The sequence below is a fragment of the Sturnira hondurensis genome, unplaced genomic scaffold, assembly GCF_014824575.4.
Source record: "Sturnira hondurensis isolate 20B ecotype Veracruz unplaced genomic scaffold, ASM1482457v3 Scaffold0022910, whole genome shotgun sequence".
Taxonomy (NCBI): domain Eukaryota; kingdom Metazoa; phylum Chordata; class Mammalia; order Chiroptera; family Phyllostomidae; genus Sturnira; species Sturnira hondurensis.
Genome location: NW_028095541.1, coordinates 12,641,899 through 12,782,045, shown reverse-complemented (window position 1 = coordinate 12,782,045; position 140,147 = coordinate 12,641,899). Strand labels below are relative to the sequence as shown.

The following is a 140,147-nucleotide window of genomic DNA, read 5'->3' as shown; positions in this document are numbered from 1 at the left end:
AATAGAAATGAAGCAGAATTTACAATAATTCAATGACCTGTGATGATAAAATTAAACACAAAAATATTTGTATTGATTAAATGCATGGCAAACTTAAGAGTCAAATGATAAGATTAATGAAAACAGAAGTCTTTTTTACATATAAAGTAATAACAATTATCCTTAATATCAAACTATCATCAAAAGTTGAAGAAGAAAACAAGGAGCATAAAACTAGTGAAACAGACGTAACAGAAAGCATACAACGCTGCTGTAGATGATGACAGGGATGGGTTAATTCAACAAAGGAAGAGTGAACAAGCTGATAACCAGCAATTTCCTACTATGGAGAATGAATACGCTGGTAGATAAGCCTATATCACTATTTAACCATAGTTATTATTTTCCTACAAGTCAAATTCTTACTTGAGCTAATACTCATGATTATCAAATTTTATAATTTTACAAAGGATATTCAACCTTGTCTGGCAATCAGAAAAATGCAAATTAGCAAACAAAAAGATACCATTTTTTGAAGTTGTGATGATAAGTATTTTATTTTAAAAAAACCCCAACCTGCTCTGGCTGGTATGGCTCAGTTGGTTGGAGCACTGTCCTGTATACCAAAATGTTGGGGGTTTGATCCCCAGTCAGGGCACAAGTCTGGACTGCAGGCCAGGTCCCCAGTAGGGGGGCGAGGGAGAGGCAACCATATGTAGATGTTTCCCTCCCTCCCTCCCTCCCCCTTTCTAAAAATAAAAATAAATCTTCAAAATAAACAAATAAAAATAGAAAACAACAACAACCAGGCTTGGCAAACGGGAGGTAAAAAGGCATTTTCATCCACTGTTGGTAGATGAAATTGGTACATCTTTTTTGAAGGGAAATTTTAGCAGAGTGTTTCAAAATTTCGAATGTGTCATTCCTTTATCCAAACAACTTCACTTCAATACTATACATATTATATATAGTATTAAGTATATAAAACATACAGTAGGTCATTATATGTTATATATACATAATAGACATAGACATTAAGGATATATAATATACATACATATGATATTTATACAAGGTTTATCCAAAAAAGTCCTACCATTGTTAATTTAATGAGAATCGTTCACACAACATTGATGTAATGTTTTGGCCAAGGAGAGTGGACTGTAATGCACATGTGTGAACGACAACTTCACTGCACTAGTCAGTGGGGGTGGTAGGCGGTATTGAGTGAGCATGTGTGCTGTGTGGCCACCACATTCAAAATGACTGAGTGAGTAGAGCAGCAAATCTGCATCAAATTGTGTGTTAAGCTTGAACATTCCTCCATGGAAGCTATTTGGGTGATTCAGAAGGCCGGAATTATGGGCAACTGGTGATTAGCAACCTCATCCTGACGATGTGCCCACTCATGCATCACGTCTTATATAGAGATTTTGGTGAAACACCAGATCATCCAGGTGACTCAGACCCTCACAGACCAAATTTGGTGCCCTGGACTTCTGGGTTTTCCCAAAACTAAAATCACCTTTGAAAGGGAAGACATTTCAAACTGTCAATGAAATTCAGAAAAATACAACAGGGCAGCTGATGGCAATTGGGAGAACTGTGTGAGGTCCCAAGGTGCCTACTTTGAAGGGGACTGAGGCATCACTGTCCTATTTACGATGTTTTTTGTATCTTGTATATATCTTCTTCAATAAATGCCTCTTTTTCATAGTGCATGGCTGGATATATTCTAGACAGACATCATCATATAAATATGTATATACACACACATATATGTATATGTATATGTATGTGTATGTATGTATATATATATATATATTAAGGACATTTATTAAAGCATTGCATACCAGAAAGCTGGAGGTAGTCTAAATACCTATAAACAAAGAAGTAAATTGTTACAGCCATAAAATAATGTAGTATGAAAACACTGGGGAAAGTGAGGTTAGCTCAAAAATTGAGCTATTGGTTATTTAAAAATTGAAGTGTGTTTAAAGCATTGGGCTTGACATCATGTCTTAAGCAAGTTTTGTTAGAATACTTTTAATATCTGCTGAGTTACAAAAGGAAGTTATATGCTACACTGGTACTCTAGTTTGTTACCATGAAAATTGATCATTATTAGATTTCTGTGTTTTGTTCCCAATATGTGAGTGCTAAAATTAATCTGAAAGTCAAGGGATTTCACAAAGCACTTTGTTCCATATCGTATATAAATATTTGAGTGTGCTGAGTAGAACATATTAAAACACACAAAGGGGTCAATCTGCTAAATCAGAGGTTGACCAACCTTTTCTGTAAGAGTCCAGGTGGTCAATATTTTAGGCTTTGTGGACCATCAAATCTCTGAAATGTCATAAACAATAGGCAAATTAATGGTGCGACTCTGTTCCAATAGAACTTTATTTACAAAAACAAACAGTGGGCTGGACTTGGCCTGCGGGCGGTTGTTTGCGGACCCTGCACTATGAGCCAAGGTGCTGCCAGTACAATCAATCTTCTTTTTAAAGGCATCCTGCAAAGACACCTTTATCCTTTCTTTTTAGGGAGAATGTATTTCAGTGTGCTGCACACCAAAATTTTCAGCAGTGATTTCATGTTACACAATTTACGAAAAGTCTATTTATGAAGTAATATTATCTGCATGTTTCCTTCTTTATTACTGTTATGCAACTTTAATACCACTAATTACTTTGCATATTTCAGTAGTGTAAAATATTCTGGAGTTGGATGATTGTTCATCAAGCAAGAAATTCTGTGGTCTTTGTAAGCATGAGAAAAAGAAGAATCAGGTCATATAATATTATATAACTAGAAAAATTTCACAGGTTCCTTTAGTTGTGTAATTTTGTGAATTTATTATTTAATACATGATCTGGCATTTTTAAACTATGTAGTGCCACAGGTATGTAATTAAAAACTTTTTAAGTATTACAAAAATACTTCATAATCATTAGGAAAGGATTAAAAACTTTCAAACAAAACGTTTGAACAAAAACTTTAAACAAAAAGAAAAGTAGATCACCTACAATCAGGCCAGTTAGCTACAGCAGCCTTAAAAGAACTGCCTACACTCACCGACTCTTCTTTCCCCTCCAGGCACTCTTGAACACACTCTAGTAGTTTTCTGAACCATCTCTTCTCCAAAATTGTTTGTTTCAAGGTTACCACTTTCACTTCAATAAATCTAGACACAATGTCTTAGAGACTTCATTTTACACAATCTGTCAGCAATTTTTGACCCAGTGGAAAATGCTCTCCCAAAATACTGTCTTCATTTTGCTTTCAGGACTTAGTTTTCAAGGGGAAAACACACTTACCTGGTTTCCCCGCTGCCTGTCCAGTCCATTCATCTCAGTTTATTTTGTTTGTTTCTCCTTATCCCACCTTTTACACAATTCAGGTATCCCAGGACTCAGTCCTTGATCTTTTTTCACATGACTTTTACTACCTGGTATATGCTAGTGATCTTCAAATTTATATTCTCAACCCAGATCTCTCTCTTTCAATTCCAGACATATATGTCAAACTGCCTACTTGATATCTCTTTTTTGACATCTGTTGGGCATTGCAGACTTAAGATGTCCCAAATTGAACTGCTGATATTCTTTCTCCTGCCTGCCTTATTTAATGACAACTCTCCCAATCGCTCTAACAAAAAGTTGGCATCATTTTCTCTTACACCTCACGTCTAATCTGCGAGTAAATCTTGCCAGGTTACCTACGAAATACATCCAGAAGTCAAACACCCACATCTCCCAGACCCAAGCCACTATCATCTGCTGTCTAAATTCGTGTAAGAGATGACTAATTTGTTTTATTCCTTTCTTTATTTCCTTTCCTTTCGTCCTTTCTTCCTCCCGCCCTTCTTCCCTCCCCTCCTTGCTTTTTTTAAACTTTCTTTGCATTAATTCTATTCTTTCCATCTATTTAAACACAGTGTACCTATAAACAATAACTCAGATGATGTTGTTTCTCTGCTCAAAATTTAATTGCCTCCTGGTTTCACTCAGAGTACATGCCAAATTCTTCCTAATACCTAGAAGGTTTTATGTAATCTGTTCATCTCACATGTCTGTCTCCATCTCTGACTTGAACTTCTATTTTCTACCCCTTTCACTCTGTTCCGACCACACTGAATTTCTCACTGTTCCTAAATACTCCAGGCATACCCTCTGCACTTGCTGTTGATTTGATCTGGGATGCATTTGCCTCAGATACCCTCATGGCCTGCTCTTTCCATTCTTTTAGTTGTTTATTTAAAAACCACTTTCTTTTTTCCAACGATTTTACTTATTTATTTTTAGAGAGAAGAAAAAGATGGAGAAAGAGAGGGAGAGAAACATGATCACTGATCATGGGGCCTCTCGAATACCCCACCTGGGGACCTGGCCTGCAACCCAGGTATGTGTCCTAACCGGTAATCGGACCAGTGACCTTTCAGTTTGTGGGGCAGCACCCAGCCCACTGAGCCACATCAGTCAGGGCAGAAGGCCATTTTCTTAACAAGACCTTTCTTGGCCAGCATAATATCCGCGCCCGCCCCCCACAATACATCAAAATTTTATTTCTCTGCTTTCATTTTTGTCCTATAACATGCTGTATATTTTGCACATTGAATTTATTATTATGCGTCTACTTCACTCTCATGACTAGGGTTTATGTGTACTCACTGCGATATCCTTAGTGTGTAGAGCAGGGCCTAGCATGCAGTACTACACAAATACTGACTGAGTGAATGGAATTTCACCTATGTGTGTTGTCTTAAACATTATGCTAATTCTCACTTAAACAAGAAACAAGTGTGATGTGGAATCTTTTGGAAAATTTTGCCTGTCAGTTATATATATTTTAAATATTCTTTTTCACTCTTTCTAGTAAGCTCTATTCTCTCCATGAATGTTTTCCTATTTAGAGAGAAAAGCCCAATATTGTGGTTACTCACTATTCTTTATTAATATTTATAGTAGTATTAATTATGATGAAATGGATCGAAGAAAAGGCAAATTTCACTTATATTTTATTTAAAAATAGAAAATACAATGCTGGTAAGTTATTCCAGGAGTTTTAAATTTTTTGTGAAAGGTTAATGAGCCCTTGATATCCGAAATAAAAAGACCAAGTTGGAATTCGTTGCTCATTATACTGAGAAAGCCATGCTGGTCAGGCAGTCTTTTCTGACAGAGTGGACCGCTCCTGCTTTACAGGGTTTCTGGACAAGTGGGGTTGAAGGACCAGTGGACTTTCAGAGGCTTAAGTGGGTTGACATCATCTGAGGCAGTGTGGTTATTCTGGTGAGGTAGGTGTTGATTGGCTGGCACGCTGAGGCATGTTTATTCAAATAAGGTTGTCCCTGAATGGCTTCTTTCAGAAGGAAGTGGTCCACAGTGATTGGTGAGTGAGGCCTTGGTCAGTGACCAATTAAACACGATTAAAACTGGTTCTGGTGGCTTCTTGTTACCATGGCTACTTGTTAGTCTTTTCCTAAGTCTGAGGCAACTTTAAACAATTTTTTTCTGTTTATATGTTGCCTTCCATCAACTATGCTCAAAATAAAACTATCTCATATTATATAATTATGGACTTATTTTTCGAAGTTTGGGTCAAGAGAAATTGTTTACTAATTAGTCTCAGGAAGATCCTTTTTTTTTCAGTTGCTTAGTGTTAGCCAAAAGAGTTGTTTGCATAACTATATTTTTAAAAATATTGTTAGTTTTCTTTTTGTTTTTGGTACTCTTAAGGGCTCAATCTCAGTTCCTAAAATAATACATTCTCAGAGGAAATTTAAGTCTTTGTATAATTTTGTAGGTATATGATGATATTCTTATCCTTGCATTTACTCCATAAGAAAAGTATTTGTAGGACTTTAGGTCCAGATGGCAGCATAATTAAATGCAATACTCAAATCTTCCCACAACTAAAGTACAGAACGACAATCATTCAGAACTGCCTGCAAGCAGGCTGAATGGAAGTCCTACAACTAGGGATTTAAAGAAGTTACATTGGCAGGAAGGGCTGAGATGGAAACAGGTCGGTTCCACTTCCACATGTGGCAGATAAAAATAGGGAGGGACATCTCAGTGGTAGAGGTTCCCTAACCCCACCCCACCCCACCCCCCACCCCCACCAGGGCTCCCAGCCCCACACCAGGCCTCCCAGCCATGGAGAGAAATCCCCATGACTTCCGGTTGTAAAAACCAGTGCTAATTGGGGATGAGTGAGATGGAGGGCTTCTGGAGTCCTAGGCAGTTCTTCTTAAAGGGCCCACACATAACTACTTGAACTCACTCCCTTTAAGCTCCAGTGCTATGGCAGCAGCTTGCAAGGAACTAGGGACATATGTAAAGGAACTGAATTGTCTGGCTGGGAGGATGGCTTTCTGCCAGATAAAAGGGCTGACAGAGGCCACTGGGTTTTTTTTCCCCCTGAGACTCACCCCTACAGAGCTGGCATGTGGGTGTCATGTCTGAGTCTCCAAAAACCTACCTAATAATGTTCACCCTGTCCTGAGACCCTGCCTCACTCGCCTTATGGGCCCACGCAAGCCATTTCCAGTGGCATTTCTAATGGTCTCTCTTACCTCCTGTCTGGGACTTTTCTAAAATCTCTCAAACAAGGAACATTTGGTCTCTGCATACCCTGTACCACCTGCTACGTGGCCCCAGGCATGGCACTAGTGGACTTGGTTCACAGCTTGGCTTCTCCTGGCCACCTTCAAGCCCAGAACAAGTAGCAGCCATCTGCAGATTCCTCTGTAGCTCGTGCCAGGTGGCCCCAGGCAGGGCACAGGCAGTGGCTGACCTGGCACCTCCCAGAAGGCCCCAGTGGCAGTGTGCCTGGTAGACAGCTTCAGACCAGGCCAATTGCAACTCAACCACCTCCATAAGCGACACACGCAAGGGACAGATTCAGAGAACACCAAAGCCCCAGTGAAGCAAGTCCTGCTCCTTAGGGTTGACTCCTGCTCAGCAGCTCCTCCGCTGTGGTTGCAGCTGGGCCTTGCAGTCCATTAGTCTGCAGGATCAGTTCCTCTTAGTGACGCCAACAGCAACGAAGGCTCAACTACAACAGGACAGGGTCAACAGCCCACACAGAGGTATACCTGAAATAGCCAGCTCAGGTGACTGGAGGGGCTGTACAAAGGGCCCTACAGGACACCTACCACACAAGGCCACTCTAACAAGTCTGGAAGATGTAGACACTCTATATAATAAATAGAAACAAATGTAGGGAAGCAGCAAAAATGCAGAGATGATGAAACAGGTCCAAAATGAAAGAACAGGAGAAATCTCCAGGAAAAGAACTAAATGAAATGGAGGCAAGCAAGTACCAGATACAGAGTTCAAAACAATGGGCATAAGAATCAACGCTTATCATGGCTCAAGGAACTTAGTGAGAACTTCAACAGCATGAAAAAGAACATAAAAACTATAAAAAAGAGCCAGTCAAAAATGAAGGATACACTAACTGAAATGAAGAGTAATTCATAGGGAATCAACAGTAAAGTAGATGAACCTGAGGATCAAAAGAGCAATTTTGAATATAAAAAAGCAAAAAACACCCAATCAGAACAGTAAACAGAAAAAAGGGCATTTTAACACCAAATTGACATCAGTGGATAGATTTTTTAGACAGAAAATCAACAAGGAAATGGGGGCCTTAAATGACACACTAGATCAGATGGATTTAATTGATATCTTCAGAGCCTTTCACCCCAAAGCAGCAGAATATACATTATTTGCAAGTGCACATAGAACATTTTCTAGGATAGATCACATGTTAGGACAAAAAACAAGTCTTAATAACTTTAAGAAGACTGATACTGTGTATAGCAACTTCTCTGACCATAATGCTATGCAACTAGAAATCAATCACAAGAAAAACTGAAAAACACAAAGTCATGGAGGCTAAATAACATGTTACTAAACAATGAATGAGTTAAAAATGAGTACAAAGAAGAAAATAATAAAGATAAGACCAGAAATAAACAAAGTAGAGTCTAAGAAAATAATACAAAAGATCAACGAAACAAAGACCTGGCTCTTTGAAAAGATAAATAAGATTGACAAACCTTTAACCAGACTCATCAAGTAAAAAAGAGAGAGGACCAAGCAAATGCAATCTGAAATAAAAGAAGAGAAGTAACAACTGACACTAAAGAAATACAAAGCACTGTAAGAGAACATTACAACTATATGCCATCAGATTAGACAATCTGAAACATACGGACAAATCCCTGGAAACGTACAATCTTTCAAAACTAAATCAGGAAGAGTCAGATAATCAGAACAGATGGATTACAACTAGTAAAATTGAAGCAGTAATAAAAAAAGAAACCTCCCAACAGATAAAAGCCCTGGACCAGATGGCTTCACAGGGAAATTTTACCAAACATTCAAGAAAGAATTAACACCTATACTTCTCAAACTATTATAAAAAATTCAATAGGAGCAAGAATTCCCAAGCTCATTTTGTGAGGCCAGCATTTTCCTAATTCAAAAACAAGGTAAAGACACTACAAAGAAAGAAAACTATAGGCCAATATTCCTGGTGAACATAGATGCTAAAATTGTCAACAAGATATTAGCAAACCAGATCCAGCAATACATTAAAAAGATCATACACAATGATTAAGTGGAATTTTAATTTGGGGACTTGAGTTTGGTACAGCATCAGCAAATCAATAAACATGAGAGACCATATAAACAAAATAAAGGATAAAAACCACAGGATCATAACAATAGATCCAGAGAAAGCAGCTGATAAAATCCAGCACACATTTATGATAGAACATTTCAGCAAAGTGAGACTAGAGGGAATGTTCATCAATGTAATAAAGGCCATATATGACAAACCAAGAGCCAACATCATACTCAATGGGCAAAACTAAACGTCTCTTTTAATGTCAGAAAGAAGATAGGGATATTCACTTTCACCACTTTTATTTAACATATAGTCCTAACCATGGCAATCAGACAAAAAAATAAATAAAAGACATCAAAATTGGAAAGGAGGAAGTAAAACTGTCATTATTCATAGATGATATTATACATAGAAAACCCTAAAGACTCCACCAAAAATCTACTAAAGCTAACAGATGAATTTGGTAAAGTAGCAGGATACAAAATTAACATTCAGAAATGAGTGGCATTTCTATACACAGTAATGAACTACCAGAAAGAGAAACTAAGAGAACAATCACAATTACTATCGTGACAAAAAAAATATGGTACCTAGGAATAAATTTTAAAAAAGAGGTAAAAGACCTTTACTTAGAAAACTATAGGTCACAGAAGAAAGAAATTGAGGAAGATTTAAATTTGTGGAAGTATATACCATGTTCATGGATTGGAAGAATTAACATCATTAAAATGTCCATACTACCCAAAGCAATCTACAGATTCAACACAATTCCTATTAAGACACCAGTAGCATATATCACAGATCTAGAACAAATATTCTAAAAATGTATATAGAACCAAAAAAGACATCAAATATCCTCACCAATCTTGAGAAAGAACAAAATTAGAAGGATCATAATATCTGATATCAAACTATACAAGGCCATTCAAAAATTTTACTTTTATTTATTTATTTTTTAATTTTTATTTATTTTTATTTTTATAGAAAGGGGAAGGAAAGGAGAGAGGAAGAGAAACATCAATGTGTGGTTGTGTCTCACACATCCCCTACTGGGGAAGTGGCCCACAACCTGGGCATGTACCCTGGCTGGGATCGAACCAGCAGCCCTTTGGTTTGCAGGCCTGCACTCAATCCAGTGAGCTATACCAGCGAGGGCTAAAATTTATCTTTATATAGAGTTGACAGGAGGCAGAAAGAGAGGGAAACATTGATGTATGAGAGAAACATCGACTGGTTGCCTCTCACATGGCCACAACCAAGGACCTGGCCCACAACCCAAGCATGTGCCCTGACCAGGAATTGAACTGGAGATCTTTTGGTATGCAGTTTGCAGAGCGTTACCCGAACCGTTGTGCCACACAAGTCAGGGCTACAAGGCCATTTTAATTAAAACAGCCTTGTATTGGTATAATACAGAAGAAGCATATATGTCAATGGAACAGAACAGAGAGCCCAGAAATCAACCCACACCTACATGGTCAATGAATACCTGACAAAGGAGGCAAGAGCATATAGTGAAGCAGAGACTGTCTCTTCAAGATTAGCCAGAGAATATACAAGCATACATGCAAAGCCCATGGTCACAGACAACATGGTGAAGGCTGGGGTGGGGCTTGGTGGAGGCGGGAAGAGAAGGGGAAATGGGGGACATCTGCAATAGTGTCAATAATAAAATAAAAAATGACTAAATAAAAGACTGTCTCTTCAATAAATGGTGTTGGGAAAACTGGACAGGGACATGCAAACATATGAAGCTAGGTCACTAACTTACACCACACAAAAGAATAAACTCAAAATGGATTGGACTTAAATGTAAGTCACTAAACCATAAAACTCCTAAAAGAAAACATAGGCAGTAGAATCTCAGACGTCTCTCATAGCAATATTTTTGCAATATGTCTCTGAGGGCAAGGAAAATAAAGGAAAAAATAAACAAATGAGACTACATCAAATTAAAAAGCCTCAGCACCGCTAAAGACACCATCATTAAATGAACAGGGAACCCACTGTATGGGAGGGCATATTCACCAATGAGACATTTGACAAAGGCTTAATTTCCAAAATATGTAAAAACCACATACAATTCAACACCAGGATATGAGTGAACAAGACAGCTTTTCCTTTATCATTTTACTATAAGAAGGGATTATTGTTAACTCTCCTATGCCTTGAACCCCACCAAGAAGCATACCATGAGAGGAGCCCAAGCACTAGCATCAAATCAAAAAAATTTTTGGTAACAGCTTTACTGAGATACAATGAACATACCATACAGTTCACTCCTTTTAAGTGTACAATTCAGTGGCTTTTTGCATATTCCAAGAATTACACAGTCACTGTCATAATCAATTTGAGAACATTTTCATCCCCCTAAAGGGTAACTCCACACCCTTCAGCACCACCCTCAGTACTTCGTTTCTGTTTATTGCTGCATCAAATTTCATTTTATGGAGAGACTACATTTTTTAATCTATTTATCATTTGATAGATCTTTGGGTAGTTCCCATTTTTTGATGTCAGTAATGCTGCTGTGAACATTCATATCTAAGTTTTTATGTGGATATATGTTTTCATTCTGTTGGGAATATACTTATAAATGGAATTGCTTGAGTATATCTTTAACCTTTTGAAGAACTGCCAGACTGATTTCTAAAGTGGCTGCACAATGTCACATTTTCATTTGCAGTGTGTGAAGGTCCCAATTTGTCCACATTCTTGCCAATACCTGTCATTACCTGTCATTTGATTATAGTCATTCTAGTGGGTGTGAAGTGGCACATTATTTTGGTTTTGATTTGCAATTGTCTAATGAGTAATGATGGTGATCATCTTTCTGCATGCTTATTATCTATTTGTGTATCTTCTTGTCTATTCAATTTCTTTGTCCATTTTAATTGAACTGTCTTACTATTGAATTGCAAGAGTTTATATATCTTAGATACAAATCCCTTATTAGATGTAGGACTTTCAAATATTTCTCCCACTGGGTGACTCACCTTTTCACTTTCTTGATGGTGTCCTTTGAAGCACAGAAGTTTTTGATTATGATGAAATCCAGTTAATGTATTTTTGTCTTTTGATTTCACACCTAAGAAAAATATCCAAACCAAGTTATCAGGATATACACCTACGTTTTCTTCTAAGAGTTTTGCAGTCTTAAGTTTTATATTTTGAGTTTATTTTTACTAATGGTGTAAGGGGGCAGTCCAGTTTTATTCTTTTGCATGTGGATACCTGTTTATCTCAGTTTCATTTGTTAAAAAGACTATTCATGAAAAAAAGAAAAAGACTATTCATGTCTGATTTAATCATTTGGCAACCTTGTCCAAAAGTGCCTGGCCACAAAGGTGAGAGTTGATTTTCAGATTCTTCCTTCTAATTCAATTATATGTCTGCTCTTATTCCAGTACTAAATCAAATTTTATGAGAATTTTTTCCTCGTCATGTTGCATATTACCAGTTGTTTTATGTAATATTAAAAAGTCAGTGTAGTGGAATGTTCTTAACTCTACTTTTATAGAGATTTTTTTGTTTTTTGATGAAGCCTGTGGCCAACTCACGTTTTGCTGACTCTGGCACGATGGGAAAGTGATCTTACAGAGACAATGTTCGTTCCTTTTTTTCCTCCCTTCAAACCTTCACTCTCTAACCTAGTGCTTCTCATTTCACTCTCATTTCCCTTAAGTCCTGGTGACAGGATCTGCTGGCTTAGCCATTTACTTCATTGTGTTTAACTAATCATTCATACACTCATCAATCGATTTCACTGCCTAGGAAGGAGAAGGTAAATCTGGACTGTTACCTTTCCTTTAAAAAAAGCTCTCAATTTGAAATTTGAAAATTTAAAGCCAATTTGTGTGCTATGAAGGACATTGTGTTATAACATAAAGATGAAATGGTCTTACCTTTTCATACAAATAATCTTGAAGGTAGAGGAGAAATTGTATGTATCTAATAGTGCCAAAGGACACTGTATTTGTTTTACCAGTGAGATTTAAAATGATTTCACAATGTTCTCTGTTTCCTCACTGAGGAGGGAAGGAAAACTCAGCCCTAACCATGGGCGGCTTCTACACGGCTTTTGGCTGTTCCCTCTGAACTCGCTGTTCTGTCCTTTTCAACAGAAATGGCCTGTGCTCGCAGCTCTTTTCTCCGCCTGCAATCCACAGGCCTCTTTTTATTGTGTCCTGTCTTGACAAGCTAGCAAGCAGGGTTTCTGCTTCTACAACTCTCTTAGAAGCTTTGAGTTGCGTGTGAATTTTACTAGGTTCATGCCATTGGAAAAGCCAATCTCACAAATAATTTGGGGATAAGAGCTTCACCTAGGGCTTCCTGGACCTATTTTAAGACCGTGCCTTTAAAATTCTTATATTTTGAAGATCCTTAAAGAAATTTCAGGTGTTAAAGAAAAATTAACACCTTTCTGAGGTGTTAAGGGTTTTCCAGTCTTGGCTTCATCCTTAAACCACGTTTTTCTGGAAGCACCTGGATTTGATCTTAGCCCAGAAGCCTTTTCTTTATTTTAGCATTACTTGGCAGTCAGACATGTGGGAGAAGCTATAAACAAGAAACAAATATTTGAAACCAATAAATCTTGGTTCCTTTAAATTTAATTGTGTTTTTAGTGTATTTTTCTCATTGATTTTACTTTCAGCTGCTTCATAGCAAGAGTCCCCTTCTACCCAGGTTTCAGGGGACTTTCGTTCACTGGCCCGGCAGCCCTTGCTGTCAGCCTCTTCAGGGGCCACCAGGCCTCCACTAACCATCTCTAGGAGGCCCTTCTGGTTTCCATTTTCATGCTTCTGCACAATATTTCAGGTTCCACCTGCCTCCTGTTTCAAGGCACTCCTACATGTGCATGGTGCTTTGTTTCGTCTTGTTTTTTAGTGGCAGCACTCTTTTTAATGCCAGTATCTGTGCCAGTTACTTATTGCTGCTTAATGAACCACCTCCAAACCTGGCTCAAAACAGCATTTATCTTGTTCACAAATCTGCAGGTAGGGCAGGCTCAGTGAGGCCAGCACATTTCTTTACCACTTGCCATCAGCTGAGATGACTTGAACCCGCGAACTAGAATCATCTTGTTCATTCACACATTTTATCGGTTGCAGCAGGCTTTTGGCTGGGGCAGTCCCAGCTGGAACACCTGTATGAGGACTGACTGTGTGTGGCCTGGGCTGCTGCATTCCTGACAGCATGGCCAGGTTCTCAGGGTGGGCTTTCCCAGAGAGAGAAAGTCAGATGGAAGCCATATCACCCGGACATGGACGTCACCCAGCAGTTCCCCCATATTCCATTCACCAGGAACCAGTTACTTCCTAAGGCCAGCACCTGTTTCCTGGGAGGTGTGCCAAAGAATTTGTAGACATGTTTTAAAAACCCCATAGCACTCACCTTGTCTTACCAAATCACTATATCTAAAGGAAAGTAGCTTTTCCCAAGTCAGTACCACTGAATTTCCAGCAAGTTTTTGTTGTTATTGTTTAGTAAGTTTTCATATCTTGTAAGAAGTAATGAAGAATTACAAGATAGCACTACTGAATTAAAACATTTTTTTTTTGTTCTAAAAACATGCAGTTCATCTCACTAAATGTTTACAGTGGAAGATGTGATTTCTCCTTAACCCTGGAAGTCACTTCTTGGAATGCAGCTGAAATTAGCATCAAACATCTGAAGTTTGGTAGAAGGCTTTTGGCAATAGAATCATATTTATGACATTCATTAATAAAGTATTATTTTGAAAGTCTTATTTTGGGAGGTATTTATTGACTCAGGCTTTAGTAACTCAATATGATATTTCTAAAACCTGTTTTAAAATTATAAAGAGTTAATATTGGGGAAGAGGTAAGAGACTTAATACTAAGAGATGATTTATAGTCATTTTGTGGAGGAAGACATAAAACAGTCATAAAAAAGAATATAAAATCAAGTGCAGAAATTGTGTGGCAAACATGATGACAGTAAAGATATATTTTGTGACTCCTGGTGGTTTTAATTTCATTCTTGATTTGGAGTAATTCAAGGTTCCACATACTAAGACTACTAACAGTATAGGTAACATTTTCATTGCAACTGAATTTATTTCAAAATTTGATACGGTGTAGACTTTGACTGTTTGCAACTACTTCCTTCATAATCAAATGTATTATTTTATTCATGCAGAATGATCACCTTACAGCAAAACTGGAAACTGCATCTTCAAAATGTTTACTTTTGGGTGAAAAAAATTCTTCAACAAGAGTTATTATCTATGAAAGCAACACAAAAGAAATTTTAAAAAGCTAGAGAATTACAAAGAGAATTTGAAACAAAAGTAGTATAGCTCAAAAGACGTATGGAAATGAATATGGTAGAATACAGGGAAGTAGAACAGAATAAACCGAAGATTAAGGAAAGAGCAAGACAGGATATAGAAAAAAATTAGAAGTCAATTTATTTTTACAGGTTTACTTATTGATCTTTGATTTGCTTTAATTCATTTCACTGAAAATTACATTTTGGATATATACATTGTATGTGTTTCCTCTACTTCCCTTAATAGCGGTTTGTTTGGTATATTTCTGGAAGAAAGGAGGCATTTGTTTCTTCCTTTCAATAGTTCTGTTTCCATCGTTATTGCCACTAAATTAATCTTTCAGAATTATTCTTACTAGAGGATCATATTATTTTTAAGGCCATAAGGAAGAAAAGAAAAAATTGTCATTTAAAAATTAGAAGTGGTACCTCAGTACTCATTGTCTTGTTGTTCATTTGTTCCAGAACTTGTGACGAGTGCCTGAATCAAGTGCGGAACAAAGAAGCATATTCTCTTGTGGGGCAGCGGGGTGACTCATACAAGTTCCAGCAAGTGCAATGAGTTCCAAGCAAGCACTGAATGATGAAACTTTTTTTCTCATCAAAATGCGATGAGTACAGGGTATGACGAGTTGTGAAGCCAATGAGTACCGAGGTATGACTGTATACCATTACTGTTATATTGTTCATTTTTTGATTTTAAAATTGATTCTATTATTCTTTAAATTATCAAATACATGAATACTAATGAAAAGAAGGATTTAACTTTATTTTTATAATTTAGATTTAATTTAGTTGACATTGATAATACATATTTTGAGTTCAGCTTTTAAAGCTGCTCTCTGAATTGTTGACTCAACACTAAAGGAAATAAATACAAGTGTTTAGATTATACTTATTTAAAAATGTATCCTTTTTATTGGCTTTAGACACAAGCAGCATCTCAAGAAAATGTAGAGAAGTTTAAGAGAGAATCATAATGCTGCAATAAGAAGTCAGTTGGAACTCAAAATTAGAGATCTGGAGTCTAAGTCCTCCAAAATGAAAGCTTCTCCAGATTCTAAAGAGAGAGATTTGAAAATATAAGGACCTCTACCTAGAAAACTCGGTTCCATCTGAGCACCAAATCCCAGTTTTTGTTGTTATTGTTGTTACTTATTGGTCTTAGCTATTTGGATAGTCTCTATCAGCAGATCCCTGATTTGCAGTTGATTTGATGTACAGTTTTGTGGTCATATCATCACATTTGGATTGGTACTGGGAAATGACAAGGCTCTACTTTATGCAGCAATGAAGATGGCAATATGCATTCTAACATTCTAATAGTCAACATAATTCTAACTACACAAAAGCAAATGTTTCTTCCTAAGTATGCAACAGAGAAAAATTCTACTATTGATCCCTTAAGTCAATATTATATACAATTATTAGGTGGAGTTGGCAAACCATCTAAACTTCACACGCTCAACTGAAAGGGTTACAGGCTCCTGGTAGCGGGGAGCTGGAGGACTCACCCAGCATCTTTGGGAAACTGACTCTGATGGCCAGGCCCATCCTGCCCATGTATATTTTGAAAATCCCACAGTCCTGTTAGTATTTGAGATTAGGGCTTCTCAATTGTATTTGAAAATAGAAGAGAGGTTATCCTCTTCCTGCTTCCAGAATTTCCTTAGTGGGATTAACCTCCAACTGCCCACTGTGGCTCCATGAAGCACCTTTTAGCAATTGCCTTTTTTCCTGTTTTATTTCCTCACTCCCATCACCTCCCACAGAGGCTCCTTGAACTTTAATCTTTGCTTCAAGTTCAGATTCTGGAGCAAACCAAACTAAGAAAGAGGTATATTTTCATCTCTTAACCTTCATAAATCTGTAAAGTTACACCTTCCTCTACTTAACACAAATTATTTTTTTACTAAGAGTTGAAAAAAGTTCACAAAACTTTTTTGTGAAAGTTGAAAAAAGAGTTGAAAGAGTTGAAAAAAGTTCACCAACTTTATCATTTACCAACCACCTAACAAATGTTATAGGCTAGGTGCTTTTCTCTTACTCTCCCAAACCACCATGATATACCAATCATGGGTTTTTAGTAATGTGATTTGTTTGGATGTTTTATCTACTGTACTAACTTACACAAATTTACATAAAGTTTTATCTGCTGGTTACCTGCTAAAACTGCCAGTACAATGTTGACTAGAAGTGGTGAAAACAGATAGCCTTATTTTATTCCCAATGTTAGGGAAGTATCTTTATTTTTAAATCAAGAAATACTATTTTTATCTTACCTTTCTTTTACCTAGGAAACTTTGCCTAATTGTGACAAATACTAATGGATTTTTATGGTATAAGTAGGCTAAGTAATGAATTATTGACTATAGATTTTTATTAGTTTTAGGGTTATTTGTTTAGTGCCAATATCTAAGTCTGAGTTATAGATAAAACTGAAATGAATGCTTATTTAATTTAAAGAATACAAGCAGAACAAATTAACAATTAAAATATATTTGAATTATTGATTGGCTGATTTATATAGTTTAAAACTTTAAGGCCAATTACTAATTTTCTTTTGTTACACAGCCCTGGCCATAAAATTCTGGGGAAAAAAGCTCCACATGGCAATTTTTCCTTTAATCCTAATTATTTATGACAGCACTTACCTTTAATAATAGCATAAAACATCTGATCATGTAAATTATATAGTAAAAATGTTGAGATTTCACAAGAAAACAATAAAGCCTTTAAAATCCTTAAAGGGATGGTGTTATGTAAATCTGAATGTGGTTGCAATGTATGATTATACTTCCCTTTTGAGGTTTCTGGAAATTAAGCCCACAAATAAATATAATCAAATACTGAAACATATTAGGCAAAATAATTTGCAGGGCATCTGTGTAACCCATGTAAATGGGAGGTGGTTGACATTACAAAGTAGGTGAGTGGACAGATATATACAGAAACATATGCCTTGATGACTCTAATACACCCCAGTCGGGGGCTTGGCCTGCAATGTAGGCATGTCTCCTGACTAGGAATCGAACCAGTGACCTTTCTGTTTGCAGGTCGCCCAACCCACTGAACCACACCATTCAGGACCCAAGTATATTTTTCTTGACCTTATTAGGAGATGAACAAATGGTTCATGAAATTCTGATTTTATTATTTAAAACAGAAGATGTAACTTGTTGAAACGTGTTCAAGTTAAGGCTCTACTTCAAGAAGAATACTTTAGAAAATTTATAACTATTTGATACAATTTATATAAAGTCTCAAATGTAGTACCTGGATCGTAAATCATCACAGTAAGGAACAGATATTGTTCAATTTTAATTTAATAAAATAACTGAATTTTGAAGAAGTTAACCTGATATGAGATCTGTCCAGAAAGTATCCGACCATGCAATATGAAAAACGGAGAAATTTACTGAAGAAGATTCAAGATACAAGAAACATGGTACATGGGACAATGATGCCTCAGTCCCCTTCAAAGTTATGACTTTCTTGAGGAAATCTGGTTCATCAGTTGTGGTTCGAATCAAGTCATTAGCAACTGCAGTACCCTGTTCCTTTTGCTCTGGTAGCAGAAGCCATAGAACAAATTTTGCCACAAGTTTCATGCCAAGATTCTACATCAAAATGTCGGACACAGTAGTTTTGGAATCCCCAAATAAACTTCTGGTTCTCACACTGTCAGTTGCTGATCATTGTTGATTGAAGCCTGTATATTCACCATTCTCAGGTGTTCTGCTTGTTGCAGACCTTCCAGGACGTGGGTGCCATTCAACAGATTCTTGATGATTTTTGAAGTATTTATGCCAAGCTTTTATTTGCATAGCAGTCATTGATTGTGTCATCCCTGAAATCCTTCTGAATCACTGAATAGTTTCTACAGAAAAATGTTCAAGCTTAACGCAAAATTGGATATGGATCTATTGCTCCACTCAGTCATTTTGAATGTGATGGCCACACAGTACACACGCTCACTCAATGGCATCTAATGCCCTCACTGACTTGTACAGTGAAGTTGTCATTGTTCACACATGTACATTACAATCCATTCTCCTTGGCTGCCAGATTACATCGATGTTGCACAAACCATTCTTGTTATATTAACGATGGCTGGACCTTTTCCAGACTGACCTCATATGTACTGGCAAACATGATACTCTAATCAGGCAAATTATTTGATAAAATAGATGAAGCCAGAACATTTAAATTACAAAGATACCAGAAAAAAATTAAGTTAACATTTTTGTTTAACTTTTTGAAGAAGTAAATCATTTTCATGGTTTGAATATCAAAAGTTTAAATATGAATACAGTGAAAAGTCTTTCCTGTGTCTTCCATCTGCTGATTTCTCATACCTTGACAATTACTTAGTGCTAGTTTAATGCATCTACAAATCAATACATTATTCTGCAGCATTTTCCTGCTTTTTTTCATTCAACAAAAAAGTCTTGAAGATAGTAATATAAAAACATAAGGAACTTTGTCTTTTTTGTTAATAGCTACATATCACAATCAAATATTTGGATATATCCTAATTTAACTAGTGTCCTGCTGATGGATATTTAGGTTGCTCCCAATCATTTGCTGTTTTCAGCAATACAAGAAATACCTTATCATTCCTTGTGTGTGAAAATTTACCTGTGGGATAAATCCTTAGAAGTGAAATTGGAGGTTCAGACTACATACATATGCATCTGAAATTTTGATAGATACTATCAAATTCCTGTTTGTCAATAGCCTAGCCATGGCTATAATGCTGCAAACAATTTTATGCTTTTTTATTTAGAAATGCAAAATGGAAAATGCATTATGTATAAAAAATTAGAAAGAAAGCAGGACAAGTTTTTTTAGCAATTTGTAGACTACATTTTCACTCAAAGATACATCCAAATTTATTGTGCACTTACTACATGCCAAGTGCTTTTTAGGCACTTGGGAGATATATAATCAAGCACCATAGACACACAAATCAAACTCAAAACCTCTCCCTTTGCGGAGCTTAGATTTGAATTATACATTTTGGAACTTTGTGTTACTTCTTAAGAAGCCAATTAAATGTAATTATCCTGAAAATGAACTGTTCATATCCTGAGCAAAGAAGCCAAGCATATGCTGCCACTGTTATTTAAAAACTAACTACAGTCAATGTAGCATATGATTTCACAGCTCCCCATCAGGTTCTTTTAAAACTACACACTTGAGTGAGAGCTCTTTTTATCTGACTCCATCTGCTGTTGGTAGTGATCAGCATACTGTGGGCAGTGTGGTATCATCTGAGATTAGGTTGTGAAATAGGAAGTGGAGTTACAGGCAGATCTGCAAGTATATGCAAACTGTTGCTGAAACCAAGGGTGTCTAATTCAGGTTTGGAGAGGAGGGAAGATAAGGTTATCAGTACATTCCCATCAGTGCAGTTTCCTTTTTGCAGTCTGTCCTTGTTTGGGCTCTAGAAAGATGTCAAAAGATTCCATAAAAATATTCAAAGCATACAGCAACAATGCTCAGTATGCTGAATAAGGGAATAGAAATGGCAACACATTAGAAACTGAGGGAGACAGAAAAGACCATCGGTGCCAAGGAAAAGGTGGTAGCAAGTACAATGACAGAGAAAATATGGTCTCAGACTTATTTTAAGTATTTTTCCTTTCTAAGAGGACAGTATCTTAAAACTTTAGCCCTTCATTAGATTTAATTTTATTAGAAGGTGGTAAACTACAACTTTTAAATAGTGTTACCAATGTCCCACTGGATTCCTAGCAACCTTTAAAGAACAATTGGTAGTTTCACTTATGATAAGGAAGCCAGACACAATGGCATCTTCGAGTATGAGGTGAAGAACAGAAAAGAGCTAATTCCATTGAGTGTCTCTTGAATAACATCTTGGCAGCTCCCTCATTATTAAAATTTCATCTCGGCACCATAAAAGCCACAATCAACAACTGGTTACTGAATGAGTGATTTCTGAGGTCCTAATTGCTTATCACTTATGTTTTTCAGTCATTGAATTTTAGGACTTTCGAGTTTCGTTAACATGTCCCTTTAATTGCTGAGGTCGGGAAGGGTGAAGTGGCAATGGTAGAATCCAGGTGTCTTTCCAGATTTTTAGTCCACCAAGAAAAACTTTTAGCGCTCTGCCTTCTGGATTCTGGGTTGCCACATAACAAACAGTGCAAACTAGAATGACTTTGGGCAATGACACTGTAGCCTCTGTGGGGCGTGCACGCAGCAGGCCCTATGAATGGCTGAGCGCTGAGGATGAGTGGTCAGGCAGGTCTGCTGCCGCCAGTCCCAGGAGCCGATGCTGCTGGGTCCCAGGGGCCTCCTCCGCGCTGAGTGTGCACAGCTGGCCCAGGAGTGCCGGGTGGCTCCGGCAAAGGACAGCTCCACATGGGTCGGGTGATGGACTCAATGCCTCCAGAGTTCCATGTTGTCCTTTTGAGGTAGCACTTTTTCCGAGTCTCCGGAGGATTTGGGGGCCGTGAACCGCTGACCTCGCTCAGCAACAGCTCCCAGCAGGCCAGTGGGCCGAGGACGGGATCGCATAAGGACCACCGCCCCACTGTCTTCCCTGGGCTCCATTCTTGCCGCTAGCCCTCAGTCTGTTTCCATTTGGCTCTTCCCTCATTTTCCCCACGAGCGTTTTCTCAGCACTTCCCACTTCATGTTTACCAAGTGCTTACGCCCACTCACTTTCCAGCTCCCTCCTGCTCCAGGCCCTCGGCCCCCCCCCCCTCTCCTGGATTAGCAAGTCCGATTCTCTCCGCTCTTCCTCGGTTGTCACGTGCTTTGAGCCCCGCCCCTCACGGGCACGTGACCCGCCCCCGCCCCGCCCCCGCGCCGGCGCGCTCCGACTGCCCTGGAACTTACCCTCCCGCGGAGACTAGCCTGCGGGAACCGGCCTGTCGCGGTTGCCTTCAGGCTCAATTCAGCGTCCTGCAGCCCCCTTGCCCGGAGGAGAGGCCGCTGCCTGCCCGAGGCCGCCGTGGCTTCGGTAAGGTGGCGGGTGCGGGGCCCCGCGTGCGAGGACAGGTTGGTGGGGCGCTGCACAAAGGCACTCAGGGGCCGGAGCTGAGTCCTCCGAGGGCGGTGGAGTTGGGGGTGCCGAGGTGCGCGCGAGGTGAGGCCGAAAGGGCTGTAAGGGCTGTCTGGGGGACCGGGGCGCGAAAGTGGGCTCGGAGCTTTAAAGGGGCTGTTGCTAGGTTAGGAGCTGACGTAGTCGAGAGGGTTTGAATGTCTAGAAGTTGTGGCTCCTTAGTCCCCCCGGTTTCCAGACTTCCTGTGTGCGGGCAGCAGTGCCCGCCCCGCCCCCAAGAAGGAGGGAGTCGTGTGCGTGTGCGTGTGTGTGTGTGCCTGTGTGTGTGTGTGTGTTAAAGACGGGCTGGTGCCGCCCTCCTTCCTTGCCTCCTGCTGCTGCGTGTGCCCCTCCCTACGTGTTGTAGGGTGTTTAAACCTCCACCCATCCAGGGATCCCACCTAGGGCCTCCATTACTGGACTGTTGACCTTAAACTGGGCACTTTCATCTCTGCAGTCTTTAGAGGTGCCCCACCCCTGCTGACTAGATATTTGTTACTCTTCAACTCTTATGGAAGGAATCTCCTCAAAGTCCTTGAATTTAAAGCATCGTCTTTACAAGCATGCTGCCCCCCTCCCATCTTAGGGTACTGATCGTTTTCCAAGACAGTCAACTGCCCTAAATTTTTTGTTACTGCAGACCCTCTGAGAAGAAATATGCACACGGTTATCATTAGAGAAATAGGCACAGCCTTTAAATAGCCTTTAGTTTAAGAGGCGTGTGATGTTTTCCTTCTGGATACAGCAGCGGTTTTAAATGCATTTGCAAAAGCTCAGAAAGCAAAATGTTTAAAGCATATCTTTATGGAAGTTCTAATATCATTTCAAGTGAAGTGTGTGTCGTGGGAATAGGCTGTTAACAGTCCTATTGCCTTATGGGTAATAATGACATATGGAAGTAGTTTTATTGACCATTTATGCACATATTGCTGTAAGGGGAGGCAATGTGGAGGAGCATTAAATGAGGAGTCACTTGCGTTTTGGTTCAGATTTTCCCAGCCATTTCTAAAGGTGAGAACTTGGAAGTTACAGTGAAAGGTTATTAAAAAGTGTATTGTCCCTAGCCACGCCTCTTTCAGACTTAAAAGTTGGGAAATGGTGGCCTGGAGATGTATTTGTTCGTATCCAGTACTCCTTACATGACCTACATGATCTTCAGGAGGATGTATTAGAGAATGGGTCAATTTTCTATACCTTTTTTGGCCTCGCTGCTGTTGTTACTATTTTCCTTTCTCTTTGTTTTAAAAATGCTCCTGGAACCATTGCAGAACAGGAATTAGGATCCCAGAGTAGTGACTGAAAGTAGGCTATAAAGACTTGACCCCGAGCCGTGCAATCTCCAGGGTCAGACGGGCTGGGCACATACATGTGACCCATGGTCGCATGTAGCTCTGCTGCTTTGGAGGTGTTTCTTTGTGGGAAAAGTACTGTAACAGATCGGGTGTGCGTATGGATATGCCCCAGTCTTTGTTGATAGATACCTGTTTGTACTTTGTCAATCATAGGAGTCAGAGAAGATTGCTAACTCACTCATTCTTAGTGCCGCCTGTATGCGTTAATGTCTGTATGTAGTCAATATTTTACATAACTTTATATATATTTTTTACTACGCCAGTTGTGATTCACAACTAAACATCTAAATGCTGTAGAAAAGCAGCATATTATTTGTAATTAATCATTTGGCTTTTTTCCCATTAATTGGAAAGTATCTGTTGAGTGCTTTTTGTAAAAGGTAGATAGAAAGTGGACTTTACAAATTTAAGTACTTTAAGTTACTCAGTTGACATTTCTGAGAATAAAAGGCTAATAGAATTTTTAAGTTGACTAAACCAGTGAATATGACATTTTGTAAAATTATTAAATGATAGTACTAATATTTTGTTTATCTGAGAAAATTGGTACTAGGAAAAAGCAGCTTAAGGTGTATCTGCCTAGATCAGGCATTATAATTTATGATAAATAGTGGGGGAGAAAAGTGAAGTTTTTATACAGAACCTTTATAACAGTTTTAATTGTATGTTGCAAAAATTGCAATATGTACTGTCTTGTAGAATGAATCAGATGTGAAAATGTATGATACTACCATATAGCATCATTGTACGTCAAATTCTGCTTTTCAAATAATGCTCTTTTGAGGTACCCATCTGGCCACTATCTTTGTGGTTTGTCTTTTTTTCAGTTGTTAACAGGTCTGATTGTGCCACTTCCTCATTTGTGGATGGCTTTGCAGTGATTCAGCCATTTTCCTATTACTTGTATTGACTTAATAAATATCCTGCAGTTTCAGTTTGCTGTTGATACAGTTTTTCCTTTGACCTGAACTGCAAATGCTGACATTTCTACGTGCCCCTCCCCTGTTGGTAATCTAGTGCTTCTCAGACTTCAGTGTGCATGGAAATCACCTGAACTCTAACAAGCCCCCAGATGACACCCGTGCTGCTCTTCTGCCCAGAACACAGATCACTGCTGTCCAGTAGAAATAAATGCTGTCATCTGTGTAATTTTGAAGTTTTAAGTAGCTACATGATAGAAGTAAAAAAGTGGAAGAAGCCCAAGTACAATAAATTTATATCATTTTGTCATATAATCCATATGAAATTATTAATAAGATATTTTACGTTCTTTTTTCCCTTTTTTTTGGATTAAGTCTTCGAAGTGGCATATGCATTTTACAGCACATCTCTGTTTGGATTAGCTTCACATCAAATGCTCAGTAGCCATATTTGGCTAGTGGCTGGTAGCACAGGTCTGGTGTCTAGAATTCAGCTCAGTGCTATGTTAAGTTTATTTTAGATTGGCCACATCTGCAACCTTTTGGAATTTGTTAGAAATGTAAATTTTGGGGCCCTATCTCATATGCTTTAGAATATCTGGGTTTCAGTTATTTGTATTTTGAAAGCTACAGAATATGACTACACAATGTATATGTGGTATTCTGAATGGGATCTTAGAACAGAAAAAAATTTTTAGGGAAAAACTAGTCTGAATAAGTATCAACATTTTTATCAGTATTGTTCATGGAGTATGACAAACACAGCATACTAATGTAAGTGGATAGGGTAGATGGGGAACTCTGGGTACTGTCTTGGCAATGATTCTGTAAACTTCACTCATTGAAAATAAAATGTGTTTGTGTGTGTTTCTAAAGTAGTAGTTCCCCAGGTGATCCCATTTGCAGCATGGAAGTTGGTCAGGGCACAGGCCTGGGCTGCAGTTCCAGTCCCAGGTCTGGGCGCATACAGGAGGCAACCAGTTGATGTTTCTCACATAAATGTTTTTTCCCTCCTTTCCCTTGTCTCTAAAATAAAAAATTAAAATTAAAACATTTTTTTTGAGGAGTAGTGATTTAGATCCATAACATGACCCACACTACTGTAGCTTGGGTGACAGGATGGAGGCTAGCATTATGGTGGGTAGGGTAATAATAGTATTTTTGTAATAGAGCCAAAACTTGTAAGACACTTACCATGTGTCAGGCATTATACCATGTGCTCTGCACATATCTACTTTAATTATCCCAGTATGTGGAATGTCCTACTAATAAGCTTTGTTTCACAAATGGAAAAGAAAACCCTGAGGCTCAGAGAGGTTCTGTGACGTAGGTCACATAGCTACTAGCAAGAGGGAGTGATGTCATAAGCCATAAGTTAATTTTGAGTATTTTTCTACTCTGAGAACTTTGCTTCTTTGAGTAAGCAATGATTAGTGTAGATACTCTGTATCAGCCCTTGTAGTTTATAAAGTATTTTTCTCTTTTCATTTTAACAAGGATCTTTTAAAGTTGTTTTCTTTGTTTTCCAAATAAGTGAAGATGCTTGGGGTTTGAGAGCTGATATATGTCAAATCCTAGATACAGATTTCAGGCTTCTGACAGTGAGTTATATGCTCTTTCCTTTTACTACAGGAGAATTTAGAAAGTGATATCTTCAAAAGTTGGTTGAAAATTACCTCTATTTTTGCTATATATATTAGTGGTTATTTAAAAATTCAATTTTATTGAGATATAATGTATACACTAAAATACATTAAACCAGCAATAAGGAGTACAGATCCCTATGCCAACATGGATGAGTCTCAAAAGCATTATTCTGAGTGAATCAAACCAGACATAGAAAGCTACAAGTATGATTTGTGAGTACTTTTCTGTCACAACTTTGCTTCCTTGAGTAAGCAGTGTTTAGTGTGATGCTATCAAGCTTTATAGCTTACTTTTTCCCCTCATTTTCTCTTTACATTCTCACAAGGATCTTTGGGGTTTGTATTGTTTCCTATTTTACAGATATTTGTTTAGGCATTCACCAGATGATAGGCCTTTGGGTCATTTCCAGTTTCTTACTCTTATGAATAAAGCTGTTATGAATGTCCATTGTAAGGCCTTTGTATGGACTTAACTATTTTTTTCTCTTGGCTAAATACCTAGAAGAGGATTTGCTACGTCATATGGTAAATGTATGTCTATAAGAAATTGCCAAAATATTTTCCAAAGTGGCTGTATCATTTTACATTCCCACCAGCAGTGAATGGGAGTTCAGTTGGTGTTATCCTTACTGAATACAAATGTATAGGTTTAACTCCATTCTAGCAGGGGGGTAGTGATATCTGGGAATTTTAATTTGTATTATTAGGGTTTTGTTTAACAGCTTTATTGAGGCATAATTGCTGTATAATATTTAAGTGTCCAATTTGATAGGTTTTCACATGTGTATACCTGTGAAATGCTTACCCTTATCACTATTATTAAGATAATGAACATTTATCACCTCCCCCCAAAAAGAAAATTTCTCTTGAACCTCTTTGTAATTCATTGTCCTGTTCCCTGGCGACTTTTGATCTGCTTCCTGTCACTATGGATTATATTTTCTAGAATTTTATGCAGATAGAATTTTTGTAGTATGCACTCTATCTTGTCTGGATTTTTTTCACTCAGCAAAATAATTTTGAGATTCATCCAGTTTTTTGAGTGTATCAGTAGGTTTTAGTGTTTTTTTGTTTTTTTTTTGTGAGTGATAGACCCATATGTAAGTATACTGCAATTAGTTTATCCACTCACCTGCTGATGAACATTTGGATTGTTCCCAATTTGGGGCTATTACAAATAAAGCTGCTGTGGACATTCACATACAGGTCTTTGTGTTGTCATTTCTTTTGGGTAAATCCCTAGGAGTATAATCCCTGTATCGTATAGTAGATACACATTTAAACATTTAAGAACCTGCCAACCCTGGCTGGTGTGGCTCAGTGGATTGAACATCAGCTTGTGAACCAAAGGGTTGCTGGTTCAATTCCCAGTCATGGCACATGCCTGGGTTGCAAGTCACATCCCCAGTTGGGGATGCACGAGGGGCGACCATTTGATATTTCTCTCCCTCTCTTTCTCACTCCGTTCCCCTCTCTATAAAAATAATATAAATAAAACCTTTTATAACAACAACAAAAAGAACCTGTTTTCCAAAGTACTTTTACTGTTTTACAGTCCCATCAGCAGTGAGAGTTCTGGTTGCTTCACATTCTCAAAAACAGTAGTGTTATCAGTCTTTTAAACTTTAGCCATTCTAGTAGATATGTAGTATTATTTCTTTGTGGATTTCATTTGCATTTTCCTAATGACTCAAGATTTGGGGCATCTTTTTATGGGCTTATTATCTATCTTTGGATGTTTATATCTTTTGCCCATTTTATTGGATTATTTGTGTTATTGACATGTACAGTTCTTCATATGTTCTAAATATGAGTTGTTTGTTGGACGTATGTGTTCATGAGGAATATTGAGCTTTAGATTTTCTTTCTTACAATGTTTTTGGCTTTGCTGTTGTGATAACACTAATCTCATAGAATGAGTTGGGATGTTTTCCCTCTTTCAGTTTTCTTTGAGAGGTTTGTATTGAAGTTAAATTATCTTCTTTACACTTTTGGTAAATCACCAGTGAAGCCATCCGAGCCAGGAGTTTTCTTTGTGGGATGATTTTTAAAGACAGATTGAATATTTTTAATAGATACAGGGCTCTTTGGATTTTCTGTTTCTTAAGTAAGCTTCGGTAATGTCTTTCAAGAAATTTGTCCAGTTCATCTAAGTTGTTGAGTTTATTGGCATAAAAATTATGACATTATCTTCCTTTTGATGTCTTAATCTGTAGTTATGTCCTTTGTCTTATTCCTGATATTGGTAATTTGTGTTTTTTCTCATTTGTTTTTGATCAATTTGGCTAAAGGATTATCAGTATTACTGACCTACTTGAAGAACCAGCTTCTGGTTTCATTTATTTCCTCAAACATTTTGCTGTTTTCTCTTTTATTGATTTCTACCCTGATCTTTATCATGTTCCTTTTTTCTGCTTGCTTTGGGTTTATTTTTCTCTGTTTAGTTTTTTAGAGTGGAAGCTTATGCCATCGATTTGACATCTTTTTCTTTTTTCTTTTAATATTTTATTTATTTATCTTTAGAGGGGAAAGGAAGTTGAGAGGGAGAGAAATGTCAATGTATGGTTGCCTCTCGTGCATCCCCAGCTGGGAACTGGCCTGCAACCCAGGCATGTGCCTTGACTGGGAATTGAACCACAATCCTTTGGTTCGCAGGCCTGCAGTCAATCCACTGAGCTACGCCAGCCAGGGCCTTTTTCTTTCCTAATACAGGCATTTAGTGCTATACATTTTCTCTAAGTATTACTTAGCTGCATCCAACAAATCTTGAGATTTCATGTTTTCATTTTCATTCAGTTCACATTTTCTGTTTAATTTCTGCTTTGACCACTGAGTTATTTAGAAAAGTGTTTTTTAGATTCTTAACAAATTTTGGAATTTTAAGACATCTTTTTATTAATTTATCATTTAATTTAATTGTCAGAGAAAACACTTTCTATGATTTCAGTTTTTTAAAATGTATTGAGATTTCTTTCATGGCCCAAGATAAGAGTCTAAGGAAAATACATGTTTATAAGAAACCTACTGAGCAGGCTGTACCATTTAACATTCCCACTAGGACTGTTTGAGGCTTCTTGTTGTTGATATCCTTGTTAGCACTTTGTGTTGTCTTTGAAGAAAATACCCTTATCTGTTGTAGTTGGCTTGTGGTGATATGTTGTTTTGGTTTTAATTTGCATTATTAGGTTTTTAATATTTTGTAAAATAATTTAAATTTGAATAAAAGTTAAGAATCATGGAGTGTTTTCTTTTTTTCCAGTAGAGGACAGAAAGCTCTGAGGTATTTGTAGTATAGTTCATTATTTGTGTTTATTTGCTTTTAATACAGGGTGGGGAAAAAGTAGGTTTACAGTTGTTCATATGGAAAATGATACAATAATAAATAAGCAGTAACACAAGGATAAACTGTGTCTCATGTACTAACGACTGTAAACCTGCTTTTGCTCCACCCTGTATTTACATTGAAGGAGGATCTGTAGAAGCTGTACAACGATGTTAGTGACCTTTGTGGGTTTTGGGTAGACTGGTGTTTTCCAGTGACTTTTTATTGTGATGATATATATACTTATACTATTTCATATACATAAAGCCCCCCTTTTTCTAGCTCTTCATCCTCCTCTGGATATTAGATTTGCATCAGCCTTTTTGGCTGTTGTGAATATTGCTGCCGCAGACATGGGTGTTCGTATATCTGTTCAAGTCCCTGCATTCAATTCTTTTTTGGATGTATATCCAGAAGTGGAATTGCTGGGTCATATGGTCATTTTATTTTTAATGCTTTGAAAAAATTTCATGCTGTTTTCCCTGCGGTTGCACTGTTCTACATTCCCACCAGCAATCCAGAAAACAGAATTTTTTTCTCCTCACCAACACTTGTTATTTCTGGGTTTTTGCTGCTGTCGTTTTACAGCAGAATCTTAATGGATATGAAGTGGTTTTGTATTGTGGTTTGGATTTGTATTTCCCTAATTCTTTTGTAGAGCATCTTTTCACGTGCTTTTGCCAGCCATTTGTATATCTGTGTACTCAAGTCCTTTGCCTACAGTGGGGCTTCTTACCTCAATGTTAATTTGAAGAAGATTGGCATAATATAAGCATTATAAAGAATATGTCTTTTTAAAGTAAATTACTGATGTCCAACTAGTACTTTGCAAGGGCCAAATCTTAATAATCACCACATGTGTATATGTATTTACCTTTGTTTTGTGGGTTATATCTCTTTCAAAGCATGGGATTATGCAAACATTTGAACGTGATTGAATGTAAGTAGTCATTTCGGAGGTTTTTCTTTGAGAGGGCAATGGGTGTAATTTCAGAGACATATATGCGGGGGTGGGGGTTGGGGCAGTTGTGCCAGGGTAGCCGGTAGAGTTGTGCAGTTGTGATGTGAATGAAGCTTTTCTTCTAGAGTAAGTTTTAGAGGTCTAGAAATCATATTAAACTTTATAAAGACCAAGGTTATCATTTTCTTATTAATGTATAACACCTTGAATAGCATCATAGACTGCGACTGGACTGTGCATGGGTGTTTACCCAGAGCAAAATCAAGGTGTTGTTATTACAAGGAGTGAGGGGTGGTGAGATGCCACAGAGGCAAGATCAAAATGATACAAACTATTTTTTAGAAAGTCAATATCTTTCTGTTTCTTAAACCAATTATTTTAGAAAGTTCCTACTAAGAAATTGAAATACAGGACCCAGGTGTTGAGATATAGAAGGAAGAATCCGTTGCTTGGAGTGCATTCAGAAGGAAGTAAAGAGGAAGCTGAAAACTATAGAAGCAGAATGATCATCAAAATAGGGTATTTTTACAGATTCTTGTGAAGCAGTTGTCCATGTAGGTAGTAGTTTTTGGTTAAATAGAATCTGAAGGAAAAGAAAGTTAATCTTTTTGCTCAAGAAGAAAATTCTTATTGTTCTTCAGACATTTTAACTGATTTCAAGGGGTTTTGTTGATTTTCTCTTGTTTTTGTTTTTACCTCATAGGCTATCTTCTTTGTATCCTACATCATCATGTTAAAACTCTTAGTTTGTGTAAGTGGCTCTCAAAGGGATTAAAACCCAGTTCAGTGCTTACTGTTTTTTGGTCTGAAAGGGAGCTTGATCAGGTCTCTTTACTAAAGTACTGAGCTTGTGAAATTTTTTTGAATGCAATAGACTTCTCACTTTCTGATCTGTTATATATTAACTGGGTCAGTATTTGCATCTCCATAAATGAGATCATTTTTACAATGATTTTTGAAGGTTTAACAACCATAGGTGATGGAAAACTCTAGTACCTCTTAAATAATTGGAATTTGTGTTTTGGTGAGAAATATAGGCAGTATGATATTCTCTATAAATAAAGTGTTTAAAAGTAAAAAAATAAAGGAAACATGAATTTATTTAAATTATTTAAATGTAGGGCAACATAACATATATTTGTCTGAATACCAGATATGCATGATGTCACTTTAAATTTGAGATAAAGTTAAGACATTGTCTAGCCCTGACCAGGAGTCTCAGTTGGTTGGAGTGTCATTCCATACACCAAAAGGTTACGGGTTGGATTCCTGGTCAGGGCACGTGCAGAAGGCAGCTGATGGATGTTTTTCTCTATCATTGATTTTCTCTTGCACTCTCTCACCCCCCTCTCTCTCTTCCTCCTCCAAAATCAATAAATCTGTCCTTGGGTGAGGATTAAAAAAAAAGAAAGTTGTCTAATGATAAGCATTTAAATCAAGTACTGTAGTTAAAATCCAGATGAGGGAGGAGGAGGGTCAATATGGCACCACAAGATGCTTCAGGCTCATCTTGTATATTTCTTCCCCCAGTTCTAGAATCAGCCATTTCACCAGAGAGCCTTGGTTCTGTTGTTTGGAGAATGGTGTTAGAAACCAAATCTGGATGTTAGGTGTGCCTGTTGTTGTTAGGGTGTCCTTTTTATTGACAACAAGGAAGCACACGTACTAATTAGTGTATAGACATGTATCTGTAATTTTCAAAATATAATCACCTGTACCTGTGATGAACTAAAAAGGAATTCATTGAGTTTCATACCGGTGTCTCCAAGTCTAATCGATTACCACATGGATCACTCTAGCCTTCTCTCCTTGCTTTTAGTCCAACATTGTGAAATCTAGCTCCTACCACCCATATGTTATTTACTTAACTATTCAGTTCTAGTATATGTGTATAGCAGTTTCAGAATGTATTATGTTTTTATTATTACAAAACAGTACTTACATGTAGTTTCTTTGCTTACATTTTTATAGACCCCAATTGTATCCAATTGTATCCAAACAATACAAATTAGGTCATCATCTCTCTTCCTCCCTTTCAGTGAGTTCTATATGCTCGTAATCTGGTTATACTGTTATGTCATGCCTGCTTTCCTTCCAGGGATTCCCCTGACCTCCTAGTAGTTTTTTAAACAATTTGCATACATTGAATTTCACATCTTGTGTTGTAAAAGATTAATGGGTTTGACAAGCACTTCACCTATGAAACACTCCCTCTTGTCCCACTCCAAATAACCATTGTCTCTTTGGCTTTGACTTTTCCAGAATCCCTTATAAGGCATTGAAATCCCTTATAAAGTATGTGAAATCATGATTGAAATCATTCAGTATGTGGCTTTTTAAACTGACTTCTTTCGCTTTAGCAAAATATATGTAAGCTCTATTTGTGTCTGTTCGCCGCTGGATAGCTATTTCTTTTTATCACTGAATAATACTCCTTTATAAGGAATCTTACAGTTTACCCTGTTTCCTATTGTGAGACAGCTTGGTTGTTTTCTGTTTTTAGCAGTTATAAATAAAGCTGCTATAAACATTTGCTGTAGAACTTTTTGTGGAAATAAGTTTTCAGCTTATTTGGATAAATACCTAGGAGTGTGATTGCTTAGATCATATGGTAAGACCATGTTTAGCTTTGTAAGAAATTGCTAAACTGTCTTCTGATGTGGCTGTACCATTTTGCATTCCTACCAGCAATAAGTGAAAGTTGGTCTGCATCCTAACTAGCATTTGGTGTTGTCAGTTTTTGGACTTGAGCTATTTTAATGGATATGCAGTGGTGTCTTGTTTTAATTTGCAATTCCTTAGTGACATAATGTTGATAATTTTTTCATGTGTTTATTTGCCATGTTTTCTTTCATGATGTGTCTTCTCAGATCCTTATTCCATGTAAAAACTTTGGTTTCTTTTGTTTAGTTTTAAGATTTCTTTGTATATTTTGGACACAAGTCCTTCATCAGATGTCTTTTACAAATATTTTCTCTTTCTGCCATTTGTGTTTTCATTCTCTTAACAGTGTCTTTCACAGAGCAGAAGTTTTAAATTTTAATAAATTTCTACTTAATATTTTCTTTCATTGATCATGCATTTGGTGGGTATATCTAAAAATTTACTGCCTCTTCTGAGGAAAGATGGTAGCAGAGGAGATGGAAGCTATACTACCCTCCTCCCAGGACCAAACTGGAATTACAACTAAATTATAGAAAAACCATCATGAATAACCAGCTGAACACTAACTAGCTGGAGAAAAGCTTTATAACCAAGGGCATGTGGGAGAAACCACATCAAGACTGGTAGGAAGTGCGGAGGTGGGCTGGCTGGGTTCCCAACAGGCAGCAGCTGAAGTTCCAGAGGGATTTTTTTCAGTGACTCAGAGGGTTCCTGCTAAGAAGAGTGGGGTCTAAACTCCAAGCTGGGCTTCCCAGCCAGAGCAACAGAACCTGGAAATAAACCCAAATAACATACATCTGTGAAAAGCAGTGGAATTTCTGTCTGCCAGTGAGAGATGACTAGAGATGCAGAGAGCCTCTTAAAGGGTCAACACACAAAATTTCATTTGCAGTCACTTACCGTGGGCTCCGGCAGAGGGAGGCCAGAGCAAACCAGAGCCACATGAAGAGAGTCTGGAGTTGGTGGCTGTGGGGGGAGAGCTGAAGGGCTAGTTGTCAGGATTCCTGTGCTCAGTCATTCTTACATCGCAGAAGCCACCTTTCTCAGGCAGACCACTCCCCTCCATGTGGCATCAGCCTGGTGGGGAGCAATAGCCTCACCTGCAGGAATCCCTCTCACTTCACCCTGTGGAGCTTAAGCAGGGCTGCTGAGGAGTACAGTTGGAGGCAATTTCATTGATAAAGCCAAACAGAGGCCTGCAGGTGAAAGCAGATCTCTGGGAGCTTGGGGACTTTAGCTGACCCTTCTCTGGGCTCTGTACCTATAAAAGCTGGCCTTAGTGTGCAGCCTGGTACTTTCTATACACATCTGGGCCCAGAAGAGGGAGTCACAAGCTGTAGATTACTGGTAGCTCCAAACAGGTTGCCCAAGGTTAGTCACTGGTAGCACCAGAGTTTGCAGATGTAATTAATGCATAGAAATAAACACAAGGAGGTAGCCAAAATGTGAAGCCTAAGAAATAGGACCCAAATGAAAGAACAAGAGAATTGTCTAGAAACAAGAGCTAATGAAAGGAAGGCAAGCAATTTATCAGTTATAGAGTTCAAAGTGATGATTGTAAGAATTAGTAACAACATGAAAAAGACATAGACACCATAACGAAGGACCAAAAGTAAAGAATGCAGTATCTGAAATAAAAAATACAGTGGAAGGAATCAACAGTTAGATGAAGAAGAGGATTGAATCAGTGATGTGCAAGAAAATGTAGAAATAAACACCCAAGCAGAACAGCAAAAGGAAAAAAGAACTTAAAAAAGTGAGAGTTTAAGGGTCCTTTGGGACAACATGAAGCATCCACATCATGGGGATGCCAGAAGGAGAAGAGAGTGAGCAAGGGATCAATAAGCTATTTGAAGGAATAATGACTGAAAACCTCCCTAACCTGGTGAAGGAAAGAGAGGCAAAAGTCCAGGAAATCAGAGGGCCCCACCTAGATACATCATAATAAAAATGACGAAAAAGCCACAAGAGTAAAGCAGTTAGTTACCTACAAGTGAGCTCCCATTAGAAATATCATCTGATTTTTCAACAGAAACATTTTGGGCCAGAAGGGATTGGCATGAAATATTCAAGGTGATGAAAAGCAAGGACCTACAACTAAGGCTACTTACCCAGCTAAGCTATAATTTAAAATTGAAGGATGAAAAGGAGCTTCCTAGACAAAAAAAAGTCTAAAGGAGTTAGTTACCACCAAACCAGTATTGCTAAAAATGTTAAAGGGCTTGCTTTAAGAAGAAGGAAAAACAAAGGAAAATGGGTTAAAAATAAAATGGCAATAAATTCGTGTCTATCAATAATCACTTTAAAGGTACTGTATTTTTCAGCCCATAAGATGCACCTAGGTTTTAGAGGAAAATAGAGAAAAATTTTTGAAGCAAAAAATGTGGTAAAATATTCAATAACATAAACAACATAATATTTCACCAAATGTAAATGCAAACAGAACTCAACAGCAGCATTAACAACCATTATTCCTCCCAAATTGGAGGGGGTGTGTGTCTTATTGTCCAAAAAATACGGTGAATGGTTTAAATGCTCCAATGAAAAGATACAGGGTAGCTGAATACATAAGAAAACAAGATCCATGTATATGCTGTCTCTGAGGGACCCACCTTGAAACAGAAGGTAACACACATACTAAAAGCAAATGGATAGAAAAAAGATATTTCATGCAAAGGAAAGGAAAACATTGGGGAAAACTATATCTGTCAAAATATATCTGTCAAAACTATATCTGTCAAGACTTTAAAACAAAGGCTATAGTAAGGTACAAAGAAGGACACCACATAGTGAAAAAGGAAACAAACAAGAGGATATGACCCTAGTAAACAGTTATGCACCTAACATAGAAGTGTCTAAATATGTAAAGGAAATCTTGATGGGCATGAAAGGAGAGATGGATAGAACTAAGCTCATAGTAGGAAAATGTTAACACCCCATTGACTTCAATGGATAGATCTAGGCAGACAGTCAACAAGGAGACAGGCCTTAAATGACAAACTAGATCAGATAGATTTAATTGATATCTTCAGAGCATTTCACCCTAAAGTGCAGAATATATTATATATTCTTTTCAATTACAAATAGAATGTTTCTAGGATAAACCACATGTTAGGACACAAAACAAGTCTCAATAAATTTGAGAAGACTGAAATCCTATCAAGCATCTTCTCTGACCATAATGCTATGAAAGTAGAAATCAGTCACAAGAAGAAAACTGAAAAATAAACAAAAACATGGAAGCTAAATAACATGTTATTGAACAGTAAATGTGTCAACAGGGAGATCAAGGAAGAAATCAGAAGATACCTTGAAACAAATGAAAATGAGAACATGACCAACCCAAATCTGCAGAACAAGCCTAAGAGGGAAATTAATAGCATTACAGCCTTATCTCAAGAAACAAGAAAAAGCTCAAATAAACAATCTAACTTTATACTTAAAGGAACTTGAAAAAGAACAACAAGCAAAGCCTAAAGTGAGTACAAGGAAGGAAATAAAGATCAGAGGAGAAGTAAACAAAATATACTCTAAAAACTTGATGCAAAAGATCATTGAATCCAGGAGCTGTTTTTTTTTAAAAGATGAAAAGATTGACAAACTTTTAACCCCTCATGAAGAAAAAAAGAGGACACAAATAAATAAAATCAGAAATGAAAGAGGAGAAAAGGCACCGAAGAAATACAGAGGACTGTAAGAAAATATGATCAACTCCATGCCAACCAATTGGACAACCTGGACAAAATGGATAAATTCCTAGAAACATAGTTTTCAAAACTATATCAGGAAGAATCAGAGGATCTGAATAAACATTATATCTAGTGCAATTGAAACAGTAATTTAAAAACTTGCAACAAATAAAAGCCCTGGATGAGATGGCTTCACAGGTGAAATTTTACCAAACACTCTGAGAACTATCACCTCCCCTCAAACTATTCCAAAAAATTCAAGAGGAGGCAAGACTCCCAAGCTTATTTTGTGAGGCCAGCATTATCCTAATTCCAAAACCAGGTAAAGATACTACAAAGAAAGATTTATAAGCCAATATCTCTGATGAACATAGATGCTAAAATCATCAACAAAGTATTAGCAAACTGAATACAGCAATGTATCCAAAAGATTATATACCATGATCAAGTGGGATTTATTCCAGGAATGCAAGACTGGCACAACCTTTGCAAATCAATAAATGTGGTTCACCATATAGACAAAATGAATGCTAAAAACCACATGATCACATCAATAAATACAGAAAAGGCATTTGATAAAATCCAGCACCCATTTATGATAAAAACCCTCAGCAAAATGGGAAGAGAGGGGAAATACCTAAACATAATAATGACCATATATGACAGACATACAGCCAGCATCATACTCAACAGGGAAAAAGTACACCTTAAGATCAGGAAGAAGACGGGGATGTTCGCTTTCAGCTCTCTTTTTCAACATAGTACTGGAAGTCCTAGCCATAGAAGTGGGACAGGAAGAAATAAGAGGCATTCAAATAGGAAAGGAAGAAGTTAAATTTTATTTGCCAATTACATTCTCTATGTATGATTCTATACATAGAGAACCCTAAAGATTCCAACAAGAAACTATAGAACTGATAAATCAGTAAAGTAGCAGGATGCAAAATTAATATCCAAAAATCAGTTGCATTTTTATATGCCAATAATGAACTATTAAAAAGGGACATTAAGAAAACAATCCTATTCACAATTGCTTCAAAAAGAATAAAATACCTAGGAATAAACCTAACAAAGGATGTAAAAACTTGTACTCAGAAAATTACATAATACTGAGGAAAGAATTTGAAGAAGATACAAATAGTGGGAGTGTGTACTATGTTCATGGATAGGAAGAATTAGCATCATTAAAATGCCCATACTACCCAAATCACTCCATAGATTCAGTGTAACTCCTATCTAGATATCACAAAACTTATATCAAATATTTAGATCAAATATTTCAAAAACTTATACAGAACCCCCAAAGCCTCCCAAAAGGCAACACTGATTTTGAAAAATAACAGATTTGGAGGAATCATGCTACCTAGTATCAGGCTATACTGTAAGGTCATAGTAATCAAAACAGTATGGTACTGGCATAAAAACACACATAGATGAGTGGAACAGACTAGAGAGCCTAGAAATAAACCTGTGCCTTTACAGTCAATTACTATTTGACAGAGGGAGCAAGCACATACAGTGGACTAAAGATAGTTTATTCGATACATGGTATTGGGACAATTGGACAGTACATGCAGAAAATGAAAGTAGATCACCTGCTTACGCCACACACAGGAATAAATTCAAAGTGGATTAGACTTAAATGTTAGACCCGACACCATAAAATTTTTAGAAGAAACCATAGGCAGGAAAATCTCAGACATTGCTTATAGCAATACTCTTTCTGATATATCTCTTCAGGCCAGGACAACAACAACAAAAAATGGGACTACTTCATACTAAAAAGTTATTGCACAGCAAAGGAAACCATCAACAAACTAAAAAGACAACCCACTGAATGGGAGAATATATTTACTGATTCGGGGTTAATTTCCAAAATTTATAAATAACATAAAACTCAACATCAACAAAACAGTCCAATTAAAAAATGGGCAGAGGACCTGAATAGACACTTCTCCAAAGAGGACATACAGATGGCCAGTAGAAAAGATGCTCAATGTCTCTAATAGCAAATTAAAACCACAATGAGATATCACCTCACCTTGGTCAGAATGGCTTTCATCAACAAATCATCAGAAAGCAAGTGCTAGCCAGGATGTGGAGAAAGGGGAACCCTTTTGCACTGTTGGGAATGAAGATTGGCGCAGCCACTGTGGAAAGCAGTATGGAGATACCTCAAAAAATCGAAAATGGAACTGCCTTTTGACCCAGTGATTCCACCTCTGGGAGCTTATCTAAAGAAACCCAAAACACTAATTTGAAAGACTGTAAGCACCCCTTTATTCATTGCAGTTTTCATTACAATAGCCAACATCTGGAAGCGTTCCAAGTGTCCATCAGTAGATGATTGGATAAAACAACTATGATACATTTACACAATGGGATACTGCTTGGCCGAAGAAAAGAAAATTTTACCCTTTGCAACAGCAAGAATGTACTTGGAGAACATTACGTTTAGTGAAATGAGCCAGCCAGAGAAAGACAAAAATACCATGTGTTTTTCCTCATATATGGAATCTAGGGAACAAACTAAACAAGGAAAATAGACTCATAGATAAAAGGGGGGTGGTTAACAGGTGGAAGGACTCAGCAACAAAGGAAAAGTATACTCATGGACATGGACAAGCATGGCCAATGTTGGGAGGGGATGGGTGGAGGTAAAAGAGGGAGGGGATGGGGGGATAAATGGTAATGGGAAAAATACAATAAAAAACCCTAAAAATTCATTGCCAATTGCACTCATATTTTTTCCTTTTTAAATTGGAACGATTTCTCCATTCTTTTGATAATCCAAAAATTCACATTCACCCATTTCTGATAAAGACTCCATGGCACAAATCTTCCTAAAATACCTCATGGAAATAGGTTTTTTATTGTAATATACTTATTTCCCCAAATACCTTTCGCTATTTCCTCATTTTTGTGTTAGATTTACATCTTGGTTTTGAGTTTCCTTTACTGGTTTATAGCTGATTGTGTTCTCTGTGCTTTCCAGTTACCCAATTATTTCCTGTATGCTTTCTGTTGTTCCAGTTTCGCTATTTCATGTGTCCAGAATAGTTTATAATATTAATCAATGTATTTTTCTTTACTTTGTTAGGCCCAAATATATGCCTTATATATCTTTTTAATTTAGAAAACAGGGATCATACATTAAGAAAAAACTCTAAGTGCTCTCTAATGACTATAATGTCTTGTTAGGTGTACAATTTACAGAATTGTTTAGTTGAGTAATTTCTTTCATTGGAACTGCTCTTAACACTTTTGTTGTGCTCATTAAGTTTAACTGATTTCTTTAGCAGAGGCCTGTATAGGGGTTAATTTTAAACAAGTACTTTTAAAACTCCTTGTAGCACAGTGCTTAAATTGTGCTATTCTTAAGTTGGTTAATATCTGCATGTGAGCTTTATTAACATTTTTTTGTTCATGGTACTGGAATTGCAAAGTAGGTTATACATATATATTTGACTTAATTGTAAACTTACCAATTATGGATACACTTACTATATATCTCTTCGATTTTGTTTACTTGTTTACTTTTTGATATACTTAGTAAGGATACCATATTCAGAGATGTAGTTGATTAAAGCAGATGTATTGGGGGAGGAAGATAACATTTACTGAGCTGTATAATTTGTGGTAGGAAAGAAAATGAGAAAAATTGGCAGGCAGAAAGGAGGAGGCTATTAGATTTTAAAATAGCGTGATTGAAAGCTCTGAAGTTGATTTGGAGGAAGAGGAGTTAAAGATGTAAGTAGTGGTATTAAATCTGTTCTCGTTGAAACATGAGGAAGAATGGTAAGATGTATGAAAATTCTACATGGATATTTTTAAAGCTGCAAAGAAAAGCAGTTGGTTGGTACTGGGCATTAGATATGCAAAAACTTAACATGTACTAGTGGGTAGGTACTTAGTAGTTGTCTGTGTGTGTGATGAATGTGGATGTAGGAGTGTGGCAAGGAGTACAGGATACATTTCAGTTAGTAATCAAATAAGTAATATTCTGACCAAAATACTTGAGAGGATACCAGGATAAACAGTGCTCAACCTACTACCTACCTAAAGAGAAGAATCCACAAGTTTTGGGAATAGAAGAAACAAGCCAAAATTAAAACTATGAACATTTTTTCATAGTTTTATAATATTTTAAACTATGAACTATTTTATAATATTTTAAAACTATGAACATTTTTTAAAATAAATAAAGATTTTATTTATTTATCTTTAGAGGGGAAGGGAAGGAGAGAGGGAGAGAAATATCAATATATGGTTGCCTCTCATGTGCCCCTTGCTGGGAACTGGCCTGCAACCCAGGCATGTGCCCTGACTGGGAATTGAACCATGATCCTTTGCTTCACAGGCCCGAGCTCAATCCACTGAGCTATATCAGCCAGGGCTTGAACATTTGTTTTAATACAGCTTATGTTTTAAGTAAAAATAGGGCATCCAAATTATTCACACATTTGCAGATGATTTTCACTTAAACATAAGTTTTTAATGCTACTCCATAATTATTTTGATTTTCTTTGACTTCATAGTGTATAATAAGGCTTTTATTTTCATTTATATTTTATCTAGCTTTCCTGGACCTTGGATTGTAATACATAATTCCTGCTGTGCGATTTTCTGGAAGTTTATAATTTTATTAGTCTCTCTTAGGAGCTTCCCAGTTTCATTTGCTGTCCTCCACCCCAGTATTAGAAATCTATCACAGGTTCTATTCTCTTACTATATTGTGTCCACTCTTGTTCATGCCGTCTGCCTTGATATCTAAATACCTTTTTTTATAGGTGTCTTTTGACTACTACTCTGTCATCCCAGTTCTCATTGCCTTTAAGTAAAACTTTATAGAGAGGATGTTTCATGTTGAATGTGGTTGAACTGATGACTTTATCTTTTTTCAAGAATGCCCCCTTCATACTTAATTAACTTCTGTCACTGGGGACGGTGTAGTCATAAAGCCTGGCAGTGAGAGAGATAGAAGATGGACTGATCTTTAACCCATTGTTGCTCCCCACCCTACGGCCCCTCTCTGACTAGCATAAAATCACACAATTTTACTTACTGTTCTTCATACTTTTCTTCTATCTATTCGTATGGATAAATGACCAGTATAGTGTATCTGAGCTACTGTAACATTCTGTAGATTCCCTTACTTGTTTTACTATCTTTGAAGGTATTTCTTAAGTTATGTTATTTCCTGAAAAGAAAAAAAAATCACCGAGGATAAGTATTTCAGTGTGGAATTTTGAGAAGTTGTAGTGAAAAACTTATGTAGGTAAAAGGATTAAAGCACATAGTGACTGATGTCCTGGTAATGCACGAAAGCAAAGGCTGGACATTTAGAAGGTTAGAATTTCTATTTCCTGTGAGGGAAAAGACCATGTAGATTTGCCAGGGCTGGGTCAGTTAGAGACAGGAAGTGAGTTTTGATATTGTAAGATTTAGGTATCTATTAAAACATCACATGGATTTGTTTGTTGTGTGTCTGTAGTCACTTTTGAATATGTCTCATATTCTGGATTTGTTTGTATCCTAATAATTAGCTACAGTTAAACTTTTTTTTGACAAGAGTACAATATAGGTGACATTGTAACATCTTAGTACATCACATCAGGAGGCATGTAGCATCATGTTGTCTGTCATACTGTTGGTGTTGCTGAGTTTGACCCCTTAGTAAGCTCATGACTTAACAGATCTCTCCATTGTAAAGGTATATTTCCCCACTTACAATTACTGTATTTTTTGGACTGTAAGACACACTCCCCCCAATTTGGGAGGAAGGGGGGTGCATCTTATAGTACAAATGTAGCTTACCTGACTTACTGTGGTGGGGAGGGGGCAGTGGAGCAGGGTCACAGATTATTAAATATTTTACCACATTTTTTGCTTCAAAAGTTTTTTTCCTATTTTTCTTCTCTGGAACCTACGTGCATCTTATGGTCCAGTGTGCCTTATAGTTCTAAAAATACGGTAGTAAGTAATCTGTGGGGAAATGCTCCCAACAACTTTTGACATTTGTAAGTTGTTTCTCATGTTACTAGAAGTTTAAAAGAGTATGCTGTCATATAAATAAGGGGCAGAAATAAAATTGAGACAATGCAGAAATGAAGTAGGAGAGGCTGTGGTAAAGCATACCTGTGTTTGGAGGGTGGTGCTAACACAGTGTGATACAAGAAATTGTACTGTGTTGCTTATAGCCACAAAGTTAATGCTTCTAAAATGTGAGCAACATTGTATTTATAACTTTCTTTAAGCAATTCTGGCCAAAGTTAATGAACTTTATTTTTTTAATAGGTTTAAATGTGATACTGGATATTTATTTTTCTAAGGTAAGTTTGTTTTTATTTCTTGAAAGAGCATTACTGTATTAAATTTATTATTCAAGTAGTTTGTCTAGAAAGTGAATTTTAGTTACTGAAGATGCATCACTAATTTATTTATCACTGGGCTTATGGTTTTATCTGTTACAAAGAGTATTTGTCCTTAGGGGAGTGATTTAGTTACTGCACGTATGGCATACAATACTACCATGCCCTTTCAGTACTGGGTGCCGATAAACACTTTTTGGTATATTGAATATTCAGAATTGCTTAGATTTGCCTTGGGATTCTTGAGCATTGAGTTGAGTGTTTAAGTTTCCTAGGGCTGGTGTAATGAAGTTCCACAAACTTGGTGGCTTAAAAAGACAAAAACATTCTCTCATAGTTCTGGAGGCTAGCTGTCCAAAATAAAAGTGTCAGCAGCTCTGTGCTCCCCATGAAGGCTCTACAGGAAGATCCTTCCTTGCCTCTTCCTAGGGTTCCGGTCATGCCAGCATCGTTGGCATTTGGGCTTACAGCTGAATCACTCCAGTTTCTGCCTCTGTTCTTGGGCTTATTTCCTGGGTCTCCTCTCCTTGTTTTCAGATCTCCCCCTCCTTAAAAAGACACCAGTCATTGAATTTTTGATGAGTAGGGTTCGCCCTACTCAAGTATAACTTCATCATAAATGAATTATATCTGCACAGATGCTATTTCCAAATAAGGTCTTCGCAAGTCTTTAGGACTTCACTATACCTTTTTTGGGGAACACTCTTCATCTCACCGTAGTTGGGGCTTGCAGTGAGTTATAGCAATGTTGAGATGCTGTGATCATTTTGAAACTTAAATGCTGTATTTTTTGAGGTACAGAATATTTTGGAGTTGGTATAGAAATTAAAGTGAAAACCAGATTTCTTAAGCCAGTTCAGGCCTATTTAATAGACTTTGAATGTGGGAGTATGTAGATGTGGATTTTTAAAGAAGATTTTATTTACTTTATCTATCTGTCTATCTATCTATCTATTCATTCATTTATTTATTTATTTCAGAGAGGGGAAGGAAGGGAGAAAGAGGGGGAGAGAAGCATCAATGTGTGGTTGCCTCTCCAGTGCCCCCCACTGGGGACCTGGCCTGCAACCCAGGCATGTGCCCTGACTGGGAATTGAACCGGCAATCCTTTGTTTCACAGGCCCATGCTCAATCTACTGAGCTACACCATCCAGGGCATGAAAGTAATGTTCTTTAAATGGCTTCTATTATGTGATGCTTGTAAGTAAATATTAAAAATCCAGACTGTGTTTAACTTTCTTTTTCATTGTTTTTCCATTTAAATAAAAACAGCTGTATTAATCCAACAAGCCATAATGTGGCATACCATCATTTTTGAGAGGTGAATAGTATTGAATAAAAATGGCTGACAGAAGTGGCAAGATTATTCCAGGACAAGTATATATCGAAGTGGAATATGATTATGAATATGAAGCAAAGGACAGAAAAATTGTGATAAAACAAGGGGAGCGATACATCTTGGTAAAAAAGACCAATGATGACTGGTGGCAAGTCAAACCAGATGAGAATTCAAAAACGTTTTATGTGCCAGCCCAGTATGTTAAGGAAGTCACCCGCAAAGCTCTGATGCCACCTGTTAAACAGGCAGTTGCATTGCCAAATAATTCTATGAAAATGACTCCAAGTCTGCATCTTCAGAGATCAACAGAAAATGTGAACAAATTGCCTGAGCTTTCAAGTTTTGGAAAGCCATCGTCATCTGTTCATGGAACAAGTCTTACTCGTGATGCCAATCAGAATTTTGGACCCAACTATAGTCCAAGTCAAACTGTCAACCTAAGCCTAGACCTCACCCACAGTAATGGGAAGTTTAGCACTGACTCACATTCTCCTAAAGTTTCTGGCCAGAATACGACACGCTTATTTGGTCACTTTCCCGGTCCAGAGTTCCTGGACGTCGAGAAAACTAGCTTCTCCCAGGACCAGTCTTGCGATTCAGCAGGAGAAGGCTCAGAAAGGGCACATCAAGATTCTGAGTCTGGTGATGAACTCAGCAGCAGCTCCACGGAACAGATAAGGGTAAGATTGACTGTAGAACAAAACACTTGCACCTTAATAAAAATATTAGTTACAGGTTTTATTTTAATTAAAGAGTGTTTTTGGAAGAGTTAGGAATCATTTGTTTTGCCTTATGTTTTCAGGATAGATGGGTTCTATTCCTGAGTTAAATAGATAGGGAATATGTGAAATAACTTGTGGAGTTCAGTTTATGGTTTAGAATTACTGTAAGTGTGAGAAAAAAATTTCTTCTCTATTGATTTTGCATGGTGTAGAAAGGACTCACTTAATTTACCCAGTGCTATTTCTTTTATTAGAAAAAGTTTGTTTTCCAGCAGTACTCATTTTGACTTGTTTCCAGTGAGTCTCCATGTAACAATGGATATTTGGGGAAAGATGTCACTGGATTATCAAACCACTAACTTGTGTTCTTTGAAACTTGTTTGTTAATTTTTTTTTAAGATTTTATTTATTTATCCTTGGAGGGGAAGGGAAGGAGAGAAAGAGAGAAGGAGAGAAATATCAATGTATGGTTGCCTCTCGTGAGTCCCCGCTGGGAACTGGCCTGCAACCCCAGGAATATGCCCTGACTGGGAATCGAACCGCGATCGTGTGGTTCGCAGGCCCATGCTCAATCCACTTAGCTATTGTTTGTTAATTTTGAGTATTAAGAAAAAATACAGAGCTCACAAACCTTTACCTCCATTCATGTACTTTTGTGTCTGAAGTTTCTTAAGTATCCATGCTTACTTGCATTGCAGGGAAAACAACTCTGTGCTTTGGTTTTCTAACTTTGAGATTAGTTTATGCCAGTTTATTGGTTAGGTGAAGTAATTTGAAAAGCACATGCACAAAATTAAAACTTAAATGTATTTGCAAAGTCTAATTTTAAAGGACCTTTAAAATGATACATTTATGGCTTAAAACTCTTATAAAATTTAATCAAGTTAAGTCATTGAATAATTGTATGACTGCTGTTAGGTGTGGTCTGATTATAATGGAACTGGTATGTTATTTTTCTAGACTTCAATTTTTCTTGTGACATTTTGAATGGGGATAGGAAAAAAGAAATGTTTTCTAGAAAAACTCCAGGGGTTTTTCATCAAGACAGTTATGTAGAGGAGCAAAGTCAGTTTATCATGATGTTATTATCATAGAGTATGTAGTATTACTTGGAGCTGTTTTTATTTTACATGGCTCCTTTTTGAGCTAGTGGGATTTGGGAAAGATGTGCTTTTTCTCTTCCATCTTGCCATCATCACTGTTTGACACTTCAAATTATGTTTTTTATTTAGGTACACTGGCTGGCCTGTGTTTTCATTATGGTCATGTTAAATTTATGGCATCCAAGTTCATGGCTCTTAACCTCTCTTGGGACCTTAACACTGTTTTGAAATTCTATTAGATTTCTCTAGTCAGTTTTTTTTCTTACTCTTCGTGGCCACTCTGCGAACCCTTTCTATTACTTTCAGTTTTCTCATTCACCAGCCTTTCCCTGCTGTCTTATCAGGTAACCTTTCCTTCTATTTCACAGCAAAAATAAAAGCCATGGGATAGAACCTTCTTCAGCTTTGGGGAGGTTACTAGTGCCAGTAAGAGCAGTGAGTTTTGATTTGAATCTGGAGTTCATAAAGGTTTCCTTTATGGTTTTCATAATTCCATCATTTAACTATCTGTGTGATAATTGGGGAAAATTCTTCAACTTCTGTGTGTTTCGGTTTTCTTACCTTAAATTGCAGATCCAGTGGCTGAGGATTAAGTTGGTTACTAGATCTAATATGCTTAGAACTACCCTTGGCATGTTAGTACGTTAGGTACCTATTGCTGCTTAATAAATTACTCCCAAATTTAGTAGCTTAATGTAGTAAACATTGGTGACCTCACTGTTTCTGTGGGTCTGTAATTCAGAAGTAGCTTACTTGGGCAGTTTTAAAGACTTTAAGGTCTCATGAATTTGCAGTCTTGTGAAGGCTTGGCTGGGGATGCTTTTAAAATGGCTCACCCACATGGTGCTAGTTTGGCCTCTTCCCGTGTGCTTGAATGTTGTGACTAGGTTTCCCCTTGAAGAAGCAAAGCATTAGAGAATGAGGTAGAAGCTGCATTGTCTAGAAGCAAAGCTGTTTGAGAATGAGGAAGAAGGTAGATTTTTTGCCCAAATCTTGGAGGTTACACATAGTCATATCTTACTAAGTATACAGTTTACCCCAGTTCTCCGTGGGAGGAGACTACACTGGGTACAGACATCAGGATATGAGGACATTGAGGCCAGCTTGGAGGCTGGCTAGCACAGCCAGCAGTCATTAGTTACAGCTGTCATTGTTATTGTTGTTGTTGTTTCTATTATTATTGCCACCATCTAATCTATAAGTGCACCTGTGTCAGTGATCATCTTTACCCCCAGTGCAGTGTAAGCCTTGTCTCACCTATCAGAGGGCAGTCTCTTTGTATCTGCTTTTCCCTTTCTTCCATAAACCTTTTACTAAAGGTTATGTACCATTGTGCTTGTATGGCTTTAGAGTCATTATTTACCAAGTTTTTCCCATCAGCATTTACATTTGCTCATGTTGTTCCCATTTTAGTAAAGCTCATTAGTGTAGCTTCCCCACTGAGTATCACTTACTACCCTTTCCCTTTACTGGCACCTAATGCAAAGAGTTGTATAGGTTTGCTTCTCTGCGTTTGCTTATTTCCCATTCATTCCTTAACCTATTCTAGTATGTCCTTTGACTCCACCATGCCACCTACGTGGCTTGCAAAAGTATGATATAACAATCAGGATATTGACCTTGGTACAGTAGAGAAACTGAGCATTTCCAACACTACAAGTATCCTTTGTGGTTCCCTCCCACCTCCACCCCCCTTTAACCCCTGCTCACTACTAATGTACTCTCCATTAAATTTTTTTTTTATTTCAAGAATGTTATCTAAATTCTATATAACATTTTGGGATTGGTCTTTTCATTCAGCATAATTCTCTGGAGATCGATCCAGGTTGTTGTGTGTATTAATGTTCTTTTTGTTGGTGTCTAACTGCACCCATTGAGGAACATCTGGGTATCCAGTTTTTGGCTATTGCAAACAAAGCTGCTATGTATAAACACTTCTGCGCAAGGTTTCGTGTGAACATAACTTTTTATTTCTCTGGCATAAATGCTCACGAGTATAATTGCTGTTGGTAGTTGCACGTTTATTTCTTCAAGACAAAGGTAGACTTTCCAAATAGTCTTTGGAAAGAAGTTATTAAGAAATAGATGTTATACCCCGCCTCACTGAAGGTGTAGTTTCTACATGGATTATTTGGAATTATTTTGTATGGAAGATTTTTATCTTTTATCTCATTTATTTATGTCTGTATGAACTCATAGGTATTTTTTATATCTTGGATTATAATCCAATATTACTATATTTTGCTGCTCAAGTATTTCAGCTTTGTCAGTTGAGAACTTGTATCGTCAGTTTGAGCACTGCCCTACTTTCTGGCTCTACGAGGTACTCCAGGTACGTATTGTGTATTTTCTGCCCCAGTCTAGAACCAGCCATTTTTCCAAGGACTACTGTTTCCCTTAATTGGAGAATGGTTTAGAAACCAGGATTTGTGCTAGTGTGCTCATTGCTACTTCAGTTCATTGCTTCAAAGCCTTTTCAGATGATAGAGCAGGGAATATACATTGGTATGCTAACCTATGAAAACACACATATCTATAAATATTTCCACATATAACCATCTGCATCTCTTAAACTAAACAGGTTCATATTGATGTCTTCAATTCTAATCTATAACCACATAGATCGTTGCTTATTTATTAACTGTCACCCCAAAACTGAAAAATGTAGGTCCTACCATCCATTGTCACTTGCGTAATTGTTCAGTTTAAATGTACATGTACAGGAGTATTAGAGATGTTAACTTGTGCCCTTGTGGGGCACATTATCAGCTAGAATATGATATTTCATGTGCAATTTATTTTTTTACAGACTCCACTCATTTTCAGAGTGTACTTGATTGGCACCTTTTATCCCCACCTGATTAATGAGATTGTTTCATACATTTGTAATAAAGTTAGGCTCCCCCCCCCCATATTCTGCATTCTTTTCTGGGATTCTCTACCCTACTTCAAATTTCTACATTAAAAAAATTGCATACATTGAGGTTTGTTCTTTGTCCTGTAAAGCTCAGTGGATTTTGACAAATGCACAGTATTGTGTTTGCACAGTTACAGTATCGTACAGAATAGTTTCATTGCCCTAATCCCCTGGGCTTCACCTGTTTACCCTTCCTCTGCTTCTGGAGACTCCAGTCCTCTGCAACTGCTCATCCTTATGTGTAGTTTTGCCTTTTCCAGAATGTCTTTTAATTGGACTCATGGAGTAGGTGTCCTTTTTAGATTGCCTTCTTTCACTTAGCAATATGTGTCTAAGATGCATCCATGCCTTTTCACGTTTGATAACATTGCTTTTATTCATGAGTAACCCATTGTAGTGCTATACAATTTGTTTATTCATTCATCTATTTAGGCACATCTTGGTTGCTTTGAGTTTTGGGCTATTAATAAAATTGCTATAAATATTTGCATGCAGACTTTTGTGTAGACACAAACTTCAGATCAGTTGGGTGAATACCTAAAATCACTTGGGTAATATCTTTGGTAAATACCTAAGGTTGCTGAATAGTATGGAAAGGCTATGTTTACCTTTGTAACCAACTGTCAAACTCTTTCAAAGTGGCTGTACCATTTTGCAGTTCATTAACGGTGAATGAGAATTCCTTTTTCCCCATCTCATCATCATTTGGGACTGTCAATTTTTTGGATTTTTAGCCATTCTAATAATATGTAGTATCTTGTTTTAATTTGCATTCCTGAATAACAATGGGTATTAAGCATCTTTTCATATGCTTATTTTATGTCTTTGTTTCTGATTTGGTGAGGTGTCTAGATGTTTTGCTCATTTTTATATTGTTTTTTAATTCAGTTTTAAGAGTTTCTTGTATGTTTAGATACATATCCTTTATTAGATATATACTTTACAAATACTTTATATCTGTGGCTTGTCTTTTTATTCTCTTAAGAGTGACTTTTACAGTGCTGAAGTTTTTAATCTTAATGAAGTTCAAAACTTAATTATTTTTCTTATGGACCATATTTTTACAAACAATTTACAATTTTTACAAAAATTTTACAAATTTTTACAATTTTTTATATCTAAAAACTCATTGCCAAACCTAAGGTCATCTAGATTTTATTTCAGTTGTGGAATTTTTATAGTTTTGCATTTTACATTTAGGTCTATGATTCATTTTGATATAGTGTTTATGAAAGGTCTTTGTTAAGGTTTTTGTGTGTGTGTGCGTGTGTGTGTGTGGGTGTTTATATGTATTTGTCCAGTTGTTCCTCATTTGTTGAAAAGATTTACCTTTCTCTATTGAATTGCCTTGTTCCGTTTGTCAGTAATCGGTCGACTATTTGGGTGTATTTGTTGACTTTCTGTTCTGTTCTGTTGATCCGTGTGTCATTGTTTTGTAAATACTAGGCTGTGCAGATTAATGTAGTTGTATTAGAAGTGCTGAAACTAGGTTGTGCGCATCTTCCAACTTTGTTGTTCAGTATTGTGTTGGCTATTCTGTCTTTTGCCTTTCCATATAAAATTTAGATTTACTTTGTTGATACCCAAACCATGGCCAAGGAATATTTCTTCATTTATTTAGACTTGCTTTTGATTTCTTTTATCATAGTTTTGTAGTTTTCTGTACCCTTTAGCTATCACCCCTAATGCCCTGCTATCTTTCTCAGCTCCAGGCAACCATTAATCTAACTTTCTGTTTCTACAGAATCTAATTTTTCTGTTATGGATATTCCATTTTAGTGGAATTACATAGTATGTGGTCTTTCGTAACTAAATCAAGGTTCTTTCACTTATCAAGGTTCATTCATGTTGTAGCATGTATCACTTCATTCCTTTTTGTGTTAGGATAATCTGTTGTTTATTTATCACTTGTTGGACATTTTGGTTTCTACTTTGCTAATATGAATAATAGTGCTGTAAGCATGGTGTACAAGTTTTTGCGTGGATATGTGATTTTTTTTCTCGAGTTGATACTTAGGAGTAGAAATGCTGGCTCATAGGATAACTCTCTTTAATGGTTCAGGAACTTCCAGACTCTTTTCCAAAGTGGCTACACCATTTTATATTCCCATTAACAAAGTATGAGGGTTCCAGTTTCTCCATATCCTTGTCAGTTCTTGTTGGTTTCTAACTTTTTGATTATAGCTATCCTAGTGGATGTGAAGTGGTATCACATTGTCTTTGATTTGCCTTTCCCTCATGACTAAGGATGTTGAACATTTTTTATATGTTCATTGACTTTATCTTCTTAGAGAAATGTCTGTTCAGATCTTCTGTTCATTTCAAGTGCGGCTATTTGTTTTATGACTGAATTTGAAGAATTCTTTATATAATCTCTTATCAAATATGTGGTTTGCAAATATTTTCTCCCATTTCATGGGCTATCTTATTTTCTTGGTAATGTCTCTTTAAGCACAAGTTTATAATTTTGAAGTCAAAACTGATCTAATGTTTTGTTTCATTGATCATACTTTTGGTGCAGTTTCTAAGACTCCATTGCCAAATGTGAGGTCATAAAGATTTAATCCCATATTTTACCTAACAATTTTATAATTTTAGCTCCTACATTTAATTCTGATCTCTTTTGAGTTAATTTTTATGTATGGTGTGAAGTAAGGGTGCAACTTCATGTTTGTATGTAGCTATCAAGTTGTCCAGGACGTTTGTTGAAAATACAGTTTCCTTCCCTCATTGAATGGTTTAGACACCTTAGTTGAAAATCAGCTGACATGTATGTATGGAATTATTTCTGGACTGTCGTTCGAGTCTGTTGATCTACATGTCTGTCCTTCTGCTTGTCCTACATCATTTTGATTGTTGTTGCTTTGTAGTAAGTTTAAAAGTTGAAAAGTGCTCTTCTCTCTGCTTTGTTCTTTTTCAAGGATATTTTGTCTATTCTGGCTCCTTTGTGATTCCATTTGAATTTTAGAATCAACTTGTCAATTTCTACAAAGAAACCAGCCAGAATTCTGATAGGGATGGTGTTAAGTCTGTAGGTAGATTTGGGAAGTAATACCTTCTTAACAGTATTAACATTTCCTTCAGGAAGGTTGGTTGGTGCTGAATTCTCTCAGTTTTATTTGTTCAGGAATTTTCCAGCTCAGTTGATAACTTATTTGGTAATAGAGTTCTTGTTGGTGATTATTTTCTTTCAACACTTTAAATATTTTGATCAAAGTGGGTAAAATATTTTCTGCTTGTATGTTTTGTTTGTATGGTTTCTGGTGAGATAAATGCTGTTATTTTTATTCTTGTTCTCCAGTAGTTAAGGTGTTTTTCCCCTCTGTCTTCTTCCAAAATTTTCCTTTCATCTTTGTTTTTTTCTGCATTTGGTTTATGTTATCCCTTTATATATATTTTTGGTATTTATATTGCATGTTCAGTTTGGGAAGTTTCTGTTGACATGTCTTCAGGCTCATTGATTATTTTCCCAGCCATGTTCAATCTACTGATAATCATATCATAGGAATTTTCTGTTTCTGTTATACTGTTTTGATTGTCTTCGATTTTTCATCTCTGCTTAAATAACTTATTCTTTAATGTTGTCTGCTTTTTTCTTTTAAAGCCCTTAAGATACTGATAATAATTTAAAAATTTTTGTCTGATATGCACAACATTTGTGCCATATCTGAGCTTGACTCTGATGCTTACTTTCTCTCTTCAGATTGTTTCTTCTTCTTTTTATTTGCCATGCTTTGTAATTTTTTGTTGAAAGCCAGACATGTATGGGTAATAGGAATAGAAGTAAATAAGTGTCTAGTGGGAGATGTTAGGTTAATATGATTATAAATTGGACTGTGTTTAATGTTTACTGCTGTTGTGAGTATCAGCAACTTTAAATTCCTTGAGTATATGTGTTTTGGCATGTAAGACTTCGTCATAGTTTCTGGCGTCCCACTAAATCTCCCTGTTACCTCTTCTGGTCATTGAACTGCCTCATTGCTTAGCCCACGTGACCTCTGTTAACATCATTGGTTAGCAGATAGCCTCCTTGCCACTTAACAGTGGTGGAGGTTCTAACTTTTCACTAGGCCTCCTGTGTGTGTGTCTCGTTACTGTCCGGCAGTGACTTCTCTGTCCTTTCCTCTGCCTTCTTTGATAGCGTACTGGTGGGGTTTGGGGTGCCTTACTGCAGTCTGGCACACATGGAAACCCAGGTTCTGTGTTCACCATTGCTAGTGGTATGTGGGTGAAACTGTTGGTTTTTCTGTGGCATTTGGCAGGAATTGAATAGTAATACTAAAGGTTTTTGGTTTTGCTTGTCTTCCCCTTTTTTGGTCCTTTTGCTATGTAGACAGGGATTTGTTGGGCTTTTCCTGGTCTCTGCCTATTGGTGTTTCTGGGTTGCTGACTTCTACCTTCAGACTTGGGAAATATGAAGCTGGAAGTAAATCCAGGGAACTCACCAGCATGTTTTTCATTCGGTCCTGAAGTTACTAGTTGGTATATATTCTAACTTTCAGAGTTGTCTTGTCTATGTATATACTTTATCCAGTGTTTTTATTTGTAGTTACAAGGATAGAGGACTCCTTTTTCTCAGAATTGGAAGTACTTGGTAAGTTTTCTAATGGTAGTTTTTAAGTATTAATTTTCTTGACCTCTTAACAATCTTGTTAGTCTTAGCTTCTATGGGTATCCTCTTATAAGCTTCCATGGCACCTTGTACTGTTCCCATGTTCCCATTACATTTAAGAGTGTTTTCTTCTCACTAGTCAGTCTGTGATCTCTAGGTTTTGCTAGCTATGTTGCTCATCTCTATATTAAGTACCTGGTATAGTACCTGGAATATAGTAGCTATGCAAAATGGTTCTTGAATGATTACCAGTGTTTAGCCACAAACAGGAAGGGGAAGCCTTAATTAATGTCCCATCAAAGATACATGTTTCTGTATGGAGAACAGTAATTTAGAACAGTGGTTCCCAACCTTTTTGTCACTGGAGACCAGTTTTGTGGAAGATTTTTCCATGGACAGAAGGCAGACCTCAAGTGGTAATGTGAGCAAGGCTTTATACTCTCTCATCCATTGCTCACCTCCTGCTGTGCAGTCTGACAGGCTATGGGCCAGTATCTGTCCATGGCACAGGGGTTGGGGACCCCTGATCTTGAAATGTTAAGCCCCTTCATGCAACATAGGCTTTAATAAAGAATGTTACTGGAGAGATGGAGTTGGGGGTAAAAAGTGGTAATGCAATATGGAGATATGTGCATGTATATACACACACACATAAATATATAGTTGTTTTATGATTCTAGTAGAGTAGCAATCGTAGACATGGTTCAAAAGATGACAGAATCTTAATAGAGTCATTAAAAATGTGTACATTGTAAATATTTTGTGTTTTCACCCTGGGAAAAAATTTGAAAATCTAGGTGACACATCAACAAAAACAACAGATGTGGAAACATTTTTTCATTTTCATTGAGAAAACTCTCATCTGTATGCATGGAATATCTTTAGCAATTGCTTCAGTAAATGCTTCAGACAGATGGTTTAAACTCACAATGACTACTCAAATAATACCACAATTATTTTGAAGTGTGGTGTATAATACTCAAGCTCTGGAAAATCATGAGTGTAACGTGGTACATAAAAGAAAGGTGTGAGAATAGGCTTTTAAACCAGAGAAATGTGTGACTCAGCCTTTCTACAAAATTGACTTCTGAAGCCTTCTTTTTGTAATGTATGAATGAATACTATTTATTTGTCAGTTTTTTTTGTCTCATAGCCAAGTGTAATTCAGTCACTTAAAAATGATTGGTAAATAGGTGAGTGACAACTTGGTTTTTAAAGAGAGTTAGAAAAATAAAAAAACAGGATTCATCAGAATAGCCAATATGATAGAGAAAGAGAGGAGAGTGGAAGGAACTAACCATCAAGCGTTTGAATAGATGCCTCACATCTGTGGTTTCCTACAATTGCTTTATAAGCTAGGTAGAGATAACTTCCTCTTTGCATTGAAGAAGCAATTTCATATGCTTGGTTTACAAAGTGAGGGGAGAAATTTGCGCTTTAAAAATACTTAAGTATTAAAAGTCTTGACGTTGTCATTTGATTGAGTTGAGTTGAAGTACTATTCACTTTTATAATGGAACACCAGTTTTACTTGAAAGTATGACTGACAAACTAGTTATCCATAGTAGGGTGTTTGTTAGACCTTTTGTCTAACATGAACAGAATAAGTTCATCACTTTTAGGAAAACAATTGATTTTTTTTTGTTAAAATGATACAATTCAAGCTTTCAGGTGAAAATGAGAATTTTGAGAACTTTTATATGCTAACATGAGCTTACAGCTTCAACCCAAGACTTTCTTGCTGAAAGCAGTGGTGATATTTAAGTTTGTTTTGTTTGATGTTTTTTATATTGTATAATGAAATGTTTCTGCATTTGGAAGATAAGCATAACCTTGTGAGTTAATGCTTTTTAAATGGCCGGTGCATGATGGGTACAAGAATAATTAAAAGACAAGATAGACCAATGAATTTAATATGAAAAAGTGAAAAGAGTTAATTAATGTGATTTTAGGTTCTACATTGCAACTGGTATTTAAGAACCTATCAGTCAAGTTTTGATGGAATGTCAGAGAAGAATGTCCACAGTTACATGAAAAGCTTTCTCTTTTTTTGTCTGCCTAAGGCCATTTTTTCTTTTTGTACTCAACCAGAAGAACAAATTCCCACAGATTTAATGTAGAAGCTGATAGAAGAATCTAGAAGACATTAGAAAGTGTATTATAAATGTAAAGGTGTCATTTTTCTCAGTAATGTTTCGGGGGAGACTATCATTTTGAATAAATATGTATTTATGTTAACCTGTAATATGTCTTATTTTTAGAAAATGAATTTCACACATAATTGTAAGATTTCCTGGTTTTAACTTCGAAATCAGTAGATAACTGACCATGAACAAAAGCTCTTCAGCATCTCCAGTGACCTTTAAGAGTATAAATGGGGCTCTGTGACCAAAATATTGGAAAATTGCTGTTTTGGTGAAAGGGTCTACCTTTGGCTAAGTGAAAGTGCTATTTAACTGATGCCTTGCGAGATTCTTTTCCTTAGGTACATACAGGGCACATGTTAGTGGTTAATGATAATAAAAATTTTTGATTAAAATGTTTTAAAATTTGGCTAAATATTTTTCAGCTAAAGCCTTTGAGGAGAGGCAGCTGGTAGATGAGTTCTTCATTAAAGTTTTGTATCCGTTAATTTGGAAAACAGTGGTCTTAATAATACATAGAATAATAAATTTAATTTTTCTTGTAAACATATATGCAGTATTATAAACTATAGTAATATTAAAGTGTTGGAGGTTTCTTGTGTTAGAAAGAGTTATACTTATAGAGAAAATTATTATATATAAAGTCAAATTCCCACAAGGAAGGCACAATGTGAAAATGCTTGATTTCAAGATTTGAAAACCTTGAATCTGCAGAAATAGAAATGACAAGAAATGAAAGACTTATGTCGGTAGTAAGGATAGAAAAGAGGAAGGAAAGATTTCCTGTTCTCGTACTGTTTTAAATGTTTTTGTGCTGAAGTTAGAAAATGGAAAGCTTACCAAGAAAAATAAAGGCTGCCTACTAGATTGATTTTTCCCTAAGTATAGTATACAGTGTGAGAGATACCTTAATGTGACAGAACTATTTTTTAATACTTTTATATAAGGTGAATTGTGTTAATTCATGAATTGCGCTAATTCATCTTATATCTCTCTCTTTGTCTGTAGAGCTTGTTGAACTAAAATTTGAAGCAGGTTTGGGCAGGGGGATAATTAATGTTAAGTCTTATGGAATAAATACTTCTGAATGCAGTGAAACCTTGTGATCACTTTCCCTTGGTGATTTACATTTTTGTCTAATTGAAATTTTTTTAGTAAGACAGGGATACCCAATATCTATTTTTCATTCACCACTTATGAAAGGCTTTTTCTACTAGATAAAATGCAAAGACTTACCTAATTTTTGTCTTCATTGAGCTTATAGTTTGGAGTATTTTAGTTCACTCTCCAGTATTAGTAAAAGTAACATGAAAGATTATTGAACCTTTTTAAAAAGAATCAGACTTTTGTGTTTATCATTATTAATACTAGTAGTTGTCTTTATAGTAGTGGTTCTGTTTGTTTGTAGTATCTCTGGGACATACTCAGTGTTATCTTCAGAGAAAAACAAAAAATCATACCATCAGGTATCATTGCCTAATTTGCCTAAAATGAAGATAATGAAAATTTCTAGGTAATAGTTTTGTATAGGTAGGCTCTAATTTTTTCAAAAATGTAAATGTTCAGTTTTTAAAAATTCCGATAAAAGAAAATTCATCTAAACAAAAAGAAAACTTGTTTCTTCACATTCTAAGTTGGAAATGCTTGTTTTTCCTACTGTGTGAACTTTTAAAGTATTTATTATTTCTGACATTCATTTAAAATCCTATGTAAATGTAGACTTCATTTTATTTTATTGACTCTGCCTTCTGAATGTTACTTACCGTGCGTGGTCTCTTAGCACCCAGAGGATACATCTGGTCTTCTTTATTTTTCTATCTAGTATCTTCACAGATGAAGACTATAGGAAATGGTAAAATCTCCTGAATACCCGAGAATGTAATCTGGCAGAAGGGTCCATAGTGCGGGAGTTGTTCTGTCTCCCTCTCTCTGAGAATCTGACTAAATGGGAGGGTGTCCAGTTCCTGACTTGGTTGGGGAGGGCACACAGAAGTGTAGTGCTGTAGTCAGAAATGTACTCGAAGCTTCTTTTTTAAAGAATTTGGTTGGCGTGTTTTGGCAGTTATTTTATAATATTCGAGTGATTTTTTAAAAATTACTTTAGAGTACTGAAGAACCATGAAAATTAATGTTCAAAGTTTTCTTTTTTCCTGCTTAAATCTGCCTAGTACCCCAAACATATTAGCACTCAGTAAGTTGGATGATTCTATGTTTTGGATCAAATAACTTGCTTCCTAGTGGAATGCATTTTGCACCGTTGATCGTCTTGCTTTTATTTTGCACAGAAAAATTAGATGGAGAGTTAGAAACATTTTGAGCTTGGATTTTGGGTAGTATTATAGATGTGATGACTACACTTTCCAAACCAGAAATCAGAACATTTGTTCTGATGATTGTGAGAAGTGAGAATGTACTTCTGGAAAGAGTGAGGGGCAACATTTGAAATCTGAAGTAAGCGGAATGGATAGTTGCCATTCTCATAGAGTGGATCATGTTATTTAATTATTTTAAATATTTATTGATTACTTAAGCTGTGCTGTGCATATTTTAGGAAGCAGGACATTATTTTCACATCTTTTAGTAAAAATGGGAGAACTGAAATTAAAGGTGATAATTTAACACTTAATATTTCTTGTTTAGTGTTTTTCTGTTTGTAGCTTCAGGGAGAAAGACATGCCAGTTCTTAAATTTGAAAATATTTTACACTGTGGTGACAAACATATTTGTTAAACAAAGCTTTAAGAAATAATTATAATTACTTTTACTTGGTAGGTACGACATAGGTAGTGAGTAATAGCCTGAACTTTGAAATCACATAGACGTAAGTTGTGAATCATGGTTCAGCACCTTTCTTATAGGAGGAGTAATTAACTCCTGGGTGTGAGAGAGATTAACGAGATGAGTAAGTCAAGTGCCTGAAACTGTGTTTGCTTAAACAATATTAATTGCTATATGTTATTTTCGTCACTGCCAAAGGAAAATTTTATTGAAAAGAAGACAGTTTGCAACTGTGAATTTCTATTTTAGACTCTCAAAAGAGCTTTTCTTAACCTCTGAGTAGGCAAGCAAAAATTTTTAATTGTGCAGTTAGTATATTGGATTAGAATCAGTTTGTTTGGGTGTGTGCTTCCTGTGATTCGTGTACTGCAGTATGCCCCTGTAATGTATTTGGGGCCACAACATTTATTTTTGTTTTTCAGCTTGTATGGATGCTGTTGTTGCTTTAGGCAAGTTGTTTTAAAAATTAAATTCGTTGGGGTAACATTGGTTTAATAACATAAGTTTGAGGTGTACATCTTTATAATACAACATCTGTATACTCCATTGTATGCTCACTGCTCCAAGTCTAGTCTTCTTTGTCACTGAAAATTTCGCCCCCTTTACTCTCCTCCTCCTCCCCTCACCCCTGTATCACTCTGGTAACTAACTATTGTCTGTTGTCTATGTCTATGAATATATTTGTTGTTTCTGTTTTATATCCCACATGTGAGTGAAATCATATGGTTCTTGTCTTTTTTGTGTGTGACTTATTTCAGTTAGCATGGTACTCTGAAGAGCTGTCCATGCTGTTGCAAGTAGCAGTACTTCATCTTTTTCTGGTTGAGTAGTACTCCATTGTGTGAATGTAACATATGTTCTTTGTCCTTTCATTGGTCCAAGGGCACTTAGATTGTTTCTGTGTCTTGGCTATTGTGAATAAACTGCAGTAAACATAATAGTACATACATCGTTATGAATAGTGTTTTCAAAAATTTCAGGTAGCTATCCAGAAGAGGGATTGCTGGGTCATGTGCTAATTCTATTTATTTTTCATTTCTTGAGGAACCTCCATACAGGTTTCCATAGTGGATGCCCCAATTGACATCCCCACCAGCAGTGTGCAAGGGTTCCCTTTTCTCTCCATCCTTTTCAACACTTGGTATTGCTTGGTATTATTTTATTGATAACAGTTTAGGCAAATCAAACAAAATTTTTAACAGAGCATTGCTCACTACATTTATTTTGTTTTATAATACTTTGTCAGTTTCAATATTCTTATGGAAAACTGGTATCATAAGTTTTGGGGGAACTTGTGATCTAGTCTAGGAAGCCCACTTTACTGTTTTGAGTCTTGCTTCTCAAGGACAGAGATTTGTCTGTTACTTTTTTCTACCCCCTCAGTCAGGGATGTGTATATGTATTGCATGTTGCCTGAAAATAAAAATGAATGGAAAGAGCATAAAAAACTATTAGTGAAGTCAAAAGACCTGGACATTAAAGAGTATGACTTTTCATTTCTATTTCCTAAATAATATAGTGTGCATTGCAAAACAGATATATGCAAGTATGTATGTATTTATTTTACTGGTACAAGTCCTTTTCTTGTTTTTCTGATTTAATTTATACTGTACTTCTAAAGAGGACTTGAATTTTGGCATGGTTTACTTTCCGTAGCTTATAATTATTAACCCTTTCTAAAAACTTACTATGTTACATTTATAATCTTAATAAATTTTTTTACCCATTTAAAGTGTAAAGGTAACATAGGATAAGAGAGGCGGAGAACATAGACACAGATTCGGAAGTCAGGGTGCTTTGATTCAAAGTCTAGATTGGTCACTTTCTACTTGTTTGACCCTAGACAGGTACTCAAATGTTTTTGGAACTATTTCTCCATCTGTAAAATGAGATTGATAGTAGTACTATGTCATAGGGTTTTTATGAAAATCAAATGAATCAGTATAAGTACTTAGAATACTGCCTTGCCCACAAAATATAATATATAAATGGTTATGTATAGATGTACTCATGTTACTTTGATATCAGACATACAGATAGCACTATATATTTTTTGACATTTTAATTAAAAAGAGAAGAAAGGAGAAATAGCGTAAGACTACTTTAATGCTTAGGAAACAAAATTTACTTAGCAAGTGGATGTATGACTTATAACAGTCATAGAAATATAATCTATCTGGTTGAAGTATTAAAGATGCAACTTATTTAATCACTGGGGATAATCAGATGTGGATGTTTATATGAAGTTATGTGAGGCTGTTTTCTACATAAGCATTTTTCTGAAACTGACAAGTATTAAAAAATATAATCTGCTGTGACTTCTTATATTTCAGAGAAGCTTGAACACATCAAATTAAACAATAGTTTTTATTTTTAAGTATATTTTATTGATTATGCTATTACATTTGTCCCATTTTTCTTCTCTTTATCCCCCCCCCACTCCAGAATTCCCCTCTCCCCCCTAGGGATTTCTCCGTGGGTTGTACTTCCAAGTTCCTTTGGCTGCTATCATTTCCTCGTAGAAGCATTCCCCTATCTATTTTGTACCCACCATTTATGCTTCTAATCCCCTGTGCCTTTTTCCCCATTCTCCCCCGTCCACCTCCCTGCTGGTAACCCTCCATGGGATCTCCATTTCTGTAATTCTGTTCCTGCTCTAGTTGTTTCCTTAGTTTGTTTTTGTTATTTTTAGGTTTAGTTGTTTGATGGTTGTAAGTTTGTTGTCATTTTATTATTCATAGTTTTGATCTTTTTCTTTCTTTTTTTTAAGTTTTATTGTTGTTCAAGTACAGTTGTCTGCAAGTTTCTTTAACATTTCATATAATAAGGGCTTGTTGATGATGAACTCCTTTAACTTGACCTTATCTGGAAAGTACTTTATCTGCCCTTCCATTCTAAATGATAGCTTTGCTGGATAGAGTAATCTTGGATGTAGGTCCTTGTCTTTCATGACTCTGAATACATCTTTGCAGTCTCTTGTTGCCTGTAAGGTTGGAGAAATCAGCTGCTAGTCTTATGGGAACTCCTTTATAGGTAACTGTCTCCTTTTCTCTTGCTGCATTTAATACTCTCCTTATCTTTAATCCTGGGTACTGTAATTATTATTATTACTATTTTTAAAGATTTTATTTATTTATCTTTAGCGAGGAAGGGAAGGAGAGAAATATCAATGTATGGTTGCGCCTCGTGAGTCCCCTGCTGGGAACTGGCCTGCAACCCAGGCATGTGCCCTGACTGGGAATCGAACCGCGATCGTGTGGTTCGCAGGCCCGCGCTCAATCCACTGAGCTATGCCAGCCAGGCCTGGGTAATGTAATTATGATGTGCCTTGGTATGTGCTTCCTTGGGGCCAACTTTTTGGGGACTCCCTGAGCTTCCTGGACTTCCTGGAAGTCTATTTCCTTTTCCCCAGATTAAGGAAGTCCTCCTTCATTATTTTTTCAAATAAGTTTTCAGTTTCTTGGTCTTCTTCTTCTGGCACCCCTATGATTTGGATGTTGGAACATTTCAAATTGTCCTGGAGGTTCCTAAGCCTCTCCTTGTTTTTTGATTTCTTGTTTCTTCATTCTGTTCTGCTTGAATGTTTCTTTCTTCCTTCTGGTCCAAACTGTTGATTTGAGTCCCAGTTTCCTTCCTGTCACTGTTGGTTCCCTGTACATTTTTCTTTATTTCACTATTTCATAGCCTTCACTTTTTCCTCTGTTTTGCAGCCATATTCAATAATTTCTGTGAGCATCCTGATTACTAGTGTTTTGAACTCTGCATCTGATAGGTTGGCTATCTTTTGATCCCTTAGTTGTATTTTTTTTGGAGCTTTTATTTGTTCTTTCCTGTGGACCATGTTTTTTTGTCTCAGGGAGCCTCTTAAACATAGTAAGGGTCAGGGCCTTAGGTATTCGCCAGTTCTGGGCAACCATGTCGCTGTTTTGTGGTGCTGTATGTGGGAGAGGGGTCGGAGAGTGGCTTTCAGGCATTTCCTCTGCTACTCACAAGCAACTTGGACCCTTCTGGTGCTGATTCCCAGTGGGTGGTTTTATGTGCATTTTAGGGCCCTGTTGTGGGTCTCTCCAATGAACTCCCCCGGGAGGCTGGGAGTTTCTCAGTCTGCTGTGACATTCACAGGTTATTTCAGCCAGAGGTTTTGAGGATTTCTTTTCCTGTGCTGGAAGCTTGGGTTGCGTGGGCTGTCTCACTCCCCAGTTGTTCTTCCTGTTTATGCCCATGCAAATGTGGGACCACCCGCCTTGCTGAGAGAGAGTGCTCTCTATCTCAGCTGCCAGTCTCTGTCCCTCTTACCAGTCTGGATGAATGTTTCTTCTTTAGCTCCTTGGTTGTCGGACTTCTATACAGTTTGATTTTCTGGCAGTTCTGGTTATTTTTTTGTGTTTTTGGTTTTTTGTTTTCCTCTTTTTTTGTTGCATGAGGATGCAAAGTGTATTTACCTATGCCTGTATCTTGGCCAGAAGTCTAGTTTTTAAATATTTATTGTGAACTAGGGGCTTTAAAGAACTGTTAAATTTTTTCATAACATTTGTTAATGTTTTTTAATCATTTTTACTTGGACAGGAAGATAAAAATCACCAATTGAGAAGAATAAAATAAAGCAAAAATTATGACTTCAGATTTATTGGAATGATTGATTTATGCATTCATTAAATAAATATTTATGAGCACTGCCAGCTCTGTACCTTGTATTGTGCAGGGTTCTGGAGATGGTGAACAAGTATGTCTTGCAGTAGAACCGTGCTTTATGAATGAATACTGGACACTATGTAGGGTTGTTTCTGCTGCTTCTCTGTTACATCTCATAACAAAAAATGTGGGCATTCCCTGACCTCTGGGCATTGCTAAAAGTACGTGCAGAGAATGGCTAAAAACCTCATAGAAGCACGTAGAAGCCATTATTGTAACCACCAAGGAATTATATAGGATATTCTAATCAGATTTTGGTAGTATAGATAGTGATGTATTTACTTATGGGATTTATTTGATAAGAAAACTGCCAGCCTAGTGTCAGTCTCGTAATCTGTATTGACTTTTTACCCCCAAAACTACAGCCAAGGGTGAGCATTCTTGGTGATTTCTTGGGATTTAGGTAAAAGTATGGTAAGAAAGTAAATAGGGTAATGTAAGATATGAGGTCAGAGGAAAAATATGCTGGGAAGGAAAAGTTGAGTAAGTTAAACACTTATTAAAACCAGAGACTTTGCCTTTAATTTTTGTGTCTCTTCTATTTGGGCTAGATACTAATAAAGTTATGTATTTAAAATAAAGTTTTTCTTTATGAAAGGAAACCACTAAAGTTCTTTGTGATAGCTATTTCCATAGTTAAGCAATAGAAATGTTTTGTCTTTTAAATAGGTATTAAAATTTACAGCTCATTTAAGAAAATCAGTTGAAACTTACTGTTAACAAGAAAGTGACATTTTTACAAAGCTAGAGATTGCATTGTCTATTCATCTTTTTTTAGGGTTATAGGACAACGTCAGTGTTGAGGGGATCTGAATTTTGTAACTTTTTGAAGTAATTATTTTGGAAGAATTCAGTATAATACTCATCTAAGTCTTGTGTACTTTTAATAAAATGCAGCTTAAAATGGAGAGAGCATTTTCACAAGAGTTGACAAACTTTTTCTGTAAAAAACCAGATAGTAGACATTTTAGGTTTTGTGAGTTAGTGGAACCTCTCACAAACTTTCAACAATAGGCAAACAAAGGCATATATATGGCTATGTTTCAGTACAATTTTATTTACAAAAACAGGCCACAGGCTCGGTTTGGACCAGGGTTTGCTTATCCCTTTAACTAAAAGGAAATACAGGGAAGTAGTGTACTATTTTTTTCACTTCTCATTTTTTGCCTCATTTAGTAAGTGTAAAATACAGTAAAATGCTCAAATACAAAATTGCGCAGACATTATTGTGCAGATAATGCCCAAGGCTTTTGAAAGAGAATTGTTACTGTCAACGTAAGAAACATCCCGACCTGTAAGAATTTTTATGAGTTTATTTGAGTCAAACTGACAATTTCATGGAAGCAAAACCTGAATGGATTGAGAAAATATTCTGGGAAAGTGGCAGTTTTGTGCCTTAATTTATGCATTACAAACAAAAGATGTTAAGTGGGTCACGTGATAATCCATCAGTGTGATAGTTTAGGGAGGCTGGAGAAAGCAAAGCTGGCTTAGGTGAACCTCTGGGAATGGATAAAAAGTGAAATGATAGACACATCTTTTATATAGGTGGGCACAATAAACTGTCTTTTGCCATGTATAATGCACACTTTTTGCTCAAATCTTGAGGGGAAATGAGGGTAGGCATTATAATTATACATGGGTAGTATTAGTTCCATATCTTTATAAATATTTTTAATTCTTTTATTTATGTTTATGTGTAAAAAGTATAACTCTGGGGAGCAATAATGCTATCTGTGTCCAAATAATATCCTGGAACACAAGAATAGGTTTCATTTCTAATTATAAATAAAGAAAAAATTGAATTAAAAAATGAAAACGAAAGATTCTTTTTTCCTGAAAGCTTGGGCCAGAAACAGGTGCACATTATGCACAGCAAAATAGGGTAGTTAAGACTCAACAACTTACATGATAACAGTAACAGTGGGGTCATTTGTGGCCTCACTCTGGTGTGGTACCTGTGCTTTCAAGAGTCTGGAAAAAAGAAACTTGACATTCCAAAGGTATGTTATCATAGATGCAAAAAGACAATAGACCCGCTCTATTAAGGTAAAGATTGACTTTTGTCAGGGGAGAGTCTAGTCTTGGACATGACTTGTCTGCCATGACCTGCTTTTGGTTAGAAAACTTTTCATTTCAGACCATCCTATGTGATTTCTTTAGGTGAGTTTGCACCCAGGCCCCCGCTGAGCTTGTCACGCTTGGTATGTGGCCCCTTTTTGTGCACATAGCCATCATTTGATCTCTCAAAAAGTTTATCAGCTGGTATAAGCCAGTTCATATTTTTCTACTAAAGGAAGCTCAGGAGTTTCATTATGACAATATGGAAGTACAAGATGTTTGAAAGTTAAAAAATTCTAAGTAAGAGTCTACGGCCTATACCTCTTATTAAAACTTCATTTAAGATATCAACAGATTATACTGGGGTAGTAGATTTCTCTGGAAGATTTTTTTTCTTTTTAACCTTATTCTCTGTTTTTCATTAAAAAAAGATAGATTACTATTTTTGATCTTTTATACCTATATTTTATAATTTAAAGAAGAGGAAATCCTAACACTTTGTGCAACTCACTGCATCACTTTTCTAGTTAGAAAAGTGTGGCTTTCAAATTTTATTATTTGCTAAATACCTCCCAGAGGAATGTCAGATTTTCCTTTGCCTGATTTACCATGCTTTTTACTGAAAAGCATTGTTAGGCACTCGTGTTTTATGGATAGTATCCCTAGCGTATCCATAGGGATTGAACTTTTTTTAATAAAGAACCAACTATTCCATATATCAGTTAAAGTAATTTCTTCTTCATCAACATTTTAGTTACTATGATTTAAATAAGTTATGGAAAAATCTATTTATCAGTCATGTAACCTAATAACCAGATTTTCTTTAGGCATAATCAAGTGGGAAAGAATGGGATCTTTTTAATTTCTCAGCTACAGATTTAAAGATTTAAATGGGAATTAATAAATCTCAGTGTTCCTCTAGTGACTAAGTGTAATTATAAACATGGTATGGATACTCCTACAGTACTTTGCTCTGATATATCATTATTGACACATAATTGTTTTTCTGTTAGTGTATTTACCAAAATAGAATATGAAGACTGAAAACTGTGTAACCAGACTTGTTTCTTCCTATGGCTGACGGCTGGCACTTCTATTAAAAGGAACCAGATACATTGATGGCACTTTCAGTATGTCTCATCCTGAAGACTAACAGTATCCCAAAAAGACACACTAGTTAGAAATTAGTAAATCTTAACTGAATTTACATCTCTGTTGCAGATTTTCTCATTTGTCAGTTTTATATGTAGAGACTCTTGAAGTCTGAATGAAAACCTTTTTATTTCTCCTGTGAATGTTCAGTTACTCAATGAAAAATAACAAGCATATAAATAACTTGGCACCAAAGGAAGCCGGCATGTCTCAAGTGAGCTTTAGAACAGTGTAAAGTAATTCTGAGTCTTTAGAGGGTGGTCAGGAGTTAATATGTGTGGGAAATGTATCTTTGTATTTAAGAATCGTTTCTAAAAATTCTGAACTAAGAGCTAGTTTCGAGGAGGAAGAGAATTGGGAAGGGCCCTAACAGGAGACTAAGAATGTTGGAAAACAAGATACAGTTTTACTCAAGTGTTTTTTAGATGATTTTGTCTCCTGCACTTCAAAATATAAGTAGGTGTTTTATACTTTTCTTCCTGGAAATTAGGGATATAGGAGGAGGTTGTGTAAGTAAACTGATTTTTTTAAATGGTGACCTTTAGCGCTAATGGTAAGTTTTATTTGAGGAGTTTCAAAAATATATAAATCTGTGTAAGTCAGGGTTCTCCAGAGAAATAGAACCAGTAGGAAATATGTAAGAAGATTTATTGTGGGGATTGGCTCATGCTCTTACGGAGGCTTGAGAAGTCTCATAATCTGCCATCTATAACCTGGAGGACCAGGAAAGCCAGTAATGTGGTTAAATACAAGTCTGAAGGTCTGGGAACTGGAGTGGGCCGAGTGTACTTTCTTGTTTGAGTCCTAAGGCCCGAGAACCAGAAGAACCAAAGTCATAGGGCAGGTGGTGATGGATGTCTCAACTCAAGTGAGAATATGAACTTGCCCTTCCTCTGCCTTTTTTTTTGTTTAGGCTTTTAATGGGTTAGAGGATGGCCATCCCCACTGGTGAGGACAGGCTTCTATACTCTGTCTACTTATTCAAATAATAATTCAGATACTAATCTCCAGAAGAGAGATATACCCAGAAACAGTGTTTTTCCTGCTATCTGGGCATCCCCTTAGCTTGGTGAAATTGACACATAATATTGATCATCACAGTATGGAAAAGAATTGAAAGCAGTGGCTTGAACAGATATTCATATGTCCATGTTTCTAACAGTATTATTAATAGCTAAAAGGTGGAAGCATCCCAAGTTTTCATCAGTGGATGACAAATAAAGAAAATGTGGTACATACATGTAATAGCATTTTATTCAGCCTGAAAAAGGAAGGAAATTTTGACACATGCTACAGCATGGATGAGTCTTAAGGATAATATGCTAAGTGAAATAAGCCATTCACAAAAAGGCAAATATATGATTCATTTATATGAAGCACCTAGAGTAGTCAGATTCTTAGGGACAGAAAGTAGAATGTTGGTTATACTGGAGCACAGGGAGATGGAGCGTTTGTAGGATGGGCGTTTGTTGGTTATACTGGAGCACAGAGGCTGGAGCACAGGGAGATGGAGCGTTTGTAGGATGACTATACAGAGTTTTAGTTTTGCAAGGTGGAATAAAGTTCTGGAGGTGGATGGTGGTGATGCTTGCAAGAGGTCTGGAATGATTAGCTAGTGTCTGGCCAGGCCTCTGTTCCTGAGCTTTAGGATGAACTGCTCACTCAAAGAGGTGCTAGACTTTTGGCCGATGTCATAGTGGCCCAGCCCCTCTCTACCTCACCTGTCTTTACCCTGGTCTTACCCTACTGGTTTGTCCATTAGTAATTTGGAGAACTTGCTAATAGGAATGGTTATTCACATTGTGGCTTATTATGAGGATTATAATTTTAAGTACAGTGCCTACCTTTCTAACTTACAGTGAACCCTACACATTTGTGACTTTGAACCAGCTTTTCCTCCTCGCCTACCCTATTTTCTGGGTAAACTTGAGTTTAGTATTGGCCTCCATGGGTATCATGTGCTCTTGTCTCTATAGTGTGGATTGTATAATTTCCTATAAATATCATTCTAGAATTGTTATATGGTTTTAAAACTAATGGTCTTTTTTTCCCCACACTTTTTTCTTTTTCTCTCACTTCAAAATAAACATGCTCATTGAGAATAAATTAGAAAATACAAACAAAAGCAAAACAAAACTAGCTCTAGTTCATGAAGTGCATTACAGAAACTTTCAGCCTTGATTTTTTAATGCATAGATGTGTGTGTTATTTTTATATTTATTGACTTATATGTGTCTGACTATTTTGAATATCTTTTATGGAATTCGAGGCTTCACTGTTTGTTGCTTTAGAGTAGAATTGCCTTTATAACGATGAACAGTCATTTACTTTTTATGTGGTTTGTATAGGTTTTCAATACAGCTTTATGGAAATAATGTTTTAAACCTCGTAACTGTGCACCCAGATAGATTATCCAAGCAAGTGTATTACAGTGTTGTCATGCAGACTTGTTAATGAATTGGTATATGTGGTGAGTTAGAAATCCATTTATTTAGTTGTGTTCATTTGAAGTGACAGTTTATAGATTCTTTTCCTAAGATAATTCGAGGTTTTTGAAATGTTATTTCAGAATCTTATTTTTGAAAAAACAAAGAATGGTCATTTATCAGAAAATGAGAGTAAGGATAGTATTTCAGCCATTAAGTATGTACCATATTACTATGGATTAATATTTATATCTTTCTGAAATTTATTATTTTTGTTGATAGAAATCTCAACGTCCTTTCTTAAATTTGTTCATGTATGTTTACAACAAGTAAGCACAGATGTATTTTTTCATTTGTAATTTTACGGTAAACTTTTTAGTTTCTAGAAATTTCAGCAACAGAGTAATCTTTAGTCATCCTCTGAATGCTGATCATACAGTTACCATTCAAGTCCCCGGGGGAGGGAGGTTTGGAATAACTGGCAACATAGCAGGCCTTTGCATGTTGCTTTATCAGCATAAAATAGCAACTAAGTCTTGCTGTCTCAGCATAATGTCTCAGTTGAAGAAGTCTGTTAGTTTCACTGACCAAGGGCAAACATCTCTGGTTGAATATTTTCAACACAAATTAATAATTAGACTTCATCAATAAGAACTGGTTTATAGCAGCTGTCTCCTTTAATGTTTCTTAAAATATTTTACGGATTGGGAAAGCAGTTACCTGGCTTAGTTTAGTATTTGTGTTAGTGCTGCTCTGTATGCACAGGAAGTTTATGAATTCTCCTGTTTAAGAATAGAGGAGCATCTGAAAGAGAAGGTGACCTTTGAACCAGCTTCTTACGGTTTTATATGTGGTTTACCAGTTCGTGTTTGGGGACAGGATATCCTAGATCTCAGGTGGCAGGCACAACGGTAAATTATTTTTCTTCATAAATCTAAATCAAAGTTATGATTATAGACTCTAGGGACTTATATTAATCATTCAGTATAAGTGTAATCTTATACTTAGAGTATGGTAAGTACCTAAATATTGGTCCCAGATAGCATACGCTGAGAAATGAGGTGTTGCTCCTTAGTTATTATATATTCTGACATTCTCTGAAGTTTATTTTAGAAGCAGTTCTTGAACTACGCAATGTCAAGAGTAAAAAGGGGACAAATTGCAATCTTTTTGGTATTAAAAAAGTAAGGATTTGGGTGCAAACTGAGTTTAAACTCATCTTTATTTTTCCTCCCTGTGAGTAGTGGGAGGGCTGTGCTAGTCTATGTATAGAGAAAGTGGGACAGGCCACATCTTTTTTAAGTACAAAATGGGGTCATATGCAGAGGTACTGGTCCCAATTCAGTTGTTAATTAGTGACAGATGTGGCCCATAAAGTTAACTTTTTTTAAAGGTCTTTTTTGGGGGGGGAGGGATTGAAAAATCCACTTGTTTTTGTTGATGACAATTCATGAACAGGGCTGTTCAGTGTAAGTGCAGAATACTTATTAAAAAGAATTAGTAAACGTAATTTTATTTGATTCATTTATTAAAACACTTTTTTGTTGCTTTTTAAAAAATTTTAACTCTTTGACTTTCAGAATAAGAAGCGACTGGTGGTCTGGATTTTAGAATTGTCTTTGAGTATTTATATATTTTATAATACAAATTTATTGAGCCATGTGAACAGTTAGCCCTAAGTCCATTCAGGTAGCTCGAGTTCTTTTAGAGTTTTCTGAACAGTAGTATACATGAAAATAACGTAAGTTACTTAAAAAATACCAATTCTTGACTCACTGCCCCCACCCCAGTAACTCTGGGATATAACCCAAGAATTTTAATAAGCACCTCTAGGTGAGTCTGATATAGATGATCCTTTTACCACCCCTTAAGAAACAATAATTTTATTAGCGTTAATACTGTTGCCCTCACTTTTATGAGTCAGTGGACTAGGTAGGTACCCCAGATTCTTCCCATAATCAGACTCCAAAGTTAATAATTCTCATTGTAACAAAAATTGGGAAATAAAGCACATAGGAAAAAAATCATATACAATTCCACTGTCCATTGTCCAGAGAACTCTGAGAATGTTTTAGTTTGCTTTTCTTAATACTTTAAAATTTTTAGTTAGGGAAAAATTGGTACAACTGTAATAGCATAAACAATTTTAAAAATCATCCCAAAAAAGAAAGAAATTCTTAGAGTTTAGTCAAAAGTTAAAAGCAGTTTTATATTTTTTCTCATTAACCTCATAAATTTTTTAATTATGTTATTAAAAATCATCAGCATTTTCATCGCTCTTATAGTATTGCCTCATATATTGGATATTTATTTGCTTAACCATTCTTCTGTTGGGTTTTTAGATCTAATAAATAATATTGGAGTGAACATCTTTGTGGGGGAAACTTTTTTTTTGTATTCCCTCCCCTGCTTGGCCGAGGGTCCTAAAAATATTTTTAAAAGCTTTGAAACATACTGCCAAACTGTTTTCCAAAAAAGTTCATCTAATTAAAGTTACTAGCAGTAAACTGAAGTTGTTACATTGTACCTTTACCCACATCCTGTATTTAAAAAACAAACTCTTTTTACTTCACTGGACAAAAGGTGTATAGTTGCTTAACCATCCCTTTGGTGTAGTTAATATGTTTTGTGTATATGTAAAAATTAGTTTGATATTTTGTATTAAGTTTTTTTTTCTACCATGAATGTATCTTTTCATGACTGTGTTGAGGAAAAAATCATTAGTGATCAATCAGTGATAAGTACCTTGAAGTTTTCTCAGTTGGTCGGAGCTGTTGGTAGTAAACATGGACAGTTTCCTTTTGCCAGAGATGAGATTATTAACAAAAATACTGAGGGTTCATCTGTTTCTTCCGTACACTTGGAATTGAAAGTTTAAGATGACTTTGAGTTAAATTCATTTGAGTTAAATTCATTAAAGAAAACAAATTTCATTTAGACATGTTTCTAATAGCGAATGAATAATATTTCAAAAGACCATCAAAAATGTAACTGGTAGATACAAAGAATATGCAGGAGAAAATGGGTGAAAAACCCATCTCATGGTGACTGAGACAATCAAAAGCAGACGTTTTTTATATTTTTCCTTCCTTGTACATTCTTCTTACATATTTTTGACTTCAAAAGAATGATGTCTTTAGACCTGTTTCAGAGCCACTGAATGACAATTGCTTTAGATAATTGTTATGGTATTCTAAATAGAACAATATTATTTTGAATTCAAATAAATTTCTATGCTGAGAACCCCCCTCCCCCAAAAAAAATTTAACTGGTAGAAAGTGAGAATGTGAAATATTAAATAAAGTTTTACCATTCATTCATTGCCGGTAAGCCTCCTCTAACTACATATTCTTCTACTTAGAATTACTGTTGTATCTCTTTTGATCAGACATCACTGCTGCCTTTATTTCTTGGTTTATCAATTTTGAAGAATACTACGCTTGAAAATTTTCTGATTTAAAAAAAAAGGAGACCATTCTCTTCCCTTTTTCCTTTCTACAGTGCTTGATACTTATCTGATTATTTTCGTTTCTTCTATTATTTCCTTTGTCACTTTAAGTAGTAAGTGTAATAAGTGTATTTCTGTCCTGTTCACTTACTGAGCTTGTTCATCTCTGCTTGGGCTTCTAGTCCCTGGGCTGCCTCTGAAACCACCTCCAGGCAAAAGGGATGGGCATGGCAGCGCTCACCTTTGTTTCTTCTCAGGAATTACAATCCGGGCTACTTGTACAGGCGTGAAAAGAATTTCCTGTGTTTTATTGACTTTTCTAGTTGTTTATAGAAGGAAGATAATTTCTGATCCTTAAGGCTGGAAGTTGAAGTCTTTTAATGACTTCTTAATCGCTGAATCTGATGGTAGTTTCATAGCCTTTATGTTGAAGTCTTTGGATTGGTACCATCAGGTTCCCTGCTTCTTTGAAATTTTCCTACTCCTTTACTTCTAAATATTTTTTCTTGTTATAGTTTCTACTTCATACTTCTGTTTTGCCTCCTTTACTACATCCTCTTATTTTTGATAACTTAGTTATGTCAATTGCAATAATACTTAAATAATAATAACAATAGTAGACATCACCTTGCTAGTCCTTGTGCTGTGTGCTTATTTGTAACTTAAATTCATGAAACAACTGCTTTTTGTTCTTCAGGGTTCTGTTTACTTCCTGCTCTGATTCTGTGTACTGTCTTAAGTTACTGGCTCCACCTATAGGCTAATGACTTTTACATTTATATTTTTAGCCCTGATTTCTGTGCTGAGCTCCCAGTCTGTGTATCTAACAGTCTGAGCATTCTCATCTGAATTTTCAAAAGGTGTACCAACCTAATACAGTCTAAATGGAACTCCTTTTTGCTTCTTTCTGTTTATCCTGTTCTTCATCTTGGCATTATTTATTCTATAGTTAAAAATGCATGCAACAAAACATATGCTTCACGTAAACAAAGATGCAATCTGCCTGTTAATTTAACCTTCTAATTATTCTTGACTCTGGCCCTGCTTCTCCATTCCTTTGCTCTTGTCCTTTTGCAGCTTTCTGCATTTTGTGTTCTTCCCACCTCCTAAATGATCTCTGCCTTTACTCGTGTCCTTCTAAAATCTGTAATATTTCTAAAATTTATTTATTTTTTAAAAAAGATTTCATTTATTTATCTTTAGAGGGGAAGGGAAGGCGAGAGGGAGAGACATGTCAATGTGTGGTTGCCTCTCGTGCGTCCCCTGTTGGGAACTGGCCTGCAGCCCAGGCATGTGACCTGACTGGGAATTGAACCATGATTTTGTGGTTCGCAGGCCTGCGCTCAATCCACTGAGCTACACCAGCCAGGGCTATATTTCTAAATTTTAAATCAGAGTGTACTTCTGGCTTGAAGTCTTCACTAGTTCCCTAAATGCCATTGGATATGGCTGTGTTTTTTAACATGATATGCAAATTTTCCTTATTCTGTCATTTGCTTCTCCTTAGATATTTCTCTTGCTTTTGCCGACTTTGTAAGTTAGTATCATTCCTGACTGTACCATGTTTTTTTATCATCTCAAACTTTTTCTTTCTGCCTTTTACCCATGTGTAAAAGCTTTCCCATGTGTAGCTTTAGCATTGTATCTAATATGCACTTAAATGATTTTTGCTACACTTTCTTTTCCCATATTACGAGGTCCTAGGACACAAGACATTTTTTTATTCATAGTTTTAATAGTAGCACCTAGCTGAAAACTTGACACTTGATTCATTTTTAGGTAGTTTCTAGCTTAGGTGCTGACACAACTGCCGTTCTTTTTCCCAAACTGGAAATGTGGACGTTTTCCTGGTTTCCTCACATGTAACCAAAGTCCTTAATTTTGCTTTTAGTTGGGAATATGTGTTTGTACTTGTTTGTTTGTCCATTCAACAAATTTCATTAAGTGTTGCTGTGTGCTAGGTGCAGTGTGCTGACCATATTGTGGGCTGAACGTTGCACTGAATTTATAAAATTTGTGGATTAATTTTTGGAGAAGTAACATGTTTACAAAGTTCAGTTTTTCCATTTGGGAGCACAAGTTTATCTATTCAAATATATTTTTCAGTGCCTAAGGAAAGTTTTATAAGTATATCCTCACTTGGTTTTCTACATTTTTATTAGAGCTTATTTGTGTTGAACAGTTTTTCTCCCATTATGAATAAGATTTTTTATTCTGTTAATTCCAATTTATTGCTCATGTATGGGAAACTGATGAGATGATCTTGTATCTGGCCAACTAATTAAATTTAGTAGTTTTCATGGACTTGGGATTTCAGATATTGATTATGTCAATGACAAATACCAGGGTTTTTTCTTTGGGGTATTTATAAGTTTCATTCATTTTTCATATCTTGGTACATTGCTTAGGAACTTCAGTACAATGTTGAATAAAAGCATCTTAGTATTATTCTTCACTTTAATGAAAATGCTTTTCATCAATGTCATGCTAAGAATGATGTTTATTCTAAATAACTTTTGAAAGTCAAATTAAGGAGGCATCACCTGTTCCTCACTTGCTGAGTTTTATCCTGAATCCATGTTGAATTTTATCAAATACTTTGTTGGTCTGTGGAGATGACCAGGTTAATCTGTTAATGTAAAGGATTACAGTGAGAGATTGATTTCCCAAAGACAAGAGTTTCTTAACATACCTGCTTTTTTCCTGACTTATTTAATGTACTTTTGGATTTGATTGCTATTATTTTTGTGTGTATCCTTACCTCTTATACCAGCCACCTATAAGTCAGAAGTTTTCCATTTATTTTTTATCCCTATTTTTTATTGTTGTTCAAGTACACGTGTTTTAATTTTCAACCCACCATAGCCCCTGTCCCACCTCCCACCCTTGAACCCCCTTTGGCTTTGGCCATGTATCCTTCATACATGTTCCTTGATGTACCTTCCCCTTTTTCCCCTTATTATTCCCTCCCCTCTTGTTCCTGTCAGTTTGTGCTTAATTACAGTGTCTCTGGGTATATTTTGCTTGCTTGTTTGTTTTGTTGATTAGGTTCCATTTATAGTTGAGATCATATGGTATTTTGTTTTTCACCACCTGGCTTATTTTACTTAGCAGAATGCTCTCCAGTTCCATCATGCTGTCTCAAAGGGTAGGAGCTCCTTCTTTCTTTCTGCTGCATAGAATTCCATTGTGTAAATGTACCACAGTTTTTTGATCCACTCATTTACTGATGGGCACTTAGGTTGCTTTCAGCACTAGGCTACTGTAAATTGTGCTGCTATGAACATTGGGGTGCATAGGTTCTTTTGGATTGATGTTTCAGGGTTCTTAGGATATAATCCTAGCAGTGGAATTGCTGGGTCAAAAGGCAGTTCCATTTTTAATTTTCTGAGAAAATTCCATACTGTTTTTCACAGTGGCTACACCAGTCTGCATTCCCACCAACAGTGCACTAGGGTTCCGTTTTCTCCGCATCCTCCCCAACACTTGTTTGTTGATTTGGTTATGATGGCCATTCTGACTGCTAATGTTTTATTTGGTATATTTTCGTTCATAAATGAAATTGGTTTATAATTTTCTCAGGTTTCTTCTCTGATTTTATTTCAGAATTACATTAACTTTATAAACTGTTGAAGTAGTTAACTTTTTTAATTAGAAAAACTGTTCAAATTTGAACTTTTTAAACAATAGGAAGTAGTTGTTTCTTTAAAATTTAGTAGAATTTGTCCATAAACATCATTTAGAAAAAGGCTGTTTTCTTGGTATCTTTATTTCCCCAATTCTAGAAAAGAATCAGGAACAAAGTAAGAGCTTTTTTCTTTTAATACTTGTTGAATAAATATTCTCTTGATGAGTTTCTGGGAAATGATTTACTGTATAGAATTATTAACAGTTTTTTTTAGCCAGAGTAGCATTGTTACCCTAGTGAGTCACCAGGACACATGATTAGTTGGGAAGATAAGTACGTGCAATCTGTCTCAGGGATAGATTGTCCTCACAGGAAGATGCTGTTCAGCAGTAGTTTAGAGTCAGAGCCAGTATTTTTAGAAAAATGTTGATTTGTAGGATTATAATTTGTATCAGTCTAATTTGTATCATTGAGTACACTGTATTGGCATAATTACCATGTGTAAAAAGACCAAAGGCAAACATTTTACAAATATATTCAAGTGGTGTATTATTTTTAGTGTTTTCTCTTTTAAAGCTTATTATATAATTTAGATTCATTATAATTGTTTTATAGTCAAATAATTTTTTCACAAGTTACAGTACTTTTAATTTCAGTAAAACTGATTCAGTATATCTCTACATTTCCCTTTTTAATTCAATTTTTTTAAGCACTCATAAAATTATTGGTATGTTATTGAGGTATTGAACATCTGAACATAACTCTGGGATTTATGTGATAAAGCAGTGGTTCTAAACCAGGGGGAGTTTTATCCCCAGGGGGCATTTGGCAGTGTCTGAAGACTTCTTAGTTGTCACAGTGGGGGATGGGGGAATGCCACTGTTGTGTAGAGGGGAGAGGTCAAAGATGCTAGTGAACATGCAGGAGAGCCCCCCAAAGCCAGGAGTGATCTATCTCCAGATGCAGTGGTGTTGAGGTTGAGAAACCCCGTCATGAAAAAGAAAGATACATACAAAACTATGAATACACAAATGCAAAAAGGTGTTCTCAGACATTCGCTTTTTTCCCAGCAACTAAATTGTAAGTTTACGATGATGTCCTTATGCAAAGTGTATGAAGAGGATCCTGCTATTGACATCTAGTGAAACATTTAAAACTGAAAAATGTCGGTTGAGCTCAAGCATGTAAATCAGAGTTGCTGCTCATTCTTTCCACTGTTAGGAAATTCACAAATAAGGGCACTAGGAATAAATTAGATGATTTGTTTATGACCACTAAAAAATCATAACTGAGAAGGAATAGAATGTAGTAAATTGTTAGCTGAAGTAATCTGTCTCCTTTATCTTTCATTTATATTCCTGATTTAATATTAAAGCTTTGAATATAAAATATTTCTTTGACAATTTTCTGAATAATTGCTGAGTTGCTCATGTAATTCATGAGATTTTTTGTGTTTTAAAAATTGTCTAAACTCATAGCCTTTAGAGCCAAAGCAGGCCTCGGTTGTTTAATCCAAGTTTCTCATTTAGAGCTATTTAAAAAATCCGTAAGTAGAGAGGCGAAGTGTTCTGGTCCAGTGTCACACACCTTGTTACTGCCAGATCGTGGACACCTTCACCTCTTGACTTCTAGTTGTCTGTTCTTTCAGGGTGAGGGGAAGGTTTTAATCACACTTTGGATTCTATTTGAGTCTTTAATTTTTTTCGAACTATGCATGTTAAAAGTGGATAGAGTACGTAAACCTGTATATGTTCTAGAATGAATTTTAGTATATATGTTTATAAATTCTATGTTTAATTTCAATTTATAAATGTTATGCCAATTTAAACAAATTTATAAGTGATATACCCATTTAAACATGAAAATTTCAAAATTTTCACAGGCAACGACACCTCCAAATCAAGGCCGTCCAGATTCTCCCGTATATGCTAACCTTCAAGAACTGAAACTCTCCCAGTCTGCTCTCCCTCCACTTCCGGGGAGCCCAGCAATTCAGATTAATGGAGAATGGGAAACTCATAAAGATAGTTCAGGACGTAGTTATTACTATAACAGAGGAACACAGGAAAGAACTTGGAAACCCCCTCGATGGACTCGGGATACAAGCATGGGCAAAGGAGATTTTCAGAGTCCAGGAGAACCAGAGGTAATCAGGAAGTTGATCAGTGAGTTACCAAACTTTTTCTCATTATTCAGAGACAAAAGGAGTGAATAGGTTTGTATCTTGGTACTGAAATAATAGAACACTTGAAATCTCTAAGATGCCAAATCTTCTTTCCAAGTTTTATTATGTTAATGCTGGTTACTGCCTAATCTCTAACTAATAGACAGTAGCTAACCTTGTAGTGTGCTTACTAGTTGCAGAATTAACTCCACTGAAGGTGCATGGTGCCAGTGATTTCCTTCATCTGCTGATGTGCTAGAAGATAGTTAAATCGCTGTTATTGCCCAAGCAGTGACTTGTTTTTAGAAAAAGAAGGAAAGAAATTATGTATCTTAGCCAAATACACAACAGCAGATACTTAAGTGATTAAAACACACACTTGATTGGTTTGGTCTGTGAGCAGGATAACTTCTCAGTTTCTGTCAGTCAGGTGTACAAGATCACTTTTTGTTTACATGTAAGGAAATAAATATAATCTTATGTCTGTGCTACACATGGACCATCCTGTAAGTCTGACAATTCATTCTACAGTCACTATTTTCTCTAACAGGTGTTCATACTACCTTTCCCTCCCCACCTTGGTTTTACCTTTCCGCCCACTTCTTGATGAAGGGTGGTGTGGTGAACTGGCCAGCTCTGTTTGGACAGATACTTCTCTCAGAGGTCTGTAGAGATTCTTGGGGTTGTCTTAGATATGCGGGAAAAGTTTGGTTGGGGTTGACGTATGGGACCTGAATCCTGCTGTTTCATAGACAGGGCCCCCTCCCACATAGGACACTCTGCTCTTACAAAAGGCAGCTGGCTTGTGCAGTTAAAAACGGGAGCTGGAACAATCAGGTAACACCTGTATTTAGCAGAATCTAAAAGCATTTTGTGTTAATAACCCCTCTTGTTCTATTTTTCAGTTGGCTGTTTATAGCTTTGGTTTGGTGGTAGCTTGTACTTTAGTGTTCAGAAATGAGATCGAGAATAGTGAGAGAAATTGTTTCTGGTTACTATAATAATAAAAGAGTTAGGAAAATCATTTGAAATGTAGATCTAGAAAGATTTGAAAATAAATTATCCTCTGTATCAACAACAAAGTAAAACCTTGTAATTTGGGAGAGTTGGGGAAAGGACTAAGATATGGGGTACCCTTAGAATGATTGAACGGAATTTAAAGGAAAACAGGAACGTTTAACAATATGTTTTTCAGCCTTCTACTTCTATAAATAAAAGTTATTTTTATATCAGAGTCTCAGCTTACACTACCACTCTCTGCACAGATTATAAAAATAGATATCTCCAAAGTGACTGGAGCACACCTCCCAGTAACTTTTTGAGGAAGGTTGTGCATGGGAGGCAGAGTTGAGACTTTGTGGAAATATCTATAGCCTGCTCTCATATGTAATTGCTAGTTTCCCTCAATGTATGGCATTTTGAACTTTATTTGTTGGCAGGCTGGGTCAGATAGCACTCCCACTTGCTGGGGAGTGCCCAGTGTTAGAATCATTCAGTCTTTCCTTTTGTACTAATTAGAGTTTCCACAGAAGTCTTCCGATCTTCTCTCTAGAAAGTCAAGGCTGCGAGGGTGTTTGTAGTTAGCATTCAGTTTGCATACAATCCCTGGTCTCCTCTTTCTGTTTAGTATTTAGTACCCTTGTCTCAATTATGATGTCTGAGTTGTCTTGCAACTCAGAATCTGACTGGTTTTCCCTCATGAGAGGGAAAACCCCGCTTCTGCTGGTATAAGGGAGAGGTGAGCTTCCAGCAGCCAGGTGTGAAAAGGGGGATTCTGGCCATTTTAGCCCTCATTTTAGTACCCCTGCTTTCACCTCCAGTTCTGGGAATACCAGATACTTTCAGTTTCTGAGCCATTCGAAGATTCTTTACAAATTTGTTGGATTTCATCTTCCCTTCACAACTCCACTCCCCACTCTCACCAGTTTAGATTCTGCTTTGTTGTTCTGCTTCTCAGCTTCCAGAGTTTCGTGACTGTTGTGTCGTCTCGTGGGCTTTGGTCTTTTAAAACATACTCACTATTTTTATTTTAGTGGGGTTTGAGATGGAGTGAGGGTTCAGACTTATTATTTTAGTGTTCACACTAGAGCAAAGGTTCTCAGCTGGGGACAGTTCTGCCTGAGGGGTGGGGTTAGACAATGTCCAGACAGTTGGGGTTGTTACAGCTGGGAGAGCGCTGCTGGTCTCCAGTGGGTGGAGACCAGAGACGCTGTGGAACAGCAGTCTGTGAGTCACAAGACAGCCCCCACACACAGTGATCTGGCTCTAAAAGTCAGTGGTGCTGCTGTCGAGAAACCTGCCTTAGAAATTTTAATGTGCATACTGTCGAATTCTGAAGTTAATATCTCCTTACTCCTTGAAGCTGTACAGGAACTATGCATATTTTTGTGCCATTGTTGTCTTTATATTTTCTATTTGTAACTCCCTTGTTGCTGTCATACATGGTGGTGACTCTTAAAATTAATCGTCATATTTACCACCTTTTAAAATCGTATTTCTTTGTAAAAATTAGATTATCTTGGATAACTTTTCTGCTGTCTTAAGTACATACTTTTAAATTTCCTTAGTGAGGATCTGTTAGTGATAGAGTGTTAGCTTTTGTTTATTTGGAAATTAATTTATTTCATCCTTGTATTTAAAGACTGTCTTTGCTGGGAATGCAGGTGTAAGTTGAATGTTTACTTGTTTGGTTTTTTCCTAATTTATTAAAGATTTTATTCTCACGTTTTCAGGCTTCCATGGTTGGTGATAAAAACTTAGTTGCAAGTTTGATGGTCTTTGCTTCAAGGGTGGCTTGTCACTTCATGCTGGCAGCTTTTAGAAACTTGTATCTCTAATTTCACCATCATGTGATTAGGTGGAGGTATCTTTTCTATTTCCTGCCAGGGCTTTGTTGGGACCCCTGAATTTGAGGAGTCCTGTCTTTGATCAGTTTTGGAAAATTCTTAGCCATTATCTGTCTATAGCTTCTGCTCCATTTTCCCTTTCTTCTCATTCTGGAATGTTGAGTAGATGAACATATAGTGTGTTCATTCTGTCTGTCATGTCTCTTGATTTCCCTAATATTTAAAAATGTTATCTCTATGTCTCTCTGATTCATTCTCAGTAACTGCTAGATGTAGGTCCTGCTCACTGTTTTCTTCTTCGTTTACATTTTTACTTGATGTTAAGCCAATCCTTGAATTTTAAAAACTTGTTATTTTTATTTGTTTGGTAGCTTCCCCTCTCATTACTTTGAAAAGTTTTAAACCTACAAAAAAACTAGAAAGGTAGTATTGTGAGAATCCATGTACCAGACTCTTCACATAAGTTACCAGTTGTTAGTATCTTGTCACATTTGCTTGATTTTTCTCTTCCTCCTTCCACCCTTTAGTAACTTTTTTTGAACCATTTGGAGCAGACAGCATAATTATTTTATTCTCTTAAGTATGTGGACATTTTCCCATAAAACTACTTTTTTGGTGAAAATAGATTTATCACAGAAAAAATCTAATGCTAATGTATTATTTAATATGCAGTTAATATTTTATGTTTCTCACTTGTCAAGTAATGTCCTTTATAGTTTTTTCCTGCAATGAAGGATCTGGTGAAGGGTCATCTATTGCACTTATTTGTTATATCTTTTTTTAGTCTTATGTTTTGTTTTTGATAATTCTAGCATATCAGGTCTTTGAAAATCTGCGCGTGCTGTCTGTTTCCTGCTGTCACTCGTGGTGTGTTGTGTCATCTCATGCACATGCATGTGTGTGCCTTAACATGAGATTATAGTTCTTGGAAATTCATATAGAGGAAGGTTTTTTTAATCCTCACCTGAGGACATTTTTTCATTGCTGTTAGAGAGGGAGGGAGAGGAGGGAAGAGAACAATGAAAAACATTGTTCCGTGCCCAGGTAGGGGATCTTACATGCTGAGACCAGGGATTGTCCATTCTCAGACTGGTTGGAACTCACAACCTAGGTATGTGCTCTGACTGGAAATTGAACCTGTGACCTTTAGGATACGGGGACGTGCTCCAACCAACTGAGCCACACTGGCTAGGGCATCATATATAAGAAAGAAGTCTTTACTGCTGGAGTTGGAAGTTTCCTCCTTTAGAGAGTACTTGCTGTTGTGTCTGCCAGGTGCTTAGGCAAACTAGTGTCCTCTGAACATTTGAAACTAAATTTGTAGCTTTAGTCTTTACTGGCCACTTAGGTAGGTAATTTGTAATGCTTGAGTATGGGTTTGTGTGATTAAGGATTCCCCTAATTTCCCCCCATTACTGGGGAGGATTCCTGTGATTTCCCTAGTGTTGAATAAAGGGACAAAATTTCCTTCTGGCTCATCCATAATCTGCGGGTTGAATTCTGGGTGGTCCCAGTTCTGTATTGTAGGGTATCCTTTTAGAGTCCCTGTCTTTGGTAGTCCTGAGTCCTGTTCCTCAATACTTCTGCATGGCCTTGAAAACTAACATTCTAGTTTGAGGTTTGGCAAATGCCTTCAAGGAGAAAGCTGGTCTTTCCTTACCTTTTTGGATTCTTCTACTTGGTTTTTGTCCTCTGAGTTATTAACTTAACTAACCTCTTGCTCATTAATGATTTTTAAAAATGTTTCATCCAGCCCTGGCTGGTGTAGCCCAGTGGATTGAGCGCGGGCCTGCGAACCACACGATCGCAGTTCAATTCCCAGTCAGGGCACATGCCTGGGTTGCAGGCCAGTTCCCAGCAGGGGACTCAGACAGGCAACCATACATTGATGTTTCTCTCCTTCTCTCCTTCCCTTTCTCTCTAAAGATAAATAAATTTTAAAAAAATGTTTCATCCAGATGATCAGTTGAGTACCTACCTATTGTTATTCTTCTATAAATGGAATATTTTTAAAGCCCTCTCACGTATCCACTAGGCTACATTTGCTGCAGGATATATACCCCAAAGTTCCTCAGCCAGGTATACTGTTGAATAGAGGTATTTAGTACAGAGCAGTTAACATTCGGAGAATCCTTGCCAAAAATACTCTTAGTTTTTATTTCAGAGCCATTAAATGGCTCTTTCCTAACAGTATAAATATCAAGATCTTAAAGCTACTCCTGTTTTGTAGTTTTTATGGCAGAAAGGAGTATCTTTGTGGCTCAAAACTTGGGAAATTGTGGTGAGCATTTTGTCAACTTAAAAATCATGTTTAAGAAAAAAATTAATTTAGTGTTTCTTAGATTAATTTTATTAATTAGATTGCCTGTTATTCTGTTTCTAAAAGATTTTATTTCACTTTGCCTACCTGAGCTTACATTTTAAGTGGTCTCAATGAAATAAAAAAAATTCATGATATTTAAATTAGGTTTTCCTTAAAAAATATTTTATTTTCAGAGAGAGGAGAACAAAGGGAGAGGGAGAAACATTGATGTTTGAGAGAAATGTCAGTTGGTTACCTCTTGCACACCCCCAACCGGGGACCTAGCCCACAGCCTGGGCATGTGCCCTAACCTGGAATCGAACATGCAACCTTTTGTTTTGCAGGATGACACCCAGCCCGCTGAGTCACACCAGTCAGGGCTCCAATGTTTTTAAATGTTATTATTAAAATATATGCAGCTCACTTGCAAGGCTTCTGCAGTGTTATCTTTTTTAGTATTTGTGAATATATTAATATTAGGCTCTTCATGTTTTTACATTACTTCTACAACATTTAGAATCTACCTGTCTTAGTGTTTCAGACCAAATTACAGTGGTAGAAAATACATGGTTAAGATTTAACTACAAAAACCCTTTTACCTGAGAGTGACCCTGGAAAAGTCATTTACACATGAGAGTTAACCCAGTAAATATTTATTGAATGAGGGAAGTGCAGCCAAATTGCTACTTAGCCACATTATGGTACCTTTTTTTTTTAAGTACAAGTTATTTTTTTAAAATTTTATTTATTTATCTTTAGAGAGGAAGGGAAGGAGAGAGAGAAATATCAATGTGTGGTTGCCTCTTGTGAGTCCCCTGCTGGGAACTGGCCTGCAACCCAGGCATGTGCCCTAACTGGGAATCAATCGAACCATGATCGTGTGGTTCGCAGGTCCGTGCTCAATCCACTGAGCTACACCAGGCAGAGCACATTATGGTACCTTTTATTTGAAAAAGCAGAAATTGTTAACTTCTCAATTTTTTTGGTCACTTACATGTCTGTAGTTTATTGTGCTTTTTACAGTAAAACATGCCTAAATTATTTGTACACTGAATTTCTTAATCTCTTTGTGCTTGATTTTTCTCAGTATTTTGTTTTGTTTTGAAGTTTAGTTTCCAACTGTCCTTAATAAACATTTGGTTGAGTGAGTTAGGAAAACTTGCCAATAAATTAGAACATAAAATAGTGGTACAAAGGTAGTATCTTTTCTCCCATGTCTCCCACACACTTTTAAAAAATAATTTAAGTTACATTTATTCAGCACTGTTGTTTGACAGGCTTTTGACTGGGAACCTGTGACGCACTCATAGGGGAGTGGGAATTTGAAGATACTTGGTGCCCTCATCACCTCCCTTGCTTATACATAGGCATGTATGTGCGTACACACCTATGTCATTGTTAAACCGGGTTTCGGTTCAAAAGCAGCATTAAATAAAAGGTAGCATTTTTGTCAGTGTGAAAACATTGTTTTCAATTTTATTATGGTAACTTTCCTTTGAAATTTGTTTATTGTTTTTTTTTTTAGAGTGAGAGAGAGGGATGGAAGGAAACACCCATTTGTTCTTTCGCTTATTTATGCATTCATTGGTTGATTATTTGTGTGTGCCCTGAGTGGAGACTGAACCCACAACCTTGGTGTACTGGGATGGCACTGTAATCGACTGAGCTACTTTGCCAGGGTGCTGAATTTTTCTAGGGTTGCATTAATGTGATGAAATAACTATTGTTAATTTCACCTTAACACTTACAGTGTACCATTTAAAAGAGTGAACAATTTGTTTTGAAAATTACTAAAATATATTCAGGATATTTTTGTATTTATAGTCAAATACAATTGCTTAATCTCTTAGATTTTCAACTACTGCATACTTACATTATCAAAGAAGAAAAATCTATATTTCTGACTATTTATAGCCTCTTTCATCAGAAGAAAACTTCCACAGCATTTGTTACAGCCAGTCAGATAGTCAGTGTGGTTCTCCTCCAAGGGGTTGGTCAGAAGAGTTGGATGAACGTGGGCATACCTTGTATACCAGTGACTATACTAATGAAAAGGTACATTCTTTTGTTCTCATCTACTTTTCTTGGTTGAATCTTCTCATAAAATCATTGTGTACTGAAATTTTAGTAGTATTTAAAAAACACTCAAAATATTTTTCATTGTAGTGTGTAGTCATGTAAATTGACAACATGAAAACTCAGCATAACTACTGACTCATGGTTTTAAACTGCTTATAATTACATTGATTTTTATGGTGTCAGAACCTACTTAAAACAGACCTTTTTAAGGGTAGGCATGTTGAGTGTCATTCTGTTTGGACTTCTTCAATAAACATACTGCTTTATACAGTCATCCCTTAGTATCCTTGAGGGATTGTGCTCCAGGACCCTTCTTTTCCCCCACCGATACCATAATCTGAGGGTGCTCAAGTCCTTGGATTATATAAAGTGCTACAGTATTTGCACTTAACCTATATTTGCACATGGGCTACAGCAGACTCTGCCTACATATCATTTCATTCGTATGGATTCAGTGTAAATCTAAATTTTTAGATTTGCGTGTCGCAAATCTAAATTTTGCTTTTTGGAACTTTTTGGGATTTGGGGGTGGGGAGGGATATTTTCAGTCTGCAGTTGGTTAAATGGGAAACTTGAGGATACAAAGGGTCGACTGTATTTTTCTTGGGGAATAGGTTTTTGGGAATACTAGTTTTCTTAGCATGTTATTATGAAATACTGCCTCACTTCCTATACTCCTTTTTCTTTTGTAACCAACTTATATAAAACAAAAACCAGGAGTCTTGTATCTTACGATTAATTAACTGGTTTGGAAGTGCATATTAAAATTTTATGTGTGTATTACATCTCAGATCATCAGAGAAAGTAATTGGGTTGATCGGGCTGGTTTAGAGGATAGGCCCTTGGGAATGAGTGGAGGAGGTAGGCTTTTACTGCCCCCCCCCCCCCCATTTCTGCTTTAATTATTTGACACTGGAACATGAGGAAACAGTAGTAGTCATGAATATCACAATCAAGGTCACATACTTTTATTAGCAGTAGGCTTTCCCTCATTCTATGTGTTACGTTGTATGAAATAGTTTCTATGATTATTTAATCATAGTGAGTAAGATACGTTGACTACATGAAGTTTGGCTTAAATTGTTTAGTAGTTTTCTACTTAAAGATTGAAGAAAAATTCCCTTCTGTTTTTTAATTCTGTTTTCGGGGTGGGTGTGGTGTTCCTGTGTTCCGTGCACATGTGTCTGTGTATCCTTACATTATGGAAGACTGTTTCTTATAAGTGGTACTTGAACTACTAGCTTGACTTTGGATGAAAAGGAGAGAAAATAAGTTTACATTTAATATTGAGTTCATTTACTCTTTCTAAACTTAAAATGTAAGTGTTAGCATAAGGCTATTAAATTTTTTGCAGCTTTCTAAAGCAAGTAGAATAGAACTTACAAGAATAATATCTAATGTGTCTGATTATAAAAGCCTAGACTCTCTTTTGTGTAAATTAAAGGATAATACCTGTTCTGTTTTTCTAGTGGCTCAAGCATGTTGACGATCAAGGTAGACAGTATTACTACAGCGCCGATGGATCTAGGTCGGAGTGGGAGTTGCCGAAGGTAATTAACCTTGACCCTGAATTTCTGTTTAAAAACAGTAGATGAAATAATTTGAAAATGGTTTCAGTAGATTTATTTTTACATTTTTATTCAACTTCTTCTTTATTTTTTTATTGATGTTCAAATACAGTTGTCTCCATTTTCCCACCACCACTTTCCCCTGCCCCACCCACACGCACCTCCCACCCTCGACCCTTCCCCCCCAGCTCTATCCATGAGTCCCTCATATGTATTCAACTTTTTTATTTTATTAATTTTTATTGGATTGATTGGGGTGGCATTGGTCAGTAAAATAACACAGGTTTCAGGTACACAGTTCTGTAAAACACGATGTGCATATTGTGTTGTGTTTCAGCACCCCAAGTGAAGTCTGCTTCCATCACCATTTAGTCCTACTTTACCCTCCTTTCCTCTTGTAATTATGGTAGTGTTGTCTTCGTCTATAAGTTTTCTTTTTTCTTTCCTTAGTCCATTCAACTTTTTAAAAAGCAACAAAGTTAAGTTCCTCAGAATTCATCGAGAATCCTGTGATTGGCTAAAATTTTCTAAAATGTGCATTATTTTATAGATATTATTGATTATTCCTATTAAAAATTCTTTTGGCTTAACATGAAATTTATTTTTCATTATTCCTGGAATAAGAATTCTCTTCAGTGCCAATAATGCCATCTTATATGTAGTTATCTTGAATCATTAAATTTTCTACTTGAAGTTGGTCATAGATTTAATTTTTATTTTGAAGAGAAAGAAAATCAACTCAATATTCAAGTTTATTGTATGAAATGTGTGTTCTAATCGGGTCAGTTATTGGCTGAGAGAGGCGACATGTAGCTTATCGATAAGACTAGGGTGTCACTGGGTATCTCTCTCCAGACACGACACTAGGGCTAAGTTTGAACGATATCCATGCAAACACTTAGATTTTAATTGGTACATTATTTTAATATTTCAGAAAACAACTATAATTAGCATGTCTGTGACATCAATTGGCAGATAGATTTTTGTTTTTAAAGAAATTTCTTTTCCGTAAAATAAGTCAATTTAAAGAAAAATATTTGGTATAAATAAATACACGAGAATATAGAAAAAAATCACTAGGTGTTACTTATTCAGTGAACTGACTGGTGCTAACAGTAGTTTTTTTTCCTCTGTGAGTATTATCTGGCTTGATACTCATAAAATAAGATATACAGCCAGCCTGTAGTTCACTGCTAAGAGCATGCCTCGTGCATCTGTATTGAGCCAGTAGCAAAAGAACTCCATTATAATCCTGGTAGCTTTAAAATGTTATGTTGATCAGCCTACATGGGTCTCAAGGAACAGTGTGGGTCGCTATAATGGAAACTTAGTGGGGGTTAGGGAGAGAGGGATGAAGGAAATACTGGGTTTTATTGATTAATTTGGCTATCAAGTATAGCCCTAGAATACTCTCGTAGTTAAAAAAGCTTTGTAAAGTCTTCAAATAAGCATTTTGGGGTACTTTATTATGCATTTCCATAGGTACTTTCTTTTTTGCCCAGCTCAGCAGAACTAAAACTATGTCATATTTTTAACCACTTGTTGTTTAAATGAACATTTTCTAGTTAGAAGTCATACTAAAGTTTACGTTTAGACAGTATGATTTTTTAACCACTGTTTGGAGCTTAACATAGTGATATAAATAGGAGAATTTTTATATTTTAATTACAAAAACTTCCATATGCAATGAGTTAAGAGGATATTATTACCCTGTGAGATTTTTTTTAAAGATTTTATTTTTTAGAGCATTTTTAGGGGTTTTTTATTGTGTTCAGTTACAGTTGTCCTCATTTTCCACCCATTACTCTTTCTTGCTCCCCCCCTCCATGTTTTAGGTTTACAGCAAAATTGAGAGGAAGGTACAGAGATTTGCCATATATGCCCCTTGTCCCCCACATGCATAGCCTTCCCTATTTTCAGTGTCACTTAGCAGAATCGTACATTTTTTCACCAGGAACCTACACTGACATATCATAATCACAGTTCATTGTCTGCCTTAGAGTTCACTCTTGTTGGTGTTATACATTCTGTAGGTTTAGACAAAAGTATAATGATACATCACAGAGCATTTCGATTGCCCTAAAAATCTTCTGTTCTCTGCCTGTTCACGTCCCTTCTCTTTCCCCAGCAATCACTAATTTTTTTTTTTTTTTTTGGTCTCTGTAGGTGGGTCACATTGTTTTTACTCAAAGTTAGCCATAAACTCATACCAAGTATGAAGAAAGATCTAAATAAAATGTATTTAAAAGTGCCATAAAAATATAAGAGTTCCATAAATAGCTGTGAGGATTAAAAGTTTTATATGAATTACTTTTTAAAATTATGAGATATAATTTAGTCAGACATTTGTAGATTTAATTTTTTGTCATTAATGTATGCTTTTGTATCTGATTCTCACTCAAGATAAAACCATACTACTTTTTAAACATTAAAATTGTGCCGAGTGCTCAGATCCCTAAAGTAGTCTTATTTGATGAACCATAACATAGCAATTGAGTGGTACAGGAACAGTGTTGAGGTTTTTTTTCTTTTTGGAAGTTTTCCAAAAATTGCGTATGAAATGATCTAACTTTATTTTCCAGATTTAATTGTCCCTCAGTAAAACTTTTAAGTGACAAATTAATATTCCAAGTTTTATATGGCTATTAACAAAAGTTTAGGAGAAGAGTATTCATAATAAGATTAATAATATTTGGTTTTGTTAATGTTCCAGCAAGAAGTTGAAAAATATGTCAGGTGTTACTTTTTAATATTGGTACCATTTATAAGAACAGTTTAATCATACTTAGTGATTAAATTGGAAGGAAAAATCTATGGATAGTAATGGCTAAAATGTAATATTCTATACTCTGGGATAAGAATATCTTTGGGTATATAACTATTTAGTATTAAAAACTATAAAACAATGCTTGGTTTTATAATATTAAGCTTATAAAATGAGATCAGATTTTGACTTAAACATCAGAAGAAAAATCTGAAAGTGTGTTTCATTGAAAATGATCTTGAACACAGATTACATAATATTAAATAATTTAAGGATATAATATGAATTTTGTAATGTTAATTTTGTTCCTCTTGACATATTTGAATGATCACTCCTATTAGTCTGATTGCCTGGAGTAATGACATCAAACATAAAACTTTGTTTTGATTGATTTTTCCCAGATCAGGGTCCACTGAAAGGAGAGGCTCCCAGAATAACTTTGCATAAGGGCTAATTTGGAACCTTTACTAACTAGTAGCTGGGTTTCTGAAGAACCTCTGTACTTTCCTTGGTCAGAAGACAGGTAGGCTCAATACAGTCGTTCCTTGCTATTGCGGTTCACTTATTGGCTTCACTGTATTGCGGGTTTTTAAAGCCTGTGATACAGTGAAGCCACAATAAGTAAACTGTGGTATAGCAAGGGATGACTGTATACTTCACTGGTGAGTACCAGTATAGAATTTTATACGCTGTTAAAATTATGTAGGTTTAAGAGTATAGAAAGTGTTTAAGGGCATGTGAAGTGTTTATAAGAATGTGGGAAAGGTTAATAGGATAGTGGGAAAGGTTTATAGGCGTATGGGAAGGGTTTATAAAGCCTTAAAGTATATATAAATCATAAAATAAATACAACACCTCTAGTTCGCAGATTTCACCTATTGCAGGGGTCTCTGGAATATAACTCCCGCGATAGGTGAGGGATCACTGTGTTAGGAAACTTAACTTCTGGAGATGCCCTGGGTGAAAGGGAGAAGAGAAGGAAGGACTTGAGTTGTATCAAAACCTTAGAGGGTAGTTACCTCTACAGCAATGGAAACGGATGCTGATTGTGACCAGTGTTGAGTTACTAGTTTTGTGGTATTATCTTATTTTCTGCTGTCATTTGCTACTTAGAATAAAATGTCCTAAGGTCTAGGCAATTTCTTGTATTTCAAATTAAATTTGATATGTAGAGGAGGCTTGAGTTGGGTACAGTGGGAATAAGGAAGAGTGTTTTAGAACTACTATTTAATGGATTGTTAATGTAAAATAAAGAAAACTGCAGATTAGATTCAGTACCCTAGGAAATTTAACAATGAAAGTAAGTCTTAAGTAAGTTCTGTCAAACAGATTTGTAACCCTCACAACAGAGATGAGAAATGTAACTACTGTTTTCTAAATACATCTTTGGTGCTCAGTACTGTGTAGGTGTTCTAGTAGATACAAAGGCATAGAGCTTGGTCTTCACCCTCTGGGAGTCTGTTATAAGTTTGGAAAGGAACATGTTTGTATGACAGCTAAGTAAGATAGAACGTGTACACACGTATTATATACATCTGGTTCTAGATTGGGAATAAGTGAAGGGAACTATAAGCCCAAAGACAAGAGGAAAGATTGGTAGAGAAAAATAAAGAAAGATGAATTAAGAGCAAAAAATCAAAGTATCTCTCAAAATGAATGCCATTTAGAATTTTTTTAAAAGACATGAAAAACTGATGTTGTTATAGACATGAGAAAATTGAGAGATTATTGTACTCACTCTATATGATAAAGACTATATCTTATAGATTTTCAAAGAGTTAAATGAAGAAAAAATCAAAACAAGTGTTACATGAACAGGTGAATGCAATAAAAAATGAAACATTTTTTCTGGAATGAAATTGTTTTATTTGTTTTAAATAAGGTTTATTTTTAAGTATATTTTATTGATGATGCTATTACAGTTTTCTCAAAAATTTTTCCTCTTTATCCCCCCTCCTCCCTGCACCCCTCAACCCTCCAGTATTCCTTCCCCCTTATTTCATGTCCGTGGGTCATACATACAGGTTCTTTGACTTCTCTGTTCCCTATACCCTTCTTAACCTCTCCCTGTCTATCATATGCCTACCAATTTTGCTTCTTATTTCCCGTACCTCCCCTCCATTCTTCCCTTCCCACTCCCCGCTGATAACCCTCTGTATGATCCCCATTTCTCTGGTTCCGTTCCTGTTCTAGTTGTTTGCTTAGTTTTGTTTTTTTTTTATATTCAGTTGTTGATAATTGTAAGTTTGTTGTCATTTTACAGTTCATACAACTAGAAGTTTTTGAGATGAAAAAGATAGTCATTGAAATAAAAAGTACAGTGAATAGTATAAACTATAGAAGAGACAGAGGAAGGTAACATTAATGCATAGTTAAGGGAAATGGAAGATAGAATTTTCTATACTCATACCAGGAAGTGAATGGAAGAAATGGTAGAGAAATAATGTATGAAAATATGACTTAGGGACATTTTCTAAAGCTAAAGGAAGGATAGGTAGACATCCACACGTTGACAAAGTTCACTGGATCTGCAGAAGATCATATTATAGGGAGGTAATCGTAAAAGCCATCAAAGGGTTAAAGATCAGATTACCTGCCTGGGGGGATTGCATCATTGAGCCCTGAGGCCATTCTTTACCCACTCCTGTATCAGTGCTCTTTGCTGTGTACCTGTTGCTGTGTAGTGGCCTCCCACTGTGGATGGGTTGTGTTGTCGTACTGTTAACTGATTTCAGTCATGTGACTTGCTTTCACTGATGGGATGTGAGCAAATGTATCAGAAAGCACCGTCTTGAGATGGGCTTTCTGTACCAGGGCTTGCTCTTTCACCTCGGCCATCACCTTGAGAAGAATGTGCCAGGCCAGCCTGCTGGTCCCGGAAAAAGAAATAGACTTTTAAAAATAAATAAATAAACAAAGCCACAGAGTCTGTGGGAAAATACAAAAGATCTAACATTTGTTTTATTGGAGTTCCAGAAGGAGAGGAGAAAGAGTGCAAGGCTGAAAAACATTTGAAGAAATAATGTTTGAAAATGTTCCAAATTTGGTAAAAGGCAAACCAACAGATTCAAGAAGCTGAGTAAACACTAGACAGTCTAGACCCAAAGAAATCCATGTCAACATTGTAATCCAATTTCAGAAAACTTAAGGACTTCACTACCCTCACCACCCCCCACCCTGCTCTCACAATCTTGAAAGCATCTCAGTGAAACAACACATTCCCTACATTACCTATAGGGTGGTGATGATTTGAATGGCAGTAGATGTCTTACAACCTGTGAAGCCAGAAGGGAGTGGTGTAACATTTTTCAGATGTTGAAAGAAAAGACCTTTTAACCCATAATTAGTAACATCTAGTGATGATTGTATATTCAGCAAAAATTTCCTTCAGAAATACAAGTAAAATAAAGACATTTTACATGAAAGTAAATTAAGAGATTTATCACTAGCTGTCTTTTTCTGGAGAAAAAATGCTATAAACAAAAGGGAAATGCCAACTGAAGAAAACTTGGAACATCAGGAATGGAGAAACAATGGGAACGCTGAATAGCTGAGGAGACTTTGTCCTGAATTCAAGGATTATGTTTGACATTCAGAACAGAAATTACAACATTTCTGGAGATCTGGCCCCTTGTAGTACAGTCTTTCCCTGCTAGGTGAGTGTTCTAGGGACCCATCTATATCACTGTACTAGCTGGCGTTATTGTGAGAGGCTGCATTGAGCCTCAGTGAATTTTTTTTGACGACTCAGTGCATTTGCATTGGCCAGTTTCATGATGGGCGATGTACGAGTGCACCTGCTCGAACCGCGCTGAGTGTTCAACAGTTTTTGACCGAAAATGTCGTGGTCCCTGTGCTCACCTTCCCCATTCACCTGATCCTGTCCTGAGTGACACATTTTTTGTTTCCCCATTGAAAAAAGTCCTTAAAGGGAAATGTTTTGCCAGTGTGGGAGAGGTGAAACAAACAATAAATGGCAGAACTTTTCACCAAGTTCAAAAACTGTTTTGAGCAGTGGAAAAAAACATCTCAATTAGGTGTATTGCATCAAATGGAGAGTACTTTGAAGGTGACCGAAGTTTAAATATGTAAGAATAAATATGCTATTTTTGTATATACTGGTTTGGGGGGTTTCCTTTGTAGAGATGTTTAAGACAACTATATCAAAAAAGGGGGGGAGTAATGTAATTTTTAGTAAGGTTTCTACATTCCACTTGAAGGAATAAAATGTTGATACTAGTAGACTGATATATTGAGTATGAGACTGATATATTGAGTAAGCACTAAAAATTGTAACAGGATACATTCACAGCACTACAGATGGGCGGTGTAGCTGAGATCAAGGTTTCTCTCCCTCCTTTTTCCTCCCTTTCCCTCTCTAAAAACAAGTAAATAAATAAAATTCTTTAAAAAGAAAGAAAAAAAACTACAGATGGTCCTGACTTACGGTTTTTCTACCTGTGGTGATGTGACAGTGGTTGGCCTTCAGGAGAAACTGTACTTCAGATTTTGAGTTTTGACCTCTTCCTGGGCTAGAGGTAACACATCAGTTCTCTCTTGTGATGCCGAGCACCTGCCACGAGTACAGCCCTCAGTCAGCGACCATGAGGGTAAACAACAGATACTCTTCAGTGTGTTGTGTTGCCAGCAGTTTGTTTTTGTTTTTGTTTTTGTTTTGTTTTTGGAGGCAGGGGCGGGTATTGTGTTCTGAGAATGTTTAAGGTAGGCTTAGCTAAGGTATGATGTTCAGTAGATTAAGTGTATTAAATGCATTTTCAGCTTCCAATATTTATAACTTCTCATGTTTTTTTTGGGGAAGTAACCTCATTGTAAAGTAAGTCAGGGAATATCTGTATAGATAAATTAAAATATGGCAAAAAAGGAGAAACGGATGTAAACAGAACAGAAAACAGACTTAATTACATTAAATGTAAATGTCCTAGACATATCTGTTAAAAGATTTTCAGAATGGATAAAAAACCATGACCCACCTGTATGCTTCTATAAGAAAAAGCACTTCAAATATAATGATATATTACATCATGCTGAAGGTTATCAAATAATCTGCAGTAAATCTCAGAGTCTATGGAGAGATTATAGAAGCTTTTCTATTAGAATTAGTAACTAGATTAGAACTCTATCACTGCCTCTGTTCAACTATAAAATAAGAGAAAGAAAAAGAAATACCAGTTTTCCCTACTTTCAGAAAGTAGAGCATTCCTATGAAACCTTCCGTAAGCCAAAGTGGCGTAAAGTAGAGTACGTGACAGCTTTTTCAGAAGAGCAAAATTTTTCTGTGGATCTTTTTTCTGCCAGCAAAAACAGGTAGTAATATAGGTCTTTTGTAAAAGGGAAGTGGCATAATCTAAACTTTCAGACAATAGGGGATACCTGTAATAGAATCGAAAAGAAAGGTACAATTTTTTTGATTACTAGAAAATCAAGAGAATCTACAAACTAAGTGGAGTTCTACTGAACTCTGATGAGAGAGAGTTCAGTAGAATTGCTGGGTATAAAATCAAGGTCAAAACTACTCACTTCTCTAGTAAGTAGTCAGTTTGAAAATGTGATGGAAATAAAGTTCCTCTTTGCATTAGCAGCAGCAGCTACAAGAAGAATCTTGGCTAAGAAGATGCCTGTTAAAGTTTGTAAGGTCTTAAGTAAAATTTCAGAGCAGAAATGGACATAAAGACCTGAATAAATGGTGCAGTATACCATTATGATCTTGCATTAGGAGAGTTAATTTTATAAGAGTGTCCATATTAGTCTGTAAAATTCACTGCATTTCCATTTCCTATTTCCCTCCCCATCTTTTTCCAACTTGTGCTAAATTTTATTTGCAAACAGAGGCCTATGACGACCTGAATAGGGAGAATGTATGTTGGGGTGGGGGGTATACATGAGGAACGGGGTTCCAGCCATGGTGATTTAAGATGCTGTCATATGGGGACATGTGTAGGGAAATAGACTAGAAGAGGGTAGGAGGCTCAGATGTGGCATTACAAATAGTAGGTTATGCATGCACTGTGCAGTAAATGTTGCCAGGATTATTGGTTACTCATACGAGATAAAAAATAACTAAATGTAAATTTTGATCTGATTTAACCCTTAATGATTAATTCCAGGTAGATTAGAAATATAAATATAATAAGCACACATAAAGGCTATAGAAGGATATATCAAAGAATATCTTTGACTTTAAAGTAGGAAGGATTTCTTAACACTAGATAAGGAAAAACTATGAAAGGACAGATTAACAGATGTGACTGTGTTATAATTAAATGAAGTGTCTTCTAATGTAAAAAATACCATATACAAAGCAGAAAAGGTAAGCTACAGACTAGGAAAAGATGTCTTCAATTCAGTTTACAAAGGTATAGGATCGCCAAAATAGAGAATATCCTGTTCTTTTTGTACCTACCAGTAAGAGAAAGATATCCAGCTGAAAATAGGCAGAGTACATGACTAAGCCATACGCAGAAGAGGAAATACATGAAATAAGTACATGAAAAGATGCTCAGTTTTACAGGTATCCAGGAAAATGTGAATTAAAACAGTGTGAGAAAGCATTTTATCCTTTAGATAGGTTTTTTAAATGTTTGCAGATATATGTACATTTATTTTACATATGTAAATGCATGAGTTCAACAATACCAAATAGAGCAGTGCAAGGCACTATGATATGGTGGTAAGAGTGTAAATTAGTATTACCACCTTCTGTGTATCCATTTATAGCCATTATGTAGACATGAAAGTAAATGAGTTAGAGCTGCATACTCACTAATGTGGATACATTTAAAAAAATTGAATGAAAAGAGCAAGTTGAAGGATATGTGTAATATAATTCCATTTATATAAACTTTAAAACAAGTAGTATACATATGTATATATACATTAGTATGTATCAGATTATAAAATGCATGAGAATAATGAACACTGAATCACATGGTACTGCTGGGGAGGGAAAGACAGGAGTGGAATGTGGAAGCTGTATGACATAGCAGAAGCTTCTAATATGGCTATAATATTTTGTTTTCTTTTTTAAAAAAGGTACCTGAAGCAAATGTTGTAATGTTAGATATGCTAAGAGTTGATGGTAGATTTGCACTATGGTCTCTCTTTTTTTTATATAAGTTTGAAGTAATTCAAGTAAATTTCAATTAAATTTTGTAAATAAAAGTATTTTTAAAGGGATTAGAAAAATGTTAAGTTTTAGCCATCTGGTTAAGCTAGGGGTGTGTGTGTGTGAACTCTAGGGTCTTCTTATTTTCCTTTTCTCTAATAATACACTTTATTTTTGTATTGTCTACAAGAGATTTTATGTTTAATTTATGGTTTTTAATGGCTTTTTTAAACATACCATTGCCTAGTAAGACAGCACATTTAAAATTGTGATTATCACCTAGTTTAAGTTTACATTATTTTTGTTGCCATATACAAAGGGTTTTTAAGCAGTTGTAATAATAAAGGCCAAAAGCTAGGATAAGTAACAACATTCATGTATAAGCTTTCACACAACTATTCGTTTTCCTTATTGCTAACTATGGGTACCGTGAAAGGATAATACAGCGCTGTTTAATAATTGGGTCTCTTTTCACTTAGAGATTTCTGATGCAGAATTTTTTCAGTAGCCTTTGAGCTTCTTTGTTTATTCTAGACATGATCCCTAAGTGAACTGTGATGAATTTTAAATTAGTAACAGTGAATTAATAACAAACATCTACCTGTGATTACTTGGCTTTGGCAAATTTTAATGTGAAGAATGAAATAACAGCTTTGGGAGACAGTTTAAGGGGCCTGTATGGATTCATTTTGGAGAGAATAAATGGCACATTGTAGAGAAAGATATTGGAATGTTAAAAAACACCTTAACATATTAAAAAGTACCAAAGATACTTTAATGGAAATTATAACCAGTCATTAAATTTTAATGTTTACTGGGCTTTTTTAGGAGTACAGGTAATAGATATATTAGATATCTTTGGGTTTCAGTAGAAGAATTTATCACTTAAAAAGCAGATTACTCTTCTTTTGTTATTTTATTATAATACATAATTTACTAAGTTACCTGTATAAAACAGTGTAACTTTTAAACCTCACATTTCTTTTTCTTTTTTAAGTGTGTATTTATTTATTTTTAGAAGAGAAAGGAAGGAGAAACAGGGAGAGAAACATCAATGTGTGGTTGCCTCTTGGGTACCCTCTTCTGAGGACTTGGCCCATAACCCAGGCATGTGCCCTGACTGGGAATCAAAACTAGTGACTCTTTGGTTCGCAGGCGGGTACTCAATCCACTGAGCCATACCAGCCAGAGCTAAACCTCATGTTTCTGAAATGTTTATGCTTGGTGATATGCTTGACATTTCAACCATTTAAATGATTTAATGCCTATTGGTAATAGGTCTTTAATTTTATATGCAGTTTTCTTGACAGTTTATCATTTGTACACCGCTAATATATTTAGGAATGTTCTTTAGAATTAGGACCATCTCTACCTTTTAATCTGTTTATATTTTACCACTTCAGAGAAACAAATAATAGTGTGTTTGGCCTGTAAGTGAAAACAGAAGTAAAAACAAATGTACAAAAATCACTTTAAATGTGAGAATACTTTACAGTATATGTAATAAGCATTATTTCAAAAACCAAAACTAAAAATTGAATTCATGTGACTTTTAGAAGTAACAAGAACTTAAAAAGTTCTCTGATGACTTCATTTTGTGAGTTATGATAACTAATATTTATTGAGAACCTACTATTAGGGCAATATTTGCTACTTTTGTTACTTTGTTCAATCCTTATATCTACTCTGTGAATTAGATATTTCTTTTATATCTGTTTTACAGTTGCTAAAACTTAGGAAGATTTAATATTTTGCCAAAGATAGTATTAATGTGGTCCATCCAATAACAAAGTGTTGGTCAAAGGTGAGAAAAACTGAGGCCAGAACATTCACGTTATTGTCATGTGATGAACTTGACCTAACCTTATGTGTCACTGGGAGCTAGCATGTTTAGATTCTAGTTTTGTTTCTATTATTTATGAAATATATTTTTTCTTTAGTATAATGCTTCATCCCAACAACAAAGAGAAATAATTAAAAGTAGAAGCCTGGACAGGAGGCTACAAGAACCAATAGTATTAACGAAGTGGAGACATAGCACCATTGTGCTGGACACCAATGACAAGGTAAGACTTTTTGAGAAAATCTGTTGAGAATTTTGGCAAATTCTTTATTATTTTATTCTCTCCTTGGTTGAATCTCATAACCTTGGTGGTGACTAGCGTTTTATTGTATGTTGTATCAGTTTGTCCTGGAGTGGGTTTTGGTTTTGAAAGTGGAGTTTTGCACAATGGACCTTCTCATCTTTAGCTTAATGATGTAAATATACCTGGATACATTTGAGCCTAGAAGTTGACAGTTTTTGTTTTTCTGATAACCCAATTTGAAAGACACTTACCTGTTAATTGTCTTCAATCTTTAAGAGGTTTTATAGTACAGACATGGAATTAATTTTCCCCATTCTGGGGAAAATTGCAGTCCTGTGGCCTTCGTTTCCCTGAATGCTCTCTGCATATGGTGCTGCTTTTATCAAAGAAGTAATGTTTTCTGTTTCAGCAGGGAGTGAATTTTGATGCAAAATTCAGAATGGAAAAGTCATAAAGTTTTTAACTTCCTACTGACATCTTTCCATGTAGCATCGTTTTGGGGATGCAGTAGGAATCAGTAGACATTTGCAGAACATAGGCATCCATACCAATGTTAAAATGTCATGGTGTTGGTAACATTCCAATACTCAATAAATTATTTTAGAAAGATTTATTAATGGGGATTTTTAAATAATTTCCCTATCAGGCTTCTCTTTTGACATAATTAACAGATTATGTGAATAATGCATAATCTTGCATTTTTAGGTGTGTTACGGAAAACAAAATGAACTCTGCTAAGGCGTATTTTCTCTATTTTTGGATACTTTATCTTAAATTCCTTTATAAATTATGTCAATCCGTCAGTCAAGACGAGTATTTTTTTAAGTACTACAAGTGACTGAAATTCATCTTTGTTGAATGAAAAGGAGGATTTTTGTGGAGCTGTAGAAATAGTCTACACACGTAAGATGGACTAAATAGAAAAACAATGCAAGTGTAGATCAGTTTCTAATTTCAGTTTTATAAGGTTGAATGTAGAGGACATATTAAAGGATTGAAATTCTAGAGTTTGTGCTATTGAAGAATGCTTGAAAATACATTAGTATTGAGATTAACCTGAGGGGGTAAAATTCCTAGTGATTTTAATAGCAAAACTCATTTTACTCCAAGAACCAGATTACAATTCGGGTATACAGAAAGCGCCTAAATACATATATAACACTCTAAGGTTGAAAGCCATTGTTGAACCAACTCCACTGCCTCTTAATGCTGAGCAAAAAAGATGATTGTTTTGGTAATGTGGACTTATAATTTCTTACTCTTTTTTTAAAAAAAGATTTTATTTTGTTTTTAGACAGAGGGGAAGGGAGGGAGAAAGAGAAGGAGAGAAACATCAATGTGTGGTTGCCTCTTCTGTGCCCCCTATTGGGGACCGGGCCCACAATCCAGGCATGTGCCCTGACTGGGAATCGAACCAGTTACCATTTGGTTCATAGGCTGATGCTCTATCCACTGAGCCCCATCAGCCAGGGCTTCTTACTCCTTTTAATCTTTCTCGAAATTTATTTTCAGTCAACTAGAATAACTTTCACGAAGTTCTTATATTTCCTTTTTCATTTGATCATTTCAGAGTTGTGAGGAAATGATTTTTTTGAGACCCGATACTCACTTATTTTTGGTAGAAATGTCTTTTTTCCCTACCTATCCTTTATAAATAGAATCATAGATAATTGCTTTACCCAGTGAACTTTTCTTTTTATCATCACCTAATAATACCTTTTAAAGATTTGAGGCTGGGAAAGAGGGATTATACCAGAACAGACTAGCTGACTAATAAAGGGGTAAAGTGTGTATAATTTGAAATATAATTATAGAAACCTACTGTGTAGCAAATGTTACAGTGTTATAGACAGCCTTGGAGGAGGGAGATATGTGTACGTTGTGTGTGTATATGTGGTGCATGTGTTTGTTTCTGCCCATGTATGGTTTTTACTAAAACCTGCTGTTTGGAGACATTCAACATACATTTATATATATGCATGTACATTTATAAGTATACATAGATAAATGTGTAAATGCAAAACTGTTTCTTATTATAATAACTAAAATTTTACACATAATTACTCCATGTGATGTGGATTTTATTTTTGTAGGACTGATGCTATGAAAAAATAAATTATAATTACCATTCATTTTATTCATTTGCTTATTTCCTAGTTTGTGGGTCATCAAATCTTTCCTCTTCTTCACAGAGTGTTTTAATATTAGACATTCTTAGAAGTTAAGAAATTGACAAGTGAAACATCTGAAACTATCAGAAAAAGTACTTAAATTAGCTAAACTGAAATGTGGACATTAAGTGTAATTTCTTTTTGTGAAGATAAATTTGGTATGATTTTAGTATTTTCTATATTAATAGTGCAGACTGAGGGTGTTTGATTTAAAAAGTCAAAACACTCTCAGTCTGCAATCAAAAACCCCTCGTTCGAGGGTTTTTCCTGTAAACTTGCACCACGGCCTAGTTTCTCTGTTTACGTATTGTATAGAATACAAATCTGAAGACTTTGCCCGGCTGAATGGATGTTAACAGTTTTGCATTGTGATTCAATGCCAATCTCTAGGTTTGTTGACAGTACCTTACCCACTTTCATAAGTGTAGAGGAGTAGACCTATACAGATGTGAAGATGAATGTTCAAAGATTATTTGGTTTTATAGGGAAATTAATAATATGTATTGTCATATGATTTTTAAAATTCTCTTTCTTGGAAGTATTCAAAACCTTTAGGGGAATGGAGAAAATTTAAATAGAGCTTGGCTGTTGATACCAAAAAAATGTGTCTTCAGCCTTATCTTTCATGAATAGTCTTACAAACATCTGTGTTAGAAATCACAAACCATGTTTTAAGCTAGTAATTACAAATCATATTTTAATAGTTGCTTTAAAAATGCACATTATTGGTTTGTCCCTGTTTTATTTCTGTAGGTTTAAATGTTAAAATATTTTTTTCTGGTGAGTTATTAATCTTTAAATCTGAGGTGTCTTTTTTGCATTTAAAAAATCTTATTTCTAGTAGTTGGAAATTTAGCTGTAAATTACTTTAAATATTAATAGTAATTTAATTTCTTATATAGCTGTTGACTAAAACAAAGTTCTCATTCTGGCAGTTGTTAGGTAGTTCTTGTGACTGTTCTTTGCCTAATCCTGGATATTCATACTTACCACACCAAGAGCAAGTCAGTATGGTAACTATACATTTTTATCCACAGTGTTTAGATTTTACCTATTTTAAATATGGTTAACTCAAGCTGATATAACATTGATTTTAACTCCACATGCATCATTTTTTTTGAGTAATTCTGTATGGAGTATTTAAATTTAACTATAATTGATAAAATATGCCACATTTTATAAACTTTATATCTGTAGTTTTCAAATCACTACCACATTAGTTTCAGCTCCATATAGAAGGAAAATAACTAGGAAAATAATATTCTTAACTTCCCTTATTAAGCTCTCCCACTGTGAGTAGAAGGAGTAATATAATGATATAAAATAGAGTAACATTTTTCATTACTTATTTCTTATAGGAATCTCCACCTGCCTCAAAACCCTGCTTTCCTGAAAACGAGTCTTCTCCCTCTTCACCAAAGCACCAAGATGCAGTTAGTATGATAGCAGCTTGTAGTGAATTTAGTCTAGCTATTTCAATCAATTTCAATTGATTATAATAGTATAATATTTAAATATTTACTGGGCTTCTATTAAATTTCATTATTTTTTTTTCAAAAATAATTACAGTTAGTCCTGGCTCGTGGCTCAGTTAGTTGGAGCATCACCCCGTAACACTAGAAGGTTGTAGGTTTGATTCCCCAGTCAGGGTACATACCTGGGTTGTGGGTGTGATCCCCAGTAGGGGCTTGTATGGGAGGCATCCAGTCTCCCATATGTTTCTTACATCAGTGTGTCTGTCTGTCTGTCTCTCTAAAAAAACAAATCAATAAACATATCCTTGGGTGAGGATGAAAAGAAAGAGTAGTAATTACAATTGAAATAGGTTTAAGTTCAAAATCGGGTTTTATTGATTTAAACACCCCCCTTTGTGCAAAATATGGTATTTTAATGATTAATTTGTATGCCATACTTGTGACATTTGTTTGGTTTTTTTAAATAAATATAAAGATCCCCAGAGAAGCCTATCAAATATACTTGACCTTTTTTTCCTCAGGCCAGCAGTTCAGAGGTAAGAAGCATTTCCCTCCTCTTTAATGAGCATAGATGCCATTGTTGTTGTTTTTTTCATATGCTGTAAAATACATTGCTCAGTCTGTGCTAGCTGAGTATTGGAGAGATGAAACTCTCAACTTTAAGTTTTCCCTAAACTGACAGACCTCCAGGTGACCTTTCTCTAGGGACCTGTCTTAACTGAGATAAAATTGTACTTGATCTCTGCATCTGAAGTTCCTCCCAGTCTTTTCTGTAGTTTGTTCATCCTGCCTTTCCCCATTAGTGGCCTCACTTTTCTTCTGGAATGAAGACTGCAGTTTTTAATGAGGACTGTAAGATCTTGCATGCTCTGGCTCTTGACTGCTTCTCCAGCCTCACCTCATACTTTTTGGTCCTAATCTTTCCTCCTGGCTTGTTTTCCTCAGACTACACTGTGCTCCTATCCTATCCATTCCTCTAAGGAGCCTGCTTTGCAGCTCGAGGTCCTTGCACAGTCATTCCTCTGCCCACTGAAACATTTTTCTCCCACATTTTTTTGCCTAATTAACTTCTGTTTATTCACTGGAGCTCAGTTGAAACTATGCTTCCTCAGAGAATTTTATTTAAATCTTGTAGATTTGGTCGGGTTTCCCTGTAATACTCTTCATGTCATTTAATTATATGATACTTGATTACATGAAATTGAGTAACTGAGTAACTCTTCATTTCTCAGATAATAGAGGAGCCTCGAACCTTCTATTAGTAACCTGTCTTCCCTAGGAGACAAAGAAAAGCTTCATTAGAGAAGGAACAGCATCAGCCCAATACCTATTGCAGCGCTAGGTAGTAGGTGTCTATTAAATGTTTAACATGAATGTATACATGAACCTTTTAAAGCTTTTTATTTTTTATTTTTATTTTTTAATGTTTCTTTTTTTAACACTTTGTTTATCTTTAGAGGGGAAGGGGAGGAGAGAGGGAGAGAAATATCAATGTATGGTTGCCTCTCATGCACCCCCTCCTGGGCACCTGGACTGCAACCCAGGCATGTGCCCTGACTGGGAATCGAACCGTGATCCTTTGGTTTGCAGGCCTGCGCTCAATCCACTGAGCTACACCAGCCAGGGCCCTTTAAAGCTTTTTAAAACATAAACTTTGTTATTTTCTTATTTTATGAAACTATAATACTTATTTATTAGGATACTTTTGATTGCTTAGTCAGAGGCAAGGATTTCCACAGCTGCTGAATTTTACTTTTCTAACTCCTTCTCCATCCCTTAACCTTGTCAGGTCATCCATGTTTTGTACCACCTGTCGTACGTATTTCCCTCTGACATTGCTCAGGTAGTTCCCCTGTCTCCAGTATCCAGACAATCTCAGCATGATTTGTAAAGAATTACTGTATGGATCTAAGGTGCTATTACTAGCATACTCTTTATCAGTCCATCTAGAAAAAAGCAGAAATTTCTTTTTAAGTTATTTTAAATATAGGTAATAATTTATAGTACCTTTTATAAATTATTTCTATTTTGGTGAAAGGGAATTTCTAGGTAATCTTAGAAATAGGACTTCATAAATGTTCTATATAGAGGTACAAAGGACTGTTTGCAAATTATTTTTCTACGCATTAGCCATTTTCTGAAGAGTTTGAAAGCAACTAGACCGGCTTGGACTCACGATACCCTCTGATGGCCATCACAGGGAAGTGCCTCGCCAGTGTTTCTTCTTTTCCATTCTCTGTGTATCTTCAAGTGGAAAAAAACAAAACAAAACATTGAACAGCTCTGTTAATTCTACCTGAGGCCAGTCTGTTTCCACACAGCCACTCCTTCCCCAGGGAATGGGGAATGCTGGGAAACGCGCCTCATCGTGCTGTCAGCCCTTCCTCACCGAGGCTTCTGCCCCCTTGACTTCTCCTTCCTGCCTCGTCCTTTGCTGTGTGTTCTCCTTTTGCCCTCATTCCACCTAGTCTTGCCTGTCTTTCCCACTCTTACCCAGTTAATACAAGGAGACTTCTCCCCCTGTTTTTGTGAGTTAAAATATAGTTGGTATATAAAGCCTTTAGTGATAAGAAAAAGGAAGCTACAAATTTAAAGAGATGAAAATGATACAGTAATCCAGCATTAGCTATAGATGTCATCTTAAAATCTCTGCAAATTGCCCATCTACCACTTCAAACTTCTTTGTTTAATTGAAGGTTTATTGAAATGTGATTTATATACCATGCAGTTCACCCATTTAAAGTGTATACTTCAGTTGTTTTCAGTACATTCAGGTACATACAGGCATCATCACAGTCAACTTTATTTTCATCATCTCAGAAAAAAACCCTGTCTGTACACATCCTTGACTAACTAGTTTTCTTTCTGACTCACTAGATTTGCCTATACTGGACATTTCATATGAACAGAATTATATAAAACATCTTTTTTGACAGGCCTTGTTCATGTATTTTCATCTCATCTCTTCTAATCAAACCAGATGTAAAACTCCATTTCTTAATATAAATTTTAAATGTGTTCATTTCCAGTTTTAAAATGCATTGTTTTCTTTCATAGTTCTGCACATCATTTTTGGAAATGTCAGTATATACATTTTTCTCTTTGCATTCTAAAAAAGTTTATTTTAATTGTTATTCAAGTACAGTTTTCTGTCTTTTACTCCCACCCTAGCCCTCCCTACCTTCCTCCCATTTCCACTCCCCTTGTTGTTTGTCCATGTATCCTTTATACTTGTTCCTGCAAACCTTTCCCCTTTCATCTGAAATTCCCTCCCCTCTCCCCTCTGGTCACTGTCAGCCTGTTCTGTATTTCGGTGTCTTTGGTTATATATTGCTGTTTGTTTGTTTTGTTGTTCAGGTTCCTGGTAAAGGTGAAATCATACAATATTTGTCTTTCACCGCCTGGCTTAGTTTGCTTAGCATAATAAAAAGTTAGTATATTTTCTACAATATGACTGTAGTGTGGACTGAATATGATTTTATGGGCTGATATAGAACCTAATCTCTTTGTCCCAGTGTACAAATTAGAATATGCATTTTAAAGTATTAAATTACTGAATACTGAATAAAATTTTAGAATTACAGTTTTCAACCTGTATTCCAAATTAGAACAAAAGACACTTTCAAGATTTTTTAAAGAAAAAGTTTTAATGCAAAAAATTGGTGTTTTTCCCATTGAATAATACTATTTTAAGGATTTTTAAAAACATAATTTGAATATCTAATTTTTTAAATAACACTAGTTTCAGTGTTTTTATTAAAGTGAAATTCATGTAACAAAATTAAGCATTAACCACAGCCCAGTGACATTTCACGTATTTGCAGCATACAGCTATCCCTTCTACATAGTTTCAGACACTCTCATCCCTGGGGGGAACTCGCACACCCAAGAAGTCAGTGTACATCTGTTTCCACATCCCCCTCCCTCTCCTGCTGGCAGCCATTGGTTTGCCCACTAGTTTGCCCTCTATCTCTGTGGGTTTACCTGTTCCGGAAGCTTCTGGCTCTTTTTCAACACTGTGTCATTGTGCAGGCTTACCTTTTCTGTATTATAAGAATCTTAGTATTAAACAATTATGATATGATTAACTGAGCATAAGGATTTTGATAAAATGTATTGATTGTTTTTGAAATCATCACCCAAGGATATGTTTATTGATCTGAGAGAGAAACATTGATCAGTTGCCTCCTGTACACGCCCCAACTGGGGATCAAACTTGCAACTTAAGTATGTGCCCTGACTGGTGATCAGACACACAGCCTTTCAGTGTGCAGGGCGATGCTGCAGCCAACAGAGCCACTTGGCCAGAACTAGACAGTAGTGATTGTGATACATGGCGTTTGTTAGCTGAAATTGCGAAATGCCCATTTACCGAGTGAATGCCATGTTGACTAGAGTCTGGAGCCTGCCAAGTGGTTATGGACCTGTGGAGGTTTTCTCAAATTATTTAATAGAACTGACATGGTATTATTTTCTTGCCTTACTAGGATAGGATAACCTTATTACAATCTTTTTTGGTTAAAATTTAACCACATTTTGCTAATCCTTAATAAAACATTTGCTTTTTTTACAAAGTTTTGAGTATCAACCATATTTAGACTAAGATATATTCATTTATGAAAATGAGAGACTTTTTTACTGGATTAAAATATTTTATGAAGTTATTTTAGTAATCAACACAAAAACATTAGTTAATTTTTAGTAATGTTCAGTAGAGAAAGTACATCAGATAGTTTGAAATAAACTTTTAATTTTTTTCCCCACAAATCCCTCACCTGTGTAACCAAACCTGTACTATTTATTCATCTATACCCACTTGGTCTTTTTTTGTCAGATTCAGAATCTTCAGTGTTTGAAAGTTAAAACTTATATTTCTTTCTTGTGATAGCACTGCTAATATTTTGGTCTGTTACTGCAACAAATATGTATTGAATACAGTGTTAGACGCTGTGTGAGGCATTGGTCTTACATTGATTAATATAATAGATGTGGTCCCAGCATACAGCCTAATGGAGTAGACACTGAATAAATAGATAAGTAGTTGTACTTTGCATTAAGTGCAATGAAAAAACAAACTGGAGGCAGTAGTAAATAATGGGAGAGGTAGAGGAGCTCCTACTTATAAAAGGTCAGAGAAAGCTTCTCTTAAAAGCTGTCATTGAAGCTGAGGTATGACCATCTACCCAATTTGCTCAAGCTTGGGAGTTTCCTTCAGATCTTCCTTCTCACCCTCCCATTCAGTTCTGCCATCTTCTTCTAACTCTCACTCAAGTTTGGGCCCCCTTCACTCTCTTACTGTCACCGCCCTAACTCAGGTCTTCAACATCTCTAATGGAAATTACTACAGCAGCCTAGTGTTCTAGTAGATCCCAGTCTGCCGCCCGTTCTTAGTTTATTTTTCCACTGCCTCATTACTTGTTACCATCTCACCCAATAAACTTAAAGGCCCTCACTATGATATTCTCTATTTGGTGCCTTTGTATTGTCTTTTTTTGTTTGGTTTCGTTTTTTCATCTCCTGTTTCCATCTACCCAGCTCTTACTCCTTTACGCAAGTGTCAGTGGTCCGGGAAGCCTTCTTTCTCTCCCAGGTTGTGTTAGATACATCGTTCTCACAGCACTTAATTGCACTGTATGGGAATCATTTTTGTATTTACACATTTTTGGATATGGCAGGTTTTGTTGTTATTTTCTAGTTAGAGTGTTTAATACTTCTCGGGTCTTGATCCCTGTGAGAGTTTCGTGAGCGTTTCGACCCCTTTCCTTTAATGAGGCGTATACTTACACAATTTAGTACCAGTTTCAGTCCACCTGGTGATTTGTGTAAGAACCCATGATTTAAAGTCTCTTTCTCCTCCTTGGGCTTAGGCTCTTTGTCACTGTGGCTGTCCCTTTATATTTTGAGACCTGTATTTCCTTCTGCCTCTGCTTTGTTGCCATGTGAATTTCAGTTTGGGCGTCTTTATGGCTTGATTCCTGTTTCTGTGCCCTTCCACTTCCAGTGCTCACGTAACCAGTCTCCATCCTCTAAGATTATTGCTGTTACCTTAGTTCCTACATCATTGAAAGTTTTTATTTTTTCTCCTTGCTTTGGATAGTAAATGGAGGAATGTTCTTACTGAGCATCTTGTGCATACTTGTGACTGTGTACTTGATGTTTTTCTTGAGAGAAAACAAAAAGCTCTTGTAGAATGTATCAGACTTGCCTAAGGAGATCTAACCTAGACATTATGCAAAAATTATAGAAAAACTTCATATGAATATTTCCCAAGTTCTCAGTATACCAAAAATGTGGATCAGCAACAGTATGTCAGCTTTGTTTATAGATGTGAATTTTTATCAGACGGGCAAAACTTCCAAGCGTTGTTTTTTAGATATTAAGAAAATATTTAATATTATATTTATCTTTCATACAAGAAAAATAAATTATTTATTTATTATAATGAAAGTACCTATAGAAAATAGCTGAGGTGTGAATTAAATAGTCAGAAATAAATTCTGAATTGGGAATAATCTTTTCTGTACGTATATATTATGTGTTCCAGTTGAAATAAAATTGACTACTTCATCATGTACGTACAGTGCTTCCTAATGTTACTAATGTTGATGATTACTATAGGCACAATGATTCGGATTAAATTTGTTTGAATATATAGGAAGCTGAAACAGTGAGAAAGTGATTCTTTAGTTACACCAGGAAGAATTTTAAGATAACATTTAACTTGAGCATAGTCACTTTTGCCTTTACAGGGTTTGATGATAAAGCTGTGTCACTGTTTTTGACGTCAACTGACTAATACATATCTAGTTTTTTTCCAGAGTCCAGTTTACCATCTGATAATGTGTTTAATGAAGCATACTCAGTTTCTTATGCCATATTAGGGCCAGTTCTATGCACAGTAGCATTACTTTTTAGTAGTTCATTAAATACATCACCACATTTGTTCTACTTTTTTCATTCTCACAAAGTGGGATAGTAGCTTAAATAATTTTCAGACTATATTGTTGTAAAGTAACAGCAGAATAAATAATTCATTTTTTGTGGTATTTAGTATAGCATTGTATTACTTTCTTTGAACAGGAAGTCATTTTTTTCCTGTGCTGACTTGTAGCATTTATATGGAAATTAATTTGATAGCAAAATATCTTATAGCTGGTATGACTTGAGAAGAGGAAGCTAGTTACAGAATTACTGAAACTAAATTACTGAAACTGTCACTAATCTTTTAGTTACAGAATTACTGAAACTATATTCAAGGAAACTGTAATTCCCTTTTATTAGGAAATTATATTCTAAAAAAGAACTAAACACATTATATTACATTTTAATCTTTTGAGCTAATTTTTAGAGTATCAGATCATTTTGATTCAGTTATATGTAAGGATTTGGACTTCACTGTCTATGTGAATGATATATATATCCAGTATTATTCTGTTCCATAGGGTCAAGAGAAATATGGATTATTAAATGTAACAAAAATTACGGAAAATGGAAAAAAGGTTCGGTAAGTATACAAATCATGAATGTTCAGACATGTTTCATCTGATTGCAATAAATAGAAACTATAGATATAATTATATTCTAGTAGAAATGTTTAAAAGGTTCATAAGAATTTTAAATAATATATTTTCTAATATAGTGTATGTAGGCTTGTCATGAAATGTATGAAAACTTTTCTTTGTCTCAACATATTAAAGTGAAATTAAATTTAGAGGTGAAAAAGCAGAGGCTTCTGACTGGAAATTAACTTTGTTGATGATTACTATAGACACAGCGATTCGGATTAAATTCATTTGAATATATAGGAAGCTGAGGCAATGAGAAAGTGCTTCTTGAGTTCCACCAGGAAGAATTTTAAGATAACGTTTCACTTGAGCATAGTGACTTTTGCCTTTACAGGGTTTGAGGATAAAGCTCTGTTATTATTTTTGACATCAACTGACAGTTTTTTTCAATAAGTAATAAATGTACATGGCAAAACCCAAAGGTGTGCACAATATCTAATTAACACTCAGTCACCTAGCAGTTTGATGAAATACAGTGTTTTCCTTCAGAGATAGAATATATATGTTTGTATGTCCATACATTAATTTTTTTTCATACATTAATTTTTTAAACACAATTTTTGAGAGTTTATCTTGGAAATGATTCATTTCATTGCATGTAGAGCTGCCACATTATTTCTAACTGCTGTCTTGTTACATATGGTATGGCTGTGTCACATTTCATTTAGCTTAGTTATTTGCAAAAATATAATTATGCCTATATGTTGGTAGACAATTTAGGATTTTTTTTTTGCTATTACTAAGAAAATTGTACCTAGTATCTTGGCATATCTTATTTTGCAGGTATGTAACTAGGCCTGTTTGGTGAAAGTAAATTTTACGAAAGTAGAATTGCTAAGCCATATGCAGAGCTCATTTTGATAGAGCATTCCAAATTTTTCTCTTTGAGCGTGGAATCAGTCCCTACTCCCAGTAGCAATGGATTTCTCCACACCTTTGTCAGTTTAATATGTTGTCAGATTCTTTGATTTTTGGTAATAGAGATTAGAGAGAAAATGGTGTTTCCATTTGCCTTTGTGTGGGAGCCCTATAGAGTGTTGTAAGCCGTTTGTATTTCTTTTTTTGTTGTTTAATTGTCAGCTTATACCCTGTCTGTGTTTCTATTGGGTTAGGTTTTTTTTTTTTTTTTGGTAAATTCTTTTTGTAAGATTTTATAATCAAAATGAGATCAGTCTGCTGAAGAAAGTTTAAAATCTAATATAGTTGAGCTTTTAAATCTATGTGGATATGCAGTCACCCGTACTTTGATTGAACTGTCTTTGTTAGATTTTAGTGCTTAGAAGTTTTAAATGCTCTGAAACAGCTTTACAGACACTTCAATGATCTGTTCCTTAAACTGTTCTTTAGTAGAAGTCACCTGTAAATTGGGTCTTTTCTCTTCCTCTCTTCTGAATGTATACAGAGCAGATAATTCTTTGGCCACTTTGTCTTATTGTTGTTTTAACTGTGATAATTTTAGATTTTCTACCTCTTTTGGAATACTTTTGGCGGTTTATGTTTTCCTAAGAATGTCATTTATTTCATTATCTTCACATTTATTTGCACAGAGTTGAGCAAAATAGGTTTTGAATTTCCATTATATTAGTGGTTCATATATATTATGATCTGAGGACCTCTTTAAACTCTTAAAAATCATTAATCACTGCAAAGACTTTTTGTTCATATAGTTTATAGGTACATATACTATGGGAAATTAAAGCAGAAATTTTCAGAATATTAACTCTTTTAAAACTATTGATTTGTTACATGTTAACATGGACATTTTTATGAAGAAAAACCTATTTTCTATTAAAAACAATTTCAATGAGAAGTATAGCCTTGTTTTACATTTTCACAAATTTTTAATATCTGTCTCAATGGAAGGAGATAGCTGGTTTCTTGTCTCTGCCTGCAGCCAATTTGTTGTGACATATGATTTCGGTTGAAATGTATGTATAAAATCCTCCCTTTAAACAGATGAAGTTGGAAAAGGGAGGAATATTTTAATAGCTTTCTGAGATAAGTGTGCATATTTTTTCTGCTGCACTGAAACTCCACAAAAGTAGTTGCAGTGAAGAATCTAAAAACCCATCAGTGAAGTTTTCAGACTCAGTTACATTAAAATCCATTAGGTCTGTGTTGTACTTTGAGTGAATCTTTATCCATGCATAATTTTGTAGCATCTTGTAGGCCATTTGGAAAATATCAGTTTACAAAGATTGCTGATTGCAAATGTTGATACATTTTATTTTATAATATCCAAGAATCACAAATCAGAAATATTGTCAGAAAAGTCACTATTAGAAAATTGCCAACCTTAACAGTGGCAGATAATGCCAAGTTTTCCAAAATCTACTTTCTCTTTGTAACCTTTAACTTGTCTAACAAAAGTTTTATTATGTGCCATTGAGTTAGCTCTGACTCCTGGCCACTGAGGATGAATGAGTGACATCCATTATGCCCTCTACTCAACCACCCTGCTCAGCTCCTGTAGACTCAACACCCGTGACTTCTTTTATGGAGTCACTTCATGTAGTATCTGGTCTTCCTCATTTCCTACTGCCTTCTAATTTTTCCAGCGTTACTGCATTTTCTAAAGAACCCTGCCTTCTCGTGATGTGCTTGAAGTAAGACAGTTTCGGTTTTGTGATTTTGCCTCCAGTGGTGTTTCAGGCTTAATTTGCTCTGGGACCCACTTGTTCTTTCTGGCAGTCCGTGGTGTTCTGAGGGCTCCTCTTCGGCACCATGTTTCAAGTGCATCCATTTTTTCCCTTTCAGCCTTCCTCACTGTCCAACTTTTGCATCTGTCCTAGTAATTAGGAATACCAGGGTGTGGATGCTCTTAGCCTTGGTCTCTAATGACACATCCTTGCTCTTAGTGATCTTCCCTAACTCTTCTGTTGCCGCCCTTCTGAGTCTCAGCCTTCTCTGCATTTCTAGACTACATTCTTCATTTGAATTGATGAGTGAACCAAGGTAAGCAAAATCTTTAACAATTTTAGTGTCTTTGTTGTCTATGTTAAAATTGTGTATTTCTTCCGTAGTCATGATTTTTGTCTTCTTAATGTTCAAATGCAGTCCTGCTTTGGCGCTTTCTTCTTTCACTTTCATCAGAAGTTGTTTTAGATCATTGCTACTTTTCACGTGTAAGGTGGGGTCATCTGCCTATCTTAACTTACTGATATCTTATGTTACTGATATTTCTTCCACCAATTTTCACTGCTCCTTCCTCTTGAATCTAGCCTAGTTTTTTGTATGATACATTGTACATACAAATTAAACAGCTAGGGAAATAAAATGCACCCTTGTCTGACACCATTTCCTATAGGAAGCCATTCTGTCCTGACATATATCTTCCTGTCCACAGGAAGGTTACACATCAGGACAGCGCAGCACTGAGGCACACACCCATTTTTGTCAGGGCAACGCAGAGCTTTTCATGATCCACAGAAAAGATCTGTACAATGTAAACCAACCTTCTTCTGAAATTCGCTGTGGCACTCCAGTGTCCAGTGAATACTAGCAGTTAGGTCATGAGTGCCTTTTTTCCTGAGTCCGTTTAAACATCTAACATGTCAAAAAACACTATTATTTATTGTCTTTGAAATGAAAGATTTATTTTTGAGGTCTGTATTTATTTTTGAGGTAATGTCTATTTGCCAAGTAATCCAGTCTGAATAACCATAGTGTGTCTATCGGTCTTTTTGGGGGGGGCAAAAATTTGCATCCCATGAAAAAAATGTGACTTAATTCTGTTTGTAACACATTCACACAAAGTGCTTTAGTTCCTGAGGCAACTATTGTTAATTCAATGTTCAAATTTCAATATTTGTACTCACACACACACGTATATATTTATTACTTCTTTAGTTTTTATCTTGAAAGTTAAACAAATTTATTTTAAATGGAAATACATATTAACATTTTTTAGTGTACAGACTCAGTAGACATTATTTAAGGGCAGAGATTGAATATAAACATTTAAAAACAAAAATAAATTCTTCCAAAATATTTTAAGATATCTACACAAAACAAAAGAGTTAAATAAAATGAAAATATAACAAAATGATGAACAAATGCCAAACATATCTATCATATCTATATCAACAGATATAAATGACTGTATCATCTATGGAAAGTAAAAAATGCTCAGACTAAAGCACAAACTAAAACCCCACTAAATATTATATACAAAAGACATATCTAAAAATGATCCAGAAAAGTTAAAAAAAAAAACAACACTTCTCAAAGGTAGATGGCACAAAAGCAGGAATAGGAAACTTAATACCAGGCGAGTTCAATTTAGGGTAAAAGCATTAAGCATCACATAGATGAGTTCTTAAAATGATAAAGCACTGTGAATATTAATTATTAAGACTAGCCATTCAACAAATGCTTGAACAGCCATAAGCAAACAGAACAGTAAATAACAAGAAAAATAAAGAGAAACTTGGTAGTAGTAAACTTTTCCTTAATTAAATTTTTTTCTTTTTTCCTCATTTCATTGAGAAATAATTGCCATACATCACTGTATAAATTTAAGACATACAGCATAATGGTTTGTTTTACATATATTGTGAAATAATTACCTCAGTGGATTCAGCTAACATCCATCTTCTTACATAGATACAATAAAAAGAAAAAAGGGAAAAAGTTTTCTCTTTGTGATGAGAACTCACAGGATTTACTCTCCTAACATCTTCCCTGTTTATCCTAAAGCAGTGTGAGCTGTAACTGTCATGCCTGCACCTCACGTGCCTAGTACTTACTTACGTTATAACCGTGAAGTTTGTACCTTTTGACATGTTCCTTTGACTTCCCCTCCTCTCCACTTTTTTTCTATGAGGTTTTATTTTATTTCGTTTTGAAGATTCCACATATAAGTGAAATCATACAGTATTTGTCTTTCTGTGTCTGACATATTTCACTTAGTATATGCCTTCAAGTTCTATTCATGTTGTCATAAATGGCAGGATTTCCTGTTTTTTTTTCTGTTTTTTTTTTAATGGCTGAATAATACACTATTATAATGTATATATACCACAACTACTTTCTTCATTCTTCCATCAGTCAGCACTTAGGTTGATTCCTTGTCTGGGCTATTGTCAATAATGTTACTATGAATTTGGGGGTGCAAATATCTTTCCAAGTTAGTGTCTTTGTTTCATTTGGATATATTACCGAAAGTGGAATTGCTAGATCATAAAGTAGTTCTATACTTAATTTTTTGAGGAAACTCCGTGCTGTTTTCCATAGTGGCTGTACCAGTTTATAATCCCACCAGCAGTGCATAAAGTTTCTCTTTCTCCACATCACTCATTATCTCTTGTCTTTTTGATGGTGGCCATTCTAACAGGTATGAGGTGATATCTCATTGCGGTTTAATTTGCTGTAGTCATTTGAGCATCTTTTCATGTGCCTGTTAGCCTTTCGTGTGCCTTCTTTGAAGAAATGTCTGTTCAGATTTTTCACACATTTTTTAATTGGGTTATTTGAGTTTTTGCTCTTCAGTTGTATGAGTTCTTTTTATATTTTGGATATTAACTCCTTATCAGATTTATGGTTTGTACATTTTTCCCCATTTCATAGGTTGCCTTTTCACTTTGTTGATGGTTTCTTTCACTGTGCAGAGCCTTTTAGTTTGATGTCCCACTGGTTTATTCTTTAGTCTGCATGTGTGCTTTAACTGTCGTAATTTAAAAAGTATTACCAAGACTTAGTTTTATTCTGTGTTCCTGTCTAGGAGTTTCAAGTCGTGCATTCAGGTCTTTAATCCATTTGGAGTTAATTTTTAAATGAACTCAATTTTAATCCATTTTGAGCGTTTTAAGATACGGGTCCAGTTTCATTATTTTAAGTGTGAATATCCAGGTATCCCGGCGCCATTTATTGAAAAGATTGTATTTTTCCATGAGTATTCTTGTGAAATATTATTTGACTGTGTAGTAATAAACTTTATTATTTCTTAATAAACTTGAAGTTTAGATATACAAAGAAATAAAATAATAATGTGGGTCTAATTGAGGATACTAAATTCTGAATTCTGAAAATGGAGAATAAACCTTTTTTTGCATGCCTGTAGAGTTTTCAAAGACTGGCCACATGTGTGGCTGTAAAGTAAGTGTTAATAAATCCCTGTAGTGGGCATGTTTGACCGCAACCTCAGTCTGTCAGCAATTGACTTCCCTTAAAGGGTAAGCAGTGGTAACCTTTGGAGTGTGGATTGAATGAGAATAAATGGACTTTTCCTTTCGATATTTTTATATTCAGAGTGCTGGATTAGTACCATGTAAAAATAATTAGGTATATAGTTATTCTGATAACTTATATCTGATTCATTTCATTTGTTTTGGGGCCTTTATGGTCAGGTTGGGACAACAAATTATTAATTTCCAGTAAGCTTACAACCCCAGTAAAAACAGTTAGAATGTCAGTAGTGACTGTGAATTGAGGACAGCCTTGATAACCACTAACTAGCCTTTAATTTTTAAAGTTTAGTTGGAAACTAAAAACTGGGGAGTTGAACTTTCACTGGTCATTTTTATAATTACAGAAAGAACTGGTTGTCTTCTTGGGCTGTCTTGCAAGGTTCATCTTTACTCTTTACCAAAACTCAAGGAAGTAGCACAAGTTGGGTAAGTATTTCTTTTCTTTGGAGGCTTTATATTGCAATACACTTAAATTATTTGGATGTTGTTTATTGTTGGTGAAGTATTCCACAGTCCTTCTAGCTTACAGCTTGTGTGAAAATAAAAGTAAATGAAAAGATGAAATACTGCCATTTGCAACTGTGGCAGTATTTCAGTGATTGGATCTTGAGACTATTATACTTCAAAGTGAAGTAAGTCTGATGGAAAAAGTCAAGAAATGTATGATTTCATTCACATGTGGGATATAAAAGAGAAAGTAGCAGTCAAATAAGCCAAATGAACAAAACCTCATAGACACAAACAGCAGTTGGTAGCGACCGGAGACGAAGGGAGGTGGGAGGAGGTAGGAGAGGGTAAAGGGAGCCAAATACATGGTGATGGAAGGAGGCTTGACTTCAGGTGGTGAACACAGTGCAAATGTACAGACAATATATAATAGAATTGTATGCTTGAAACCTGTACAATGTTATTAATCGTGTCACACCAGTAAATTTAATATAATTAAAGAAAAAGTAAATGAAAGTTTCTTAGTAAAAGATGCATTTTGGCTCATTTGGAGTAACAAGAGGGCTAATTAGAAAAGTCTGGTTAGTAGTTGTTGCATTAAAATCAACAAATTCTGTTTATCCATTGAACTGAAAAATGGGCTTATGACTTAGGCATGGTGAATAAATTTCTTGATCCATTTCAGGATGTTAAAGCTCTCTTATGCTTGTCACTTTGCTATTTGAGATATTTAGTCAGAAAATAAGCAGGCTGTGACAGACTCCACCGGAACTGTCATCTGACCCCTGGCGACTAGTCATTGATTCAGGTGTTCATGTCTATATATAGTGCCAGCCACCTTTTACAAGAAAAAGAAATGTCACCATTACTTGTAGAATTTGGAGCTTTTTGTGTATTTGAGTATTTACTACTGTTACTCCTCAGTGATTTATACACAAATACTAAAAATTATAAGTGGTGACACTTATAATTATGCTATTGTGATAGCTAACACTTTTGAATGCTTAACATGTATTAGGTATAATTAAATGCAGCTCAAGAAACACAGTTTAAAATTCAGTGACCTAGCCAATATTGAAATTGTAGAGTTCTTAATGAAATTTTACCTTTAGGGGTTTACTATTTGAACTTTTTCCTTTCTATGAAATTTTATTACTATGTTGTTAATAATACATGAGGTCTGTCCAAAAGGTATCCAGCCATGTAAAATGAAAAATAGAGATATTTGTTGAAGAAAATACAAGAAACATCGTACATAGGACAGTGACACCTTAGTCCCCTTCAAAGTAGACAACCTTGGGACCTCACACAGTTCTCCCAGTTGCCATCAGTTGCCCTGTCATATTTTCCTGAATTTCAATGACCATCTGAAATCTCTTCCCTTTCAAAGGTTATTTTAGTTCTGGGAAAAGTCAGAAGTCACAGAGTGCCAAGTCTGGGCTGTAGTGGGGCTGAGTCACTTGGGTGTTACGATGTTTCACCAAAAAACTGCACAAAACATGATACATGAGCGGGCACGTTGTCGTGCCCATAGCTGCTGCCTTCTGAATCATCCAAATAGTTTTCATGGAGGAATGTTCAAGTTTAATGCACAATTTGATGCAAATCTGTTGCTTTACTTGCTCAGCCATTTTGAATGTGATGGTCACACAGGCTCACTCAACGGCATCTACTGCCCCCACTGACTAGTACAGTGAAGTCATCACTGTTCACACATGGACGTTCCAGTCCACTCTCCTTGGTGGCTAGGTTACATCAATGTCATACAAACTGTTCTCATTATATTAACAGTGGCCAGACTTTTTCTGGACAGACATCATCTAATAATCACCCTGGCCAATGTGGCTCAGTTGGTTGGAGCATCATCCTGTAAACTGAGAGGTCATGGGTTTTGTTCCTGGTCAGGGCACATGCCTAGGTTGTGGGTTCAGTCCCTGGTTGGGGAATGTAAGAGAAACAACCAATGTTTCTCATATTGGTGTTTCTCCCCCTCTCTCCCTTTTCCCTGCCCCTCTATATATCAGTGAGTGGTATTTATCATATAAGACAAAAAGTTTAGAATGATAGGAGTATCTAATATGAGTGAGTATGTCTCATATGGTTGAGGATTAAAATATTTCAGATCAATATTTTTTAATAAAATACAGTTACTCTGTGTTTTGTAGTCTCAATAAAAGCTAAATAGATTTGGACTATGGTAAAATGGCTGGTTATGCAGTCAATTCCTAATTTTTATTTTGTGGCAAATATAAAAATCTCAGACTGCCTAGCTTTTTTCTCCTGTATGTAACACATATTAAGGGAATGAAAACTAACTTTATTGGCCTAAGTAAAAGCAAGTAAGTTTATTCAAGTAAAAAGTGTGTGTGTATAATGTATTTTATTGATTCAGTATGCAGAATGTTTCTTTTTTGTAGCTATTTTTATTAATTTCTGCATAATTCCTTCTCTGTTTCTTCATGCAAAAATCAGCAAATACAGTATATATCTTACATTTTCTTTCTCTTACAGACAAAAGCTGTCACACTATGTATACTTTTGCACTTGCTTCTTTTTTCTTTTAGGAATTTATATTGTAAATCACTCCACTCAGCCCATAACAATCTTCTTCGATCTTCTCTAGGGTTAAATAATATTATATTATGCAGATGTTTTATAATTTGTTCTAAGGATGGACATTTAGGTTGTTTCCTAATTTTTCTGTTACAGAATGCCAATTAAGACGTTTCTTTATTAAATCTGTAATAATGATTGTACCAAAGAGATTTTGAAGAATCCTAACTTTGTTTCTCTGCTCAGACCAGTCAGATCTATTGTAGGTAAAATGTAACTCTTACCTGAGGGTGAGATGCTAATGCTGTCATATAAGACAAATATCACCCTTACCTATAGTAAAGACTGCCCTTGCATCTCTCTTTGGAAAATACTATCTTAGAACTCAGTCTCTAGTGAAGCTAATTTTTCACTAGAGAAAAATAACTATAAAAATCACTATAACTCCCAGAGTTATAGAAACTTTGGGACACATACTCATTTCTTCTCAGACCCTCGAGAATGAATGAATGAATAAAATGAATGAATGAAAGCACTCTTAGCAGAGCAGATTTCACAGGTTTATCAGGAAGTCTTTGTCATGCCAGATTTTTCCCCAGGACATGCTCTAGCAAGGCAAGGAGCACACCTCTCCCCAACAGGTATTCAGGCTTAAGGGGATTATAGCCAGGAAGCGCTTCTCCCAGAGAACATGGGGACTTGGGCTTTGTCAAAGCTGGGGGGATGAGAGTCCATTGCTCTTTACTGCAGGCCCCCCCCACCCCTGAGTCCTTCCATGAAGGCCTCCCAAGTGATTGAGTCTGGCTTAGGTTGCTTCTCACTGTGAGGGGTCTTACCTGTCATTGACTTCCCACCAAGCTTTGGGGGCAGGGAGAGGAAACTGAGGCAGCGTTTGCTNGTTAAATAATATTATATTATGCAGATGTTTTATAATTTGTTCTAAGGATGGACATTTAGGTTGTTTCCTAATTTTTCTGTTACAGAATGCCAATTAAGACGTTTCTTTATTAAATCTGTAATAATGATTGTACCAAAGAGATTTCGAAGAATCCTAACTTTGTTTCTCTGCTCAGACCAGTCAGATCTATTGTAGGTAAAATGTAACTCTTACCTGAGGGTGAGATGCTAATGCTGTCATATAAGACAAATATCACCCTTACCTATAGTAAAGACTGCCCTTGCATCTCTCTTTGGAAAATACTATCTTAGAACTCAGTCTCTAGTGAAGCTAATTTTTCACTAGAGAAAAATAACTATAAAAATCACTATAACTCCCAGAGTTATAGAAACTTTGGGACACATACTCATTTCTTCTCAGACCCTCGAGAATGAATGAATGAATAAGATGAATGAATGAAAGCACTCTTAGCAGAGCAGATTTCACAGGTTTATCAGGAAGTCTTTGTTATGCCAGATTTTTCCCCAGGACATGCTCTAGCAAGGCAAGGAGCACACCTCTCCCCAAAGGGTATTCAGGTTTAAGGGGATTAGAGCCAGGAAGCGCTTCTCCCAGAGAACATGGTGACTCAGGCTGTCTCAAAGCTGGGGGGATGAGAGTCCATTGCTCTTTATTGCAGGCCCCCCCCACCCCTGAGTCCTTCCATGATGGCCTCCCAAGTGATTGAGTCTGGCTTAGGTTGCCCTCTGCTGTGAAGGGTCTTACCTGTCATTGACTTCTGACTGAGCTTTAGGGACAGGGAGAGGAAACTGAGGCAGAGTTTCCTACCAGAGACAAGCTTTGTCTCCTGTGGCTCGGATTCCAGAGGTTGTTCTTTGCCCTTAACCATAAGGGGTACAGATACAATTTCTAAAATCAGGCAGAGCAGTCTACAACAAACTACACTTAATTTCTTAGCTCATTTCACCTCATTTGTTCAACAGACATGAAAAGTTGTTATGTTCTGGGCATTGAGTTAAACTTCGAGGTTTGGAAATAAATTATATGCTTTCTGTTTTCAGTGCTTACGTTGTAACAGGGAGAACCAGCACATTCACAGTTGTATCATAACTGTGAATGTATTGATTCAATACAATGTGTCATATGCTCTGTCTCTGATAACATTCATCATGTTCCTTGAGTATCTTACAGATTATCATACATATATTGTTAGTTATCCAAATTTCTACAAATAGTCTTCTTGGAGGGCTGATAATTCTTTGTTGTAGGGGCCGTCCTGTGTGTTACAGTGTGATTAGGAGATGATAGTAGCACCCATTCCTCCCATCCATCCCTCCTGATGTGACAACTGAAAATGTCCCCAGACATTGCCAAATGTGCCCTGGGGGAAAACTCACCTTTGTTTGAAAACTACTTTCCTAGAGGAAGGAGAAGGGAACCTAGATGGTAGGGCTAGCTAAAACTTAGAAAAGGTTACCAGGGGATGTTGACCAGGAGGAGGAAGCTTAGGGATTTCTGAGGAGGGGACTGAGAGGGGTGGCAAAGGACCGGAAATGACTTCTCTGGCCCCTGAAGTCCTTTGGGGTGATTATAGCCAAGAAGGTCTGTTTAATGTATAATGTCCTATCAAGCATTAATCTTAAAAATAAAGTGTGAATGTGTATAACAACAAATTCATAAAATATTCTTAGATAAAATTAGGGCCTGTGTGAAAGTATTTGGAAGTTAAACATGGCTTTGCCATGTTTTTGCTTGTGAAATTGGATTTTTGTCTTAATTTGGTTCCATTGTGCTCTTCTTCTGTGTGTCATTTTGCCATTGTACCATGTTACGACCTTGTCGTTTTCTTCCCTTTTTTCATTGAGTCATTCTGCCAACAGGGCTCAGTCTCTGAGGTCTTGCATTCGTTGCTTTCTTCTTGGAAAAGTTTCTGTCAGTCATCAGTCTGCTGTCACATTATGTAAAATCTGGTCCTGTTTCAGCTGTCATTCTGTGTGTTCTTGTTGCCTGCCCCTTGCCACAGTAATTTTATTCTTTGTCATGAATTTTATTAGAGGATGATTGTAGTGGAGAAAACTGAGACTGGATTTTGATAAAGAAGGCATAACAAACACAAGATTTTGCCAACCATGTTGAATGCATCTTTCTAGCATTCCTTTGGTGGTTATATTTTATTTGGTTAGCTATTTATACCTTAATTTATATGTAGCAAACCATCTGCAGAGCATGTAGTGGCAAATTGATTTTTATCACTTTGTTAAATGTATATAGGTTTAAGTTTTAATAACTTTGGATAGTTATAATTTTTGCTCAGAAAGTTACCTATGCCCATTGTAGCTTTATGGTTAATTGAATATCTTTTGAATGACAAAAGGTACTTAAAAGGGCCAAGAGTTTGTAGAATAGTTTAAATTTTTTATCATTTGTATTTTGAGTATACTAATAAAAATTCCATATAATATCCTAAATTTTTGTCGTAACAAGTACTTAAGTCACATTGCTAGCTGCAAAGATGGAGTAAGAATAAAAAGATGAAGTTGAAGCATTTATTAAATGTGAAGCTATTGAGTAGACTCACTGACATTAAGAATGGTAAATAAGTTATCACAAGGTTGGTAGGTAAGATCCATTTCCAATGACAAACCTAATTTGACTTAAAAATACTTAGGGAAATGAAATTTCCTCTAACAATTCTTTATGACTTTAAGATTACAGTTTATTAGCCCATAAAGATTTTAAAAACTACAAAATTTTTTATAACGTAAGAATGCTATATTTTATTCTTAGTTAACAGATTAAACAACAATTTAAGTTAATGATAGCAAGTACAGTGTAGGACTAGATTTAATGTAGATTTTCTGCTGTTTGCTCTCCTCTCTTTTACATGCTTTACTGAATAGCTAGTTACATATTTTTTATACTATAAGATGCATTCTCCCTACCTTGGGGGGAAAGGGGGTGCATCTTATAGTCCAAATGTAGCTTACTGGGCTGGCTGTGGGGGTGGGTGGAGTGGGGTCACATGAGGCAGGAACACAGTGTTGCCGCTGCATGGGGGGGGAGGGGGCATCTTATAGTCCGAAAAAAAGTAAGTGCTTTTTCTTTTTGAACCACCTTTGTTAACTATCTTAATATTATTCTTTTCACAGTTCTTCATTAAATTGCTAAGGCTTTATAGCATCTGGCTTTAGTTATAATTTCTAACAAAGGCTGAGTAAAAGAACACGGGGTTAAAAGTTTTCTTATTTCATAAATTATTTGTAGTTGCTGACAACATAAATAGTTGATAAGGAAATAACTCTTGAAATCACAAAATCAGATTCAGAGAATGTTTATTAGGTTTGATAGCTGCCAGATACTATTTAAACATATATTGCCTTACCTTTTTGAACACATTTTATAGTCATGTTAAGTGACTATAAATTTCTTGGATAAATGCCAAGAAATGGAATGGAATTGCTAAGCCAAAGAATACGTATGTTTGTAAATTTGTAAATACAAAATTACTAGTTTTCCCTCTCTAGGAGTTGTTCCAGTTTATACCCCACATTATACCCCACGTTATACCCCACTTACATAGGAGGGCCTCACCAGCCTAGTTTTTTGTCATATGTTTGGATTTTCCCTCCTTCCTCCTTCCCTTCTGCCCTCCACACTGTTGGGTGAAAATATTTTAATATGGCTTTATTTTGTATTTTTTTAGTGGTAGAAGTTGAGCCATTTCATTTCCTTTACCTTCACTGTATATTCATGTCTTACAGATATTTTTTCAGTTTTAAAGTTGGAATTGTTATTTTATAATGGAGAAAGAGAAGGCTTTGAGATAATCACCTGTTTATCATTAATAATATGAAATTGGTCTTAAGTCTATTTGAATGCACACATGTATGTGAATATCACATAAAGGTTTTTCCTTTCTTCTAAATGAAGTTCGGGAGTAATCAGTCCAAACCAGAGTTCACAGTGGACCTTAAGGGGGCAACGATTGAGATGGCTTCAAAGGATAAATCCAGCAAAAAGAATGTATTGGAGGTAATAAATTTTTTCTAAGTATAATTCACATTCTTAACTGTAGTAATTGGATCTTTTTTGAGTTATGTTAGAAAATGGTCTTTTAATGTGACTAGTTCTGGCAAATTTGGTCATTAAGTTCATTTTTATTACAATTTTTTTAAAAGCTGATGTGAATATCAGGGCTTTATTTGCGTAAGTTGTTGGATCTCAGACTACTATTGGATCTGAGACTATTGGACGCTCAGCTTTTGTTTCACAAATCTTGCTTTCCCTCAGCAGTAATAAAAAGTGTGTGGTTTCCTTTACCTATGAAATCTAATATTAAAAAATATATTTTTTCATTAAAAACCCTCCCCAGTAACATATGATTCTGCATCAGTTATTTATTGCTACAGTCAAACTGCTCCACAATTTAGCAGCTTAAGAAAGGAATCATTTTATTTGCTCAGTTTGGCCTGTAATGAGCTGAGTGATTCTTCTGAGCCCACCTGGAACCTTTCATGAAGCTTCAGTCATCTAGTGGCTTCACTGGGGCTGGGTGGTCTAGTTCATGTCTGGTATTGCTGCCAGCGGCTCGCTAGGCCTCTTTTTCCGCAAGAGCTCTCATTCTCAAGGAGTGTACCCCAGGCTTCTTTACCTGATGGTATCAGGGTTCCAAGAGTGAGGGAGAGAAGCTGTAAGGCTTCTTGAGGCCTAAATTTAGAAGTCACGTGTCAGTGTATTCTGTTGGTGAAAACAAATCAGTCGGCCCACCAAGTATTCAGGGTTGTGGGGAGCTAGAGTCCACCTGCTAATTATGGAGCAGCTAAGTCACATCCTAGCTTAGTGTGAATATAGAGATAGGATGCATTTTTTAGGCCATCTGTGCAAACAGTTTTCCAGATCCTAACCTACTCATGTTTCAGTCTTTTCCTAGCTTGTTGTCTAGGCAGATTGGATTAGTTGCTCTTTTCCTGCCTCTACGATTTTCACTGTATTATTTTGCCTTGGGTGCTGACCCGTGCCAATCCCTGCTTATCAAAGGTTACGGATCTTCCGAGCCCGTAAGAAATGTTACCATAACACTAATGTTTCTTTTTTGTTTATGCTTTTAAAATAGTATTTTTTAAAATTTATTTATTTATCTTTAGAGAGGAAGGGAAGGAGAGAAATATCAATGTATGGTTGCCTCCCATGCATCCCCCACTGGGAACTGGCCTTCAACTCAGGCATGTGCCCTGACTGGGAATCAAACTGCGGTGGTTTGGTTCGCAGGCCCGTGCTCGATCTGCTGAGCTACACCAGCCAGGGCAACATTTATTTTAGAGTACCTTGAGTTACCGTCATTTGTAAGGGGGTTTTTTTATGTCCTTTTAAGCAGAGATACTGTATTTTTTGTTATCTTTAAGACCTCTAAGAGGTATTTTACGTGCACTGAATATGGAGTATTGGTTGACTGACTTGACCCACTCTCTAGAAAGAAATGAGAAAGTCACTGTTTTCTCAGTTAGTCTTGCAGTGTCAGTAACTGATTCCAGAATGAAAAGGATTCCATGGTCAAATACCTTTTGTGAACATTACTTCAGGAACTGTATTTGAGGCATATGTCTCTGACTGTTGTTTGAGAAACACTGCCATATGTTCTCGTAGGAAAAAATAAAAACAGTTATCAACCAGAAAATAGGGAAAATGCTTTCTCCAACTACCTTGAAATTCTTCCTCAATCAAGTGTTAAGAAACTGGAAACCAAAGAAATTAAATATAAATTGGTTATTGCTTTTATGTAGCATAATACAGTAGTATCTTTACTTGAGTTAGTTTATGATTTGACACTTTATTTAGTAAATTTAGTAATGTGTTTGCCCCAAAGGGATAGGACATATATTGTCTGTGTTGTCTCTGTACAAAGTCATTATATTTGTCTATTAAATTGGAAATGGTGACGGTCCAACTCTTTGTTTTGGGTTGACCAAAAAAGTTCATGTAGTTTTTTCTGTACAATGGCTCCAGTAGCGCTTAGTTGTCTAACTTCATTCAAAACAATTTTGTTAAAGTATATTCTGACAGTTGTCATATCAGTGTGCATTAAGAAAAAATACCAAACTAGTGAGTTTTTGTGCAGCCATTTTAATATGGAAGATGGAAGAAAATATGCAACATTTTTGACATATTATGCTTTATCGTTTCAAGAAAGGTGAAAACACAACTGAAACACACAAAAAAGATTTGTGCAGTGTGTGGAGAAGGTGCTGTGATTGATTTAATGTGTCAAAAGTGGTTTGCAAAGTTTCTTGGTACTATTGACATTTTGGCCAAATAATTCTTTGTTGTGGGTCTGTCTTATGCATCAGAAGATGTTTAGCAGAACCCCTGGCCTCCACCCACTAGAAACCAATAGCAGGAGATAGAGACATACTCAAAATATCCAAATCAATAAATTTATAAGTGAAAATGAAAAATGTGTCTTTTATTTTACAGAAAAAACTAAATGGACTTTTTGGCCAACCCAAAAAGTCCCCATTCTTTTTCTACATTTTTAATCAGAGGGAAAAGAATTCTCAGATTTATGTGAAAATACCATATGTTTTCTTTCTTTATAAACAAATGATGTTTCAGTTCTAATTTAAACTGTATAGCTTTGATACTTGAACATATTTTTAGTGATAAAGTATTAGATTCAGCATTTTTTGACATTTATAAAATGAATTTGTGGCCCTAAAATAATAGATTTTCACGAAGAATTTACTGAGAAAAACTTCATGTTTTATAAAATGATTCAGGTGGTGTTTTTTACTAAAATAAAAGATATTCCATTGCTGTGTAGTACTTAAACCTTTCATCACATAATACAAAATACAGCATCTAATCTTCTGCTGGTGGTTTTATAGAGTTTGAATATGAATGTATTCATTTATTTGGTTGTAAGCACTAACCATTCTCTTTCTTTCTTTTTCGCTAAAGCTGAAAACTCGTCAAGGAACAGAACTGCTAATTCAGTCTGATAATGACACTTTTATTAATGATTGGTTTAAAGTTCTTAGTACTACCATCAATAATCAGGTATGTGTTTGACTTAGGTAAATTTTTTTTTACTTCAGAGCAGCTCTTCTCTTTGGCTTTTTAATTGGTTACTACATATCTAGGTTCCAAGTTATATGAAAAAACACATTTTACAGTGGTGGGGAAGATAATGGTCACCTTAGTAATTCCCAGGGGCTGGTAAATGATTTAACATTCTCATTTATGTAGTGTTTAGCTTTTTAAAATGTGTAAGTTATTTTAATTAATTTCCACATGAGGCATTGGTCCAAAAAGAAATATTTCAATAAGAAGGGGCAGTCAGATTGTGCCTAGTACATAGGGTTTATTCAGTGTCTGAATGAGTTGGAAATAGTACTGTTTGGCAGAAACAGGTCCTACGAAAAATTGTGAAGTGAATAAAGCTATAGTCTCTTAATTAGCACTTTTTCTTCCCTAGTGACACTTCTCTTATGCCTGTCCCCCTAGGTGTTCTCAGGTGCTCCGGCTCTGACCCCTCCCCCTACCAGTGTTTACCTTATGTTCCTGGTAAATTTCTCCTGCATACATAGCAGCCAAAAAGAGCCTCAGATTTGTATTCAGGGCGCTACCTTCTTAGACTATATTCTTAGCTCCTTATAGGGGCATGGCGCCTAAGTAAGGACTGTATGCCATTGACAAAAATGAGTGTGTTGTGGTTTTTTAAACTAAGTGATGACAGAAAAAAGTTGGGGATGACTGGCTTTAGTAGAGATTAAGATGTCTTTGAGAGAATTTATAGGTGAAGCCTCATAAGTACCAAGGTTTTCTACCACCACTGGCCCCAGCATTTCACTTATAAAATAGGGAGGTTGGATATGATTGCCTCTAAGTATTCTTTCAAGCTCCAAGATTCTGTGGAGCTTGAAACTCCATAGAACTCAAGTTCTTGAGCTCTGAACTCAAGTTCAGAACACCCATATTTGGAATCTGAGTATAGTTAATTTTTTCTCTTAACTTTTACTTCCTCTAGCATGTGATTCATCAGTCTGCAGTATATATATATTCTTCGTTCGTAGTTTATAGTATTCTGTAATATTTCTGAATCTTGCTTCTTCCTTTCCACTTAGTCCTGAAACCAGCCCAGGCCTTTATATGTTTGTACTAAGAGTAACCTCCTAAACAGTTTTCCTTATTTCATCTCATGTCCCACCAATCCACTTGTAATGCCATTGCTATGTGAAACTTCCTAATGTCAATTTTACAGTCCTCTCCTGCTTAGAAACCTTCTGTGACTCCCATTAAAATTCAACAGCCTGAGCCCAGTCTGTCTTTTCAGTTGTGCCATCCAGTCTACCCGATACGGGCTTTCGGCTCCACAGTAATATGCGCACTGTTTTTTTAAAGCAAGTCTGGCTGTATTCATTTGACAAATGTGTGCATGCAGTACACACTGGGTGATAAAGCAGCATGCGGACAGATGCTACACCTCTGTGTGGAGCTTGCTGGTAAAGACAGGAGACTGCTCAAGTCACACAGCTGAACAGTTCATATAATAACATGTGACGAGTTTTCATGGTGTTACAGAATGTACAACGTGCTGTGAAAACACTGATGAAGTAGGGGCTAACTTAGTGTAGGGCTAGGGAAGACCTTGCAGAAAAAGTGTTTTTTTTTTCCCTTAAATTTAATCCTTTCGGGTCTGGGAATAAACCGAGTTGAAGAGAGGAATGTATTACTGACCATGAAATTTAAAATATGTACTGTTTACTGAGTGGCGAAAGAGACTGAGCCGTAAATGTGCACGATCTGCAAAACCTTTGAAGGGAAAATTATAAAACTTTATCAAAGAAAATTTAATTAAATGAGAAGTATTATTGTGTTCATGGACTATCATGTTCATTGAGACTAAAAGTCTCAATACTGTAAAGATTTACTTCCAAATGATTTATAAATTTATAGATTTGAGATTTTTGAATCTCATTCAAAGTTCCATTAGGTTTTCTGGTAGAACTTCAGAAGTTTATTCTAAAATTCATACAGAAATGCAAAGGGCTAAAAATGTCTGAGACTTTTTTGAAGAAGAATGTGCAAGGGCTTGATCTATCATATGTCAAGATAATTAATACAATGCTGTGTCCGTACCGGACAGATACAGAGATCTGTGGAACAGACACATTATGCCTAATAAAGCACTGTAGAAGAGCGAGAAAGAATAAACTTTTTAGTAAATGAGGCTGGGTCAACTGGATATGGAAGAAGAAATCTGAACCTTTCCCTAAATTATACACAAAAGTAAATTCTTAGTGGAGTCAATGTCTTGGTGTGAAAGGCAAAGCCTGGTTGGCTCTGGGGACTCAGTCTGGTTTTCCGACCTGTAAAAGTGGTCGTGGTTGGGCTGTGGATGGGGATCTCTAGCTTTTCTTTCAGTGCCTGACATTCACAAGTCTGTGAGTAATGATTAACTGTTGACCCAAACTGTAATTTGAAAAGCTCGTTGGTGTGAAAAATTAACTGTTGGCGGTTCAACTTTATTTTGTCTTACACTGTTTTTCTCAGTATGTAGCTTCATCCTGTTCTATCACCACAGATTGTAGCATGACCTTTTAACTGTTATTTCTGTCAATATGCAGTTGATCAAAAGTGAGGCAGGCAAGATTGCTTTATCATCAGTGTAAACCCATTGTCCTGTGACTTATCAGTAATGTTTTACTTGGGGGAATTTAGAATTAATGGTAAGGGGAAAAAAGAATAATTTAAATGATTCATCAAATACCTAAATCATACCTGCTGTATATATATGCTCCTTAGTTCCCTAAAATCATTTGGAAGAGTCAGTCACTGATCGTGTGCTGTTAAATCTAAAGTAGTCAGAAGTAATGTGTGTTTGGGAAATCTCTAACCCATAGACAGTTGAAGCTGAAGAAGCAGTTGAAGAGGAGATACCAGATTCACCAGGAATAGAAAAGCATGATAAAGAAAAGGACCATAAGGATCCTAAGAAACTTCGTTGTAAGTTATTCTTTATTTGGCTGTTGCTTTGAGTGAGCTTATTGTCTTCGCTATTCAAACATTTTAAATAAGTATCTGAGGGAAATCTCCAATGTCGTAAGAAAGTTACAAGGTTAAGTACTTTCTATCTCAATATTTCAGCCCTCTCCTTGCTAACTCATTGTTAGCAATGTCTGTGCAGTGTCATCGTGTGCCTCCCTGGAGTCATGTTAGTTTTGAAAGACCATGATACTTCGAGAGGGGAAAAACATGTTAGGATGTACTTCTTTTAAGGTCTCTACAAAGGTGAACTTCATTGATTTAAAAACATGTAATTACTGTTTGTGATTCTAGGTATAGTCTTATACTTGAAAAAGTCCAAAGTCACAGGATATACGCAGTAACTCCATACTGGACAGTTCCATTGCAGGCAGCCTCCTCTGGATGAGGAGCTGTCTCTGTAAATGCAGCTGATACTAAGAAGAGCATTGTCTAGTGTGGGCCCCTTGGGAATTACATTGTTTTAAATAGGCTATTTGCCATGACTCTGAACTTTGTTTAATCTGTTTTAACAAATCTACATATTTCCAATGAAGTTTAGGATGATTACTGACATTGTCACCCTGTAACAGTGTAAACAGATAAAAATGTTATCATTGAGAAAATGTTATCATCATTTCCTCAAATGCAGTTATTTTTCAAGAAATTTATTTTTTGGATCTTTGTTACGGTAATTGAAATCAGTACTACAGGCAACACAGAACATTTTCCAGATTATTCTTAGTTCAGAGTACAGATAATTATGATGAGACTTTGTCTGAACTACAAGTAATTATGATCTCTCTCTCTCCTCCACCTTAGTTCAGTAAGGATAAGGAAGAATAGGGATTTTTGTTTGTTTTATGATTGTTTTTTGTTGGTCTTTTTTTTTACCTTCTAAAATTGATGGAGGGTCAGAGAAGATAAGTTATATCATTTATTAAATAGTGACTATAAATTAGAGTAACTTAGGAATGCCTTAATACATATACCATAGAAGGTACAGTTTGTGCCAGTGAAATTGGGTCTGCATTTGTTTGATTTTNATAAGGAAGAATAGGGATTTTTGTTTGTTTTATGATTGTTTTTTGTTGGTCTTTTTTTTACCTTCTAAAATTGATGGAGGGTCAGAGAAGATAAGTTATATCATTTATTAAATAGTGACTATAAATTAGAGTAACTTAGGAATGCCTTAATACATATACCATAGAAGGTACAGTTTGTGCCAGTGCTGAGTGATTAAAAAAAGTTCTTGTTTGATTTGTCGCTTTGAAATTGGGTCTGCATTTGTTTGATTTTCCATATGTTACTCTAAACCATATTAAAGTTAGAATAACTGAATTTATGCTGTGATTCTTACATATGAGATTAATATATTTTGGGTGTTAGTTGAAAATACTTTTTGCAAAAAAGTTTTTATTTTATGAAGTACTTAATATCTGTTTTAAGCCATGAAAGTGTCTAGCATTGATTCTTCAGAACAGAAAAAAACCAAGAAAAACTTAAAGAAGTTTCTCACACGGCGCCCCACTTTGCAAGCTGTTCGTGAAAAGGGTTATATTAAAGGTAAGTAGAAGTGATGTCTATAATAACAACTTGGCCATAATCAGAAATAAGACATTTAAAAACTGAAAAATTTTCCAACTATAAAAATGTTCTTATTCCTTATTCATAAAGCTTGTAAGTTCAGTGATTAAAATATATTTGAGTAATTAAAATTGATTTCTTTATGTACATGAAGTGTTTATTTTAACTAAAGCATTGAGCAGGTGTCAATACCAAACTGAGTTTGTAGCGGCCCTCTGTAGTACAAGAGGAACCACAACTTCATGAATGTGATCAGATGGGCGGCAGATTTTTAGAAGAAATTATTTTTAGTTTTGAGATGCACAGATCAGAAGAAATTTTAAATAAACAATCATCAACATAGTAGAAAGAAGAAAAATATTGAATAAGCAAATTTGTTCTTGATTGTTTTCAGTTCTCACTTAAGGTAATTTAGAAGTTAGTATAAGGTGTCCTTCCCTAATTTATACATTTGTTGTTTCAAAAAAAAAGCACTATAATGCATAGGATCTTGTCTTTGTGTAAGAAGGCATTCTTTATAAATACAAAATACGATTTTAAAGAATAGACAGTATACATGTAATAGACCTTTAGTTCTCGCAAGCATGTTTAACTCCAAAGGTAAATTTTTTAGATACGTAACTCAGAAGGGTGATAGTTATTTTTAAATAAAGTTATAAGTAAAAGATATATATCTTTTTGTCGCTGATTGTGAAGTTTATGACAAAAGACCATCATTGGAACCTGTGTTTGGAAAGCATCTAAATTAAAATACACAAGTGGGTTTTATTCAAAAGATATTTAAAACTTCTAGGGAAGAGTTCAGCTAATTAAGTGTTTCAGATTAACAACCTAAAGAGTTATAGATAAACAAGGACTTCCAGATAATCATACGAATTTAGCATTTTGAGTTTGGAACCTTAAAAAGGAAAAAAAAAACCAACAAATTAATCGAAGTGGACATGGCCACTAGTTTGTTCACTGGGCCCATTCAATGAGAAATATAAACAATTGCCATTTTATGGTGTTATTCACCACTTGAAATAATTTTGTTTGTTTTCCTGAATGCTTAGCACAAATGTGACATTTCAAAAGTTTGGGTTGAGAAATTAATAGAGCAGCCTTTGAAACATACTTTGTGAAATCAAGTGTTGGCACCTGATGGGCACACATATGCTTGTTTGAGTACTCGAGTATCTAAGTGCTAGGCAGGAATACCTACTGGTGTTGAAGAATCACGGGTCCCTGCCCTCAGGAAGCACACAAATGAGAGATGGACAAGGCGACTTAAAAACGTGATGTGTACTCTGAAGAATCTCACCTCGTGATAAAATAGAGTGACTGGGCGATAGATACAACGTTCAGAGGGTTTTCCTATGGAGATGACATTTAGCGGAGACCAGGAATGATGAGATGAGGAGGGGCTAGATTTAGGGGCAGATTGATTTCTGCACACGGGGTAGAAAGTAATAAGGTTATTGAGCAAATACAAGTTGAGGTGTTCATGGGATTTAGTAAAAAATAAAAATTGTTTGAAATGAAATTGGAAGGGGGTATGCAGAGTGCAGGTCATATAAAGCATAAGTCGTGGTGAGCAATTCTGGACACGCTGAATGGCTTTTGTTGCACTGTGAAGGGTTTAGCTATTTTGTGAACTAAATTTTAGCAAAGTGGTTCATTGTAAAAAACAAATCTCTTTCAGATCAGGTATTTGGAGCCAATCTTGCTAATCTTTGTCAGAGAGAGAACAGCACAGTGCCAAATTTTGTGAAGTTATGCATTGAACATGTGGAAGAGTATGGTAAGAAAATAACTTCTAAAAAATGTTAAGCATACCAGCCCATTGTTTTGCCGTCAAAACCCCTGGGATTTTTATGATTTTGAGTGATGCAACCAAAAGTTCTTTATAGTTGGAAGATGTTAAGAAAACCATCTTGTTTGCAAAAAACTTACTTGGTTGTACTTGTTTTTAATTAAGACCTTTGTAGGCATCTATTAAATGTTCAGCACTTATGATCGATTGTATTCTTTGGAGTTGGCATTTATTTGCTTATATGAACAAGTAGTGATTGTGAAACTGAGTTTATGAAGAAATTATTTGACAGTGTAGAAAATATGAGATCGTGTTTACTAAGAAAGTTACTTCCGTTTATAAGAAAAATTAGATATTTTAAAACTTAAATCAACTATAAAGTTATCTAATCCTTTTTATGTCATAAGCAAACTAATTTTTATTTTGGTTAATTCTTAAATGTTTATAATATTTATGCTAGTTTTACACAAATTAATAATATCTTGACTAATCATTAACTTATGTCTGTATGTCATTAAAAACATCTCGTACAATTATTTGCTTTATTCGTCATTTCTGCCAGTTGCAGGTCTCTCTGACTTTGCGTTGTCAGCGTGACAGTACAGACACCAGGCTGCTTGCCTTTATTTGAAGTTAAATGAGTAGCTTTGTTTAATGTGTACAGCATCATCATGTAATGAATATTTAATGTTTAGGCTTAATTGTGTGAATTTCAAGTGGTTCTATTTCACATATAAAAGAAATTGCTAAATTCAAATTATCAGTTGTTTTTATAGAACCATTGTTTTAGTTGCTAACTTGTATGGATTTATGTATCATAAGCAATATTAATACAATAGGCATTTTTAAGAGAGTGCTCTCATATGTGCATTGACATTGTAAGATGGCGTATCAACAGTGGGTGGGCTGGTTTTTTCTCCTGGCTTCCTTGGTGAACTATCCCTAGGTGTCTGCAGAAGTTTATCCTCAATTGTTGGCATTTAAAGTTTCATGAGATGATTTCCTTGATGATAAAATATAATTGTTGCTATTTTATTAAACAGAATTCAAAGTAAATTTTTATCCCTTTCTGTGTCGAGCATCTGTAAAAAGCTGTTGAGAGGAAAAGAATATTTGCCCATTTGATGTAGGCTAATGTTAATGAATAAGAATTCTGAAATATGTAGGCATTTTTAGAGGAGGCAAACACGTACTTTAAATGTAAAAATATTTGTCTCTTAGGTTTGGATGTTGATGGGATATACAGAGTGAGTGGCAACCTTGCGGTGATTCAGAAACTGAGATTTGCAGTCAATCATGGTAAGATCATATTCCCTGTTATATCTAGAACAATCACTCACAACTCTTAGAATTAGTTAATTTAAAAATTTTCCTATCTCTACTGTTTTTTTCAGATGAGAAATTGGACTTGAACGATAGTAAATGGGAAGATATTCATGTCATTACTGGAGCACTCAAAATGTTTTTTCGAGAATTACCAGAACCTCTTTTTACATTTATTCACTTTAATGATTTTGTGAATGCAATTAGTAAGTATGTAATTCTACTTGTATTTTTTTTCCTAGGTGTTGAAAATCCTCTCCACAGATTCATTCGCTAGATTCTGTTTCACCTTTTTAAGGGATTTGTTCAGTGGATTGTTTTACTCCAGAAATTATAAAAGTGACCACCAGATGTCACTGTGTATCACCAAATATCAGGTTCAAAACTATGTCACCGCTTTTAGTTTTCATGCAATATTTTTAGTTAACTGTCTTTTTTTTTTTTTTTTCAGAACAAGAACCAAGACAGCGAGTTTCTGCTGTTAAGGACCTAATCAAACAGTTGCCAAAGCCAAATCAAGATACAATGCAGATCCTTTTTAGGCATCTCAAAAGGTAATAAAGTCTCAGCACAAAAGAGAAATAGTATTTGGGAAAACAAAAAATAAGGAACTGCACAGTTCTGAGACATGGTGTAGTGTACCCCTGGGGCCAGACCCCAGCTGTGCTACTTACTGTCTTTGCACCTTGAAAAAGATAGCTCCTTGGAGCCTCAGTTTCTCATAGATAAAATGGCTTCGTACAAAGAATACATTCAGGTAGATACAGTATGTGTAGTACTTACATGGTGCCTAGCAGATATGTAGTAGGTGTTCAGAAGTTGTTCCTAAAGTTAATGTGAACATTAGGGCTGCCATTGTTTCAAGTTACTTAGGTAGCTACCTTGATAACTGATTTTGTTCCTTTGGAAAGACCACTAGAACACTGAAATAAATTACTCAGTGGGAGAGATTTTTAAAATAAACAAACTATAAAATGAGTAGAATTCAAAGTTTGATCTCTGTGCCCTAATGAAATCTTTTTTTCCCTGTCAATCTAATGGAGTAAGCATTGTTACCTGAATTACAATTCATATATAAGTGTGTCTTACTTTAAACATGACGCCAAAATAACACACATTTAAATCTGTTAGAGTATGTGTGAGTATACCGTCCAGCTGTGTTTATCCAGAAGCAAGCGTCCCATGACATTTGGTCTGTATTCTACTTGGCTAAATAGTTCATGTGTTACCTTAGGAAAATGAGCATTAGTTCTCATTTCTAAATGCAAAGTGTTTATATTTGTAGTACAATTTGAAGAATTTACCTCTTTTAACAATGAATTTTTTTCTCCCTCAGAGTGATAGAAAATGGAGAAAAAAACCGAATGACCTGTCAGAGTATAGCAATTGTTTTTGGTCCCACTCTGTTAAAACCAGAGAAAGAGACTGGTAATATTGCAGTTCATACTGTCTACCAGAACCAGATTGTAGAATTGATTCTCCTGGAAATTAATTCCATCTTCGGACGTTGATTTCTTTTGAAGACAACCTGTGGAATAGGAGCTGGATTCTATCAGATTTCAAATCCTTGTACATGTTGCATTTTGGTTTTGGACCAAGCAGTGACTCTTTGATTTTGCACTTTTTTGATGGATCAGAAGGGACTGGAAGAGTCAAGATGGGTTTAGGCCCTCATGTTTGCTGCTTCGTTGCAAGGTGATATAACTATAACTATGTGGAATTTTGAATTAATTTTATCCTGAATGTTTGCATTTCATGTTCTGAATTTCAGTAAAAATCAAAACTTTCAATTCTAACCAGTCATATACACTGGATAATTTGGTAAGAAATCTACATTTTTCCCCTCAAACTGGATAATGTAGAAATTCTTCTCGTGATTTGTTAGGTTCATCACTTGATAGGACAGTGTTTACTATCAGTTATTTGAAATCACTCCTGGGCATTTTAAACAAAATGAAGTATATCTGTTTTGAAAACTGTGTATTTCTTTTTCAGGGTTTTTGCATGCAGTGCAGCCTAAGTGCTAAAGTTTATCGTAACCCAAACATAATTCCTTGATGGAGGCTGTCTTTTCCTGGGTTGCACAGCATCCTTATGGGCTGTCTTAGTTGCTTGTTTGGGCAGCACACTAATACTACTTAAAACACTGTGATATACTGGAGTTTAATCTAGCATAGTTCAGTCAGGGTATTTTGGGGCTGTCTGTGCTACACTGATTTAGCTAACAATCGTGATCATATCTAGTGCCATACTGAATTTTTGTTATGACCCTGTGGAATCAGACATTGTCTTATGTAAATATAGGCTGAAGACTTAATATCCTTCAGTGTATGTATATAATTGTGTTGTATAGCCTCAGAGTACATTCTGACCCCACATTTCTAATCATTATATTGGTAATCTTTTCTGTGAATATTAGGTTTCCTTCCAAAATAAGTCACTATTTGAGAAAGTTAACTGTGTGCACTTTTAGCTTTTAATTACATTTACAGGCTAACCACTGTAATGCAAATGGTACTGGAACAATACTGAATAGACTTGCTAAATGATAAATGCACTACAAGAGGAGCCTTTTAGGTTATTTAATATGTACAGAATACATTAGAAAACAATTTATTACAGAATTCTAACTGCGGTATGAATAGTGGAAACCTATATGCAAATTAGATGTATGTCAGATAGAAAATGACATTGCTAAATTTGAGAATTTTTTTTTACATTACTAATGTAGACTGGTTTGTACAATAAAAACAGGGCTTGGAAGATTTTGTTACAGAGAGCATGGTCTGTTGGAAAATTTTTTAAATGTATTTTTCTAGATTAACTACTGTATATGAAATGTCTAATTTGAATAAAGAAAACTATAAGAGGTGTAGAGATTTTTCCCATTGGAAATGCTTCTTTTGGTTTTTAATTTTTTTTGTTCTGCATTTACTGGCATACCTCATTTTAAAACTCAGCTCAATCTATATTTTCTATGGCAAATGTATTTTCCTCAGTTTACATCTTTTCTACCCGCTCCATATCGATGCCTCATTCACCTCACCCACCCTAGGTTTTGTTTCCTCATCAGTATTTGAAAGTGAATGATTTATAACAAAAGTCTCTTTTTCTTAGAATTGCATTTATAATTTATAGATTGTCTTCCTTGGGAACAAATATTTTTTGTATGATCGATCTTAAAAACCTCTCACCTGAGTTTGTGATAAAACTATTATTCGTTGTGATCTTGTTCAATTGATGACAAACCAGGCTGTGGGAAAGCAAATTGTTTTGGACAGGGAGAATAAACCCCCAAAGAGAATGTTTATATTTGCCTAAAGGTACCCGTACCAATACAACATGATTTAGGACTGGCGTATGTAGCAATTGTGTGCCAGGAAAACAATTAGACTCAAATCCGTGATGTTCTTTCTCTCAGTAGTTACAGACGTGTCTGTGATTAATACTGTCCTGTATTTCTTGTTTCAAAGTACATATGTGTGTATGTGGTCTTCAGCGTTCTATTAGTCTGTAGCTGATCAGCGTGTTGTAATACTGTATGCACAGTGAGACCGGTGTCTTGTGTTTTGTGAATTAAAATTTCTCACTTGTTTTTTTGTAGTAACAAAATCAGTAATATTTTCCTGTCTCAACAGCTTGAGTTTCAGTAGAAAATATATTAAAGGCTGAAATAAATTGTCAGTGGAATTTCATTTACTAAATTTACTTCAGCATGACATAAAAAAAAGGTAGTTGGAAGTTGAAAGAAAAAAATGTATTCAAGTGTTATTACATTCCAGTTAGAAGAAAAATACTTTAAATCTTGAAACAGTAAGAGATTTCACCTTTTACTTGAAGTTAATTATGAAATACTTCCAAAAACATGTTACCTTTCAGACAGAGGCAGATCTGTAGATATTTTTTTCTTAAATGAAAAGCACAAATGGAATAATTAAGCCAAACTTGAGACTTAGGCAGATGTACACATACATGCACATGTATGTAAATGGCTGTGTGTGCATATGCCATGGCTTTCATGCAAATGAAAATTCATTGATAACTGTAAGGGTAGAAACCTTGAGACTTTGATATTATGTTAGTTTGTTTCATCACATGCTTTTTTGTAAGCCTGTAATATTAGATAGCAGCAGTGAAAGGGAAAAAATTGTATTCTGTATTTATGCCAAGAGATTTTTTTTCAGCTCCTGGGAGAGGCTTCTAATTAAATATTTAAAGTAAACAAGTAGTTTTCCATGACATGAATTTCTTTATGCATTTTTTAAAAAGTACACAGAGAAGCCTGTCACATGTCATTTTAGTAAAGAAGAAAATAGTCAAATGGGAAAATAAGAATCATCAAATGGGCGTCACACTCTTGTGGTCTAATAAAAGTCAAGTGCTCAAACATCGCATCTAAATATAGAATTGAAAATGGGTAGAAAATAAGATTTTATGGAGTTCCTAGTCTCTGAACTCCAGCCATCAGCTGTAATGATCCTCTTTGACAGAAAGCCCTTCCCTGGTGTGAGCTAGAAAAGGTGGTAAATAGGGACCTGCGTAGCCTGTATGTTACAGTCCTGGAGGTGGGGCTTAGTTGTTTACGTGTTTTAAGCAGTATTGCAGTGTAAGTAATACAGTCCTATTAAATGCAACTTTAGTTTGCAACCAAAGAAAAGTTGTGAGTGCTGCCAAACAACCCACAGTCTTACACTAGCCGTGTGCTAGGATCTGTGGGAGAAGTGCACATGCTGTAAACCCAGGCGAGCAGGGTCACACTCGTACTCTCGAGAAGGGGGTGGGGGGGTGCGGATGCCTAATGAGACGCTCTGTAACTGCTACAGACAAGGCAGTTCTCCTGAAGAATCTCAATTAGTCTCCTCAACTGAAGTTTTGTGGACCAGTGGTGGTTGTAAATATATTCAGCTGGAGTGAGCTTTTACAAATTAGCTTTATGTGACTATGGCGCTTAAATGAACTCTTTCATTTCCTTCATTGCTTCCCTCTCCCACAGGAAAAAGGGAAAGAAAAGAGCACTTTCATGGTACTCTCATAAACAGAGCACTTGTGGACCAAGGTAGCTGGTTAGTAAACCGCTGCAATATGGATTTAGAAAAGTCTGGATCCTCAGTTTTTCTCATCGACCTCCTCTGCCTCCACCAACCCCTCTGGGCCTTTATTTTACCACTTCTCAATGTTTTCAGAAAGAAGTTTCAGTTAAGGTTTTTAATCATTAATTCTGGTAGCCACATCTTTTCCATGGTTCTGATAGTTG

At 35.9% G+C, this 140,147-nt stretch overlaps 1 protein-coding gene across 8 annotated transcripts; it reads left to right on the top strand.

Annotated features, from left to right (window-relative positions):
* The first annotated feature begins 21,751 nt into the window (after positions 1-21,751).
* On the top strand, positions 21,752-138,561 carry ARHGAP12 (Rho GTPase activating protein 12). 8 transcript variants are annotated; one of them, XM_037037273.1, is made up of 20 exons: positions 21,752-21,913; positions 42,846-42,880; positions 44,192-44,938; positions 77,824-78,087; positions 85,168-85,308; positions 86,802-86,882; positions 98,728-98,853; positions 102,404-102,478; positions 103,042-103,056; positions 109,963-110,024; positions 116,618-116,699; positions 124,102-124,203; positions 127,126-127,224; positions 130,071-130,173; positions 131,641-131,757; positions 133,460-133,558; positions 134,792-134,869; positions 134,965-135,099; positions 135,345-135,447; positions 136,230-138,561. In XM_037037273.1, exons 3-20 carry the CDS (start codon positions 44,261-44,263, stop codon positions 136,402-136,404), a joined length of 2,535 nt encoding a protein of 844 aa, XP_036893168.1. In that variant the 5' UTR covers positions 21,752-21,913; positions 42,846-42,880; positions 44,192-44,260; the 3' UTR covers positions 136,405-138,561. The 8 variants fall into 8 exon arrangements, with proteins under 8 accessions (XP_036893168.1, XP_036893169.1, XP_036893173.1 ...); XM_037037274.1 differs by lacking the exon at positions 85,168-85,308; XM_037037278.1 differs by lacking the exons at positions 77,824-78,087; positions 85,168-85,308.
* Positions 138,562-140,147: the final 1,586 nt, after the last annotated feature.

Excerpts from the sequence above, each read along its gene's own strand:
- ARHGAP12 (XM_037037273.1), top strand. The coding sequence starts at position 44,261 with ATGGCTGACAGAAGTGGCAAGATTATTCCAGGACAAGTATATATCGAA. Across the intron at positions 98,854-102,403 it reads TGCTGGACACCAATGACAAG|GAATCTCCACCTGCCTCAAA; the intron begins GTAAGACTTTTT and ends TATTTCTTATAG. Across the intron at positions 135,100-135,344 it reads TGATTTTGTGAATGCAATTA|AACAAGAACCAAGACAGCGA; the intron begins GTAAGTATGTAA and ends TTTTTTTTTCAG.